The following is a 144,179-nucleotide window of genomic DNA, read 5'->3' as shown; positions in this document are numbered from 1 at the left end:
GCAAATTGTCCCCAAAGTGAAGAGGCATGGAGAGAGCTAAAGACAAGTCTAACCCAACTTACAGTAGTAGGTCTGCTCTGGACATCTGCTTTTGAAATCTCCTGGGGAGTGTCCAGCAACTGTTTCCCAAAAAAATGTGTCTGTTTTAAACCTTATTATTTCCTCACTTGAGTTATGACCAAATCTCAGATTTCGTTTCTAACTCTATCTGGATGTTATTGCTTAAGATTAAATATTGCATGTTGCAAATACAGTTAAGCACAGTGCATTCTCATTGATGGTCAATAACATGTTTAAGTTGACCAGAGTTCAGCCAATCTGATATTACAGCCACAATGACAGAATTAAATAAACAGCAGGAATGTCCACTGCAAAAGCATAAGAGCTAAAAAAAACAAAAAAAAAACCCTCACTTCCATAGGATAAGTTATATCAGTACTTTGACAGCAATATGTGGCACCCAGCTAGCTTATAAACTACATCATTCCCATATGGGAGACGGCAGGCAATTACGCAGAATAAATTGTGACCATAATGGTAAAGAACATTTTATTACTGCCTGAAGGGTTTTGAAGTTCTCCCTATGAAACTGTCTCATAAATAATGTAATGCTACTGATTTACTTTGGTGGAGAATTTTAAAAAAGAAGGATTCTCAAAAGGCTGTTTCTTCAAAAGTTCCTTCAATTAATTTCAACTTAAGGGCCTCATTTGCTAAGTATTTTCCCCATAGACACAGAATAGGAGAAAAGCCTTAGTAAATCAGGCCCCAAGTTTGAAGCAAATTGAGCTAGATCAAATTTCAATATCAATTAGGGCTACAGATCTATTGCATTTTAAATACTGGACCATATTCAAATACCACACTAAAAATGCTTATAATCTGTCTGAAGCTTGCTTCTTCCTAAAAGCACTTGAACATGCTAATAAGGCATGAGCCTATGAATATTAACACAGAAAGAAGATCTAAATTAGGTTTAACTAACCAACAAAAAGCATTCAGATCTCTTCAGTTATGTTTTAAGGAGCTTACAACAGAGATTAAACATGATCAAATGTCTTTATAATTGGATGGCGCTAGCATCTTTATTAAGCATGGCCACATGAATCAGCCTAGTTAAATGAGCAGTTTCACACATAAAAGGTAATTTTTATACAGTCTGCCTAAGCTAAAGTCTGTGGGTGCTTTTTACCTACATTCATAATTTTCAAAGTGGATTTATACACATAAATCCTTATGGAAAATTCACGGTAGTGCATGAAGCCCCCATACGCATACACACAAAGTAACACCTGTTCTCAAGCAGGTTTCCCTTTGTGCATTTGATGTGCATGCATACTTTTGAAAATGGGAAGTATGTATGTAAATCTTGATTGCACCCCCAACTCTATCTACCCTCTTCTGGAATGCCTGTTTCTCATGTATATAAAAATGCACATGACATTATTATTATTTATTATATATTATTTTTTTTTTATATACAGACATTCGATCTGAGATATCACATTGGTTTACATTCAGGTACCGTAGGTATTTCCCTATCCCCAGTGGGCGAACAATCTGAGGGCGGATTTTAAATGCCCTGCGCGTGTAAATCCAGCTGGATTTACGCGCGCAGGGCCCTCGCGCGCCGGCGCACCTATTTTGCATAGGCCGCCGGCACGCGCAGAGCCCCGGGACGCGCGTAAGTCCCGGGGCTTCGTAAAAGGGGCGGGGAGGGGGCGTGTTGGGGGTGTTCCCAAAACGACGCGGCATTTCAGGGGCAGGCCCGGGGGCGTGGCGCCGGCCCGGGGGCATGGTCGAGGCCTCCGGACCAGCCCCGGGTCGGGTGATGGCGCGCCAGCAGCCTGCTGGCGCACGCAGATTTACGTCTGCTTTTAGCAGGCGTAAATCTGCCAACAAAGGTAAGGGGGGGGTTTAGATAGGGCCGGGGGGGGGGGGGGGGTTAGGTAGGGGAAGGGAGGGGAAGGTGGGGGGAGGGCGAAGGAAAGTTCCCTCTGAGGCTGCTCCAAAATTGGAGCAGCCTCGGAGGGAATAGGCAGCGTGCGCTGGACTCGGCGCGCGCAGGTTGCACAAATGTGCACCCCCTTGCGTGCGCCAACCCCGGATTTTATAAGATACGCGCGGCTACGCACGTATCTTATAAAATGCAGCGTACTTTTGTTCGCGCCTGGTGCGCGAACAACGTACGCGATTGCGCAAATTTTTAAAATCTACCCCTAAGTTTGTACCTGAGGCAATGGAAGGTACTTTTACGCACATGCCCGCCTGGGATATTTTCAAAGAGACACTCATGTGCATAAAACTGGGTTTTATACACATAAATGCCTTTGAAAACTACAAGCATCAGACATGCTGAGTCACTTAGTGGAACATTTTCAGCACTGCACCTACCTACAGAGTAACACTCATCGCTTTTAAGTGTGCACAAAATAACTAGATTCTGAAACACAATTTTGTGTTCAAACATCTAGAGTACTCCTGAGGATAAATATAGGCGAGTCGCTTTACCCATTGTGAAACAATGGTGTGAACTTTTGAAAATTAAAGTTACAGGTGAAAAATTCATAACACACCCTGGAATGTTTCTTCAATGAACATAAATTAATGAACTTTAGTGCAATGCTAATTTTCAAAGGAAAAGAATGCATGCGATTTCCCTTGGAAAACTGACTGCAAAGTACAAGAGCTAGCGTGCCCATGCACATGGCAAATAACATAGGCTATTGAACATTGTTCAAAATGTCATTAATTTAAGTAGCATTCCAGGGTGTGTTATGAATCTTTCACCTGTAAGCCATTTTATCCAGGTAAATCCCTTTGAAAATTGTCCTCCCACACATATGTCTCAACTGACGTGAAGCGTACTGGATTTTTATGTTACGCACACAGGCGCCACAGGGTTTGAACGAGGCACTTGACTGGGGATCATTGTAATAATCTGAGTGTGGCGATGTTATAAGCAGTGTGATCTGGGATTGGATGCAATGATCGGAACGCAGTGACATCACAGCAGCGTACTCTGGGATTGGATGCACAGCTATCCTTGCACCAAGATTTAAAACTGACCGGTTGTGTTCAGCGTTTACTAAACAGCAGAGTCATTTGACTCGAATTGAAGATGGTGAACCGACTCATATGGAATTAAGATCTGAATGATTATTACATACCGACAAAATTTACAAGGAGAAACCCCCTGAAGAAAGGTCCAATCGTGGACCTGAAACGCGGCTGCGTTGGGTCATCCTTTTTGATATCAGATAAGTCGGGACGCTCGTATAGTTTTATAATTGTTGATTTACAAGTATGCTGTTTTTGAGAAAAGCTATATACAATTTTAAAAAAAAAGATTTTTTCACCATTGGTGTGTCACACATAAAAGAAAAATTGGATGGAGGAGGTCCGCTCATGATTATAACATGGTAAGATCACCCGGTTGGGGTTCATGATACTAATATATGAATTGTTCCTCTTTCCATAACAAACCTTTTTTGTGTTCTGATAAGAGAATTGATACAGATAACTTTTGGCAACACTACACGCATCACCCATATTGGGGTACACAACTGTTTATATTGTGCAAGAAAGTTTCTAAGAGGTGATTTGCTGGTTTATTTGTTGTTCAACTGAATTTTGAACATTGTTTGCTAAATATCCACAGGTCTGGATTTTCAGCCATCATGTCTCTAGGCAAGGGGTGAGGTAAGGGCCCCCTCTGAACTTAGGGTACAGTGGAGAAGAAGCTTCAGCTAAGCAGAGTGGGGGGAGGGGGCAGGGGGGTCTCCTTCAGCACTTCTGCAGCCTCACTTACAGTGGGAGATCAATGTCTTCACCCCCCTGCTCTGAGGTCAGTGCCCTTAGGCATATGCTACTTTGCCTAATTAGAAATTCATGCCTGAAGAATAACCACCTACCATATCTGACTACAGAGCATTAAAGCTATGAATGGGCCCAGAAAGGGACATCCATAGTCAAAATGGAGATAGGGTTCACAGCTCACCCAAGTCAACCCTCAGAGGCTGATCCAGTCCTGGTTTTGTCCTATTGCATGTCAAAATATGCAATTTTACATTTCTGAGGGAAAGCAGCGCTACAATTCCATGAATGCAATGGGGCAAAGCCAGTACCGGATCAGCCCTTGCAGTCTGACCTGGGTGAGATAGCAAACCTAATTTGGAGTAGATGAGTTGCCTAGAGACTAGAGCAGCAGGCTCAGAATGAAGGAAGCCAAGATTCAAATCCCGCTTCACATGTCCTTTGAGCAAGTCACTTCACCACTTCATTACCTCACATGTAAATTTCATGCAGACATTTTGATTTTCCATGCATATATTTTATATCAGGACTAATATGCAAATAAACCTGGAAGAAAACTTACACATAGATATTTCTTACAAACGTCTCACCGAGTACTTATTTTTTTTAGATAACCCTGCCTATGAAGGCCTTTTTCATGCATTTTAGTGCTGTGGACATAGTTTATGAGCTTTCTTCATGAATATGCACTGCAACAGCTCATTAACTTTAAGAGGTATGCTTCTGTTGGACATTTCAATGAAATTGCCTGTTTCCTTTCCTTTCTTTTAGGAAATAAAATTTAAGAAGTGAATGAAATGTAATTTGCTTTCTTTTCACTTCATTTTCAAAAACATCCCTGGCCCCTCTCCACCATCTCCCCAACCCATTCTCCAGTATCTTATCCTAGCCATTGGCTCCAAATGGGGCAGGAACGATCCTTAGATGCTCCTGTTCCACCACTGCTATTTTTAAAAATGTCATCAGCTTTGGGTCACCGTCACCATTTTGAAAAATAGCAGAGTTGGGGTAAGATCAACTGGGATTACTCCTGCCCCATTTGGTACCAATGAATGGGATAAGACACTGAAGGGAGGAGGCTGGAGAGGGGGTGAGGAAGAGGCAGGCAGGGGGCACGGGATTTTAAAAAATATTTTTGTTGGAGGGGGAAGGGAGCAGAACTTTGGACCTAACACCATTTTTTTAAATTTTGCTTTATTTAGTGTTTCTTTCTTTCCTTTTCATTTTGTTTCTTTCACTTTAAAGAAACAAAATACAACTAACAAAAATTGAAACATAAAACAAAACAAGAAATACAAAATGAAAAAATATTAATTTTCAATGAAATTTTACAAAAGTAAACTTCTGCATATGTTTACTATGTGCAAAGCTAAATTTTTCGCAGTCCACTTCTTGCATAAAAAGGGAAAATTATGTGCCTAAGCCTAACTTATGTGCACAAGTTGCCATTCTTACATGTGAAGTGGACTTTGCAAATTGTGATGTATATCTTAGATTATTGAACTCTGGGGCAGGAAATGCCTACTGTGCCTGATTGCAACTTGTCTTGAGCTCGGATTTGGAAAGGCCAGCAATTAAATCCAAATTTCAAATCCTGTTAACGCAGTACTGAAAGCTTATCAGGTCTAAATTAATGCACAAATTCTGCAGTGCTTGACAATGTTCCATATTTTAAAGAGGAAGAATACATTGTTAAAGATTTACTTCTTGCAGGGCCCTTTATTTTTGCAATATGTTCTTTTTTATGGGATTATTTTAATTCTTCCTAAACTATTATTAATTTCAGAAGCAGCCAACAAAAAGAAAATAATTTAAGAGAACATTAGTCTCAAATGGATTTCAACCTCATTTTAAGAGAGAAATTCTTTTTTTTAATAACATGCAATTTTTACATTTTAGTTTAGTAAATAATACTGTTTCACTAATCTGGTCCTTTGTTTGGGATTATGAAACAGAGGTTTTATATTTTAATATTATAGCACTCCTAGAAGCAGGTTTTATAGATAATCTTTTAAAGCTTCCATGGTAATTGAAAGTTGTATTATTTAGAGTCTCAAAAGTTATACTTAATGTAACTTTCTAATACTTTTATAATATAATATTTCTATAAAGAAAGGAAAGAGCTCTAGCAATAGATTTTTAGGTCAAAACTTAAGAGTAGCACGTCTTGTTCATTACATGCATTTTATGATGTTTTAAAAGCATATGCAGAGAAGTGTTTATTACCTAGGCTATGCAAATCTAAAACATTCAAAATTAAGGTCCATATTCAGCGTTTGTCCATGTAAGTTTGCAATTTAGCTGGACAAATGATGGGAAGGAATTACAAATCCCATTGGTCTGACCATGCCAACGCAGCTGGTTAACTTGTTAACCAACTAAAACACATATTTTTATATGTCAAGAGTGGTCCAGGGGCATTCTGGGGTGGTGTACCATTATCTAGAAAAGGGACAGATTCATTAAGATTTTTCTCTCATTTTGTGTTTATGGGAAAAGCCGTTAGCGAATCAGGTCCTAAATTAGCTGGATAAACCCAATTTTCAGCATTGTCCGGCTTAGGCCTAGGTTCATCAAATTGCGGTAAATATAGTGGAAATAGCAGCAGCTCTAAAAAATGGGCATGGTTAGGATAATTTCCTATGTGTCGCATTGCCTAGGAAATTATCGCGTTGCGTGCTGTGTCAACACATCACAACAGCACGTCATGCGTCGTTTTACCTGGCACGCATTGATTTGTGCATGGCACGGTATTTTTCTAGTTATATCGTTTTTCTGCAGCTGCCTCTTTGAGGGTGTTTCAGGCATTGAAGAGAGCAGAGGAGAGTTGATGAGTAGATTAGTGGAAGCAGATGCTTATAGATTTTGATTTCCTGAGTATGTTGTCTTGTCTTCTGTTCTCATCTGTTTCCCTTTAGCTTGGTCTTTCCTCTTCTTTGTGTGAGTTTTTGTCAGTTTGTCCTGTTTGTCTGTCTTTGCTTCTGTCAGGAGGAGGAGTGGTGAGGAATGGTGGTAAGGTGGAGGAGTGATCAGGAGGAGTGGTGAGGTGTGCTGGTGAGAAGAGGTGTGCTGGTGAGGTGGAGGAGGAGTGGTGAGTCACGTGGAGAGGAGGGGGGAGGAGGAAGGAAAGTAAGAGGGTGGCAGGAGTGCTAGGGGAAGGAAAAGGAGTAGGTGTAGGAGTAGGCACAGGAGTATAGATAGAGAAGGAGAAGGGTTAGGAGGAGGCAGGAGGGAGAAAGGGATAGGCAGTTGAGTCCTGTGGGAGGAAGATGACAGGCTAGGAATAGACAGAGAGGACAGAGGGGAGAGGAGCTGGTAGGGCAGATGCAGGAGGGGGGAGGAAAGGAGGGGAGAGAGGACTGGAAGCGAGAGTCAGGAAAAGGAGGACACCTCGCTGGAAGTGGCATCTCTTTCAGGCAGCCAGGCAGCAGAGTGCTTTTGTCTGAGGGCATTGAAGTTCAGCCTAGAGGACATCAAATGATCATCACTGGTAGACCTCCACAGACTAGCTGCTTCCCCTGTACTGGTTTGGCATGTGGATTTCTATAATACTTGTTTGCTAAGGATGATAGTTAGCAAATAAGTATTAGACAGATCCACATGCCAGGCCAGTACAGGGAAGGCAGCCAGTCTGTGGAGGTCTGCCTGCATCTAAGTAACAGCAGGCCTCCTAGCTGTCTGCTCTGGGGCTGTGGGGTTTGTCTAACCTACACAAATCTATCACTCTTCCAGTGTTGTCACATAGCTGCTGCACAGTGTTAGAGCAGCCAACAAGTAGACAGAGGTACATAATGCACAGGTTGTGCAGAGGACAAGTGAAGCAGGGAAAATCAGCTGCTAAATATGTCCCCTAAAATCAACTGCATAAATGTGCCACCACTTCTATGTATGCACACAATACATAGCAAGCTACAGATGGCAGCATCTTTGTAGGTGTAACCTGCTAAAGTCCAAGATCTGTTCTATAGAGAGGAGGGTAAGTAGGCCACAGTCTCGAAAAAGGGAACCTCTAATAGGAAGCTCTTGGAACCATGCATACCCCCAAATAACAGGACAATTAGGTCCACTCCAAGTACTAGGTGGGTTTGGGGGTGGAAGGGGTAAACTACAGGCAGATATCAACTCATCCAGAAATGTGACACACTATATCTGAGGTATGACGCTGTCAAGTTCACATCTCCCCCTCTCAACACAAGGAATAAACAGTGTGAGCTGTAGGTGGAATGGTCTTTGAGTAAGTGAGAGGCCATTTTCTTTCCATATGATTCAATTGTATTTCTGAGGCACCCATTGTAAACAGTGGAAGCACAGGATCATTTGTGCCGAATGACAGTCTGTGCAAAATGAATGCACACACACTGCCTGCTCTGGGGTATGCATAGGTGTGGTAATGGAGAGAACAATGAGGCAAACATCACGCCCAGACAGTTGTAGACCAAGGTTAACATGGCATATCACTCATCCAGACTCACACAGTCACACATATATGTTGGTCCTTTTTTGGGGTAGACTACCTCCAGATGTTTGTGCACCTACACATGGCCAATGAGTATGTTCCTGGCATATCCATAATCTTACATCATTGATGTCTCTGGCTGCTTATTCCCTAAGTGATAATGAGGGAGTCACAGTCCAAAGTATGCACAGAAGATTAGATATTAGGGATGTGAATCGTTTTTTGATTTTAAAAAATCATCCGATATATTTTAAATCGTCAAAAATCGGTACAGTGCGCGATACAATAGAAATTTTCATGATTTGGGGGGGGGGGCGGGAAAACCGGCACACCAAAACAACCCCTAAACCCACCCCGACCCTATAAAACTAATCCCTTACCTTCCCCCACCCCCCTGAACCCCCCCAAAACTTTTTACGAGTACCTGGTGATCCAGTGGGGGCACAGGGACCGATCTCCCGCTCTCGGGCCATCGGCGCCATTTTGGCTGCCACTCAAAAATGGCGCCGATGCCCCAATTAAAAAAAAACCCACCCGACCCTTTAAAGATGACCCCTTAGCTTCTCCCACCCTCCCGATCCCCATGGTAGGAGCACTGGCTGGCCGGCGCCAGATGGTCACCGCCATCCAGTGCTCCTACCATGTGACAGGGGCCGGCCAATGGCACGGATACCCTGTCACATGATAAGGGTAAAGGGCCATCGGCGCCATCTTTATGAGTGGCAGCCGACGGCCCGAGAACGGGAGATCGCTCCCGGGATCACCACTAGACCACCAGGTAATTTTAAAATGTTTTGGGGGGATCGGGAGGGTGGGAGAAGCTAAGGGGTCATCTTTATAGGGTCGGGTGGGTTTTTTTTTAATCGGGCCATCGGCGCCATTTTTGAGTGGCAGTCAAAATGGCGCTGATGGCCCGAGAGCGGGAGATCAGTCCCCGCGCCCCCACTGGACCACCAGGTACTCGTAAAAACTTTTGGGGGGGTTCGGGGGAGGATGGTAAGGGGTCAATTTTAAAGGGTCGGGCCTCACTAAAAATAAATTAACGATGTGAATCGGAACCGATTCCGATTCACATCTCCAGCGATCAGATTTTTTTCTCCCTCCAGCCGAACCCGATCGTTAAGATGATCGGGCACACGATTCACATCTCTATTAGATATACCTGCCAGCATGACAGACATCTATGAGAAGAAAATAAGATAATCATTTTGTTAGAGGTACTGAAATGGGCCCCTCAAGCCCTCAGAGGCAGGAAATGCTTGTCTTGAAAGAGATCAACACAGAAAGTACATAAGCTATCATGCAAACCACATGACACCTTTGGGAGCAGTTGCCCCATACATTCAGCACAGTGACAGGTTTCCAAATGAGGCATGTTGTAGGCTCTGAGGTCATCAGCTGACAACATCTTCTCTAGCCTTTATACTACACACAGAGCTGATAATTAAGAGTATATCAGCACCCCTGCCCTGCTCATCACTAACTGTAAAAGTGACCCATGAGGCACAGCCTATAGGACAGCAACTCTTCCAGCTTGGCCACAAGTCCTGCCAGCCATATGGATCAACAAGGGCCTACAATCATAAAACCCCTGAAAGATGGTGACTGACCTTGGCAACGAACCATTCTACAAGCTGTTCACCCCAGGAGTCCTCAGCCTATGTGCTTTAAGGGTGACCACAGATAGCATAAGGACTGTAACTGATTCTAGCTATTGCAACAAGCAAACTCATATTTTCTAAGTACATACATACATACAGCAGCACCATATGACTAGCCCTGAGCTAGACCAGCCAAGGGCCTTGCAGCACCGTGACATCTCCATATATGACTAAGGCTACCTGTAATGGGCCAGGCAAGGCAAATAGCTTCTAACACACCTTAGCGTTGAGTTCAATAACATGAACCTTTTCTTAGGAGACATGTGGGTACTCAGAGTCATTAGAAACTATACTGTGATATTGACTTTTCTGAGGTGATTTGCAAATGCAAGTGAAGGCATGACACCATCTGATTTCCAATCCTGCCTTCACACAATCTGACCCACATACTTGTGTCGCCTCCACGAGAAGCTAACTTTAACCAACATGACATCCCAATGGCCAAGGCCCTCACCGTCTGGACATGATAGTTGACATTTTGCCTTGTTAAGTGTAGCAGGGTGCATCTGTATATGGGTACATGCAACCACAAAGAGGTATGCTAGCTTGGAATGACCTGTGAGCATTGTGGAAATGCCACAATGTTGCACAGGCGCTTTACTAAAGGCTGTAAGTGAAGGCCTGCTAGGTGAGCACTCTGATGTCAGCAGTGGCTCTGAACCAGCTGAGGCAGTGTCTTTGCAGGCCCATGTTATACAAAGCATCCCAAATACAGGTACATAACTCCACATGCACACGGTTGTCAGCTATGGGATGAGGCTGTAAAATGGGAACTCTGTGATTGATACCTTAAACTGTCTACCTGTAACTTTAGGCTGTGCCTTTAAGCTTCAGAGCAACTTGCTATTTATAGAATTTCTAGAGCTGTTGCTCTCCACGTTCAAGGCCCAGCTGGAGTCCCATCACACCTATGGCACTTTCTCTCCCACATGAGAGGGCTAGGACAGGGTCTAGGGGGAGGCCTGCCAAGCAAAATGCCACAAGCTAGGCCAAGCTATGTACATTGTGTTGGCAATCCTACACAAACTCTCTGGTGACACATGCCTCTTTTAGACTCACTATCAGTCAGAAAACATTAGACCAGCCACATGTATTTTGTGTTATCTTTATTTTGACTACAATTTTTCAAGTACAGTCTACTGCTCCATTGACAAGACAAAGGCATGTAGGCATGCATGTTTTCTGTTACACACTGACCCAGACAGAGGAAAAGTGAGTGAAAGAAAGATGACAGAGAGGAGAGCAGCTGCAAATAATCTACTGGCCTCCCTTCCATGGAAAAGGAAGGGGTAGTTGAGGCCTAACAGCAAATTAGCATTCTATGACGCTTTGCCGAAGCTGTCTGCTGCTCAGCATGGTGTCCTCGGCTTGTGCGGATGCACATAGGGGATCCAGGGATAGATCCGGAAGTATCTACATTGGTATCCCATGGTGCAGAGTGAGATTATGGAATACACAGCAGAGCAGCTCTATATCATACATTAAAGCTCAACCCTTTTTCTCCAAACAGCAAAATCTACTTTTGAGATCTCCGAAGGTGCATTCTATGACACAGAGGGTGGAACATAAGGCTTCGTTGTACCTCATTTCTGCTGGTGTGTTAGAAATAGCAATGGGGGTGAGAAGCCAGGTCCTGTAACATTTAGGGATGTGCAGCAGGGATGGATTTGTCCCATTCGGGATTCGGATTTGTAGGGGTCCAAATCCGTTGCATCCGTTCTCGGGGGGCCCCCAATCCATTCATATGTTAAAAATAAATTTGTTCCCCCCAAAAAACTCCATCCCAACCCTTTAAAGTTATTTATCTACAACCCCCCCACCCTCCTGACCCCCCCCCCCCAAAGACTTGCCAAAAGTACCTGGTGGTCCAGCAGGGTTCCTGGAATGATCTCCTACACTCGGGCTTGCGGCTGCCGGTATTCAAAATGGCGCCGATAGCCCCTGTGACATAGTAAGGGCAAAGGCTATCGGCGCCATTTTGAATACCGGCAGCCGCAGCCCGAGTGCAGGAGATCATTCCAGGAATCCTGCTGGACTACCAGGTACTTTTAACAAGTTGGGGGGGGGTCAGGAGGGTGGGGGCCTATTCGTTGGTGATCCATTGTATTCGTGGGGGTTCGCCATACGTTTTGGAACCCTCACGAATACAACGAATATGGCATATATGTTGCGAATTCACAATATGTCGAAAACGAATGCATACCCCTAGCAACCATATCCTGAACCTTCTGTAGCAAAGACAGAATGGGAGCATCATTCACACCATAGTCACTTTGAGATCTGGCTGCCAAATGACAGCATACTGTAAGACAGTAGAAGCTAGCCTCTAGCTTAGCCTGAGCCTTAAAAACCTATTTCCCTACCCTAAGTGCATGCCACCTTTTTCTGGAACACTATATGACCATATAGTATTAGCTGAATCTAGGTCTGATCTTCATGACTAATAAATTGCATCTTGGGATTCCACCAAATGTTTGCAGCCCTTCACAAATGAGCTAAGGCTTCTCGTTCATAGCAGTCATCAAACCCTAAAGCAGTTCATCAGAGCTGCCACACCTGTCCTAGCAGAAAAACTTCTACCTCGTGGTCTGAATAAACAAATCCTTGGTTGCTCTGCTGCATGTCCTCCAGAGATACAAATTTGTCAGCACTAACACAGGAAATATGCTAGGCCCCAAAATGCACAGGCCGCTGCTTCTGATGGGCAAGACAAACTGTGCCTGACATCCTGGCTGACCCATCGTTAATAGGCCACACCTGATCTGCGAGTACAAGCAGCATGGACACTTAAAGTTTGTGATTAACCTGTGAGATATCAACTGTTCTAAATGGAAGATTGGAAAAGGCCACTTTTTACAGTGAACTCATAGAAAGTGTGTATTATGGCAAGTGCATTGTTTGGCCTCACAAGATTAGCAGGCCTCTGGAGCACGCAATGGCATGCAGACCTAAATTCACAAGCCACTTGTCATGTCAGCAATGCAGTTACATCCCTCAGTGTCCGTCCCCCCATGTCCATGCTGTTAGCCACAAACACATAGTCAAAGTGTTATGACCTGTGCCAGACAGTGGGAAAAGGTGGTTGGGGACATTCCACCCATGACCCCCTACTGTCATTTGGAAGGAGCCATGAAATATAGGATAGCCAATAGTTTGATGAGGATCAGCACAGCGTGGGACATTTCCGTGACTGGATCCAGATCCCCTCTGATTTCTTCACATAATTCTAGGATAGCCTGAGAGCTGAGGTGATGCCTGCTAACCACATAATCCTCTGACATGTCCAGCAATGAGGCTCGTGGAGGAAAGATGCACTCCCTGCATCTCCTCCGCAGTGGCCGCCTGCTTGTCAGGTGCTGCCGTGGGTCACGACCCTCTCCCTGCAGGGCCAGTGGCTCAGGCTCTGGTGCAGAAACTTCCCTAGGAGTGGTTGGAAATTTCCTTGCCTAATCTTGTGGTTGTTGTTCCTCTTGTTGTTGTCTGCAGCGAATCTCCTGAAGCATCCAGAATCCCCCAACAAGTAAACTAACCACAAAGATTATGGATTTAGGAAGCAAGATAAGAACAAGTGTTTTTATTAGCCCAGGAGGGCTTGGTAGATGTGTCTGATAGAATATTTCTTTTTATAGAGTGGAATAATTGCTGCAATAATAGCTTCAATCTGCGATAATGGCCGTGGGGGTGCAACAAAACTTTTTTCCCCTAGTAGTGCAAAAAAAAAAAAGATGAGTTATTTCATACATTAAATCCCATGTATTGTAAGTGTGCATTAAGCTATTGTGGAATGCGGTAGTACACCTTAATTTGCATTAGCTCCTCCCACACAAATAGTAAATTTAAAATGTGCATGCTAACTTACGTTGCACTATTTATTGTGCGCCCAAAATGTGTTAGATCTCATTTAACACGCGTTCGGGCCCTAACGCCTTTTGATGATGACTGAGTAAGGTTCCCGAAGGTTGAAGAGCAGTCCTAAAGTAAAAAACTGAATATTCCTATTAAGTTAGCCAGATAAGTTAATCCAGCTAACTTTGCCTAGCTGGGGAGCAGCTGAATATGGACCTCATTATTTTTTTTCTTTCAGCAGCTCTACTAGCAGTTTTTTTTTTCTGCAAGACACAAGTATAGCACAAGTCACATCACACATATACACTGGTATCTGACTGACTCACATATGTTATATATACAATGTCACTTTTGTCATCACAATCCATTAAGACCAATCAAAGAACATATGTGCATGGCAATCTGTGACACTGTGCTACCATGAATTCTGACAGAGAATCACTGAAAGAAATTCAGCAATAGTAACGTTAAACATTTAGATTTAATTACCTACCTTACAAGTTACAATTCACATTCGGCAAATAGGTTCATGCTCCAGAGGGCTTACAATCTAAATTGGATCTTAAAGTAATAGAAGGCAAAATGATTTGTACAAGTTCACAAGGAGGAGCATGGTAACATAATAAAGCAGTAATCGATGGCAGATAAAGACCAAATGGTCCATCAAGTCTATCCAGTAAGTTGCTTATGGCTGTAACTGCCATTCCATGTACGTTTCTCCTGAAACCCCCCCCCCCCCCCCCCCACCATGCTTTCTGTTAATGGTAGCAACTGCCGCTCTGTGCATGACACTCCCTCCCATGCAGAGGCGCTATACCAAAAGTTAATATAGTTTACCCTTCATGCCTATCTTCCAGCTTCTAAGAATCTGCAGTATTTATCCCACGTCCTTTTGAATTCCAATACTGTTCTAGTCTTCACCAACTCTTTTGGGAGGGTGTGCCAAGCATTCACCACCCTCTGTGTGAAGAAATATTTTCTGATGCTGGTTCTCAGTTGATCCCCTGGAGTTTCATATTGTGTGACCATTAGTTCTACTGTTTCCTTTCCAATGAAAAAGGTCAGAATTTTGTATAGCACTGACACCTTTCAGGTAGCTGAATGTCTGTGTCATATTTTCCCTGCACTCTTAGATCCTTCAGCCTCTCCTCATTGTCTTGTGATACAGACCCCACACCATTTTGGTCACCTTTCACTGGAGGCTTCCAACTTGTCCCTATTGTTTTGGGGATATGGTCTCTAGAACTGGGTAGGTACAGTCCTCCAGGTGAGGCCTCACCAAAGACTTGTACAAGGGCATTAACACCTCTTTTTTTATGGCTGGTTACGCCTCTCATACAGAGGTATGACAGACAAATCAGCAAGTTTTATTTTATATTTTAACTTATTGACCTTTTTATTTTATGATTTTACATTTAGATTTTATGTTAAGGATGTAATATTATTTTACTGTTTTAGAATAATTTATTGCTACCAAATTTCCTATGGTATTAATTTGTTGTTAATTGTATTTATGATATTATTGCACTCTGATCTTAATTGTACACCATTGTGATGGTTCTATAACTGATGTAACGGTATAGAAAACCCAAATAAACTATATAAACTATCCAGCCCAGCATCACTCTGGCTTTTGCCACCAACTTGTCACACTGCTTTGTTGCTTTCAGAGCTCCAGACACTATCACCCCAAGGTCCCTAAGGAGCAAGACTTGAGCCCGAGCTTCCCTGGCTATCAATCAGATGCACTAGTAATCACTAGGTTATTTCTCCACTCTTTATTACAGTTTTAATCAATACAAGATGCCCCTATGTGCCCATATGATACATATGGTATAATCTGTTTTAAACACCAGACAGCAGATTGACGGGGATTTTTACTTTGCATAATTCACAGCGATGTTGATAATGATTGCATTTAGTTCACTCCAACCTAAATGTTGTTCTGTGCATGCAAGAATTCTAAGTGCAGCAGTGTGTCATTTGCTACCAATTATCGTCTCTGGAATCTGCCTCCCTGTGGTCCAGTGAAAAAGACTGCTTAGAAGGCAATGCCACTGTTGAGAATTGCTAGGTTTGTTTTGAAAAGTTCGCCAGCTTCAGTTGTATGCAGTGCTTTTCCTGAGATAATTAAAGGAGTAATTAAAATAATGCTTATCAATAGCTCACTTAGAGAAATAAACAATTTGTATGAAAAACTCACTTGATTCATCATGAAACAGCCAGATAGAAGTACCGTCAGGGCCGTCTCAGCCTTCTCTACTGACTTTAATTTGATTTAGAATTTCAGTGCTTCATTACAGCTAACAAAGTACTTCCTAAATGAACGGTATCACTTCTTCTGTAACAGGTAACAGTCCTTAGATTCGATCAGAACAATTCTGTTTGGTATACTTGTTTTTAAGGAACCTTGATTCTCCTTTAGGATTTTTTTTTTTGGGGGGGAGGGTGGCTAATGGTCTGGTTTATAACACCATCAGGCTTGCATCCGGGATGGCTAGGCTACCTCTCGCATGCTGTCTTAATTATATATAAACTGGGCAAGGAAAGGAAAATTGCAATTCACCACCAATGCCTCAACTCCCTGCCCTCTGAGAGAACGCAGACTTATCAATTCACAGACCCACACTGAGATTGTTTCTCCATCCACAGCAGTCTATGAATGACCTTTTCAGCATTTTTCCAGATAGAAATCTATTCCGTGATGTAAGACTAGTAAAAGTGTGGACGGTTCTTGACCCAGCTGTAGTAATTGCTGTAAATGCTCTCAAAAAGTAGAAGGCCTTCTAAACTGCTCTAAAACAGATGTTGTCCTAATAACTTAAATATCAGTCCTGGAAATTGACAGACACCTTAGGCAAACAATCTAAAATACAGCTACAAATTTCCCTGGATGTTTAAAGATTTGAAAGAAAACTCTAAGCAAACAGGAAAGATACAGGCAAAACAGATTTTTAAACAGAACTGTAAGTCTTAGAAATTGTATATATCCTGAATGGTATATACTGCTGTAACATTTTCAAAGTACTGTATATGATGCTGGTGACCAGGGACAATTCTATTATATGATCTTGGGCCACTTATCTATTGCCACAGGAATCTGCAGTTTCTTAGCCATCTGTACCATAAATGAATGAATGTGATAGATTTGTCATTGCTTTGGTAATATAAATAACCTATATCTCTCTTGCTATCATTAGAACCCCTGATAAGGAATTGGCCCGGTGGCAGAGTGGCAATGCTGTGCACTACCATGAGGAATGTCTCTGATTACTAGGAGGCCGATTCAAAATGCCAAGTGCACTCTTAACGAGCAGTTAGACGCGGGTAAAATAGACGCTAATCAACCCCCTAATGCAATAAGGGGTAGATTTTATAATTTTGTACGAGCGCGTACTTTTGTTTGCGCACCAAGCGCGAACAAGAGTACGCGGGATTTCAATAGATGCACGCATAGCCGCGCGTATCCATTAAAATCCGGGATCGGCGCGCGCAAGGCTGCCGATTTTGGGCAGCCTATGCGCGCCGAGCCGTGCAGCCTCCCTCCGTTCCCTCCGAGGCCGCTCCGAAATCGGAGCGGACTCGGAGGGAACTTTCTTTCGTCCTCCCCTCACCTTCCCCTCCCTTCCCCTACCTAACCCACCCCCCCAGCCCTATCTAAACCCCCCCTACCTTTATTGCCAGATTTACGCCTGCCGGAGGCAGATGTAAATCTGCGTGCACCAGCGGGCTGCTGGTGCACCATCACCCAACCCGGGGGCTGTTCCGGAGGGCGCGGCCACGCCCCCGGAATGCCCCCGGGCCGAAACCACACCCGTGGCGCCGCCCCCGAAACGTCGCGTCACCCGCGCCACGCCCCCGAAATGCCACGCCACGACCGCCACGCCCCTCAACACGCCCCCCAGCACGCCTCTCCATGCAAGCCCCGGGACTTACGCGCATCGCGGGGCTTGTGCGCGCCGCCGAGCCTATGCAAAATAGGCTCGGCGCGCGCAGGGGGGGTTTGGGGTAGGTTTTCGGTGGGTACGCACGTATCCTACGCGCGTACCCCTTTGAAAATCTATCCCTATGGGGATTAGCGCCTATTTAACGCATGTCTAACGCGGAGTGAATGAGATAGCGCTCATCACCTGCAAATGCATGTGAATGAGCCTATTACTCATTCATTCTCAATGCAAAAAGATACATGTGAGCACATTTATCGCTCAGATATTAACGCCTATCTAAAAATATAAAACCCAAAACCTATGAATTGTATGGTATATATGATAATCAAAATGAAAAAAAACCCACACAACTTCGGAAACTTTTTTTTAGATAGTATATAAAAAAGTGGGGAAGACCTCATATACAAACAATAGGTGCTGCTTTTTGTGTAATTTCTTAACCATGAACAGCATTCACTTATTAAGGTGAACTCATACATTCATATGTCACCAAAGTGATTGTGCACTAGAGATGTGAATCGTGTCCTCGATCGTCTTAACGATCGATTTCGGCTGGGAGGGGGAGGGAATCGTATTGTTGCCGTTTGTGTGTGTAAAGTATCGTCATAATCGTTAAAATCGTGAGCCGGCACACTAAAACCCCCTAAAACCCACCCCCGACCCTTTAAATTAAATCGCCCCCCTCCCGAACCCCCCCCCCCCAAATGCCTTAAATTACCTGCTGGTCCAGCGGCACACTAAAACCCCCTAAAACCCGGAACCCTCGTGAGATTTCCGGACCTCGCTGAACGACCTCCTGCAGTCGATCTCCTGCCGGCGCCATTTTCCGTACGGACAATGGCGCCGGCCATACGCATATGGCCGGCGCCATTTTCCGTACGGAAAACGATTCGCGGCAGGAAATCGCTCCTTGACCCCCGCTGGACCCCCAGGAACTTTTGGCCAGCTTGGGGGGGCCTCCTGACCCCCACAAGACTTGCCAAAAGTCCAGCGGGGGTCCGGAATGACCTCTTGCGTCGAATCGTTTTCGTCTATGGCCGCCGCCATTTTGCGGCGGCCATTTTGAAAAATGGCGCCGGCTGAAGACCTCACGATCTAGTGTGCCGGTTTTCGTGCTCTCCCCCTTCCCCCGATTTAGCCACGGACCGCCGCTACGGAGGACTCCCAGGTAATTTAATGCATTTGGGTGGGGGAGTTAATTTAAAGGGTCGGGGGTGGGTTTTAGGGGGTTTTAGTGTGCCGGTTTTCCTGCCCTCCCCCTTCCCCCGATTTACGATGTTTTGACGATAAATCGGGGGAATTGGTATTGTATCGTGGCCCTAACGATTTTTGACGATTTAAAATATATCGGACGATATTTTAAATCGTCAAAAAACGATTCACATCCCTATTGTGCACCCTTTAAATATAATCATTGGGTTCCACACTTTTTTGCGTAAAGGCATGCTTATTTTATATGCACAATGCCACAACTTAATGCACTCTAAAATAAAACAGAAAAGTGCTCTTATCTTATAACACTGTGATGCTCAATCCACTCTGGATTGGAACAACGGACACTCATGCATATTATGCGGATTGTTTTCATAACACAGCTAGACATGGCTCATGTTTCGAAAACCTTCCTCAGGGGCCTCAGGAATATATTAACCAACTTCTAAAGAACAAACAAAATATAGCATTAGAAGTGCCTTACACATCCTAAATAAATACTTAAATCATTAAAATACATATTGTCTTAGCTCCAGTTACTACACCCACATTTCAAAGTAGCCATAACGTTTCCAGGAAGGATCTACCATTTTAACACCCTACATTTTATAACACTCCTTAAACTAACTCTCAACCAATCTGTGACAGACGTCTAGGGGAACCAATGAAATGAACCCTCCAACACATTCAAATCAATGTCATCCATTCAATACTATCATTCATTCCATAGGGAAATTGGGATGATAGATTGTAAATCCAACGTTGTTCTTTATAGTTCAAAAGAGAATGTAAATCACCTCCCCTGTTTGACTTTTGTACCACATCCAAAATAGCCCATCTTAGTTGTTCCAACCCATGATTTATTTGCAAACAATGTCTAACAATTGGAGCCTCTAAATATTGAGTGTGTAGACGACTCTGATGCTCTCTTAATCAGATCTTAATTGATCTGGATGTACAGTTGAGGACAAGGACATTGTAGAAGGTAAATCACATTAAAGGAATTACAGTCTGTTTGAAATTTCTTCTTATAAATCCGACCAGTAACAGGATGCTGCCATGTATTTCCCTGAATAGTGTACGGACACATATCGCAATTCCCACATGGTTGATGATCCATGGCATTAATGGGCTGTACATCAGAAGACAAAGCAGCACGGACCACTTGATTTTTAATATTCGGCCCATGTTTAAAAGAAATTAATGTTTCCTCAGAAAAAATTGGATACAATTGTAGAATATGCCAATGGTGATAAATGCTTTGTACTATCGCTGACGACTTGTCAGTGTGGTGTAACACACAGACATGCTTAGACATAGACTGCTTGGCTCGATATTCTAATAATGAGGACCGGGGTGAATACAAAGCTCTTTTGTACGCTGTCCGCACTACAGTGAGTGGATATCCACGTTCCAAAAACCAAATAGGAAGATCATAGGATTGCTTGCTTTTTAAACTCCTCTGTAGATGAGCATAAGCGACGTATACAGAAAAACTGGCTTATAGGCAAATCATAATTAAATGCCCTTGGATGAAAACTGTGATACATCAAAAGATTGTTCCTGACTATGGATTTGTGATATAGCGTAGTTTTCAGTTGAAAATCGTCTTTGACAATCAATATGTCTAAAAAGGAAATCTGATAATCAAACTGGAATAAAAATTTCAAATCTGAATCAATGGTGTTTATCCACTCAAAAATTGACATAAAGTGTTTTCACTTGAATCCCCAAAAAATAGTAAGTCATCTATATATCAGATCCAGAATATAACTGGTTTGAAAAATGGAGACCCTAGCTACCAGCATCTCCTTCATGAATATGAGATGTTGGGACTTGAAGGCAAGACTCCCTTTTACCTGTGAATCACAGAGAGAAGCAAGACCATATGCATCACTTTCTGTGAGAGATTTCAGTCTCTCTTGCACCTGCTGCTGCAAGAAGTCCAAATACTACAACACCTCTTCTTTCATTTTATCTGCCATTTTATCTTCCTCATGGAAGTCCCCCTAACTTATCTACCAGAATATTTACTATTAGGATGACCCTGCCCAGGGTGGTGCTTCTGGAACTTAGAATTCCATGGTATCCTTGAGGGCTTCATGATTTGTACCAGCTGCCTCATCACTACCCAGTCATGATGTCAAAGTGGGCAACCTACACCTATCTCTGTTTCCAGAGATAGATCATGAAGAGGAGTCTGCTGCTCCACTAATCTCTACAGCATCATATATATAGAATTCTATCAGTTGTCAACAGCTTGGATTAGACACTTGTGAGGCATCCTAAATTGTTCCTGCTTTTCATTGAGAAGCTGTTCCGCCTTCTTGCTTCAATAGAAATTCCATGCTATTTTCTGCACTTCTCTATCAGCTCCTGCAGTAATACATTCTCATGTTCCTTGGCCAGGTGCAGTGAGTGTGCAAACTAATTTATATCCTGAAAACCCCCATCTTCTATTCCCTCTACCATATTTGAACCATTGTCTGTTACAAAGAAACCTGTGTTTAGACTTCTGGTTCTCCATCTAGCTGCCAATTCTCCAGCATCTCTTTTATGGCTTATAGAATATTGACTGAGATATTGGGGGCTATATATCAATTAGGTGTGAATCAAAGTCCACATGCACTCTAATGCTCTGTCTCTACTAAAGTTGCTGCCTAACACTGCCTCATCCAGTTCCCACCAGTATGCCATTAGGAAGAGAAAACCCCAGAAATATCCCACCCTATAATAATATGATGTTTCTTTTTTTAGAAATTTTTTATTCTTTTTTATTTTTTTTACAATAAAATTTTTTTGTTATGAGATGAGGTAAGTTTCATACTTGTTCTGATGCATGCCTCCACGGCCTTGCTTCAGTATTTATTTAGTTGTAATCATCAACTAACCTCCCTCCCACTCACTATCTTATATTTTATTCAATAATACTTTTTTATTGTTTTATTTAAAACGTTTTTTATATGTGTTTGAACACTTTGACGCTAACTACTAATGGAATTCCTTATATGTTATTTGTGATGTTTCCACTCTGTAAGAATATTTCTGTCCTTGTTATTATTTAAATCCGCTGGGTGCTCCAATAAAACATTTTGCTTTCACAAACAAAGTGAAAGTCTTTCAATGCCCCATGACCTTCAATCGGTTATATACTCTGTTATATACGCCACTCACTGTCAGAGTGTCTCTAAATTTTTTTTCTCAGTTTAACCCTTTAACACTTAACACTAATAGAATTCCTTATATGTTATTCATGTTATTCCCTTCAATCGGTTGTGCGCTTTCACACTAGTGTATATACCACTCTCTGTAAGATTATCTCTATATATGTTGTTTTTCAAATCAGATGGGCGCTCCTGAGAAATATCTAGCTTTTTCACAAGCCAACTGATAATGTTTCAATGTCCCATTTGACTAATGATACTTAAATCAGCTGACAGCGCCCCCAGGAGGATATCCTGAGAGGGACCACTGACTAGGCTTGGGTATGGAGACAGACACAGATAATTCTTTTATTAGACAGGTAGTAGAACCACCAGAGGTGGCAGTAGTGAGATGATATGCCCGGCAGGGCTGAAGTCCCTCAGGTACTGGAACGGTGTTCCCAGGGTTGCTGAGCTGCAGAGAAAACTATAGATAGTAAGTAGACAGGGTATGCTGTGTACATAGCCAGAACTGGATGACAAAACTCACATAAGAATCTCAGTAGCTGGAAATGGTTAGGCCCTCGAGGAGCGAGTACCTGGTTCCAGGGAAAGCTCCGAGAGAGTGATGGTAACTCACAATTGTCTGTATCTGCGATAGCTTCCAGACAGTAGAGAATCTTCAGAGTGTTCAGGAACATGGGCCCTCGAGGAGCGAGTACCAGTTCCTATTTGTAACCTGAAATAGTAACTCACAAATGTCTGTATCTGCGATAGCTTCCAAGCAATAGAGAATCTTCATCTGTGATAGCTTCCAGGCAGTAGAGAATCTTCAGAGTATACAGGAACATGGGCCTTCGAGGAGTGAGTACCAGTTCCTATCTGTAATCTGAAATAGTAACTCACAAATGTTTGTATCTGCGATAGCTTCCAGGCAGTAGAGAATCTTCAGAGTGTTCAGGAACATGGGCCCTCGAGGAGCGAGTACCAGTTCCTATTTGTAACCTGAAATAGTAACTCACAAATGTCTGTATCTGCGATAGCTTCCAAGCAATAGAGAATCTTCATCTGTGATAGCTTCCAGGCAGTAGAGAATCTTCAGAGTGTTCAGTAACATGGGCCCTTAATGAGCGAGTACTGATTCCTTTTGTAATCTGAAATAGAGAAAAGAGAGCGAGGTCCCCGAGGAGCGGGTACCTCTAGTAAGTCCGAGGAGGCAGAGTAGCTTGGACAAATCCTTGCCAACTCGATTCGTTAGCAAATACCGAGACCTTTTATATTGGAAGTGGCTGACGTCAATTCAGGGGGACGCCCCCGAGATTCACGCCCTTGCTGGTACATACTTCGGAGCACGCGCGCGCCCTACGTCATCAGGAACATGGCGGATCCACAGCGTCGTGCCGGTCCGGGGACGCCGGAGGAAGAAGGCAAGAAGAAGACGCGACATCAAGCCATCCATCAGACCCGGAGAGAGTTGCCACAGAGGTAAGAGGGCGGAGTGAGGGCGTCGAGCAGCGACGGATGCAACACAAACAGGCTCTTCTCAGCCTGTGTCTGTTTATTGTTTACAAGGAACATACTCATTGAAGGCACACAACATTGATTTGATTTGGAAATAATAGAGAAACGTAAATGAGCTTGCTGATTTAAAACAAGCTTGTCTCTAGAGCTTATTACTGAAAGCAATTTATTTTAGTATCTAATAAATGGAATGACTGATTAGCACTTATTGTCTATGCCACATTTCCGTGATTGAAGGTTTGTTCATCTTTATATGTAAACTGCAATATAATGCCAGCTCATCTCAGCTTGTCTATCAAAGCTTAAGCTAGTGGTGTAAGTTGAATCCCAATCTGAAATAGTTTGAACTTTGATTTGAATACTAAATATTGGGTGTGTACACAAAAAAAAAGAAATTCTTCTCTAGAGTTTCAAAGGTGGCATTACTACAAATGGTTCATACCAATGTTTTTCAAATCAGTCCTCAGGACTTGCCTTCCCCCTCCTGCATGCAGCCAGTCTGGTTTTCAAATTATCCTTAATGAAAATGCATGAAATATATTTGCATATAATCAGCCTGTTATTAGACTCGGGGTATGGTAATATATCTCATGTATATTCATTAGGGATATCAAGACTGCCTGAGGGGGGAGGGTCTCAAAGGCTGTTTTGAGAACTACTGGTTTACACTTTAGGATTATAGAAACACCTATTATAGGAAGATAGTTCAGTTTGTTTGTGCTTTTCAGCCTTTTCCATAGAAACATGGACTGTGATGGCAAATAAAGATCACTTGGCCTACCATTTTACCCTTCCTGCTGCACCACTGTAGATCCTAATTGATCTTCAGCTTCACCCTTCATTTCTATGCCTCCAAATATTATCTTCTGTCTTTCTTAATCATGAACATTGATTTTGACTTCCTCCCTTCACACATGACTTTTGGGAGACTATCCCATGCATCCACTACCTTTTGGGGAAGAACTGCTTCATTGCGTTACTCTTGAGTCCACTTACTTTGATATTAATACCATGACTTTTTGCTCCTTCTAAGGGAAGAAGTGTGGTCTAGTGGTTAGAACAATAGGCTAAGCACCAAAGAAGACAGAGTTGACATTCTGTTTCTGCAACTGATACTCCATGTGACCTAGAGCAAGCTACTTTATCTCCCATTGCCTCAGGTACCCACTTAGATTGTAAGATCTTTTGGGCAGGGAATTACCTGCATTCTTACCAGCATTGTGATGTTGATTAGTGCTATAAAAATGATAACAACTATAGGGTGGCCCATGAAAAAGTAGCCTGCCTCCAATCCATTGGAATTGGAGGCGGGCTACTTTTCCATGGGCCACCCTGTACTATAACATGTCCATGCCACTGAAAAATACCTTTTGTGCAGTATTTATACCTCAGATGTATTTGAATGGCTTTATCATAACACACACATACACCCTTTCCTCTATACTATATAAACCAAGGTCCATTTGTAATCAGACAATTGTAAAATTCAATACAATTTGTTTATAAAGATAGATCTTTTAATATATAATTATGTAATATATTATTATTAATATTCTGTAGGCATGTGCAGAGTTAAAAGATTTTGTTTTGGTTTGTTCATTCATTTTTTAGGTCAAAGTTATTTGTTTGATTCATTTCAAATGAAAATAAATTCCATTTATTGATTTTATTTGTTCAATTGTTTACCATTATAGTTAACACGGGAAGCAATGCAGCCTATTTTGGGCTCCCAAACTAGAATTTTCTTATCATTTCTAAAGAAACATGTGAGTAGACATCATCAGAAGGCTCAAGGCATGCTTGTGCATCAAAACTATGACAATGTAGCACCAAAAGTGACATGAAGGACTCAAGGACCCACAATGAAACAAAAAAGTACCAGCAATGGAAGAAGTTCTCCAAGGCACCATCAAAGGAGTAAAACAGCAGCAGGAGTGGCCAGAATACTCTAAAGCTCCAAAAGAGGAGCAAAAGAAACCAACAACAGTAGCATGAAACCCAAAGGTTGTATTAGAAATGCAAAGTGGCACCAAGTATGACATGAACAGCTCTTACAATGAAAGGGGAATAAAGCACCAAAAGAGGCAGAAAACCCCCAAGGCAGTGATAGAGGGTGAAAGCATCATAAAAGACATAAATAGCTATCCAGAGTGACAAGAAAACCCAAAGATACCAGTTAAATTGAAAGAAAGCCCTAGGCACCGTACATCAAAATGGCGCCATCCACTGAGGTGAATGTGCCGGAATTAATTGACTCTGATACGACACCAGAGGATGTTGTCAGTTGGCTTCAAGAGCCAAAGAAAATAAGACAGAAGAGGAGTGCTCCGAGGCCCTGGCATCAGGACCCACTCTCTAGACTGGGTCACGGCATTGGGTCTGGGCTCTGGCCCCAGCCTAGGCTGAGGCCCACTTGTCAGGTCCATGTCTTAAAGCCTGGGCTTTGCATAGGGCATAGGCCAAGGTCCCAGCAACCTACCACAGCCTAGGTTTACACAAGGCCGATGCTTAGGCCCAGGCCCAGGCTGAAGCATCGGCCTTGAGTAAGCCTAGGCTGCAGTATTTCTCTGCGTTTTGGTCTATGCCCTGCTCAAGGCCCAGGCTTAAGCCTGTGCCTAGACCTTGGAGTCAGATCCCCCCAGACCAGGAAAAAGTGGGCCGGGGATGATCCTGGTCCAGACATTTTTTCAGGTGGGAGGGATGGGGGACTTGAGAGGCCTCAGGAGGCCCCTTTTTTCATTGTTTTTTTGTTTAAATGCTTATTTCATTTTTTCATCAAATTTTTTTTCATTCATTTGATGAAATGAAATTTGTGGAAAATCGAACCTCTGAAAATGAAATGAAAAATGAAATTATTTTTTTTCTTCCCACCCCTAATAGGCAGAGTGACAGCAAGATTGCAAAGATGATAAACCTAGGGCATGGCAGCTAAACATAATAGCAGCAAGACCCCCAACTTAGTACATCAGGAGCATGCCTGCTAGACATAGAGGCAGCATGACCCATAAGGTGATACTTTTGGGCATTTAAGGGAGGCATAATAGCAGCAAGACCCTCAAGGTAGTACATCTGGGGCATGGCAGCTATTTACAGTGAGGTCAATTTTAAAAGCATTGTTCATGCAAAAATGCCCACATACACACGGATGTGGGCCGTGTGTGAGCAACGTGGATTTAAAAAAGCTGTGAAGTACATACGTACATACCAGTGCGTGTATCAAAAATAAGTCAATGGAAAAGGAGCGAGGCATGAGCAGAGCATTGGAGTTCCTTGGTGGGGCCAACACTTACTCGCAGAGCTTTGTATTTTCAAACTGGTGACCATGACACTCATCAGCTTGTTATTCTCATAACTTTATTGCAGTCCATATGAGGAGCAAGTCTATAGATCTTGAGTTTAGGGCTTACAGGACAGGGTGAGGGGTTGGGTTTGGAGTCAACTAGAAGGCATACAGGGTGACGAGCCAGTGGGTTCTTGAAGACCTCAATATTAACTGGACAAACTGCTGTTCATATTGGAAAAACTGGGTTATCCCTCACACGAGCATGTTTTACAATCTGCCTACATATATTTTCTTGAGCAGTCCAAGATTAGGTGCATACTTATGCACAGGAGGTATATTTTAAAACATATGCATGCAAATGCGCACACGATTTAAAATTGAAGTGCATCTCTACTCGTATGCCGATACGCATGTGTATGGGTGCACACATTCTCATTTTAAAATTTGCCTTGGTAGTAAGACTTCCCAGTTGCTTTCAGTTGTCTTGCCACTCATATGGAAATTTTGAAAAGTTCAGAAAAGGAAGATTTATTTTCAAAAATACCAACTTATCCATCAAGCCTGGTGCCATCCTGAACAATGAGGGCTCTGATATTGCCTGCCATAGAAAAGACATGTTCACTGGGCATGCTGGTTGGTGGGCTGCACAGGTAGTGCTGAGCCATCTTGGCTAGTATGACCAAACTGCAGACTTTGTACCCAATATGCCAGCGCATCTGAGTCCATGTCCTCGATGAACTCTGTGAAGTAATGTGTCACAGAAATTTTTGTTGTAGTCTCCTTTTCTGAAATGGGCCAAGGGGCTCTCTTGCCAGCTGTTTTATCTATGGCCTATGTCAGGAGATATGGTTTTGTGTGGGCTACATGGCTTTGGAATATTGAGGTGGGGGAGGACGTAATAGCTGACAGGGTACTACTCCTGCTTGCAGTTCCTCTGGGTGGCCATTTTCCTCTGTGCTATATCCACATTGTGCCTCAGCCCCTGCACTCCTGCTCACACATCTGAGCAGCCAATATTTCCTTCATGTCTGTGAGATGCTGGAACTGGAAGGTGAGATGTGGTAGGCCTGATTGACAAACTGAAGAGTAGTAAATCACCTGGACCGGATGGTATACAACCCAGAGTTCTGAAGGAACTAAAAAATGAAATTTCAGACCTATTAGTAAAAATTTGTAACCTATCATTAAAATCATCCATTGTACCTGAAGACTGGAGGATAGCAAATGTAACCCCAATATTTAAAAAGGGCTCCAGGGGCGATCCGGGAAACTACAGACCGGTTAGCCTGACTTCAGTGCCAGGAAAAATAGTGGAAAGTGTTCTAAACATCAAAATCACAGAACATATAGAAAGACATGGTTTAATGGAACAAAGTCAGCATGGCTTTACCCAGGGCAAGTCTTGCCTCACAAATCTGCTTCACTTTTTTGAAGGAGTTAATAAACATGTGGATAAATGTGAACCGGTAGATATAGTATACTTGGATTTTCAGAAGGCGTTTGTCAAAGTTCCTCATGAGAGGCTTCTAGGAAAAGTAAAAAGTCATGGGATAGGTGGCGATGTCCTTTCGTGGATTGCAAACTGGCTAAAAGACAGGAAACAGAGAGTAGGATTGAATGGGCAATTTTCTCAGTGGAAGGGAGTGGACAGTGGAGTGCCTCAGGGATCTGTATTGGGACCCTTACTGTTCAATATATTTATAAATGATCTGGAAAGAAATACGACGAGTGAGATAATCAAATTTGCAGATGACACAAAATTGTTCAGAGTAGTTAAATCACAAGCAGATTGTGATAAATTGCAGGAAGACCTTGTGAGGCTGGAAAATTGGGCATCCAAATGGCAGATGAAATTTAATGTGGATAAGTGCAAGGTGATGCATATAGGGAAAAATAACCCATGCTATAATTACACAATGTTGGGTTCCATATTAGGTGCTACAACCCAAGAAAGAGATCTAGGTGTCATAGTGGATAACACATTGAAATCGTCGGTGCAGTGTGCTGCGGCAGTCAAAAAGCAAACAGAATGTTGGGAATTATTAGAAAAGGAATGATGAATAAAACGGAAAATGTCATAATGCCTCTGTATCGCTCCATGGTGAGACCGCACCTTGAATACTGTGTATAATTCTGGTCGCCGCATCTCAAAAAAGATATAATTGCGATGGAGAAGGTACAGAGAAGGGCTACCAAAATGATAAGGGGAATGGAACAACTCCCCTATGAGGAAAGACTAAAGAGGTTAGGACTTTTCAGCTTGGAGAAGAGACGACTGAGGGGGGATATGATAGAGGTGTTTAAAATCATGAGAGGTCTAGAACGGGTAGATGTGAATCGGTTATTTACTCTTTCGGATAGTAGAAAGACTAGGGGGCACTCCATGAAGTTAGCATGGGGCACATTTAAAACTAATCGGAGAAAGTTCTTTTTTACTCAACGCACAATTAAACTCTGGAATTTGTTGCCAGAGGATGTGGTTAGTGCAGTTAGTATAGCTGTGTTTAAAAAAGGATTGGATAAGTTCTTGGAGGAGAAGTCGATTACCTGCTATTAAGTTCACTTAGAGAATAGCCACTGCCATTAGCAATTACATGGAATAAACTTAGTTTTTGGGTACTTGCCAGGTTCTTATGGCCTGGATTGGCCACTGTTGGAAACAGGATGCTGGGCTTGATGGACCCTTGGTCTGACCCAGTATGGCATTTTCTTATGTTCTTATGTTCACCCATGGACCACAAAGCATGGCAAGCATGTCTGTCTTGTTTTCTGTTAGAGGTTTCAGTTCCATTTGCACCTGCTGCTGTAGGAAGTCAACAAACTGCAACACCTCTGCTTCCATGCCCTCTTGCTTAGGGAAACCTTCTAATGCTTCCTCCATAATATTTACTATGGGATTAAGCCTCCCAGGGTGGTACTTTTCAAACTCAGATCCTCCGTTGCATCCTTCTTTAATGTCTTCAGCATTTGTATCGTCTGCCTCATCTTTATCCAATCATGATGTCCCAGAAGACATCATGATCCACATCTCTTTCTATTTCCTAAGACAGAAAATGGAGGGGTCTCTTCTGCTCCACTAACCTCTGCAACATCAAATAGTTGGAATTTCAGTGGTATCCTCTTTATTTTTTGTTTCTTTTCCTGTTTGCTTCTCTGCCTCCCTACATCTGTCTTTGATATTTTAATTTTACTTGAATCTCTATTCATTAATAGATAGATTTCACCCCTTCTTCTCTCTTTTCAGTTCTCCCTGTCCCTGCTTTTCAGTTTCCCACTGCTCTTCATTGCCCCCTCAGCCCTCTGTCACCACTTTACTGATCTTCAGTTATCTGACTCTTTGCCATACTATACTGCTACCTGCTTTCTTGCTTTCTCACCTCTCTCCATCCCATAGCTAACTTTCTCTTTTTCATTCTTGCCAAACATCCACTCTCACTTGCCCCAACTAAACCCTTTCAAGCTTTCTTATTCCTATATCTATACCTTTTCCTCCTTACTACTTCTCCACATCCTTGTCTTGCACATTCCTCGCTCCTCCCCATTCTACTCTAAGGGGCATGTCTACCTCTTTTACTCCCTTTGTTCTTCCCAATCCACAATCTCCCTGTTTTCATCTCCCAATTTCTATAATCCTACTTTCATGCCCTTTTTCCAACCCATCTTTCTCTCTTTCTCTAACTCCTATCCAGTTCTTTCATTCTAACTCTACTCTCATTTCTTCCTCAGCTTCCTTCAGCTCCCTCTGACTTTCACCCACTTCAAAGTCCCCCATTTACACCCCCCCCCAGCTCTCATGTGGTTTCTTCTGCCTCTCATCCCTTCACTTGCTTATATTCCTTCCTTGTTACTCACTCTCTCCCCTAGCTCTAGTCCCTTTCTTCTCTTACCCCCTACTAGCTTCCCATTCCTCCCTCTTTTACCCCCTCCTCAGGATCTATTTCAACTTTCTCTCTCACTCCATCTCTTTCCACTACATCTCATCCCCTCCCCATTCCTCCAGGTCCATCACACATCTCTTGCCCATTTTGCTCCACTCAACCCCCATCTCACACCTCACTGCTAACACTCCCTAGTTGCATTTTGTATCCCCTACCTACACTACCTTCTCCCTATCCCACACATCCTCACTAATAATCCCAGTTTCCAGTCTCATGCCCTACAGATTCACAACCCAGTTCCTCCAACCTCAGCTCATACCAGTCTCCGTTCACTCAATCCATCAGCCACCACGGACCTCCCAATTGCTGCTGTTTCTACATGTCAACCACAGTCCAAGTACCCTCAAAGTCCCTCCCATCCAATCTCTCAGTCCCCACTCTCCCCCAAGTGCTGCTATTCACACTAAAGCCCAGTTTCCACTCAAACACTCATGCCTCATTTGCCATTCTTTCCACTCCCAATCTTCCAGTCCATGCTCACCCAATCCTCCAGTCACCAATCCCCCTCACCCTGACCTCTAGTTGCTGCTTTTTCTACAAACACACTCACAACTATCCATGCTCTCCACATCTACCACCAGTCTCCCACTCCTTGATTGCTCCCTCACATCACTAATCTCCCAGTCCCTTTGCCCCACCTCAACCCAAATCCCCAGGTGCTTCATTTCCCCCTCCTAACCACTAGTTCATGTTCCATCCCCAAATGTCTCAAGTGCTGCACGTCTCCCTCCTAACCCCCTGTCCCATTCTGCCCCCTACTACCTCAGGTGTTGCTCTTCAGCCACTCAAACCCCAGTCTCTGTTCTCTTCCACTCAACCCACAGCTCAACCCAAGCTGGAAAAAGAGTGGAACTGGCTCCTTTGCCTTCCTCCCACATGGTTTACAGTCTAAAAAGCAGTTTGAATCATGGGGTGAATAGGGAGCTCATGTGGTTCAAATGATATCTTAGACCCTGAACTGCATGGGAAGGAGGGAAAGATCCTATTGCTACTCTACTAGCTTGAGCTGGCCCATGGGAAAGAGAGCGCACATTTTTGGCTGTGATGGCAGCTACAGATATTTCAGATATACCCTACCCCCGCCACACCCTGCTGATCCTGCATGAGCTGATCCTGCATGAGCTGGATCAGCAGGGTGTGGCGGGGGTAGGATATTTTGATTTTGGACCCAGAGACCGCATCAGAGTGGCATGATACCTGGGATAGGTGCTTCTCTCTTCTCCCCTGTCTTCCTCTCATCCCAACAATTTCTGGCCCATGGGGTGCCACAGTATTACAGCGCCCTTAGGTTAGTGGCACATAAGGCCATAGTTACATTAGCCATAGGCTAGCTACGTCTCTGCCTTGCTGGTGCTGAATATCATAGGCACATTAAGGTTAAAATGAATAATTTATGGTTAGCCAACAAGTAATAGAATTAACCAGATCATGGTTAGTCGCAGCATTGGCGCTGAGCAACCAGATACCTTCACAGTAACCCCAGCCTGAACCAAGCTTGAATGTGGAAGTAGAAGGCCTGGCCCTGGAATTTAACCCAGGTACTTTGCATGGTAGCGCTTTCTATTTAGGCACAAGTTTGGCCTCTAATAACATTTCTTTTGATATATATTTTTAAATAAACTGGTTTTACCAAGACTGGAGAAGAATCAACCTGTGATTTTGCGGTTAGTCCGTATATGCTTTGAGTATATGTAATTCCTCATAGTGAAAGATACAAAGCTGACTTTGCTATTTTATTTTTACCTTTTCTTAAAGAAATCACCTTGGAAAACTGTGATTGCAGACAGTTATTTCTTTTCCAAGAAATTGTATCCTTTCCTCATAAAACATTTAGGCTTTTAACTGATACATGTCCCTCAAGTAAAGGTCAGTGTTAATCAGTTAATTAGATAAGCTGAGAGTTTGATTTGATTCATTAATTTAATGACTTTGCTAGTAAAATAAAAACAATTAAAATGCAAGTGAAAAAATGCTTTCTCTAGTTTATTTGCCAGTTCATTAAATAGAAATTATAACAGAAGCCAAGATATACAGTATATACATACTAAGAAAAACAAATTCCATTTTACAAGGAAAGAGGAAAATGATATTGTAGTTTCTTTTTAGCTTTCCTCGTTGTCTCCTATTTCATTAGTAACAACATATTTCAGAAGGGAAAATCTAAGTTCACTGTAATGCCTGTCAGATGAGTGGACTCTTGTTACTGAGGGGAGATTGACACTGCCTAGTGGGCAAGCCCAGTATGCTCATTCCATCAGCTGGCGGAGATGCCCTGAGGCAGGGCTGATTGGAACTTCACCTATACAATCCTTATTCCCTGCAGGTTGAGCCCTTGGGCTCCAGGGGCTGGCAGAACTTAGGTAGGTCCCTAGGGCAATCCGATGATGAAAGTCTGAGCAAGTGTAGGTCGAGGCGGGCGGCGGACAGCAGGGTCTGTAGACAAGCCAGAGGTGGAGGCAGGGAGCAGACAAGCAAGGTCGGGTCTGAAGCAAGAGGTCAGGTCAAGGGCAGCAGAAAAGGGAGGTTCAATTCAAACCGAGGTCAATACCAGGAAGCCAAGTCGAAGGAGTAAAGGCAGGGATAAGACAGGTGGAATAGGCAAGACAGACAGGAAGGTAGCCAGACAGGAAAGGGACAAGGAAGGACACAGGCAAGGTGGGTAAAGGCAAAGGAACAAAGAAGGCAATGGAACAGACAGGGCAACCACAATGAAGGAGTAGCAACATGTACTGGGAAAAGGACGATGCCAGGAGACCTGTTGCTGAGGCACCTAATGGGTGTATGAGGCTGGTTTAAGTAGCAGAGCCCCATGATATCATCAGAGGGCACTGCGGGTACTTTCCCACCATGGCCCATTTAAGAACTGGAGTGCTGGGCATGCACATGCCTTAGGAGAAGACTTGGGAGCATCATGGTGGTGGTGAGAAAGTGACATTTTGATTTTCACTGAAGCAACAGCAGGATAAATGATTTTGATATTCATTTTTAAATGGTTCCTTGGTGAAAGTCGAAGGGAAAGTAAAACTCCTTCATATTATTTTACGTGTAAAAAAAATATTCATGACTCACATGAGTGTATCATTCGATGATGATATATGATTATATTTAAGAGGATTATACATCCTTTTTAAGGATGTGCACCACAATATATGATACCAGAGACAGCCATATAGACAAGTTATCCCTTCAAGTTGTTTGTTGGTTATTAGTGGACAGGGGGAACTTACAAGGCTTTTTTTTTTCTAGTTTGGGATCCATACTGAGCCAATATACCCTAAAAAGCAGAGTTCATGTTACTCTAAAACATACTTCGCCAGCTTGATGAAGACATGGTATGTGAAGCCTTTGGAGGACATGGCCCCGATGCTGGGACAGAGATCTGGAGAAGCTCAGGATGTTGTCTAGATAGACCATTACATTGGAGTAGAATAAATCTTGAAAGATCTCATTCACCATGAACTGAAACACTGCTGAAGTGTTATACAGGCTGAAGGGCATTATTAAGTAGAGATGTGAATCGTGTGATCGATCGATTTCGGCTGGGGGGGGAGGGAATCGGATCGTCGCGGTTTTGTTTTTTTAAATATCGTGTAAATCGGGAGAGGGCGGGAAAACCGGCACACTAAAACATCCCTAAAACCCACCCCGACCCTTTAAAATAAATCCCCCACCCTCCTGAACAACCCAAAAATGCCTTAAATTACCTGGGGTCCAGAGGGGGGGTCCCGGTGTGATCTTTTACTCTCGGGCCTCCGGTGCGTTGTAGAAATGGCCATTTTGTTTTTTGTCCCCCGACGTCAGGAGCGTAGGAGATCGCTCCCGGACCCCCGCTGGACCCCCAGGGACTTTTGGCCAGCTTGGGGGGCCTCCTGACCCCCACAAGACTTGCCAAAAGTCCAGCGGGGGTCCGGGAGCGACTTCCTGCACTCGAATCGTTTTGCCGTACAAAATGGCGCCGGCCATACACCGTATGGCCGGCGCCATTTTGTACGGAAAAACGACATCAAGAGCGTAGGAGATCGCTCCCGGACCCCCGCTGGACCCCCAGGGACATTTGGCCAGCTTGGGGGGGACCCCCCCCAAGCCTCCTGACTCCCCCCCCAAGCCTCCTGACCCCCCCCAGCTTGGGGGGGGACCCGCCAAGCTGGCCAAAAGTCCCTGTGGGTCCAGCGGGGGTCCGGGAGCGATCTCCTACGCTCCTGATGTCGTTTTGCCGTACAAAATGGCGCCGGCCATACGGCATATGGCCGGCGCCATTTTGTACGGCAAAACGATTCGAGTGCAGGAGGTCGCTCCCGGACCCCCGCTGGACTTTTGGCAAGTCTTGTGGGGGTCAGGAGGCCCCCCCAAGCTGGCCAAAAGTCCCTGGGGGTCCAGCGGGGGTCCGGGAGCGATCTCCTACGCTCCTGACGTTGGGGGACAAAAAACAAAATGGCGCCGGCGCTACCTTTGCCCTGTTATATGACAGATACCCAATCCTGGCTAATTATTTATATATCACAAACCAATTGCAGCTAATACATATATTGTGACATCAATCCAATTCAATAATCTTTATTGGTGAAAAATTCATGAAAAATATTCACAATTAATCCATAATACCCCACACAATAGACATAATATCTTTATAAAAACAATAGACAAAATTCACACACCACCCATACTACACATATACACATCCGTTCTACATTCAACTCCTTATAAAAATCATTTCCAATTTTCTAAACATTCAAATATAACCATTAAATATAAATCTTCACATAACATATCATCAGATGTTAATACATTTCACTTTGTAAGCAGAAAGAGTTATATTGCACTTTAATTCTTGCGTTACAAGAACGTCAATCCTTTTGTTCTCCTTTTGTTCTCTCTACATGTTTCGCCTTTCCTCAGGCTTCTTCAGGAGAGTTTTTTCAAACAATCTCCCACTGCTCATGTACAACATCTATCCATAGGGTCTTCTAAAAACATTCATACAAAAAAATGTTTTTGAATATTCAATTAATACATTTTATATATAAACTTGATTCTTTATAAAGTGCTTCAAAAAAACTCCCATACCTGCACGTCCCAAAAAGGCTTGCCCAGACGCACAAATCAGCACATCCTCAACTCTTGTTTCAAAGCATTTCAATTGTTCAAATGCTCTAAACACATCTCTCAAAAGTATTCAAACTAGAAAAAAACAGATCAAAATGACTTCAAAGAGAAAATCATTCCCTTAAGAGTTCACCAGTGTGCAAGACAACCAAGGATTCTTACCTTTCTTATCTTAGGCAGAGAAACCACCTTCACCTTATTTCAAAGAGACGCCTCCATCGAGTGAAAAAACGGAAGTGAATCAAACTCTTCTCTTCCATCCTTTTAAGCCACACTGCCCCAATCAGAGCTCAACTCAAAACTATCCCTGCCCCTTAGAACATATGGTGTCTAAACCAATTGCCACTAAACCAAGTAATTGCCACTCCCTAAGCACGCCAGATTCAAACCAATCACTGAAGACAACAAATGAAGAAAAAAAAAAAAAAAAAAAAAAGTGAAAAAACTTTGCAGCCAGAGTACAGGTTCTAAAACTTTGCAGCCAGAGTACAGGTTCTAAAAACATGTAGCCCACTCGATCTTATCATTCAATCCTTTTGGCCACAAAGTCTGTAAATTAAAAATCCATCGTTGTTCCTTCTGCAATAATATTTTGTTTATATTACCTCCCCGTCTAGCAGAAACCTTCTGAAGTACAAAGAAACGAAGTTCTTCTACCTTATGATTGTACTCACGCCAATGTTTCACTAGGGGAGCTGTCTCCACCACATTTCTAATTCTGCTACAATGCTCTAGGATTCGAAGTCTCACCATCCTTGATGTTTTTCCTACATATAATAGCCCACATGGGCATTGTACAACGTACACCACTGAACTTGTTTGACATGTTGTAAAATGCTTTAAGAAAAATTTTTTCCCAGAAACAGGATGTGAAAAATCTTTCAATGATAAACACAATTTACACACACTACACTTAGTGCAAGGGTAATGCCCACCAGCTGTATCTTTCCAGTGTTCACTACCTCCCAAATCTGAGTGAACTAAAATATCCCTCAAATTTCTAGATCTCCTAAAAGAGAACATAGGGGGATCCTGCATACCCATAAAGCCACGCACAAGATGCCAATGATTTTTAACAACCTCTATGAGGTCCCCAACTCGATTTGAATAAGGTAAAACACACACTAAAGCTGGTGCATTCTGTTTTGGCTTCGGCTGTAACAGTAAATCTCTATTAATATGTCGAGCTCTTTTATAAGCTTGCTTCACTATACGTGTGGGATAGCCCCTTGCACTAAATCTTTCTTGTAAGTCTTGGGCATGAGTCTTAAAGGACAATACATCGGAACAGAGTCTTCTTACCCTAAAGAACTGTCCTACGGGGATATTTTCCCTAACATGCTTGGGATGAAAACTGTTGAAATGTAACAATCCATTTCTATCAATTGGTTTCCGATATAACTCAGTGACAATTTTTCCACCCTTCTTTCCCACCTTCATATCCAAAAATGGAACCCATTGATTCTGAACATCACTAGTAAACTTAAGATTAGTATCTTGTGTATTTAAGTAATGAAAAAATTCTTGAAATTCACATTGTGTGCCAGACCAGATAACCAGGACGTCGTCAATGTAACGGCACCATAACCTCACATGCTTGTACCAAAATGATGGATAAACAAATTTTTCTTCAAAAGCTGACACGTACAAGCATGCGAGGTCAGGTGCCATCGTTGCGCCCATAGCTGTTCCATGAACTTGCTGGTAAAAATCATTTTGAAACAAAAAATAATTCTGAGTGAGCGCTATTGTAGCCAATTCTACCAAAAAGTGTGTTGGAACCTTCTTATCTAACCTGGTATCCAAAATCTCCTGCACCAAATCTATTGTAGCTCTCTGAGGGATATTCGAATAAAGTGATTCAATATCCATTAAAAGGATTGACGTTCTTGTAACGCAAGAATTAAAGTGCAATATAACTCTTTCTGCTTACAAAGTGAAATGTATTAACATCTGATGATATGTTATGTGAAGATTTATATTTAATGGTTATATTTGAATGTTTAGAAAATTGGAAATGATTTTTATAAGGAGTTGAATGTAGAACGGATGTGTATATGTGTAGTATGGGTGGTGTGTGAATTTTGTCTATTGTTTTTATAAAGATATTATGTCTATTGTGTGGGGTATTATGGATTAATTGTGAATATTTTTCATGAATTTTTCACCAATAAAGATTATTGAATTGGATTGATGTCACAATATATGTATTAGCTGTTATATGACAGGGCAAAGGTAGTGCCGGTGCCATTTCTACAATGCACCAGAGGCCCGAGAGTAAAAGATCACACCGGGACCCCCCCACTGGACCCCAGGTAATTTAAGGCATTTTGGGGGGGGGTTCGGGAGGGTGGGGGATTTATTTTAAAGGGTCGGGGTGTGTTTTAGGGTTGTTTTAGTGTGCCGGTTTTCCTGCCCTCCCCCTTCCCCCGATTTACGATTTTTGATGATAAATCGGGGGAATTCCTATTAAATATTGCCTCTAACGATTTTTGACCATTTAAAATATATCGGACGATATTTTAAATCGTCAAAAAACGATTCACATCCCTATTATTAAGTATTCAAAGTGGCCGTCCTGGTTGTTAAAGGTGGTTTTGCACTCATCACCTTGATGAATCCTGATTAAGTTGTAAGCTCCTCAGAGATCAACTTAGTGAATACATGGGTGCAAAGCTCTGAGATCAGAGGGAGTGGGTAGCAGGTTTTTGGGGTTTTTTGTGATACCATTGAGACCAAAATAGTCAATACAGGGTCTTAGTGAGCCATCCTTCTTGCCCATGAAGAAGAAACCTGCCCCAGCAGGCAAAGAGGATGGGAGGATAAATCCACAGTCCAAGTTTTCTTTGATATATTGGCTCATTGCTTCTGTCTCGGAGGTGGAAAGTGGGTAGACCTGACCTCAGGATGGAACCTTGCCAGGAAGGAGGTCAATAGAACAAGTGAATGACCAGTGTGGAGGAAGGAATTCTGCTTGATTCTTGGAGAAGACATCTGCGAACACCTCATACTGTGGTGGAAGCCAAGTTATCATGGGAGCCACAGTCAATATGGATGATGGCCATATAGTAGGGAGGCACTTAACCTGACTAGTATGGCCCCAATGGGAAAATTCCAAGGATTCCCAGTTGATCAATGGTTGATGCAATTGAAACCAGAATAGATCCAGGATAAATGGATTCAAGGCCCATGGTATCACATACTGAAAAATGGTCTCCTTGTAGAGAACTCCAATCTGGAGGGTTAGTGGCACATTTACTTCAGTAAGGAAGCATAGGAGTGGGTCCCCATAGATCGAGGTGATGGTCACTGGTTGCTGCAGCATGTTGGTAGGGATCCTGTGCCTATGTACTAGGGTTTCAGCTATGAAATTCCCTCCAGTGCCAAAAATGCTTCTGTGGTAACTGAGAAATGCCCCAAAGAGATGGAGACAGGGACAAGGAGGTAGGAAGAAGACAGGATGTGACCTAGGGTTTCCTCCCAAATCATCCCTAGGCATGACAGTTTCCTGTCTTCTCAGGGCATTGTGACACCATGTGCCCTCACCCTGCACAATAAATGCATAGGCCCTGTTGTCTTCGATGGAGCTTCTCCTCAGGGAAGAGTTTGGCCCGGCCTAACTGCATAGGCTCCTCTATGGCTTTCGGTTTTGAAGTAGGCTGTGGGGCTGGAGGATTCTGGAAGTGGGGGGCCAGCATAACCGAGGGTGAGGTCATCTGGCTTCCTAAACTCATTCCTGGAACTACCAGTCAATACAGTTGGCCAATGAGATGAGGGCATCCAGTGTAGTAGGGACCTCTCAGCCTGCCAATTCATCCTTGATTTGACTGGAGAGGCCCTGCCAGAATTGGCAGTGAGGCTGTCCTCTCTACACTACTGTTCTGACACAATGTTGCGAGCTTTGGCTGATCTTTAGAATCTCTGCCGCCAAGGAGGAGGCCAAACCGGGTTCCTCAAATACAAGCAGGAACTGCTGGAGGAAGATCCTGGAGCAATGGATCATCCGTCTACCACAAGGGCAAGGCTAAGGCGAGGGCTACACCACCAAGCACAATAAGTATGTATATAATCTTGGTTCAGTCTGTGAGGAATAAAGCCAACTGTAGTTTCAAACACATGCAGCAGTGGTTGATGAAGCCGCAACACTTCTTAGGCTCCCCATGGCAGCATGGCGGAGGTGGAAGCTGTGAGATGTCGGTCTGGGAGGAGACAGGACTTGTGACGCCTCTAGAGCATCTGTGGGGATGTTGAGTCTTGCTAGGAGCCCCATGACCTGATCAAGTATTCTCTGGTGTTGTTGGATTCAAAGATCCAGGTCTGGAAAGACTTGGAGTGAGCTGAGCTCTGTCAAGTCCATGGTCTCAGCAAACTGTAATGCCTGTCGGATGAGTGGACCTTTGTTACTAAGGGGTGATTGATACTGCCTAGTGGGCAAGCCCAGTAGGCCAATCCTATCAGCTGGCAGCGATGCCCTGAGGCAGGACTGACTGTAACTTTGCCTATACCAGCTCTGTTCTCCACAGGTTGAGCCCTTGGGTTCCAGGGCCCAGCAGGACTTAGGTGGGTCCTTAGGGCAATCGAAGATGAAAGTCCTAGCAAGTGAAAGTTGAGACAAGAAGCAAACAGCAGGATCGGTAGACAAGCCAGAGGTTGAGGCAGGTGGCAGACAAGCAAGGTCGGGTTCAAAGCAAGAAGTTATGTCCAAGCAGCAGACAAGGGAGGTCCAATGTGAGCCAAGGTCAATACCAGGAAGTCAAACCGAGGAAGCAAAGACAGGGACAAGACAGATGGGAGGGACGAGACAGATAGGACAGACGAGACAGACAGGAAAGCAGCCAGGGGACGAGGAAGGGCACAGGCAAGGCAGGTCAAGGCAAAGGAACAAATGAAATAATAGAATAGACATGACAAATACAATTAAAGAGTAGCAACAATAGGATGCATTCCTTCCCCCATTGACTTTAATGGAAAATGTATGACTGAATAACAGGAATAAAAAAACAGTTTTGTGGCCCTGATCCAAACAAAATGAACTACTTAGTTAAACAAACTGAATGAATGAACCAAGCCAAAATGTTTTGCCATGTACATCCGTAGTGTGAAGAAGTGAATGAGGAAAGAATTAGTAGACTATTAATCCTCATGAAGATGCTAACCAATGACTTCTTTCATACTATTTTAGTCAAATAAAAGCTCTGCAACAGCCTGTTTTCTATTAAATTTTTCTCCAGGTTATTATAATCTGTCAAAATAATTTCTGTAGAAACATATATATTAGAACTAGTATGAAATAATAATCATGAAGTATGTCTAGATAGATAGATAAATAGACAAATACAGTAGAGAAGAACAGAAGAAATGCCATACTAGGTCACTCCAAAAATCCATGAAGCCCAGCATCCTGTCTCCGACAGTAGTCCATCCAGATCACAAGTTCACAGTAGAATCCCAAAGAATAGTTCAAATTCTTGTTTCTAGCTAGGAAAACTAGTGGCTTCCCCAAGTCTATATTTGTAATAGCTGTAACCCAGGTTTTTTAATTTGCAGGAAATAAATATTATAAACAAAATAAAACAAAATAGTGGTTCAAGGACTCTTCCTCCAGGAACTTGCCCAAACCCTTTTTAAACCCAGCTATATTAACTGCTTTCACCACATTCTCTGGCAACAAATTCTACAGTTTAATTGTACACTGAGTGAAAAAAATACTTTCTCAGATTTGATTTAAAAATGCTACCCCTTAGTTTCAGGTAGTGTTTTCTAGTCCTAGTACTATTCATCTTATTAATCAGTGTTTACCTAGATGACCAGTAATTTTGTTCTTCAAAAAAGCTTCCACTGTTTTGCTCAGTACCGATGCTGGATCAGCCCTGGAACTCTTTTTAAAAATGGGTGTTTTATTGGTAACCATTCAATCCTCAGATACCATAGCTGATTTGAATTAGAAGTTAGAGATTACCAGTAATGGGTCTGCAATTTAATTGTTTAGTTCTTTTAAAGCTCTATGGTGTATACAATCCACACCCAGTATTTTGTTACTATTTAGTTTCTCAGTTTCCTCATCACATCTTCCCAGTTCACCTTGATTTGCTTCAGTTCATCTGAATCATCACCCTCAGAGAATGGATCTGGTGTAAGCATACCCTAGTACCCTCCTCAGTAAAGACTGAAACAAAGTTTTCATTTAGAGAATAAATTTCATACAGCTATGCGCACCCATATATACATGTATATGGATGGGCAAAAATCTACTCCTGCATTTTATAATCTGCACATATGCGATACAAAATACACATAAATGCACCATGCAACATGCATGTGCATGTAAAAAAATGCACAAATGCATATGACACTTATCTGGACAAAGTTATGATTTATCCAGCTAAGTAGTAGCACTTATATGGCTATGGCTAAGTTCTGATTTATCCTGTTAAGTAGCAGCAAAATTGCTACTTATCCAGATAAGTAAGTGTTAGGGTTCCTGGCCGCATGAGATCGCAGCTGGATCCCAACACCTGGACGGGCAGGAAGCCCATGCCGGCCTCCCCCTTCAGTGTCCTCCCCTGCCGAATGCCGCAACCGCGGCCTGCTGTCATTGTGTGTCCACACACCGCCGACGCTCTGCTTCCTGCCCGGTTCCCTAGGCACATGCATGCGTCTCATCAAGGAATTTGAAGGGCCAGCAGTGGGAAAATTCTCCTCATCCTTAGGAGATGATGTCAGATGCCCTGGGTATTTATACCCGGTCCTGCCACCCGGTCCTGCCACTTTGCCTCAGCAACGGGTCCAGCTCATTATTGAGTGCGAGTTCAGCATTCCTGATTCCTGATCCAGCGTTCCAGCTTTGTCCCTTGTTCCTGATCCAGTAAGTACATAAGAACATAAGAGCATGCCATACTGGGTCAGACCAAGGGCCAATCCAGGCCATAAGAACCTGGCAAGTACCCAAAAACTAAGTCTATTCCATGTTATTATTGCTAGCAGTGGCTATTTTCTAAGTCAACTTAATTAATAGCAGGTAATGGACTTCTCCTCTAAGAACTTATCCAATCCTTTTTTAAACACAGCTATACTAACTACACTAACCACATCCTCTGGCAACAAATTCCAGAGTTTAATTGTGCATTGAGTAAAAAAGAACTTTCTCCGATTAGTTTTAAATGTGCTACTTGCTAACTTCATGGAGTGCCCCTAGTCTTTCTATTATCCGAAAGATTAAATAACTGATTCACATCTACCCGTTCTAGACCTCTCATGATTTTAAACACATCTATCATATCCCCCCTCAGCCATCTCTTTTCAAGCTGAAAAGTCCTAACCTCTTTAGTCTTTCCTCATAGGGGAGCTGTTCCATTCCCTTATCATTTTGGTTGTCCTTCTCTGTTCCTTCTCCATCGCAATTATAGCTTTTTTGAGATGCAGCGACCAGAATTGTACACAGTATTCAAGGTGCGGCCTCACCATGGAGCGATACAGAGGCATTATGACATTTTCCGTTTTATTCACCATTCCCTTTCTAATAATTCCCAACATTCTGTTTGCTTTTTTGACTGCCACAGCACACTGAACTGACAATTTCAATCTGTTATCCACTAGAGATGTGAATCGTGTGATCGATCGTCTTAACGATCGATTTCGGCTGGGGGGGGGAAGGAATCGGATCGTCGCAGTTTTGTTTTTTTAAATATCGTGTAAATCGTAAATCGGGGGAGGGCGGGAAAACCGGCACACTAAAACAACCTAAAACCCACCCCGACCCTTTAAAATAAATCCCCCACCCTGCCGAACCCCCCCAAAATGTCTTAAATTACCTGGGGTCCAGTGGGGGGGTCCCGGTGTGATCTTCCACTCTCGGGCACACTAAAACAACCCTAAAGCCCACCCTGACCCTTTAAAATAAATCCCCCACCCTCCCGAACCCCCCCCCCCCCAAAATGTCTTAAATTACCTGGGTTCCAGTGGGGGGGTCCCGGTGTGATGTTCCACTCTCGGGCCACGGGTGCATTTGATAGAAATGGCGCCGGTGCCATTTTGGTTTCTGTCCCCTGACGTCGCGAGCGTAGGAGATCGCTCCCGGACCCCCGCTGGACCCCCAGGGACTTTTGGCCAGCTTGGGGGGGCCTCCTCGTTGCAAAATGGCGCCGCCCGTATGGCCATATTGCCGTACTGCAAAATGGTGCCGACCGTATGGCCGTATGGCCGGCGCCATTTTGCAATACGGCAACACGATTCAAGTGCAGGAGGTCGTTCCCGGAACCCCGCTGGTCTTTTGGCAAGTCTTGTGGGGGTCAGGAGGCCCCCCCAAGCTGGCCAAAAGTCCCTGGGGGTCCAGCAGGGGTCCAGGAGCGATCTCCTACGCTCGCGACGTCGGGGGACAGGAACCAAAATGGCGCACCCGTGGCCCGAGAGTGGAACATCACACCGGGACCCCCCCACTGGATCCCAGGTAATTTAAGACATTTTGGGGGGGTTCGGGAGGGTGGGGGATTTATTTTAAAGGGTCGGGGTGGGTTTTAGGGTTGTTTTAGTGTGCCGGTTTTCCCGCCCTCCCCCTTCCCCTCCCCCTTCCCCCGATTTACGATTTTTGACGATAAATCGGGGGAATTCCTATTATATATCGCCTCTAATGATTTTTGACGATTTAAAATATATCGGACGATATTTTAAATCGTCAAAAAACGATTCACATCCCTATTATCCACTATGACGCCTAGATCTCTTTCTTGGGTTATAGCACCTAATATGGAACCTACCATTGTGTAACTATAGCATGGGTTATTTTTCCCTATATGCATCACCTTGCACTTATCCACATTAAATTTCATTTGCCGTTTCGATGCCCAATTTTCTAGTCTTACAAGGTCTTCCTGCAATTTATCACAATCTGCTTGTGATTTAACTACTCTGAACAACTTTGTATCATCTGCAAAATTTGATTATCTCACTCGTCATATTTCTTTCCAGATCATTTATAAATATATTGAAAAGTAAGGGTCCCAATACAGATCCCTGAGGCACTCCACTGTCCACTCCCTTCCACTGAGAAAATTGTCCATTTAATCCTACTCTCTGTTTCTTGTCTTTTGCCAGTTTGCAATCCACGAAAGGACATCACCACCTATCCCATGACTTTTTACTTTTCCGATTAGTTATCAGAAAGCAGAACTGAAGTTCTTTGCTCATTAATATTCATGAATCACAGGTGCAGCTAAACTTATGCAATCCCAATGGTCTTTTTAAGAAGTAAACTACTAGTTATAACTGGTTATATTCTTGCTATGTCTGTAACTTGCTTCATAGCTCTCTATCACTACAGAAATCTCCACCAATATAGGGGTTAATCTTTCCATATAAGGGCCGGATTTTAAAAAGGTTACACGCGCTGGGCCTATTTTCAAAAGGCGCGGTGACGCGTGCAAAACCCCAGGACATGTGTAACTCCCGGGCCTTTACTAAAGGGACGGGCGGGAGTGGGGAGGGGCAGTCTGGGGGTGGGGTAGGGGCGGGACCAGAGGCCTCTGACAGAGCGGCCATTTGCTGCTGTGTCAGAGGATCATGTTCCTGCCTTGCTCCATTTTCCTGATTCCTGATCCAGTTCCAGCTTTGTTTCCTGTTCCTGATTCCTGATTCCAGCGTCCCTGCTCTTCATCCCTTCTGATTGATCTCCTGGTTCTGATCTTGCCAGCCTGACTCTGCTTGACCTCCACCTTCCTGACCTCTGCTTGGTAATCTGACTCTGTTTGACCTCCGCCTGCCCTGACCTCCAGCCTGTTTCTTCGTCTACGCTTGTTCGCTGCCCGTCCTGTCCTCTGGCCTGTTCTTGGTTCCATCCGTCTGCTGCCTGCTTTGACATCTGCCTGCTTGATGCTGCCTCAGCCTTCTCCTCTGACTCAACACCCAGAGAGACCCCACCTAAGTCCAAGGGCTCAACCTGCAGGGAACAAGGGCTGGTATAGGTGAAGCTCAAGTAGGGTCTTCTCCGCCCGTACCACCTCCCAACAACGAGGACCAACAGAGGTTTGCTTCTGGTGGTAGCGCCAACCTCATCTTGGCTCAAGGGTCCACAGTTGCAACAGGTTGCTGAGGCCATGGACCTGGAGGACCTGACCAGCCTGCAGGCTATCTCCAGCCTAGCCCAGAGACTCCAGCAGCAACAGCAATGCCTGGACATGCTGGCCACCATAGAGGAGATGCTGGTAAATCAGCTAGAAGCTGCCTCAGCATCCAGCACTTACCCCCCTGCTCCAGCAATGTATCTATGCCTACTGCCTCATCGACCAGCTCCCCCGTCCTATGCAGGGGACCCGTGGCAATGTTGGGGGTTTCTAAACCACTGCTTCATGTATTACTCCCTGCAGCAGTCCCAGTTTTCCAGTGACGGTATCAAGACTACATTCATCTTGTCACTCCTGGGCGGGAAGGCCCTGGCCTGAGTTTCCCCCTTGTGGGAACATGGAGATCCCTTGCTTTAAGACCCACCACGGTTTGTGCAAACATTTAAACAAGTCTTTGATGATCCAGGTTGACAGACTACAGTGGCTTCTGATCTCCTTCACCTTCACCAGAGGCCGCACTCATTGGCAGAGTATGTGGTGGAGTTCCACACCTTGGCTTCAGAACTAGGTTGGAGAGAGGATAATCTATGGATCATCTTCTTGGAAGGGCTGTCCTCAAAAATAAAGGATGAACTGGCCACTCGAGAGCAGCCTGAGGACTTGGAGGGTCTCATTGACCTCTCCAGGCGCATTGACTGCCGCATCCAGCAACGCCTCCGTGAAGACAGGCCTGGTCGGAAGACAGTTCCTCTGGCACTATCCTTTTCCTGGTCCAAAACGCTGCCTCCGACCAGGTCTAGCACAAGGGGAGGAGCGTATGCAGCTTGGCTGCAGCCGACTTACTCCAGAAGAAAAACAACAGCGGTGGTCTTTAGGACTGTGCTTCTACTGCGCAGGCAAGGGTCACAAGCTGGCGCAATGACTTGAGAGGCCGAGAAACTCCAGAGCCTAAGTGTCAGTGTGGAGATGACCCTGGGCTACACCACTCCAACTCCCCAATTCACCACTTCCGTGACTATCTTCCATTCCAATGGCACTTTCTTGACCCAGGGTCTAATTGACTCCGGAGTTGGGGGAAACTTCATCCTCACAGACCTGGTCAACCAACTGGGTCTCCCCATGATACTTCAGACACCACTGCTAGTGATTTCTTCGATCCGTGGGGACTCTCTGCTGGGAAAGATTACCTATGAGACTGCCCTGGTGAGGCTATGCACTGGCATCTTCCATGAAGAGAAGATCTCCTTCTTCATTCTAGAGAAGGTGATACACCCAGTGGTTTTGGATCTACCCTGGCTCCAGAAACACTCTCTCTGCATCGATTGGGAGACCTTACAATTTGCTGCTTGGGGGTCTCACTGCCACAGTCTGTATCTAAGAGGTGAATTGGCTAAGGGCCCTCCTGGTCACTACCTCACTGTTAGGAGTTAGCAATCTGTTAGGAGTTAGCAATCTGTTAGGGAGTTAGCAAACAGATAGGGATATTTGTGGGTGGATCCTTGGGCCGATGGCAGATGACCATGCCCCCAGGGGAAGATCCCGAGAGGGACCACCAGTCAGGCTCAGAGTTTGGAGACAGACACACACTAGATCTTTTATTAAACCATATAAGAAACCACCTGAAGTGGCAGTAGTGAGCTGGAGTGCCCGGCAGGGCCGTAGACCCTCAGGTACTGGAACAGCGATCCCTGGATGGCTGAGTTGTTGAGAAACTGAATATAGTGAGTAGGCAGGGTATGCAGAGTTCAGGTAAGGAACCTTGATAGAACACTCACACAATGGTATCATAGAAGTCCAGGAGCTGGAATGAATAGGCCCTCGAGGAGCGAGTACCTGGTTCCAGGGAAAGCTCTGAGAGAGTGAAGGTAACTCACTGATGTAGTTGGCAGTGATGACTTTCTGGCAGAAGAGAATACAGAGCAAGTCTGGGAACAAGGGCCCTCGAGGAGCGAGTACCGGTTCCAGACTGTCACCTGAAAAACAAAGGAGAGAGCGAGGCCCCTGAGGAGCAGGTACCCCTGGTAAGTCCGAGGAGACAGAGTAGCTTGGAATCTGAAGCAAGTCTGTTCCATTCCTTGCTAACTCGATGTGTTAGCAAATTCTAAGACCTTATATATCTGGCGTGGGTGACGTCATCTCAGGGGGACGCCCCTGAGGTTCGCGCCATCGCCGGTACTTCAGTCAGGGCCGCACCGCACATGCGCGCCCCTAGGCCTCCAGGAAACATGGCGGGTTGCAGCATCTAGCCAGTCCGGGGACGCCGGAGGACTTCGACAGAAGGACGCCGCGGGAGCCAATCTTCCCGCGGTCGAAGAGGGAGTCGCCAAAGAGGTGAGGAGGGCGGAGAGAGGGCATCGGGAATCGACGGACACAACACTCACTCACCCTGCCACTGCAGTATGCTGAGTTCACGGACATCTTTTCAAAGGAGAAGGTGGAGACGCTACCTGAACATCAGCTGTTTGACTGTGCCATTGATCTCCTTCCTGGAACTACACCACAGTGAGGCTAGGTATACCCCCTATCACTGCCAGAAACTCAGGGCATGTCTAAGTATATCCAGGAGAACCTCGACTGGAGGTTCATTCACCCCTCTACCTTGCCAGCTGGTGTCGGCTACTTCTTCGTAGCAAAAAAGGATGGGTCCTTGTGGACCTATATTGACTACCGCAGACTGAACGCCATCACCAGGACACACCGGTACCCATTACCTCTTATCCCAGAGCTGCTAGATCATCTTCAAGGGGCCAGGGTGTTCACGAAATTGGACTTCCGAGGGGCCTATAACCTCATACGCATAAATCCCAGCGATGAGTGGAAGACCGCTTTTAGTACCAGGGATGGTCATTATGAATATTTGGTTATGTCTTTCAGCCTTTGCAACACCCCCATGGTCTTCCAATACATCATGAATGAGGTTTTCCGGGACATGACTCCAGCGTCATCATGTACCTAGATGATGTACTAATATACTCCAAGGATCTGCCATCCCATTGTTGAGAGGTTAAACACGTTCTTCAGCGACTAAGGGACCATAAGCTGATCGCCAAGCTGGAGAAATGCTTTTTCGAACAAGAATATCTGCCCTTCCTGGGCTTCATCGTCTTGTCCACTAGGTTCCACATGGACCCTGAGAAGACTTACAGCATCTAGAACTGGCTACAACCGTCAGGACTGTGGGCTCTATGATGGTTTCTAGGATTTGCCAATTTCTACAGGCACTTCATTCATCAATACTCCCGTCTGGTGGAACCTCTTACTGCACTCACTAGGAAGGGGGCCAACCCCAAACACTGGCCGCCCAAAGCAATTGTGGCCTTCAGCGCCCTGAAGAACACCTTCTGCGGGATACATATCTCTGACACCCTGATCCTTCATGTCCCTTTGTAGTAGAGGTAGACAGCTCTGACACGGCCATGGGGGCTGTGCTGAGCCAGCACTCGGAAAAGGGTGCCCTACTGCCATGCTCATACTTCTCACAGTGGTTCTCCCCCACCAAAAGAAATTACAGCACTGGGGATAAATTGTTCCTTGCCATCAAGATGGAATTTGAGGAATGGCGACAATAGCTCGAGGGGGCCCAACATTCCATCACTGTCTTCATGGACCATAAAAACTTAGAATACCTCAGCCAAGCTCAATGTCTAAACCACCCTCAGGCCCATTGGTCATTATTCTTTAGCCAGTTCAACTTCTCTCTGCGTTACAGGGCGACCTCCAAGAATACATGTGTTGATGCCCTTTCCAGGGCTTTTTAGACTGAGGATACTCCCATGATTCTGCAATACATCATTGACCCTGCGAAGGTCCTTCTAGCTGCCACCCAGGCTACTCCTCCCGGGAAGATAGTTGTTCCTCTCTGCCTCAGGCGTAAGATCCTAGCCTGGGCTCATGACTCCCTCACCGCTGGACACCCAGGAAGGGCAGGCACACTGTATTTACTACAGCGGTATTATTGGTGGCCACGGATGGAACAGGATGTCAGGACTTATGTTGATTCCTCTCCGATGTGTGCCCAGCAAAAGCCTTTGACTGGACATCCCTGGGGCCTCCTACAGGCACTACCCATTCGTAAGGAACCTTGGACCCATCTCTCGATGGACTTCATAGTTGACCTACCCCCGTCAGTGGACACCACGTCATCTGGGTCATTGCGGATAGGTTCTCAAAGATGGCCCACTTCACTGCCGTCCCAAAACTTCCAACGGCTCCAGAACTGGCCCAGCTGTTTATCCAGCACATTTTACGCCTCCATGGGCTTCTGCAACACATTGCCTCCGATTGCGGGGTCCAACTCTGGCGATCACTGTGTAAAAAGTTCTGTATCCTGCTCGACTTCACCACTGCATACCACCTGCAGGGCAACAGCCAGGCCGAGCGTATTAACCAAACCTTAAAGACCTTTGTCGGTTCCTTTGTAAACAGCAGACAAGTTGACTGGGCCATCCTGCTTCCTTGGGCGGAGTTTTCACATAACTCATACACCCACTCCTCACCCGTTTCTTCACCATTCATGTTAGTCTGTGGCAGGCAACCAGCTCCGCCACTTCCCATGCCTCTCTAGGTGCCCTCACCCGCAGCTCAGCTCACTGCTCAGCAACTGCTCTCTCTTTGGACCGACACACAGAACAATCTCTATCAGGCAGCGGAGAAAGCAAAGAAGGCGGCCAACAAACATCGATGGCCTGCATCCCTCTTCAATCCTGGGGACCGTGTGTGGGTTAGTACCTGCCACATCCACCATCGGGTGCTTTCAGTGAGGCTAGCTCCTCGATACATTGGGCCCTTCTCTGTCACCGAATGAGTCGGTCCTGTCACATATCATCTGAGACTACCCTCCTCCCTGAGGATTCACAATTCATTTCATGACTCTCTCCTGAAGCCCTTAGTCTTATTTTGGCCACAGTGGAAAACCCCTGAACCCCAGGATGTCTCGGCAGAGGAAGAACAAATATACCAAGTGAAGGAAATCCTGGATGTAAGACGCCATCACGGAAGGTCGGAATACCTAATTGCCTGGGAAGGTTTCAAACCTGACGGGAACACTTGGGAGCCCACCTCCAACATTCTCGATAAGGTACTACTCCAGCAGTTCCACACCACCCATCTGGGGAAGCTTGAACCTTCTAAAAGGGGCGTAAAGGAGGGGTACTGTTAGGGTTCCCAGCCACATGAGACCGCAGCCAGGTCCCCTCACCTGGATGGGCAGGAAGCCCATGTTAGTCTCCCCCATTGGCGCCTTTCCCCGCTGAACGCTGCAACCGCGGCCTGCTCTCATGGCATCTCCACATGCCGCCAACACTCTGCTTCCTACCTGGTTTCCTAGGTGCGCACACGTATCTCATCAGGGAATTTAGAGGGCCAGCACTGGGAAAACTCTCCTCATCCCAAGGAGATGACGTCGACAACCTGGGTATTTATACCCGGTTCTGTCACCATCACTTTGCCTCAGCAATGGATCCAGCTCAGTATTGAGTGCGAGTTCTGCATTCCTGATTCCTGATCCAGTGTTCCAGCCTTGCCCCTTGTTCCTGATTCAGCGTTCCTGCCTTGCTCCGTGTTCCTGATTCCTGATCCAGTTCCAGCCTTGCTTTCTGTTCCTGATTCCAGCGTCCCTGCTCTTTGTCCCTTCAGATTGATCTCCTGGTTCTGATCCTGCCTGCCTGACTCTACTTGACCTCCAGCTGCTTGACCTCTGCTTGGTAACCTGACTCTGCTTGACCTCCACCTGTGCTTATTAACTGCCCGTCCTGACCTCTGGCCTGTACCTGGTTCTGTCCGTCTGCCACCTGCCTTGACTTCTGCCTGTTCGATGCCACCTCAGCCTTCTTCTCTGACTCATCACCCAGAGAGACCCCGCCTAAGACCTGCCAGCCCCGGTACCCAAGGGCTCAACCTGCGTGGAACGAGGGCTTGTATATGTGAAGCTCCAGTAGGGTCTTCTCCTCCTGTACCGTCTCCTGATGATGAAGACCAACAGGGTTTCGCTCCTGGTGGTAGCACCAACCTCGTCTCGGTCAAGGTCCACAGTTCCAACAGTAAGGTAGCAGGATAAGTCTAAAAATGGCTATTTATACTGATAAAGTCAGATAACTGGATATGTAGCACTTTTTAGATTTATCTATCTAATGTATCCTGAAAAGTAGCATTATAAGACTTATCTGGATAACTAGCAACTTTGCTGCTACTTAGCTGGATAAATTAGAACTTGTCCAGATATGTGCCACTCAAGATTTAGCCAGATAAATTAGAATTTATCTGGATAAGTACCACACAATTTCAATACTCGTGTAATTATTGTCTAACTTTAAAAATATACATGTGGAGATTTTACCTGCATAATTTAAAATTATTTATCCCCTATAAGTCAGCTTTTTCACATGTAAATCAGGAGATTTTCTAACATGCCCAACCATGAAATTACCAGTTTTACCAATTAGTTTACCAGTTTGCTCAGTCCATCTGCAGGTCCTGGACCCCCTCCTGGCTCTTCAGCTTAATCTCCCCCCATTTTACCAGAACCCCACTCAGTTAGTATTTCACCTTTAAGAATTGTACTCCAGATATAGAGCAGTTGCAAATACATACAAGTAAGCTGCCAAATTTACATGTGTAAATTATTTATAAAATAGCAACTTACTCATGCAAATGTTGGCTCCACCCCAGAATGTCTCTTCCCGCCCTTTTTTTACACGTTCAAATTTACTAACATACCCTTACTTACATGTATTTTGACGTTATAAAATAACATATTCATGAGTACATGCTAGTTACATGCTTATATGCTAATTTTACGTGTTCAATTCTTTGAAAATTCATTTTTTAGTTTTGTAGTAGGTGCAAAGTGCACACTTTAAAGATATTAAAATACATATTTTTCTCCCTTGACCTAGCCCCATGCCTCTTTTGCTATAGGTAAATGTACTGTACTCTATGGGGTAGATTTTATAAAAGTACGCTGGATTTTAATAGATACGCGCGTAGCCACGCGCATCTTTCAAAATCTGGGGTCGGTGCGCAGCCTGCCTCCGTTCCCTTCACCCCCCCCCCCCCCGGAACCTTCCCCTCCCTTCCCCTAACTAACCTGCCCCCTGCCCCTAACTAATTCCCCCCTACCTTTATCGCAAAAGTTACGCCTGCCCGAGGCAGGCATAACTTGCATGTGCCGGGCCGGCTGCAGGCACACCATGGTCCGGTCCAGGGGCTCGTCTGGAGGCCACAGCCATGCCCCTGGAACGCCCCTGATGACTCGCTGGCCACAACATGCCCCTGACATGCCCCCGATGACGCGCCAGCCGCAACACGCTTATCTTACGCGCGAACCCCTTTGAAAATCTGCCCCTATATGTAAGGATCCCCCAGGATTACACTCTAATTTAATATGTCCCTTTAACAAACTACACATTGGTGAAGTGCAGTAGATACTGTGATCCATTTGAAAGATTAGCACTTTGGAAGGTTACCAGAATGGACTCTGATGAGAACAGTGTGGACACCCCTAGAGTGGTCTATAATGGTGGTTGAGAAGTAGCAAGGAGAGCAAAACGATTTCTCTCTTCCCTGTAGTACGTTGCAGGAGGCACATAGCACAGCAGCTGTAGTATGCAGGGCAGTTGCTGCTAGGAGAGGAGAGTAATTCTAAAACTTTCCACTTTTGTGTGTTTATTTTTCTTGAGATCCTGAGGATGGAAGAAAAAAAGGAGCTTAAGTTTCCCATTTTCTGAGGGGATAGATTTATTTCCAACACTTATATTCCGCTTAAATCAACACAATTGTACTAAGCAGATCAATTCAGAAATCATTAGATCATGCTCAAAAGAGTTTCTCAGAGGAAGAGAGAATCCTGTTTTTGATCTGAAGTGATTTTACAGGTGATTTGCCAGTAAGGGACCTGGAACCCCACAGATGACTGATAAGGAGGAGAGTTTTTCCATTAACTACTCAGTTAGTGAACACGGTGCCAATATGGTGCTGCACATCAAGGGGGAAAGGAGCTTCTACCCACATGGTGGGTGGGGAAGAGAGGGGAAGGATAAGGGTAAGGAAGGTTAGGGTAGGGGGAAAGGAAGTTCCCTCCCAGTCCGCTCCTTAATCTGGTGCATATGTGCGTGTGGCCTGCCAATTTTATAACATGTGCACGCCGGCACGCACATGTTATAAAAATCTACCCATAAGTGTGATTGAAACTATTGCACAAATTATTTGAAAATTGTGTACCTTTTAACTCAATTTATGCTACCTATTTTCTTTCTTTCACCATCCCTGTCCCTCAATATTATTTTCCTGCTTATCAGTCATTCCTGCTTATCAGCCACCAAGTCAAGCCACAGCGTTGGGCCTGCGTCAAGGGATGTACATTCGTTTAAAACAAAAGGGCAAAACGCGACAAATAAGGTTAATTTGTTTCATTGGGGGGGGGGGGGGGGGGCCCTGAACCAAATTGCCTCCCCTTCAAGTGAAGTAAACCTTATTTCTTTGTTTCATTTTAAACTAATGCATCGGGACTAGACCTAGGCCCACCTAGAACATAGGCCGAGGCCCAAAGCAGGAGCTGTGGCCTATGCCCGAGCATGACTCCAGGGTCTCAACAGAGGCATGGGCCTATTCTGGAGCCTCAGTCAAGACACCTAAAAATTTAAAAAAGCAAAGCTTAGCTGATCCTTGGGTAACCAACAAAGGCCAGGTCCTGAAGCTGGACCCAGGCCCAACACCGCAAACTGACCCGAAGGCTGGATATTGACACCATGGCCTCAGCCTTGGCCAGGTCCCAAGCCCAAGCCTGATGCGGTGACCAGACCCAGAGGCTGGGTCCTGGTGCTGAGATATGGGCCCAGACCCAGGCACGACACCAAGACCCAACCTGGAGGCAGGATCCCGATGCCAAGGCCTCTTACCAGACCCAGGCTTGATGCCATGACTTGATCTGGAGGCCAGATCCTAATGCTAGGGCCTCGGCCTAGGTTTGAGCCAGAGCCCAGGCCTGAGGATGTGACCAATCTAGAGGCTAGGTCCCAGCACTGGGGCCTAGGCCTGGACCCAAGCAAATGTAACCCCAATATTTAAAAAGGGCTCCAGGGGCGATCCGGGAAACTACAGACCGGTTAGCCTGACTTCAGTGCCAGGAAAGATAGTGGAAAGTGTTCTAAACATCAAAATCACAGAACATATAGAAAGACATGGTTTAATGGAACAAAGTCAGCATGGCTTTACCCAGGGCAAGTCTTGCCTTACAAATCTCCTTCACTTTTTTGAAGGAGTTAATAAACATGTGGATAAAGGTGAACCGGTAGATATAGTATACTTGGATTTTCAGAAGGCGTTTGACAAAGTTCCTCATGAGAGGAAAAAGTCATGGGATAGGTGGCGATGTCCTTTCATGGATTGGAAACTGGCTAAAAGACAGGAAACAGAGAGAAGGATTAAATGGACAATTTTCTCAGTGGAAGGGAGTGGACTGTGGAGTGCCTCAGGGATCTGTATTGGGACCCTTACTTTTCAATATATTTATAAATGATCTGGAAAGAAATACGATGAGTGAGATAATCAAATTTGCAGATGACACAAAATTGTTCAGAGTAGTTAAATCACAAGCAGATTGTGATAAATTGCAGCAAGACCTTGTGAGACTGGAAAATTGGGCATCCAAATGGCAGATGAAATTTAATGTGGATAAGTGCAAGGTGGTGCATATAGGGAAAAATACCCCATGCTATAATTACACAATGTTGGGTTCCATATTAGGTGCTACAACCCAAGAAAGAGATCTAGGTGTCATAGTGGATAACACATTGAAATCGTCGGTTCAGTGTGCTGCGGCAGTCAAAAAAGCAAACAGAATGTTGGGAATTATTAGAAAGGGAATGGTGAATAAAACGGAAAATGTTATAATGCCTCTGTATCACTCCATGGTGAGACCGCACCTTGAATACTGTGTACCATTCTGGTCGCCGCATCTCAAAAAAGATATAATTGTAATGAGGAAAGACAAAAGAGGTTAGGACTTTTCAGCTTGGAGAAGAGACGACTGAGGGGGGATATGATAGAGGTGTTTAAAATCATGAGAGGTCTAGAACGGGTAGATGTGAATCGGTTATTTACTCTTTCGGATAGTAGAAAGACTAGGGGGCACTCCATGAAGTTAGCATGGGGCACATTTAAAACTAATCGGAGAAAGTTCTTTTTTACTCAACGCACAATTAAACTCTGGAATTTGTTGCCAGAGGATGTGGTTATTGCAGTTAGTATTTATTTTATTTATTTATTTATAGATTCTTTTATACCGCGGTACGTATAGTTATACATCACCTCGGTTTACAGTTAAACAATAATTTAGCAACAGGCTTTACATATAACAGTTTAAAAAGTAAAACATTTAACAGCAACAGGCTTTACAGATACATTGGATTTCAAGGGTAATATGCTAACATCGTTAACTATAATAACCATAAAATATTAATAATCAAGTATTACGCTGGAGTAAATTAACTGTGTATAGCTGTGTTTAAAAAAGGATTGGATAAGTTCTTGGAGAAGTCCATTACCTGCTATTACGTTCACCTAGAGAATAGCCACTGCCATTAGCAATGGTTACATGGAATAGACTTAGTTTTTGGGTACTTGCCAGGTTCTTGTGGCCTGGATTGGCCACTGTTGGAAGCAGGATGCTGGGCTTGATGGACCCTTGGTCTGACCCAGTATGGCATTTTCTTATGTTCTTATGTTCTTATGATCCTGCAACTTGACCTGAGGCTTGGTCCCGACATCGGGGCCTAGGCCTGACAGGCATGATGCAGAGGCTTATCCAGGATGCTGAGTCGTGACATCTGGCCCTCAGCTCAGGGTCAGGCCCAGGCCTCAGAGCCAAGGGCTAAGAGCTCCTCTTTGGATCCTCTTCTTCGGCTCTTCAACACCAAATGAAGGCATCCACTGGGGTCTCATTGCACAATGCCATACATCAAAATGGCACCGTCCACTGGAGTGAATGCGTCGGAGTTAATTAACTCTGATGCAACCCCAGTGGAAGAAACATTAGGCAATGAAGAGCTGAAGAAAGAAGAGGATCCAAAGAGGAGCTCCCAGTCCTTTGAAGCCTGTGTCTCACATTAGGCTGATGCCCAGGCATTAGGACCTTCAACCTGTCCAATGCCCAGTGTCGAGCCTGAGTCCAGGCCTAGGCCTCGGTGTCAGGACTTGGCGTGTGGGTCAGGTGGTTGCATTGGGCCTGGGCTCAGACTCCAGCCCAGGCTCAGGCCAGGCATCAAGACCAGGCCTCTAGGTCAGAATGTGGAATTGGGTCTGAGTCCAGGCCAAGGCCTCTGGATCAGATCGTGGCATTGGGCTAGGGCACGGGCTCCATCCTAGGCCAAGGCCAAGGAATCAGGACTCTGCCTGTGGATTGGGTCATGGCATTGGGCCTGGGTCCGTGCTGAGGCCCCGGTACCAGGACCTGGCCTCTGTGTCTGTTCACGGAACTGGGACAGGGCTCTGGCTCTGGCCGAGGCCGAGGCATTAGGAGCTGGCCTCCAGGTGGGGTCACAGCATCAGGTCTGCACTTGGGCTCCAGCCTTGGTCGAGCCCCAGGCATCAAGACCTGGCCTCTGGGGCAGGCCCTAGTTTTGGGACTGGGCTTGGGGTCCAGCCTAGGCTGAGTCCCAGGCATCAAGACCCAGCCTCCGGGGCAGGTCTCTGCGTTGGACCTGATCTTGGGCTCAAGCCTAGGTCGAGGCCCTACACTGGGATTCAGCTTCCAGGATAGGTCAGGCCTGGGTCTGGGCCAAGGTCCCAGTAACAGGACCCAGCCTCCAGGTTGGGTCATGGTGTGGGGCCTGAGGCCAGGCCAAAACCCTGGCATCAGGATCTAGCCTCTGGGTCGGGTTACGGCATCGGGCATGGGTCTGGGCCGAAGTTCTGGCATCGGGACCTGGCCTCAGGCTGCATCATCTAGCCTGGATCCTGGCTTCAGCCTAGGCAGAGGCATTGGCCTTGAATAGGCTGAGGCTGGGGCAACCTATCACGGCCTCAGCCTACGTAAGTCTTTGGCTTCAGCATAGTTCTTGCTGGCAGATCCCTACTGGACTAGGTAAGTAAGGGCCAGGTGGATCCTGGCCCCGGCATTTTTCCGGGAGGGAGGGAGGGAGGTTTCATATTCATTTTTTGATCATTTTTTTTGTTTTTTTTATCACTTGATTCATTTTTTTCACATGAATGAAATGAATCAAGCAATCCACAAACCAAAATTTGTGGGGTAAAAAAACTCCCAAAAACAAACTGAATAATGAAAACAAATATTTTTCCCCTGCACATCTCTACCTGGTTCCAGGACAAGGCCCAGGCATCAGGACTGGTGTCTGGATTAGGCCCCAGCATTGGGAACAGGCCTTCAAGCCTGGGCCTTGTGTAGGGCCTAGACCAAGATCGTGGTGACCTACCACGACCTAAGCTTATGAAAGACCGAGGCTTTCATCTGGGCCTAGGCCTCATTGACAGATCCCTCCCAGACTGGGTAAGTGGGGGCTGGAGAGGATCCTGGCCCTGGCATTTTTTCAGGTGGGAGGGATAGGTGGTGGGACAGGAGGCATCTTTTCTTTTTTTTCTTATTTTAATGTTTATTTCATTTTTTTTAAATAATTTAATCTTTATTAAATATTTTCACTTTGTAAATACAAATTCACATTTCTGTGCATAACTGAGGTAATTTAGAGTGACAATTTAAGAACACAAATACAGGAATAATATTTCATTCCAGGTACATAAACCTTTCTCATCTCACTAATTCAAATAATAAGAGAGCCGAATACTAAAAAGAAACAATCAACCAATATCTAATCACAGAGAGAAGAAACTGCTTCTACTATTTTATCTACCCTTTCTACTGCTGACATAGTTTTACTAGAGATGTGCTTCGTTTTTAGGAATCGGATCGGGCTTCGGTCGACCGATTCGTTTAAAAGTTTAGTTTTTCGCGTGTGATTTGGTTTTTTTTACGAACAGAGTTAGTGCGCATTAACGGGGTTAGTGCGCCCAAAGTTCCCGTTAGTGCGCACTAACTAATGCTAGTGCGCACTACCAAAAATTGCAACTTTTAAGTAAAACGTATCAATTTTTAAGGAGTTCGTTAGCTAAATGTACGGTTCTGGGCTCCCACTGGTTCGCACCACCTGGAAAACAGCCAATGGGAATGTAGAATCAGTATTTTAACTCATCCGTAGTTAGTGCGCACTACCGCTGGATAGTGCGCACTACCGCTGGTTAGTGCGCACAAACGCGGATTAGTGCGCGCTCTCTTGAGCATGCTCTGTGAGGTCCCCAGAGGCCATTTTGCTGCACGCACTAATAATTATTTTCTTACTACGTGCTGACAGAGGAGAGCAGCAGTGCCAGTGAGCTGAAGCTGATGAGCACAGTGTTTGAGCTGTGCACACACGTCACAGTGTTACAATATCATCAACTTCAACTTTACCACTGTAAGTGTATAATATAATAAATATATAAGATTCTGTTTTAGTTTTTATACAGTATTACTTTACTATTAGTTAGTTGGTTAAGTTAAATAGTTAATGCACTTTTTTTTCGGTGAAATAGCATAAAATAATATAAAAATAATATTAAATGAAGTTACTTACATTAGGGGAAATTAAAAGTTTAACACACAAAAGTACTTCATTTAATTTTATGCTAATTTAGTGAAAAAAAAGTTTAACAGAGATTGTCAGTGTCACACAGACAGCTCCCTCCCTGCCTGCATTACGTAGTGAGAGGCTGGCTGGCTTCACAGACAGGGGGGGGGAGCTCAGCTGCCTGACCCTCACTCCTCCCCTCCCCCCATGTCCCTGCCACTGAACTGAATAGCGTACTGTCTGTCACTGTGAGGGTGAGGGCCGAGACAGCTCCCTCCCTGCCTGCATTACGTAGTGAGAGGCTGGCTGGCTTCACAGACAGGGGGGGGAGCTCAGCTGCCTGACCCTCACTCCTCCCCTCCCCCCATGTCCCTGCCACTGAACTGAATAGCGTACTGTCTGTCACTGTGAGGGTGAGGGCCGAGACAGCTCCCTCCCTGCCTGCATTACGTAGTGAGAGGCTGGCTGGCTTCACAGACAGGGGGGGGGGAGCTCAGCTGCCTGACCCTCCCTCCTCCCCTCCCCCCATGTCCCTGCCACTGAACTGAATAGCGTACTGTCACTGTGAGGGTGAGGGCTGAGACAGCTCCCTCCCTGCCTGCATTACGTAGTGAGAGGCTGGCTGGCTTCACAGACAGGGGGGGGGAGCTCAGCTGCCTGACCCTCACTCCTCCCCTCCCCCCATGTCCCTGCCACTGAACTGAATAGCGTACTGTCTGTCACTGTGAGGGTGAGGGCCGAGACAGCTCCCTCCCTGCCTGCATTACGTAGTGAGAGGCTGGCTGGCTTCACAGACAGGGGGGGGGGGGGAGCTCAGCTGCCTGACCCTCACTCCTCCCCTCCCCCCATGTCCCTGCCACTGAACTGAATAGTGTACTGTCACTGTGAGGGTGAGGGCTGAGGGCTGGCTTCACAGACAGGGGGGAGCTGCCTAGCCCCTCCCTGCATTAGTGTGTGAACTTCTGAACAAACAGCTGTCCTATAGCACATACTTTTTTTCATCTTCTTTTTTATTTTCTCATGGTAGGATGGAACGTGAAAGGGAGTCCGGTGAGGACAGGGGGAGGGAGTCTGACTCCTCCCCACCGTCCTCCTCCAAGGTGGCAGCAAGGTCCAGGAAGCCCCGCTTTACCCAGGGCGACGTGGACCTCCTGGCCCGGCTCATGCTCCTGGATGAGAGGAACCTGTACACCCCCTCAGGCAGCAGGCCTAACCTGCAAAGGGAGACTGCTGCCTGGGCCTCTCTCCAGGAGGAGTTTTGCTGGCGGGCCTCCTACCCTCGTGAGGTGGAAGACCTCAAAAAGAAAGGTGAGAAATAATAATGTTGATCATATTATTCAATTATAAATTATGTATATTATTTTGTCATTGAAAATTAAATAGAGTATGATAGTAATACTAGCTACAGTAGCAGCTACTAGTAGCATACAGTGAGTTATATAATTATAATGTAATAATTAACTACTATAAGTAATAAAAGTTATAATGTTAAGTAAATATATTTTAAAAAAACAGAAATACTAGTAGCTAGCTACTAGCTAGCTAGCTACTAGTGTACCACCCTTACCCTATACTATACTAGTATTAATACTTAATAACTAGACTACAAAGGAAATAAAATTATCTGTGGTATATTATTGATATTTATATTTATCTTTTTGAAATGGTGGTATTTGGGATTTTTTTGAAAGCCACATTGAAATATAAATAAAATAGTATTTATGTATAACTAACTTTTGTATGTTGCATAAAAAATAATCTAGTAGGTCAAGGCAAAACATGGGCATGTTGTAAAAATTAATCAATGTTATTCTTTTTCCTGTATATTCCTCTAATTTTCAGGTCGCCATCTGCGATTGCACGAGGGTAGGTGGCTCGAGGAGGTTCGCCGAACCTTGCCCCGTTCCGTGCCTGGTAAGTTGTTTTCAGAATACTACACAAGAACAACACACATTACACAACTATTCAATTAATTGTAATGGAATTTGTGTTAAAAATGTTTCTTTACTATAACAGTGAATGAATCATTGTGTCTGATCTCATTCTTGTTTTTAAAATTCTAACTGTTGTTCTCTGAATTTTGATTTGTCTTGTACAGAACAACACCCAGGTAGGGACGAGGCGGGGCTTCCTGGGCCTAGTGGGAGGCAGAGCTGTCACCAGAGGAGGACGGAGGCAGCAACAACAAGTGGTCTAGGTAGGAAATAATATATCTTGGCACAGCCAGTACAGTAGTATATATTATCTGAGGCTGAAAAACAAAATCTTTTTTTTTTTATATCAGTCAGTTATAGTGGCTGGGGATTGGGAATGGGGGGATGTGTGTATTTATTTATTTGTATATATTAAATGACACTGAGTGGCTATGATAGTAAACTAAAGAATTGAAGGTGAAAAAAAAGAAGAGGTTTGTAGTGTATCTCCTACCATCATATTCTGTGTAACCTGAGATTGACTATTATTTCTCCTTCCAATCCTTCAAATTATGTATTCTCTCTAATCTATGTTGATAGATTTGATATCCCTCCACTCTCCCCCTCACTCCTTCTCCCCTGCAATGGACTCCTCATTTTTCTATAATCCTCAAGGTCAATAAACTAAATAAGGGGTAGATTATTTTATAAACTTGCTCACACGCATCCAGTAGTATTTGCTTTTTTATTTGTCATATCTGACTATGTAATGTATGTATAATGTATAGTTCTGTGTCTCATGTTGAATTATTATTTATTTTAATTTCTTTATAGGACCACCAGAAAAAGCTGCCAGGAGCCAGCGGCCCACCACTGCCACCAGCACCACCACCAGCACCACCACCACCACCACCACCAGCGCCAGCGCCAGTGCCAGCACCAGCACCAGCACTGCCGTACTTCCTCCAGGATCTCCTCCAACATGTAAGTGCTGCTGTGCACAATATTCAAAGTTGGAGGAGATCCTGCAGGAAGTACGGCAGTTCAAGGCGAAATATGATGCCGACTTCATGATGTTGCAGCAGAGGGTCGGAGAGGTGCAGGCCAGTGTGAGCAATGTGGAGAGGAGGTTGTTAGCCCTGGAGGAGGCCCCTCAGGAGCAGAGGGAAATGGCTTCTCCTCCTCATGAGATGCCTCATGAGGAGGAGGTGCCAGTTCCCTCTGCTTCAGAGGAGGTTTCTCCAGTGGCGACACCCTCCTCTCCACATGAGCCTGACCCTGCTGCAACATCATGAAGTCAAGGCATCATATTTCGCCTTGACCTGGGCTGCTGGCCTGGGTTTTTTTTTTTGTTTTTTTTTTTTTTTAAATGTGTGCATGTACTGTGGTGGTGGTGTGAAATATAAATGTTAAAATAAATTTGTTTATATTGGAAATGTTTGCTTGTTCTTTTTTATATATTATTTTATTAGTCATTTAACTAATAATTATTATTCCAAAATAATATAGTATGGTACTACTAAATTACAAAGAGCAGACATGTACGGATGTATGTCTATTATAATCCAACACATTTCATTGTTTTAGTAGTAGTAACTAAGTTAGTCATACACTTCCATACAACATTCAGTCTGGCTGAATTAGCACAAGTTGTATACTTGTGAGCAGTAGCGCCAACGTCAAGGCTTCAACCGTGGCTACTGACCATTCACACATCTTTCAACCTGGCCAATACAATATTGTGCACTGTGTGCAGTGTGTGCAGCACTCAAGCTACTGCAATGACTCACACGTCAATGCCAAAAATTGCTCCATGACCAAGACAGCCATTTGAAGCAAAAAATGTAATGCTTGTGATACTAAAGTAGGAGTAAGGACTAGGAGAAAGCAGACTCATGAACAAAAAATCCTTCAGAAATGTACAACTTCTGGGTGCTCAGTTTTCTCTTTTTATTACACTCAAGGGTGTCTGTATATATTTGGTTAATCAATATATTGTTACAGTAGTGGATATAACAGACAGTAACAGTTTATATCCAACTAGTAGCTAGTAGTAGTAGCAGCTACTAGTTGGATATAAACTGGATATCCAAGTAGTAGCTAGTACTTGGATATCTAGTAGCTAGTAGCTAGCTACTACTAGTACAGCCACTAGCTACTTAGTTAGAGTATCAACCTCTCTGTGCACTGTAAGTGCAATTTAATATTGTATTGGCCTGAAATTCTTTCATACTTCATTCACACAATCATGCTGTAGGAGATGGACGCTGAGGCAGAAGAACCCAGCGAGGACTTGCCTGCCTCAGAGGTGGACATTGGGGGAAAGGAGCCTGGGAGTGAGAAGCCTGTGTTGGAGACGCAGCAGGACAGAGTGTTCATGTCTTGTGACTCCCAGACTGGCTTCTCCTGTGGGCCACAAGAGGCAGCAGCGGCAATGTTGTGGCCGCTGCTGCCTCTTGTGGCCGGGCGCCCCAGCAAGCGATGCGGGGAGCACAGCTGCATAGAGCCAAGCCTCTCTTCCACCCCTTGACCTTGGATCTCGGCCCTCGACAAGAGACTCACTCCTCCCAGTCACAGGGAAAGTTCGGATACCCAAGCTGTGGAAAGTTCGTTTTGATAAAAACCAATTGCTCGACTAAGTCTGGAGACAAACGTGCACGGTGTGGACTCACTATGTTCCCTGTCATTGAAAATACTCTTTCACTTTGCACACTTGTTGGCGGGCAGGAAAGAAAGTGCTGTGCTAGTATTGCAAGATCAGGCCACATTGAAGCTTTCTGTGCCCAATATCTCAAGGGATCTGAGTCCATGCTCTGAATTGGCTCAGACAGAAAACTCTTAACATGCAGTTCTGAAACATTCTCCTGCAGGTAGGACTCAGTAGTAACTCTTCTGCCAACAGCTGATGCGATTGCTTGTGACATGGCAGGCAGTTCATTAAATGTGGAATGACTCATATTTTGATGTGTTATGGAAGGGGTAGGGGAGCAGCTGATCATACTAGTACTTGAGCAGGATGGAGTTGGAGACTGAGAGGATGATACTAAATCTTTTTCATCGTTACCAGTGGAACAGACCCTGTTAGACATTATGTTTTCAACCATTGTAATCAACTTTTTTTTCCAATGTGTAAGAGCATTGTTCTTGAGAGCAATACTGCCTTTCACACGTGGGTCACACATCGTGGCTAACATATAGCAATCCCTTTGCATGAGAGGTTTCAATCTTTTTTCAACTTGCTCTTTTAAGCATTTAACAAGCATTAACACTTCCTTAGAGAAATCTGGATGATGCAGAAATTCCTCTAATACCTCCTCCAGATAGTTTATTACAGGGATGACACCACCCAAAGTGGCATTAGCTGAACTCAATGCATCAGTATATACTTTGAAAGGCTTGAGGACATGCACCATGTGTGCAATGTTTGTCCAGTCCTGACATCCAAGAGGATTTTCCAATCCAATTTCAGTTGCCATTGCCAAATCATGAAGAGGTGTCTGCTGTTCAGACAACCTCTCCAACATAAGATAGGTGGAATTCCATCTGGTAGGCACATCCTGAAGAAGGTTGTGCAAAGGTGCGCCAACTGCTATTTGCCTCTTTCTGAGTTGCTTCCCACTTTTTACACTACGATTGAAATGCCCAGCTATTTTGCGACACTTTTCAATCAACCGCTTCAGGAGTTGACTACTACAACTAGTAGTACCACCTTCCTTGCCACTAAGCCCCAAAGCATCCCTCACTATCAGATGCAGGGTATGTGCAAAGCATCGGATGCCGTTGAATCTACCATCAGCCAGAGCCTTAATAATATTGGAACCATTGTCAGTAATGAAAAATCCATTTAAGCATTCCATATTACTGCTTCTAAGGAGCCCATTCCATTTTTCCATCATCCCCTGAATTGCGTGTAAGATATTTTCGGAAGTATGTCTCTTGTCTAGCACTTGAGCATGCAGTAAAGCCCAATGGTATCCTGGCGAAACCTTTTTGGAGCTGCTGCCACTGCCACTGCCAATGCTGCTAGTGCTTACAGGTATTAATGCCTCATCCAGCTGCCACCAATGTGCTGTTAGAGATAAATATGCATGCATTGCATTCATACTAGTCCAAACATCAGTGGTGAGATGGATGCTCCTCCCCTTTGCCCTTGCCATCATAATCTGCATTTCAGCACGACATTTTCTGTATAGGGAAGGAAGCACCTGACGGCTAAATGTACTTCTTGAAGGAAGTTTGTAGTAAGGGGCGAAATAATGGAGCATCCGCTTAAATCCCTCATTTTCTACAATCTGCAGCGGCTGATCATCCAAAGCAATCATTAGAGCAATATGTCGTGTACCCACTTTAGACATTGCCTGCTTCCTGCTCTGTGACATTGCAGAAGAACACCACCCCATCTGCTCCATGGTAGCTTGCCGCTGCTGCTGGGGATGAGGAAGAGGAGACTGCTGCTTCTGCAGATGCACACAATCTGTATCTTCTTTATCTTTAGTACTACTACTACTTTCCTTCTGTGGCTGCTTCCCTGTTGCTTTACTTGAAGCCTGGGCAAGCACAGTGGGACCAGCTTCTTCTGCAAGCAACAGTGCTCTATGTTCTCTTTCAAGGTGATATTTCATGTTGCTGTTAGTAAGATGTCCAATAATTCTTCCACGGCTCACCATCTTTTTACAATGGATACATTGTCCAAATCTCTGGTCAGCCACAACATGATAATGATTCCAAATCTTTGATGTCCTTGTACTGTTCCTTACTCTAGGCTGGATACTTGTCATTTTCATACTAGTAGTAGAAATAGTAGTAGTAGTAGTAGTCACACGTGGATGTTCAAATGGTGTAGGGGACAGGGTACCAGCAATACTGCTGGCACTGGCAGTAGTTGTTTGTTTTGCAATCTGACTAACATTGTCATTGCTTCTGTTCTCCTCCTCCTCCTTCTCCTCAGAATGTTTACTAGCCAAAAACTCCTGATCATCATCCTCCTCCTCCTCCTCCTCCTCCTCAATATCTGATTCATCATCATCATCCAATACTTTCTGTAGCACCATTCTTTCATCTAATCTTTTCACCTTTCCCTCAAATTTTGCTCGTTCCTTCCCTTGCAACAAGTTTCCTTGCACTTCTACATCCTCTTTCTTCTCAAAAAATCGCAGTTTTTTCCTAGGGACTGGCAGACAGCTCTTTCCAGTAGCACTATCACTAGCAACACGTTTTTTTCCAGAGGGTACTGGTAGGGGCATTATGATTCTGTGGTCAAAGAAATATATAATAAATATAGTACATTAAACAAGTTAATAAATTAGTTTGGTATTCATTTTTAAAACTTTATTGAGCTAATAGCATTAGCTAGCTAGCTATTGCTAAGGCTACCCCCAGACCACAGGACAAAGAAGGATATAGTGATTATTTATTAGTCAGTGAGTGACACTGACAATTGATAATTTGATATAGTATACTTACTAATATATTATATTGCAATTTATACCATGCATTGGCCAGAGCATCAAACTGCAGCAGACTGAGACTGAAACTAGGCTGCAATACTTCAGTTCACTCATTACACTAGCCTCCTGGCAGGACTGGCTAGTGGCTAGGCTTTTCTGCATTGAGGTTAGAGAAGTCCTATTCCTATTTTTTCATATCCTTTTCAGGCCTATTCTGTTCTTTGAACTAAAATAACTTCTCCCTCCCACTTCAAGTCTTACCCACAGATCTCACACACAGGAGCAGAAGCCTCAAGCCAAGCACAAGATACATAATATAGGATATTGGACAGACTATTGGCCAATTATAGGTTTAGTAGTAGAATTGATTTGATAGTAGTGACTCACTGGCTTTAATAGCTAGCCAATATAGCCAGTGACACTAGGCTAATAGCCAAGCTAGCTATTAGCCTAGTGTCACTGGCTAGGGCTAACTAGCTATAAACACTATTAGTGATAAATCTGGTAGATTACACATACATCTATATAATATTGATAAATATAATATTATATAATTTTATATCTTTATAAATCTATTAAAACTCTACTGCTGCAATGTTCAGAAAGCAATCAACGCACCTACCTTAGTACCTTCACCTTGTCCTTTATAAGCAAGCCCTGCTGCTGGACTGGAGTGCTGGTGCCTGCCTATGCCTAGGCTAGGAATGCTGCGAACGAAGAGCTCACTCAAGAAACAGAAAAAAAGAGTAGAGCTCAGCTCAGCTCACTGGTTGTGGCTATTGGCTATTTTGGCTAGTGGCTTGGCTGCTACCAGTAGCTAGCTATATGCTACTGTGGCTAGTGGCAATGGCTGGCTACTGGCTGGCTGCTAGTATCATAGGCTGATACTAGTATCAGCTAGCTAAGCCAGCTAGCAGCTAGTACCCCTTAATAACAATAAAGGCTGTATAATATTAACTAACTATCAAATCAACAGCTGCAGCTAGCTATAAACTGATTGACTGATGTTTTCTCCTCAAACCCACAAAACAAAAGCAACACATAAGCAGAGCACCCCTTATTATATAGCTATTATTGCTACCTATTGACTAAAAGTAGGAGGGAAAATAAACCTATTAATTTAAGTGGCCAATTCAAAAATGATGCAAATGAATATTATGCATAATATATCAAACAAATTCTAGTCACATGATTGATGACATAATCACAATATCCACAGACACACTACTACAGTAGGATTAGAACTTCAAGCTAATAGCTCTATCCCCCATTCCCATTCCCCATCCCCCATATAAAACAATCTGTAAAAAACAGCACCTTGGCTGTTGGTAACCTTGGTAATGAATAAAAAAACAAGAAGACACCCAATAGGAATACATATTCAACCTTCAATTTTAAAAAAAGTGTCAATTTAGTATCAATTTACGTTAGTGCGCACTAACATATATCACTGCGCACTGCCATGTACCTAGTGCGCACTAATAATCCGTTAGTGCGCAGTACGGTGAGGCGCCATGTACTGCGCACTACGTCCAGCGACTGCGCGCTAACGGATAGTCCATGCGCACTAACATCCGTTAGTGCGCAGTAATAAAAAACCGACTTTAACCCGAAAATTCGTGGAATTTTGATTCTTTTTCCCAACTTCCCCAACAATGACGAATTAGACAATGTCGTTGGCATTGGCTAAATCGTGAAAAACGAAGGCACATCTCTAAGTTTTACCCAAATTTACCACACTTTTGTCCCTCAAAAAAATTTCAAGGTGTGAAGGTTCTGTAAACACATACTTTTTTCCCTGAAAATTAATAAAACATTTACTAAGGTATTTCAAATAAAAAGATGCTCCTATTTCTAAAGTTTTATTTTTCAAGGAAAGACATTTTTTTCTCCTTGCCTGAGTAGGCTTGGATACATCAGGAAATACGTACATCTTCTGCCCGCAGAATAATATATCTTTGTTTTTAAAGAACTTATCAAGAATGAAATCTTTATCCTCTTCTAAAACAAATGAAACAAACAATGTTGCTCTTTTATTTATCAAATCCAAGGAATCTTCCAAAAAAGTAGATACATCTGGTGTGCTCTCCTCCTTTCTCCCAGGTAAACTTCTTGTTTGGGCCAGGAAATAATACATTTTTTAAATCAGAGGTATCTCTTCACATGTCAAATTTCCCCTTATATATTTAGAAAACATCTCATAGGGTGACAGTAATCTAGCAATTGGGAAATTTATAAAGTGTAAATTTTATATTCTGATGAAATTTTCTATTTTCTCTAAATCAGCATGTAAAACCATATTGTCAGATGTATGGTGATTTTCCAAAATTTTTACATTTTGTAACTCTAATGTCATATTTTCAACTAAGACCTCTACATCTTTTCATCTTTTCCCTTGTTCCTGTATAACTGATCTATTCCCATTTACAATTGCAGTAAAGGAAGAGTTCATCTGTGACATATTTGAATGTAACTTTATCAGCATCCTCCAAAGATCGCCCAGGGTTACATTAGTTTTGTCCACGGTATTAACCCATGCACTACTATCTATTTTAATCATTAGAGTTCCTTTACCTGTATCCTGCTGTTCTAGCTCCAACAGGGAGGTGTTGCAATTTTCGGTGACTCCGAAAAAATTCCATAGTCACTTACGTTTGCAGCTTCTCTTTCGACGGAGATTCCTCCTGATATTCCTCCTGGGGGCTGTAGAGACATAGGTCCCGTACCAAGACTTAGGGAGGCATCCAATGAGTCTCCCTCAGTGTCCTTTTGTGGCAAATTACTAGGGGTGTGCATTCGGTCCCTACGTATTGGCAATCCGCAACGGATGTGCCAATATTCGTTGTATTCGTGGGGAAGCGAAACGTATCACGATTCCCCACGGATACAACAAATTTTCGCCGAATTATTCGGCCGCCAATTTAAACAACCCCCCCACCCTCCTGATCCCCCCCAAGACTTAGCAAAACTCCCTGGTGGTCCAGCGAGGGGTCCGGGAACCATCCCCTGCACTCTCACACCCTCGGTACCAGTTCAAAATGGCGCCAATCACAGGGGCTACCGGTGCCATTGGTCAGCCCCTGTCACATGGCCATCGGCGCCATCTTGTGCTCCTGCCATGTGACGGGGCTGACCAATGGCGTCGGTAGCCCCTGTGACATAGTAAGGGCAAGGCTATCGGCGCCATTTTGTTTCCTGGTACCCGACGGCACGAGTGCAGGAGATCGCTCCCGGACCCCCGCTAGACCCCCTGGGACTTTTGGCCAGCTTGGGGGGACCTCCTGACCCCCACAAGACTTGCCAAAAGTCCAGCGGGGGTCCTGGAGCGACCTCCTGCACTCGGGCCGTATTGCCAGTACTCAAAATGGCGCCGGCGCTACCTTTGCCCTCACTATGTCACAGGAGCTGAGGGTTGGCCCCTGTGACATAGTGAGGGCAAAGGCTAGTGCCTGTGCCATTTTGAATACTGGCAGTCGCTAGCCTTTGCCCTCACTATGTCACCGACCGTCAGCCCCTGTGACATAGTGAGGGCATCCATGCGGCCGGTATTTTTCGGAGCTGGAGAGGAAGTCAGAAACTTGGCTTTTCTTTTGCGCCCCATATAATTATCAAACGATCAGAAGTGATCAGAAGGCGATCAAAGCTGATCTAAGCCGTGCGCATGCCCCTTTGGTGTGAGCGGCATAGGCGGCATGCCGGCGGCAGCGGTACGCCGCAGTTCCATGGGCTTTTAAACTCTTGGTCTCTGGCTAATGATGTCAGCGTCGGGGGAGTCCCACAGCTGATAGCTGGATCACAATCAGTCTCCGCTCCGGCAAGCCAGGCAGGTTGGTGGTAGCCTCTTTCTCTCTCCACAATCGTCCGCCCCCTATTTCATTTTTTTTAAGTAAATAAATGAAATAAACATTTGACAAAATTCGTTGAGAAAATCTCCCTCAGAAATGAAACAAAAAACAAAATGAAATGTTTACTTCTTCCCACCCATAGTTACATTCCTTTTTATTCTTTTTCATAAAAAAATGTAAAATACCGTGCACTATTTGAATCAGTGTGCATTATTTGCAATACTTTGTTAAAAGTGAATAAAAGCTTAATTTCTTATTTTCTGGGGCCAAATTAGTTTTGTTTGATACAAAACAAAAACAGGCTCATAAGTCCAATTTTGCATTTTCATTTCAAACAAATGTACATCCCTAGTGATTAGTACAAGTCCAGATGTTTAACACCAAAAGTCTAGGAGTAAGCCTGGGTCAGGGCCTGGCACCAGGCCTAGGCTTTGATGACAGGATCAGGCCTCGAGCTGGGCCCTGGCATCAGGCCTAATCCTCAGTGATGGATCTAGGCTTTGGTCTGGGCCCTAGAGTCAAACTTAGGCCTTGGGATGGGCACTGGCTCTGGTCCTAGGTCTCAGGCCAGGCTCCTGCACAGGATCTAAGCCTTGACACTGGGACCAGGTATCAGGTGTACTCGTGTACTGCACCTAGGTCTTGGGGATGAGACCAGGCCATAGGTCAGGCCCTGGCATCAGGCCTAGGCTTTGAGCCAGAACCAGGCCTCAAGACAGGCCTCAAAGCTGTGATCTGACTTCAAGTTGAGCAACTGACTTGGTCCTTGTCCCAGACCTTGTCTAGTCCTCAACTATGACACTTATCTGTGGTGTTGAAATGCCAATGGATGGAGTTAAGTGGGGAAAAGGGAGGTTCTTGGCCCTAGCACGTTTTGGGGGTTAGGGGAGATGGGGCACATGGGGATGGAGGAGGCTCTGTTTTGTTTTATTTATTTCTGGGTTTTTTTTTTTTGGGGAGGGGTGTTAAATGTTTATTTTCTTTCTGCAAAGGACAGAAATGAAATAAGCATTTACAAAATGATACTCGGGGGAGAGAAACAAAAATGAATTTAAAACAAGAACCAAACTTTTGGAGCCTGCACACTCTTATTTTCACCCCACTCATGATTTCATAAACCTCTATCATAGTTTTCTCTCCTCCAGGCTGAAGAGCTCTATCCTGTTTAGCTTTATCAGGGAAGTCAGTCCATCCCTTTTCTAGCTTAGAGAGTTGATAGAGGCAAAAAAAAAAGTATATCAAGAGGATATCATGTTATGAAGTCATGAAGGAGAAGCCAGAGATTAAATGGGGGGTTTATGACATAACATCAGGAATAAAATTGGGCAGATTAGATGGCCCTTATTCTATGCCATCATATTCTGTGTTTTGTTTTCTGGTTTCTATTCTGCCCTGGTTTATGTTCTACAGCGGTCAATTTACAATGAAACTTTCCATAGTTTCTTCAATTTTTTTTTTCCTTTTGAATAAACAAAATATATGGAATGTATCAAAAAATAAGAAAGGAAAAATAAATGTTTTTTTCTGTAAGTGACACGTTTTGTGTGGCAGATTACTATCTCGTATTGTTCAGATAGAAGCTTATATCCTAATCTTCTTCTCCAGCCAGTGCACTATGGCATCTTTAATACCACATTCAGCACCTACTAACCTATACATAAATACTTAACACTTTTACATTAATGTACTTCTTTACTTTTATTGCTCATAAAATGAATGGGCAATATTTGCAGCCATTAAAAAAACACATTATCTGTTTTATTGTTATTTTATTATTATTGTTATTTATTCTATATTTTCCCTGTGCCAAAATTATATTGCTAATAGTTTTTTTTTTTCACTATATGAAAAGTTCATTAGCTATTAAAAACCATACTGTGTGAAAGGGGTCTTAAGTATGCTTAAAGCTAAATATGGCCTGAAAGAACTGTGAACATTAAAGCATATTAAACAGCATGAGTCAAAGAACCCTCTAGAGTTTTCTGGGAGTATATTACTTTTAAATTGGAGGCAGAGAATTTTCCCTGTTGTAGCTGGACAGAAAACAGCTGTGCTCATTAACGGAGGAGGAACTGCTAAGTAGTTATATAATTAACACTGTGTAATTAACACAGAATTTTTAATAGTTCTGTAGATCTAAGGCATAGGAGCTGCAGTGTTGGCTCCACCGAATACTAGTGGTGAAGCAGGATTGCATCCCTTGGGTCCTCTCTCACTTCCTCCTATTGTTGTGAATTTTGGGGCCAAAAACGTCAGAATTTCTATGTGTAATCTTTTGTCAATTTTGAGCATCATCAGTCTTGCAAGAACTCTTTCCAGTTCACAACAAAAAGCAATGTGATTCCAAATGAGGCAAGTGGAAAGGTGGATCAGAATCATGAGGGACATCTGTCCACCTTATCCATCTATGTCCATATTCACACTATCCAATATCCATCAAACCTACAATAGTTGTGCAGGTTAATTGACAATTTAATATGGTCCACTTAGTATTAAGACACATGTAATTTTCATCTACAGCTAACTTATTGTCCTCCTAGATCCCAACAAAGAATTTCATAGGTGTGAAAGGCACTTCTCAGAGGACTAAATCTGGACAGACCTAAATATCCTCATCCTGCTCCACATGCTTTTATTCAGCATCAACTAAAATACTACAATTATCTCCCTGAAAATCAACCAAAGATACTGGCCCAGCATTTTGTAGAAGAGAAACTCTAGAAAACAGTCATGTAGTCTTGCCAGGCCATATCATTGTAAAGTAAGATCCCTTTTCAACCCCTTTCATAGAATAGTACAGCATTTTTCAGTCATCCCATGCTGTTGCTATGCCTATTGTGTCCTTGATCTGTTTTATTTGCCTAGGCAGATCACTGAAATGTGGGCATGCAGAAATCCACAGTGGCCAACAGTGGGAACCTTGCAGTGGATCTGATGCTTGCAATGGAATTCCCATAGATGGCCATAGCAGGCCCAAAGATTCCAATTGAAATATGTCAGAAAACTATGTGCAGTTGTGTTCATACATTCAATATATGGTAACACATAGGGATGTGCATAGTTTTTTTTGACGAATTAAAATATTGTATGATATTTCCTAATTCGAAAATTATTGGAAAACCCCACAAAATTTCATGTGGTTTTCTTATCATTTGGGGGGGGGGGAGAAAGGGTACACAGAAAAAAAAAAAATCCCAAACCCACCCCAACCCTTCAGATCTAATTATTTACAATCCCCCAGTCTCCCAACCCCCCCAAAACTTGCCTAAAGTCCCTCGTGATCCAGCGGGGTCCCTGGAGCAATATCCCCCTCTCAGACTGTAGGCTGCCACTAATCAAAATGGCACTGATGGCCCTTTGCCCTTACCATGTGACAGGGGCTATCGGTGCCATTGGCCAGACCCTGTCACACGGTAGAACCAATGGATGGCCGGCGCCATCTTAAAAAATGGCGTGGGCCATCCATTGCTCCTACCATGTGACAGGGGCCTGCCAATGGCACCGATAGCCCCTATCACATGGTAAGGGCAAAGGGCCATGGCACCATTTTGTTTATTGACAGCCGACAGCCCGAGAGTGGGAGATTGCTCCCGGGACCCCTGCTAGATCATCAGGGACTTTAGGCAAGTTTTTGGGGGGTCGGGAGGGTGGGGGATTGTAAATAATTAAATCTGAAGGATCGGGGAGGGGGGGTTCAGATCGTGACAGCCGAAAAAAAACTGGTCAGAACCGCGGGAAATGAAATTTCCTGCGATTCTGCAAAAATGAAACCGGAAATGATTGCCGGTATGATACACATCTCTAGTAACACATACAAAAAGGGGTTGAATTAGCACAAGTTTGAAACATAAGAGTAGCAGTGCCAGTTGTCAAGACCAGGGTTGAACCCTTGTATTGCGCTGGATGTGGATTCTTGGGCTGAGGTGGGGTTGATGCAACCCACAGGCAAGGGCCTTTGGGTCCCCACCATCAGCAGGTGGAGTGAGCTGAAGCTAGAGGCCACTGGAGCTTCACCTATACCAGCCCATGTTCCCCTCAAGTTGAGCCTTTGGGTGCTGGGGTCGGCAGGACTTAGGCGGGCCTCAAGATAGAACAGCAAGGGCGGATAGTTCAGCTCAGAGATAGCAGCCAGCAGGTAGCGTAGTATTATCCTGGACTGGTCCCAGTACAGGAACCCAAGCACCAAGGAACGAGGCTTGACAGAAGGTGCTTGAGCAAAGAAAAGCCAGAGCCTTAGGTGTCTAAGTCAAGAGGATAGGGACAGAGGCATCACTGTCAAACTTGAATGAGGGCTGGCGGCAAATGGAAGGTGTAGCAAGCAACATAGAACTCTGGAGTCTAGGAGTCCATAGCATAGTCATCCGTAGCAATGGTCATGGCACTGAGAAGGCAAGCATAGTCAGATGTAGTAATGGTCAAGGCACAGAGAAGGCAGGTGTGGTCAGGCATAGCAATGTTCAAAGCATGGAGAAGGCAGGCATGGTCAGGAGTAGCAGTGGTCAAGGCACGGACAAGGCAGGCGTGGTCAAGCATAGCAATGGTCAGGCTTGGAGAAGGCAGGCGTAGCAATGGTCAGGCTTGGAGAAGGCAGGCAGGGTCGGACGTAGCAGAAGTTGGCACCAGGAGATCAGTCGAAGTACAGACGAGACGAACGAAGACACGGGAACTGAAAGACACTCAGGAACAAGGAACGAGGAAGCACTGAGGCAACGAGTACTCAGAACCAACAGGTAACCGAGGAGACCTGTTGCAAAGGCAAAGCTTCAGTGCAGGGTTTGAGCTTATTTACGCTGAAGGAACTGACGTCAGCATCCGGGTCTGTGGCCAGGTTCCCACCGTAGACCCTTTAAAGGTTTTACTGATGGGCGCGGAGAGGCCTGACAGATGGAGGCATCCTGGCTGAAAGTACCAGGAAGTGGAGCAGGACCGGAGGTGCTGCCAGGAGCCTGAAGTCAGAGCCAGCAGCCCACTGCCACAAGTGACGGGGAGCTGGAGCCTGGAGGTTGCTTGGAAAGGTGAGAGGGCCACACTGCGGGGTTGCCACAGGCAGCAAGCATAACACCTTGGGTGCTATTACAAATTTTGGATTAGAATTTGTCAAATTCTCAAGGTCATTATTGTCTAATTATAATAATATTGATATTTGCATCATAACAAAATCCCCATTATGTTTCTCAGTATCTTATTAAAATGTTATTTTAGTTTGCTTTCTTTTACAGCCAGAGATTGGCAGCTGAGGACGGCATGTATACTATTGTGCGCTCCATCCGTGGCACCACCACAGATGGCCCTGCTCACCTCGCCCGCGCCCCGACAGGCCCCGGTTCAGCGTTTTCTGCAATCGCAGCCAGTCGCTGCCGGCCCTGGTGCTCCACATTGGCGTCTTCCACTTTGTCTGGGCCTTCGACCCCCCAGGCCACCCTGCAGGCGTCTCATAGGGTCTTGGCATCCTCCCTTGCCGGGACCACGCCTCTAGGTGTGTGCAGATCCCGCAGCCTTTAAAGGGTTCACGGCGGGAACTCATTCCGCGGCGCACAGGGATGATGTCACCTGAGCCCACTACTTAAGGCGAGGCCCTTTTCCCTCACTTGCCTTGGCAATGGGTCGTCACACGTTGTGTGAGCTAGTTGTCATCCTCATGCCTATTCTGGTGTCTGTTCCTGTGTTCCTGAGCTGCTCCTTCATTCCCGTGATCCCTCCTGTGTTTCAGCGTCAGTTCCTGTGTCTCTCCGTTCCCGAGTTCTCCTCTACGCTCTTCTTTCCAGGTCATACTTCCTTTGGACTGATACCCGGTACTTACCTCTGATTACCTTTGACCACGCTCGGACTGATACCTGGTACTGACCTCGACTTGCCTCTGACCACGCTCGGACTGATACCTGGAACTGACCTCTGCTTGCCTCTGGCCATGCTTGGGCTCTTACCCTTGCTTTGGCTGACCATCATCGGACAGATACCCTGGCTTTGACCCTTGTGCTCCATGTGGGCACACCTTTCCACCATCTCTCTGGGAGACCCCTAGAGGCCCACCTAAACCTAGGCAGCCCGGGAATCCAAGGGCTCAACCCACAGAGCCCCCGGGCCGTTATTGGGGAAGCTCCAGCTTGCCTCTGTCTCCTCGTATGCTCCGCCTCCTGGCGGCAGGCGCCCTCTGGGTCCCCTGAGAGGGTCATACCAAACCTGCGCCAGGCCAGGGGTCCACTTCCAGCACAACATATACTCCCTTGGGAAGCTTGCTGGGTAGACTAGGTGGACCATTTTGGTCTTTTTCTGCCATCATTATTATGTTGCTATGTTACTATGTATAGAAAAAGACATTTTCTGTTACGCATTTAGGTTTTACAAAGTACACTCTTTTATATTTTTAACTAAACTCTTCTCCACTGTGTCATTAATATTTACAACAGGAAGCTCATGATTACCTTAAATTGTTGTGTATAGAGCCATCTAAGGAATTAATTAGTATGTCAGTAAAGGAGAAAAAAATTACTCTGCATAAATATCTTTGATTATGTTTACTATGAGGTCAATTATCAAAAGGATCTTCACAGCTAATGGAGGAGGTAATCAATTGGATCCATTACACAGTAACTTGCCCCACACAAAGAGAAGCTAAATATAGACAGGAGGTTTCAGAAGAGGGCTTTACAGCCACTTTCAGGGTAGGCATTCCCATGTGCTTGAATGGCTTGGGAGGTTTAATTACAGGTCTATCGTTGATTTTTCACATATACCTACATAGATTCTAGGCACAGAAATAGCAGGGGCAAAGTGCACAGATACTTTTGTACCTGCATAAGTTTTAGAGAATTTTTAAAGAGAAACAAACTATCCAGGTACTTTCTCTGTGAAAATTTGCTAAAGTCATGCAGGTATAAAAGGAAAGTATCAAATGCATTGCCGCTATGTGGCTTACTACCTTATTTGCTAAGGGTTTTTTTTTTTTTTTTCCATTCTGTATCTATGGGGAAAAAAAGCTTAATAAATACAGATCTTAGTGAAAATCATCCCCATATGGTCACACAATATGATATTAGCAATCCATTAATTTAAAAGCTAGAGATTAAAACAATGAGAGTCGTACTGGCATGTAAAGCATTCTTTTTAATTCTTTCACGGAGAGGTTGCTTTTAAATCTTAAACCCTAGCTCTTCCTGATCACAGCCTTGTTGATTTAAATCATGTTCACTGTAATAAATACATTTCCTGAAAAACTGTCTGTTATGATTTGTGGGTTTTGTGGGCCCTTGGCCCGAGATGAGAGTTGTTACTCCCTGTGTGGAGGAGCCCCACAGGTCCACACCGTCGGGAGGCGAGGTCAGGTGCAGCAGGAGCTCAAGAAGAGAAATACAGAACAGAGAGATCCCACAGTGTACAGGTTGAGCTGGAGAGCAGTACCTGGACAGAGACCTCTGAGAGAGAGGCGCTAGGCAGACCCGAGGAGCAGGAAGCACGAGGCAGGAGGTACCGGAGGGAGACTGCTGAGACAACCCCGAGGGGCGGGGCTGCGTAGCGAGGAAGGTATTGAAGCTATGACGTAGGCTAACCTGCGGAGCGGGGAAGCCAGAGTAGGGGTCTCTGGGTGATGATGCAAGCAACCCCGAGAAGCAGGGAAGGCGTGAGTCCAGTCACTGATATAAAGGAGGGCACTGCCCAGAGGAGCGGGGGAAGCACAGTCTCTGGTGTACAACGCAGGCACTGCCCCGTGGAGCGGGGGAAGCACAGTCTCTGGTGTAGATCGTAGGCACTGCCCCGTGGAGCGGGGAAGCACAGTCTCTGGTGTAGATCGTAGGCACTGCCCCGTGGAGCGGGGAAGCACAGTCTCTGGTGTAGATCGTAGGCACTGCCTCAAGGAGCGGGGGAGCACGGAGATAGGTCTCCCAAGTGGTGAAAGCATTCCCAGAGGCAACCCCGAGGAGCAGAGTGCTGGCAGGTAGGACTCCTGGAAGGTGCAGGGCTAGCCCGAGGAGTGGGGGGAAGCCAGGAGACCAGGTCTCCGGACAGAGCACATGCAGGCCCCCGAGGAGCGGGTACCTGAGCCAGGGTCCGGAGTCCAAGCAGAATCCGAGAAGTCACCATAGGTCCAAGGAGACAGGAGCTAACAGAGTAGCGATGGAACTCGTTGCCACGTCGGCTTGCAGAGGACAAAGGCGGTGCTTAAGAACCCTGACCAAATGATGTCATCAGTCAGGAACGCCCCTGAGGTTCCTGCTGTAGCGACTTCAAAAGAGGGCGAGGTGGTGCGTGCACGCGTCTAGGAAGGCCCAAAGTCAGCGTAGGTGGCGGCAGAGTCCCAGCCACCACAAGGAACCATGATATACGCAGCAGTAGAGGCTAGCCCCGCCGTGAGCAGGCCCGGAGAGGGAAGCAGAGCAGTACAAGACATGAGTAGATGCAGTCACAGCCGTCTGCGACCAATGGTCATAATAAGTGTACGACATTAGCACAGGGCACTGCATTCTCTAGCTCAGGATTCATAATCTACAGATAAGACAAATTTGGGAAATTGAGTGGCAGAATAACTTTTGCTGATAAATGGTGAGTCTAATAATCTTTAGCTTTCTTGGCATTAGTTGTGGTGAGAAAATATTAGAAGACTTACTGTGATGTCTAACTAGCTGTACATATAGGGGCAGATTTTCAAAGGGGTATGTGCGTAAGATACCTCCCCCTGCGTGCGCCGAGCCTATGTTGAATAGGCTCGGTGGCTCGCGCAAGCCCCGGGACGCGTGTAAGTCCCGGGGCTTTGCTAGGGGGGCGTGTCGGGGGTGGCATGACGTTTGGGGGCATTCTGGGGGGCGTGGTGCTGGCCCGGGGGCGTTCATAGGGCGTGGCAGCGGCCTCCGGACCAGAACGTGGCGTGCCGGCAGCCGGCCCAGCGCACGCAAGTTACACCTGCCTCGGGCAGGTGTAACTTTTGCAACAAAGGTAGGGGGGGTGAGATAGGGCTGGGGGGGGTGGGTTAGGTAGGGGAAGGGAGGGGAAGGTGCGGGGGAGTAGAAGGAAACTTCCCTCCGAGACCGCTCTGATTTCAAAAGATACGCACACCAGTCGCGCGAACAAAAGTACACGCGGGCATAGTTTTTAAAAATCTACCCCATAAGCTTCTCATATTTTGAAGGAATTTCCATTGTTTCACTCATTCCTTCAATTATATCTTTTAATGCGCAGCATCTGTTCTTAAAATTCACAGCATGCATTGAAAAAAAATGAATCCTCTCTAGCCCACAGGCTTTCTACAATAATATTTATTAAAATTTTCATGGTTTCATTCAAAACCATAAACATAGCCATGATTTAATTAGCACACCAGATTAGCCTTTCACAGCCTCCATTAGAAAGATCTAGGTTTGCTTGTTGAATAGGTAGAACAGAAAAGAAAATGTGCTCAGAAGGTCAAAGTGAACCTGCAAGACTTATTGGAAAATGATCTGCTTCTTTCCTATAATACACATCCCTCCATATCCTATCATGCTCAGACTGTGTGCCTTAATCTGGATAATTTATGCTCTTGTGCATCTGACCTTTGCTGTAGCTCACATTGTAGGTTAAAAACAAATCCTGGGATCTGAGGATCTATGGTTTGGGCTTTGTGGGAGGTTGGGCCTGCAAGGCAGCCATCATTTATTCAGCAAGCTGGAAAGACAAAATTAATGGCCTTGGTAGCAGCGGCAAGCAAAAAACCAGAGAAAGTTGTATTCCATTTAGAAGAGATTAACATGCTGAAGTCAATGATCCGATTGATCTGTTATTTCTTGATGTGGCTTAAATGCAAGCATGTTTGTGTTTTTCAATACTGCTGTTCCATCTAGCATATAAAAATTATGCCCAGGTGCATTTAATAGGACCTTAGGGGCGAATAAAATGTATGTGACCCATCAGATTTATCCCCTTGCTTAATCATTAATTCTGTTATTTAACAATTACTTCTGTAGTTTCATCTTAAATGCTAGTGTTGACCGGACCTAAATAACAGACCTGTTAAGCCTGACATCCCTGTAGAAAAATAGGACTTTTTATAAGGGCCAAACTGTTAGGATTAGAGTCACGCAACTGACTTCTACTGTCCCTATCTAGAATTTCAGTTAATATTCACTCTCCTTCCAATTTAAGCTAGCACTTAAACAGAGAGTCGAAAGTCAGAGACACTAAAAATTCCCAAAGCTCTAGAAATTTAAAGACAGACAATAATTGGAAATGAAAATATTTGCATTCAGATTTCTGTGACTGATTTCTGTGACAGAAATGATTTATATATATATATCAGCAGTTTCTTGTCAACAGAATTTTATACAGCTTTCAAGCCTATCTTTTGCTCATGATGATGGAATACATAATCTCCCTTGATCAAGGGTCTTCAACCCTTCACAAATCCAATCCTTTTTGGGCATGTACCTTATATATACTGCTGTATCTTCTCACACACGTCCCTCAAAATTAATATTTGAAAACCCTGCTTAAAGAGACTGTGCCATTTCATAAATTTACTAAGAAAGATCCACATTGCCAGGTGTCCAATTTCCTGCACTGGTTTCTGGTCTTGGTAAATTACATGGAAAAACACATATTGGAATCTGAATAATGACCAAGCTCAGTCAAATTAAAGTGTACTTTTCCAATGTGTTGAAAATGTCTCAAATTCCCAGCATGGCAAGTTATTGCATTATTTCAATTTAGTTTAACATCTGTCTCATCTAAGACTTCAGAATGTCAACGGTTTTAGCACCAGCTGCCAAACCAAGAAGTTAACTTGAATCATGTTAAAAAAAAAAAAAAGCAACCACAACCTTGTGCTAATAACTGTTTCCCCTATTAACTTGCGTTCAAAATTCCTGGAAATTGAGAAGTCAGTTTCTTAAAAGTCAAAATAAAAGAAAAAAACATGACTTGTTCTCTGGGTCCTTGACCTTCCTAGCCATCTGTGGATTTAACACACATATTTGGAAATTACCTTTGCTGCACATATCTGAACTATACACAAGAATTTTATTCATTTCTGTAAACTTATTTGACTAATATTCCATCCATATTTTAGGGGTTTTTTTTTACATTTTCAGGTGAATTTTAAAAGCCTAGAGTGCACCAAAACCGAGAGATACGAGCACAAGAAGGGCCGGCGCGTGACGAGCAGATTTTAAAAGCCACCTGGCTGTGCGCGTACATGCAGCTATACTCATAAATGAAAAGGGGTGGGGAGTGGGCATGGTCTTGGCAGTGCATGGGCTTGTTCGGGCCTGGCCAAGAGAAGAGCGCGTAAATATGTGCATAATCACACACTGGGGTCCCCTGCTGAGTAACTTTACTTCTGCTTTGGATGACATGTAAGTCAAAAAAACAAGAAATTCTAAGTAAATCAGTGGGGTTTTAAGAGTTAGATCTAACAGGGGGAAAGGGAGGCTATTAAACTAGAGGGTATTGGAAGTCCTATCCCTTAACTGGGTGAACTGGGAATGAACTTGGAAAAGTAGCAATGGCGTTGGTGCGCATCCCTTGTAAAATTTCTCCACTTATGCAGTAGATGCAGGATTTGTGCACACATGTGAGCGCACATGTATGCACGTCCAGGCTATTTTATAACATGTGCACACTTGTGTTATAAAATGACCGTGTCTCTGGGCACGGTCTTACTAATGCATGCACTGTGCGCCCACGCGCCACTTTGAAAGTTACCATCCCTATGTGTAACCAGTCCCCCTGTTTGGTGCTTTATCCATTACTAATGAGTGGTACAGGTCAAGGTTCAGTCCGGATGGGAAGGAAGAATAATCTTCTGGGGCCCCTGGCATGTCTATCCACTCTTCATTCTCAATGCTCACACTGGAGGTAGAGGACCTCCAACAGGTGCCAAAGAGTCCAGAGAAGGAGCAATGAAGGCAATAACAGCAAGTAAGGTAATAAATGGATTCATGCTAACGTCCCTTAAATTATACCATTTTACTTTCTCGGCTTGAATCCCTCAGCATTATGGCCACTGCACTTTTGTGGTTTCCACATTTCTGAGGAATGGAACATACAAGGTTATGAGTGGGGATGTTAGCTCGAGTTTATAACATCTTTCAACTGTGGTTGAAATATAATGCTCTGCAATATCCCCTCCCTTATTTATCATCTACCTAGGTCTTTTCTGTGAGATTATGTCGCAACTCGATATTTCATTTACGCTCTATGCCAATGATGTCCAATTTTTTTCCTCATTGGTTCCTGTATTGATGATGCTCTTGATAAACTTTCTAGGTGTTTATCTGTAATTAATCATTGGTTGTCTGATAATAAACTGGTGGTCAACTTGGGGGAAAACAGAGATTTTTTTTACTCTCCCACTTTGAATGTTATAATACTCCTTCAAGCTGGACTTATAAGGATATTTCCATTCCAATTAAGCAACAGGCAAAAGATCTTGGGGGTAATTATCAATTCTACTGTCTCTGCTTTCACCACAGATTCAGGTGGTTCTCCACAGCTCTTTCTATAAACTACGATTGCTGCATTCACTAAAACCATTTCTAGGTTTAGATTTTAAGGTTGTAACTCAGGCATTTATATTTTCAGCCTTAGACTATTGTAATAATTTATTTCTAGGACTTCCAAAATCTACTTTAGAAACTTTACAATTGATATATAACTTGGTAGCTTGTTTAATTGAGGGATGCCCTCAATATGACCACATTTCTCTGTTGAATTGGCACATCAAATTTAAGATTATGTTGTTGGTCTTTAAGTCTGTGCATTGCCTGGTGCCTGTGCCTAGTTGTTTATTTACCAATCTTCTGCCATATTATCCAACTCATACCCTGCATTCATCCTCTAAAGGCCTATTAGTAGTACCCTTTTTAAAACAGGTGCAATTAAAAGTTGCAAAGTTGTGAACTTGCCGTGCAGGAATCAATGAAAGCAGTATGTGGTAGGTGGTGAGTTGCTGATTAGCACGACCAAGAAAGGGACATGGGTGTGATAGTATCAGACGATCATATGGGATAAGTTCATGGTCAGTTGGTGTGAGAAGTTGGTAGTAAGAACCATAGGGATGTTTGGATGTATAGGGAGTAGCATAACCAATAGAAGAAAAATAATTGTGCCTCTTTACAGGCCATTGGTAAGGACTCACCTGGAATAATGTGTTCAGTTCTGAATGCCATATCTTAGAAAGAATATAGAAAAACGAGATGGTCCAGAGAAGGGCACAATTAGCTGCCATTCATCAAATGGCATCCATTGCTGGGGAGAATGCACCTGGGCATTCTTTAAATCCCAGTCCCTGGAATTTGTCTGTAGTTCACCCAGTTCCCATCAATAAGGTACTACTCACAGTTTGTTTTTTGTTTTTTTAGGAAAACACCTTCATGGTTTCCTGGCAAAAGGAGAACTCAAAAGATGTACTGCAAGATCATCCTAGGGCTTGAACTGGCCCAGCCTCGTAGGCTGGAATTCTAGAATCTTCCATAACTAGGCAGGCATTAACCTGATCAGCTGGTTACTCTTCTATTTTCTCCTGAAGAACTGATGCAAAGAATTAGTAAACTAAGACATCTATAGCTCTTACAGAAAATATACTAGGGATCAGAGTTTAAAGGTACACAGTGGCGTCATCAAACAGGGTCACCAAAACTTAACAAAATACTTGCTTATACTGTGAAGGGGCATCATACATAGCTTGAATAGGTTCAAATTAGAGAGTGTGAAGGTAATCTGAAAACCTGGTTATTTATGGAGACCTTCCACCCTTAGTGGATGGGTATCCCCCCCCCCCCCCCCTTCTTGACCTAGATCTACACTCTTTTGTCTAATTACCTTCACACTCTCTAATTTGAACCTGTTGCTCAGTTTAGCCTCTCCCTCTCAATGTTTCTCATATGTTTGCTTCTTGGTGTATCATATGTTATTCTATTGATGTTATTTTGCATATTTATGTATTTATTTATTTTATTTATCGAGTTTTATATACCGTTGTTCGGTTTCGCCATCACAACGGTTTACAAAGTTTCGATGTTTAACAGAGTTTCCAAAAGATTCATGTGATATGGCTGGCTCCTCTTCTCTGCACTCTCTCTGGTTGTTGTCTATCATTGTATTTGTGGCAGTATGCTTTGTTTTATGTATAATATTGTTATGGGTGCAGACCCTTTCTTCAGCATTGTAACACACTTTGTTCTCATCCACTGTAAGTGTATGTGATAAATAAATGATTGCTTGATTGATTGGGTATCAGCTCATGGAGACTGTGACTCAACTCAAGACTGGAATTGGCCTGATATTTCTATGGGAGCAAGAGGAGACTGTTGCATTATATGCCAAGCAGGGTCCCATGGATGTTGGCAATTTTAGTTCTACTGCTCCATATAGATGTCCAGAACAGTATTCACCGACTGTTTCCTGTTGAATGAAGTTGCTATATAAATTTTCTTTGTAAATAAAATCAGGGAAGTAGGGAATCACACAAGAAGCACAGTCTGTTGTTACTGTATACTCGCAAATGGTGTTTATAAACTGTCACAGAATGGACTGGTTATTTATGTAAATGAATGAGGTTCTCTATGCATTCTGCTATGTCATCTGATTGACCATTTCACTAAAGAACCCTGATGTCATGGTTACAGGAATTTTCCTTCATGCCATATTATCATATAGGACTCAACATTATAATTGGATTTCAGATAAGTAAACGGATAATGCAGAGGTCAATTACATTGTGAAAACAGTTGGGAGAATGTAAGTGCTCAGCTTTCCACAATACATTTAAGATTATTTTGTAAAAACAGTTTCGGTTTTGGGTTTAATTTGCCAAACTGAGTAAACACAGTAATGCAAAGAAAACCAGTTGTTCTAAGTTTGAACAATTTGCTGCTGTGACTGTATTTTCATCTATAGCAGTTCAAATTGTCCTCTACAAGCCATATTTTAATTGTTCTGTCTCACTGGATCTAGGAGCAAAGATTAGCAGTTTTCATTACAGGAAAAAAAGAAGCTGCAGAGGGTCCATACTGAGCTAAAAAAAAATCTGAAACAGTAATGAGGCAAAAAACTGCATTTGGCATATGGCTTACCTCTTTATGTTGATGGAAATACAATCCCAGTACTTCTGTAACAGCTAATAAAGCTGTTTTTTATTTCTTTTGCTAATAAAATTACTTTTTAAAATATAAATAATGGATGCAGATTAAGGTTGCCACTTCGTCCCTGGTCAATGAAACAGGTTTCTCCAGTCCCAGGAACTTTTGAGTTGTGGTCACCCTGAGGTTTGGTGTGAATTCGCAGAGAAGGAGTGGATGTGCATCAGCTTTCTCTTTTCTACTCTGTCTCCTTCCACACAGACACACACACAAATATATATATTCTCTCACTTTCTTAACCCCTATAGTGATAACTCCAGCATTCTCTGAGGACAAGCAGAATGGTAGTCCTCACACATGGGTGACATCATCAGATGGAGCCCTGATGCAGAAAACATATGTCAAAGTTTCTAGAACTTTGACTAGGCACCAGCATGTACAACATGCCCTACACCATGCATCCACATAGTGTCCTTCTCCAGTTTCTCTTTTTAAATGGTGTTGTAAGCCTCATGGTATGATTGAGCTCACTTTTGGCTGTTTTTGGCCTTGTGGAAAACTTTCCTCTTTCTCGCATTTTTCACTGGGTCCCTCTCCATGCCTCCCAATAGTCGTCCTAGTCAGGGTTTTTGGTGATTCTGGTAAGTTTCCTTTCGCAGTCGATCCCCCATGTCAGTGGTGTCTCGGTGCCTGCCGGCCATCAGCGCCTACCACCATTGATTTTGGTTTGCACCCCTTTTGTTTCATCCCGACATGGACATGTTGAGTTTCTGGTGATGCCCCCAGTGCCTGAGGACAATGTCCATCACTGATCTGCATGAGATACATGTTCTCTGCCTGGGGGCATCACATGACATCCAGGGTTGCCAATTTGCACCCAAATGACCCCAAAGGGATGTTGGCTTCAACCCGACAAGATGGAACACTTCTTCAGATCAAAGAAGTCTGAGCTATAAGCATCGACATCGATGGACCTGAGAGCTGCACTGATGGACACCGCACCATCGATATTGATGGGGACTGTCGGTTCCATCAGTGCCGTCAGTGGATGGGGTGCCGGAGACCGACCACAACGATCTCCTCCAGGCTGAGGACATCGGGTTCCTTGGCATTGTCCTCAGCACTGGAGAAGGAATGGGCCAAGCATCGAGGGAAGCCAAAGAAGTTTCAACAGCAGTACCCCTCAATGCATGGTACCGAGCAGGGGGATGCACTGGCTCATGCCGTGATGCCCCCAAAGTGATCCTGTGGTGAGGAGTGCCAGTCCTTCATTGGTAACGGAGATCTGCAATGGTCTCCACTGGTCCTGATGCCAGTCACCGATCTACCTCGCAGGTCTGAAGAAGATTTGGCCAGTCCTCCTTCCTCCCAGTCAGTATAGGCATCGACAATGTTTGAGGAGGAGCTGAAGTGCCAAGTCCATCTGGCAGTGGAGCAGGCACTGCAGAACTTTGGTCCTATGGCACTGACAGCACCAGAACCAGTGCCACCCATCCTCATACCACTGCTGGAGAAGCTCAATGTTCTCATTGGTGCATTATCAACCCAGCTGGTATCAGTTCATGGGACAGCATCGGTGCCCAATGGGGCATCGAGGCCATCCCCTAATGATACAGTAGTCTTTGCAGGTTCCTCTGAGAAGGAAACTCCACCTGGGCTGGCAGAGTCGTTGATGGCCTGCAGTCCCTCATCCAGTTTTATTAGTCTCTGCATCTTTGGATGAAAGACGAGCATCTAGGGCCCTATCCTCTGTAGATTACAGTAAGGATTAGGACCCCTATGACACCTGGGGAAATGATGCTTTGGAGTCCTCCTTCAAGGGCTCCAAGGTTCTTCCATCAGACCCTTCTCCTCCTGAGAAGTGAAAGAAATCTCCACCTGAGGACTTGACCTTCGCATGGTTTGTGAGGGTGATAGCAGAAGCCACCCTGTTACAGTTGTTGCCAGGTGCAAAATGCTTGAGATCCAACAATTTGTGCAGCCTCAAAGGATATTGTGGCAGTCCCAGTGCACAAGATCCTTAATGAGCTGCTGCTGAGGATATGGGAGCACTCCCCTCACAGTGCCTCCTGTTAATAAGAAGGCGGACATGATCTACCTCATCCTGAAGGCTGCCAGATTCGATAAGTATTAGTTGCCCCACCAGCCAGTAGTCATTAAATTCACTTTCAAGAGGGCCAAGCATTCTCAGACTCATTCCTGGGCACCCTCAGGGAAGGACCACAGAGCAATGGATGCTCTTGGAAGGAAGGTATTTTAAGGAGCCATGCTGATTGCCTGCATTGCTGCCTACCAGCTCTATATGAGTCAGGTGTTGGATTCACTAGGGTCCATCATCAACTACCCAAAGTCGCATCTTAGCCCATCACTTCAAATGGACTTCATAGGATCCCTGCTAGACAAGATCTTCCTGCCCAAGGTCTTCCTGCCTCATCAAAAGGCTGTCACCTTGATGACCATCACAGCAGAGATTCAGCAGAGCCAGCAGTTGTCAGCCTGGCACATGTTGAGGCTGTTGAGCCACATGGCCGCAACCATCTATGTCACTCCCTTGAAATATTTATACATCCACAGAGCCTAATGAACACTGAGGTTGCAGTGGCATTAGGCCACTCAGAGCCTCCAGAATTGCATCATTGTTTTGGTAGGGGGCACTTTCAAATCTGGAACAGGGGATCTCTCTTCGAAATTTCCCTACCCAAATTGTCCTAACCATGGATGCATCAACCCAGGGATGGAGAGCTCATGTAGATGGGCTCAGCACCCAGGTCTCTGTTCCACTCAGGTACACTTTTGTCAAATCAACTTCCTGGAGCTTCGAATGATCAGGTACATGCTATGGCTTTTCAGCGGCTTTCCAACAAAATTGTCTTGATCCAAACTGACAACCAGGTAGCCATGTGGTATGTCAACAAGCAGGGAGGCATGGGATCATACCTCTTGTGTCAGGAAGTGGTCCAGATTTGATCATGGACCCTGTCTCACGAGATGGTAAGAACTTAAGAACATAAGAAAATGCCATACTGGGTCAGACCAAGGGTCCATCAAGCCCAGATTCCTGCTTCCAACAGTGGCCAATCCAGGCCATAAGAACCTGGCAAGTACCCAAAAACTAAGTCTATTCCATGTAACCATTGCTAATGGCAGTGGCTATTCTCTAAGTGAACTTAATAGCAGGTAATGGACTTCTCCTCCAAGAACTTATCCAATCCTTTTTTAAACACAGCTATACTAACTGCACTAACCACATTCTCCGGCAACAAATTCCAGAGTTTAATTGTGCATTGAGTAAAAAAGAACTTCCTCCGATTAGTTTTAAATGTGCCCCATGCTAACTTCATGGAGTGCCCCCTAGTCTTTCTACTATCCGAAAGAGTAAATAACCAATTCACATCTACCCGTTCTAGACCTCTCATGATTTTAAACACCTCTATCATATCCCCCCTCAGTCGTCTCTTCTCCAAGCTGAAAAGTCCTAACCTCTTTAGTCTTTCCTCATAGGGGAGTTGTTCCATTCCCCTTATCATTTTGGTAGCCCTTCTCTGTACCTTCTCCATCGCAATTATATCTTTTTTGAGATGCGGCGACCAGAATTGTACACAGTATTCAAGGTGCGGTCTCGCCATGGAGCGATACAGAGGCATTATGACATTTTCCGTTTTATTCACCATTCCTTTTCTAATAATTCCCAACATTCTGTTTGCTTTTTTGACTGCCGCAGCACACTGCACCGACGATTTCAATGTGTTATCCACTATGACACCTAGATCTCTTTCTTGGGTTGTAGCACCTAATATGGAACCCAACATTGTGTAATTATAGCATGGGTTATTTTTCCCTATATGCATCACCTTGCACTTATCCACATTAAATTTCATCTGCCATTTGGATGCCCAATTTTCCAGTCTCACAAGGTCTTCCTGCAATTTATCACAATCTGCTTGTGATTTAACTACTCTGAACAATTTTGTGTCATCTGCAAATTTGATTATCTCACTCGTTGTATTTCTTTCCAGATCATTTATAAATATATTGAACAGTAAGGGTCCCAATACAGATCCCTGAGGCACTCCACTGTCCACTCCCTTCCACTGAGAAAATTGCCCATTTAATCCTACTCTCTGTTTCCTGTCTTTTAGCCAGTTTGCAATCCACAAAAGGACATCGTCACCTATCCCATGACTTTTTACTTTTCCTAGAAGCCTCTCATGAGGAACTTTGTCAAACGCCTTCTGAAAATCCAAGTATACTATATCTACCGGTTCACCTTTATCCACATGTTTATTAACTCCTTCAAAAAAGTGAAGCAGATTTGTGAGGCAAGACTTGCCCTGGGTAAAGCCATGCTGACTTTGTTCCATTAAACCATGCTCAAGACGAAGTACCTGTCTGTGACAGAGAATGTGGTAGGAGACAGGCTGAGTCGATTCTTCAGACCCCATGAGTGGTCCTTGGCCAGGGAGTGGTGAATTGGATATTCCTCACCATCAAGGAATGTGCAAGGAATCTTCAGAAAAAGAAATGCATCCTGGGTAGTTACCATGTAAACTCACCACATGGCCCTCTGCTTTTCATCATCCAGAGGCCAGAAGCAGTATTGTACCACCCAACTACATTACTACCCCTCCCTTCTTCATTCATTAATTTTTTATTTTTAAATTTGGGGTTTTAAACATGAACCTAAGCTAACTTGTGAAAATAAAGTGGTATGTGATGTCACATGAAATCCAAGACATGCCTAGACATGCCTTTTGCAAGAAGTATGGAAAGTAGGATGAAAAAAATGCAGTTTTTGTTGAGTAATAATGAAAACAATAATTAGAAGAATAAACATTCTTAACATGGTATTTTAAGGGAAAAAAATATGTTCTAGTCAAAATAAGATGTATTTTGTTTGTCCACTATTTAAAAGCATTAGCATTTATGCCCTTTGACATAAAGAATGATATAAATATATGTATAAAAAAATTAAAATCCTTCAAGTAAAATCTGAGTCATCCATTGACCAGCCCCCGTCACATGATAAGAGAACCCCACAAACAATTTTGTGGGGTTTTCCTATCGGTTTCGGGGAACCCCCGATTTCTGATGACTGAAAATATCGTACGATATTTTCAATCGTCAGAAGCACGATTCACATCCCTATTCTATATGTTAAAACAATAATACAATCCTTATTGTTAAACAGCCCTACTGTGCCAACTCACAAAATATTTAAATTGGTTTTGTGTTTACATATATCGATGCAGATCTTATATACCCTTATGGCTTGTATGCCATTTACAACACTTAATATATATAGCTTATATGTCATTTACATAGACAGAAACATCTTTTCAATGACTGTTAAGTGAGAAATAAAGTGAGTACACTCTCTTGCATATGTGTGTTTTATAATAATTGCTGTTGAGAGTGTGGATAATTTCACCCACATTGTTTACCTGAGTGAGAAAACTGAGCCAGACAAGTCTGAACTGAAACCAACTTACAACCCCCTTAGCCATCAAGAGAGTAACTCACTTCACTCAAAGGCAAATAACTATCTCCTTAACTGCATTTGGACTATGGAAAATAAAAGCCATGTTACTATATTATTACCTTTTATCATTTTTACTTTGTCTGGATTATGCCATAAAGGTGACATTGATTACCAACTTGTCAGGCTGTATTATGACCAGGGAACAATAACTGACCTGCACCAAAAACTGAAACATGCTGAAAGAAAAGTGTTTTAATGGTTTTAAAGGTCTTGCCTCTAGCTAAGACTGTGATAGCTCAGACAGCAAGAGCATTAGCTTGCCATTCTAAAGATCCCCATTGAAGCTTGTGCTGCGGCTGTGAAAAAAAACAAACAAACAGCTGTGTTTTTACAAATAACGTTTTCCGTGACTATAGATTGTAATATGTTCTTTTTTTGGGGGGGGGGGGGCATTATACAAGACTACAAACTGATCATCCTAGACAGTCCGAAAATACCTTTTTTTACTTATGGTATTGGAAAGTATATAAATGGGGCCAACAAATGTGAACATGTCCAGGGTGAGTGTGGTGGAGCAATGCAGAGGCACGTCCACACAGCATGCATAAGAAAAGATGACAGGGGCCACGTATGCCAAATTACTGACAAGTTTTACAAAAGAAAAGGCTGCATTATAACCCCACTGAAAAAAAAATGGATCCCTACAAAAATCTAAAATATAGGTGATAGAAAGAGGGGGAAAGCCCCCAGTTCTCAAGGCAAGGTGTAAGCCCTGCTATTTCTTAGTGACCTTGGCGCACTTTTGAAAGGGTACCCGGCTGTAGGAATTGTGCTTGATTCTCCAGAGAGTGTTACCATCGCCAAAGAAGGGCCAGTCAAAGCAGAGGTAGACGAGATGCTGCTGGCGCATACATTGTTTGAGTCCCAAGAAATGAGTGATAATGAAGTGGAGCAAGAAACACCTGAAAGATGGGTGATAGAAAGAGGGGCAGTGCCCATTGTTCTCGAGGAGGGGCAAACCCTCTGCAACATTCTTAGGAACCTCGTCCATCGAGCAGAGTTGGAAGGGCAACCAGCTGAGGGAATTTTGATGGAATCTCTGGAGAGAGGTACCGATGCCGAAGGAGAATGTGAAGAAGACCGATCAATGCAGAGATAGACGAGATGCCATTGGTGCAAAAGTTATTCGACTCCCAAGAAATGAGTGATAATGAATAGGATAGAAGAAACAGAGATCCAGTAGTGGACATAGAAAAAAGTGACAGCAGTATAGATTGTATGGACATGGAACTGTATCAAGCAGCGGCGGATGCTGAGATGATGGATTACTTAACCAACGAGAAGAAGAAGAAGATTGTTCAGCCATAGTAGCAGAGCTAAGAGTTTGTTTTTTAATTTTTGCGAGTATTATGATAGAAAGAGAACTCATTTTTAGAGTGGTTTTCTTAATCGTGTAAACATTTTATGATATTGCGGACCAGAGAAAATAAAGAGCGGGAGATCTTGCAGTGATCCAAGTATCCTGCATGTGCTGGTTTTGCGCTTGCAACAACAACAAACCCGAAAATGTAGAAGATAAACCCAGAGATTGCAAAGAGGTTTAGAGATCAGAGGATGTGGGGGACATGAGATGGTGGTACAAACTGAAGTTTTGGAAACAAACGCGCTCACACGCTGTTTATCGTAAACGAGTATTCAATTTGCTCATATGCTCAATGGTTCACTGCTTAATAAGAAATGCTGGCAAGGGGTCCCTCACGACAATTGCAAGATGTGTATCTTGGAAACCAGGGCAAAATTTTAACGGGTGTCTGAAATGGTGCTGACATGTGGAAAGGCAGAAACTAAGAAGCATATGTCATAGACTGTGTCTCGAGCCTGCATAAGCTTATTCATTTTGGCAGGCTATAGGATGGAGATATTGGGGCTTTGCAATGAGGAAATAAATATGGTTATGGATCTGATAAAGTCTGTCAAAAATGTAAAGGACTCCCAGGAGACTCTAAGCCAACAAGTTAGGCCCAATGTTCATAAAGATCAAATGAGGCTTATCAACTACATAATCTGTAAAAGAGAGCAAACCTCATATTTTAAAACAGTTCAGTGATGTTCTTGTATCTTTTTGCAGAAATGAAAACTGTTATAGATGTTATTTAACAATGATACTATGTATAGAATTCCATAAGCAGCTTTTCATTTTTTTAATATGTGTGTGTGTGCATGTGTGTGTATGTGTGTGTGTGTGTATGTGTGTGTGTGTGAGTGTGAATATTTTTAAACTATCCACATTTAACTAAACACATTTAACAAAATCTATGGGTGGCATACTCTGTTTTTTGTAAAAGATGTGAATAGAAGAGAAATCAGATTTTTTTTTGACCCTCTGTTACTAAAGATAAAACAATGCATGCAGACAGATGGAAAATAGACTAATTTTCCTATGCATTTCTTTATAAAGAATATGTATTTTATGTGATTTAGTTCTCAGATGTTATTACAAAATATTATAATTTGACTCTCTGTATCTTACACACTTCAGTTTGTTGCAAAAGATATAAATAGAAAACGAATCACAGCTTCCAATTCTCTTTTTCCAAGGACAGAAGTTCTTGCATCTCTTTTTTCAGAAACGAAATATATTTGAAATAATAAAGCAACCATGTAATCTGTTATGCAATCTGTGTAGTTTAGAAGCAAACTGTAGTAAAGTATGATATAAACACATTTATAATAAAAAAAAAAAATACTATGGTTTCCATTATACATTGTGTCCTATCAGGCTGTGTAGGTGTTGTGGCAGCAGGGGAGTATGGGGGGACAGGAAATGACATCAGCCAGGTACACACAGGCCAATCTTACGCAGTAAGCATTACCATGGAGCATGCAGAAGTAGCCATGGTTTATGATCTCATAGGTAATTCTGTCTCAGAAAACAAACAAATAGCCATTGACTGAGCATGCCAAACCATGACCTCATTTCCTATGAGATCATAAAACATGGTGTCGAACAACTTTTGCGTCAAAGGCATCGGTTGGTCCTTCTTCACGTTCTCCTTCAGCACCAGTACCACACTCTGGAGATTCCATCACAATTCCTACGACTGGTTGCTCTTCTGACTCCGCATGACGGATGAGGTCCCTAAGAATGCCGCAGATGATTTGCCCCTCCTTGAGAACACTGGGTTCTTCCCCCTTTATCTAGTACCCTTCTTTCAAGGGTTTCTCATTCTGTTTCATTATCACTCATTTCTTGGGCGTAGAACAGTTTTTGCACCAGTGGCACCTCGTCTATCTCTGCATCAACCAACCCTTCTTTGGCAATGGAAACACTCTCCAGAGAATCAAGCACAATTCCTATAGCTGGGTACCCTTCTGACACAATGTCAAAGCCTCTAAGAAAATAGTGGGGCATATACCCTGCCTTGAGAACTGGGGGCTGTCCCGCTCTTTCTATCACCTGCTTTCAGGCGTTTTCTATAGGGCTATGATACAGCCTTTAAAAAAAAAAAACTTGCCAGGAATTTGGCTTATATGGCCACTGCCACCTGTCATCTTTTCCTAAACACGCTATGTGGGTGTGCCTCTGCCTTACCCCACCTCAGTAACCCTGGACATGTTCAAACTTGTTGGCATGTTAATAATGCCCCACCACCACAAAAAAAAGAACATATTACAATCTATAGTCACAGAAAACATATTATTTGTAAAAACACTCAGCTGTTTTACAAAAAGGAATTGCTACCACAGCAAAGGCTTGAACCAGGGTCCTTGGAGTTAAAATTGAATACTCTTGTTATCTGAGCTCCCATGGTTTTATTTGGAGGCAAGTTCTTTAAAACCATTGAAATACCTTTCTTTCAGCCTGTCTTGGTTTTTGGTGTGGGTCAGTTATCGTTCCATAGTCACAATACAGCCTGGCAAGTTGGTATTCTTTGTCACCTTAATGGCATAATCCAGAGAGAAAAAGAAAAATGTAAAAAAGTTATAACATAGTAACAGTTAAGAAGATAGTTATTATTTGTCCTTGAGTGGTGAGTTACTTTCCTAATTGCTATGGGGGTTGTAAGATATGTTCCACTGAGACCTGTCTGGCTTAGTTTTCTCACTGTCACAAGTTACTCTGTGTGTCTAATAATGCACATTTAAAACTTTTGTTATATTTTGTTGAGCACAAGTTCCTTTGTGTTTCTAATGTCATCTCTCTACTAAAATTGGGTCCATGTGGGTGCATTCTCCCCGCTGAAAGAGTCTTGGAGCATGTACAGGGCAGAGGGGACATAAACTCTGAAAGCATTGTGAGCAAAGTATTTTACGGAAGCACTGGAAGCCAACTGTTTTGCTATGACAAAAAGTAATAATGATGATGAGAATAATAAACTTAATGATTGCTTGAATATGTCAACATTTTTTTCTTTTATAGGCAAGTCTTGGATTTCATATGGTATCACAAATGAAGAAGGGAAAAGTGCTGTGTTGGGGATGCAGTACTACTTCTGGTCTCTGGATTGCAAAAAGCAGGGGGGGGTGGCATATGGGGGTTAAATGCTCAGGGATGAGACAGATTTTTACTTGAAAGAAATCATATTTATTTATGCATGTATTTATATCATCCTGTGTGACATAAGGCATACATGCTAATGATTCTAAATACTGGACAGACAAAATACAGTTTCTTTTGCCTAGAACATAGTTTTTTTTCCCTTAAAATACCCTGTAAACTTTTATTCTTATAATTATTGTTATCATTATTTCCCAACAAAAACTGTATCTTTTAACTCCTGCTTTCCACACTTCTCACAAAAGGCATGTCTAGGCATGTCTTGGATTTCATGTGCTATCACATACCACTTTATTATCACAAGTTAACTTAGGTTCATGTCTAAAACCCAACATTGCAAAATAAATGAAGGAAGGAAGGAGGGAGGGAGAGTGTGGTTGTGGGGTGCAGTATTGCTTTTGTCCGCTGAATGGCAAAAATCTGGGTGGCCGTGTGGTGGGTTTCCATGGTAACCACCCAGGATGCATTTATTTTTCCTAAGATTCCTCACATATCCCATGATCGAGGAATCTTTTTTCATAGCTAATAAAATGTTTTACATACTTTGGAGGACAGCGCTGAGTGATTTTAAAAACAATGGGGTACATTTTCAAAACAGCGCGCAGGCGCATAAGTGCATGCGCTACATGGCGTGCACACATGTACGCCCGATTTTATAACTTGTGCGTGCAGGCGCGTGCAAGTTATAAAATCAGGGGTTGGCACGCGCAAGGGGGTGCACAATTGTGCACCTTGTGCATGCCGAGTTGCGCTGCCTTCCCCCGTTCCCTCCCAGGCCGCTCCGAAATCGGAGCGACCTGGGAGGGAACTTCCCTACCCCCAACCCCACCTTCCCTTCCCCTACCTCCCCCGCCCTTTCCCCCCTACCTTTTCCTTGTTCTTTCTTTTATTTCCAAACTTACTGCAGCCCTGGGGCTGAAGGAAGTTGCACGCACTGGCCAACTGCTGGCACGCGATCCATGGCACAGCAGCAAATGGCCTCTGCTCCACCCCCGTACTGCCCCTTTTTGCAAGCCCCGGGACTTACACGTGTCCTGGGGCTTTACGCGCCTCGCTGGGCCTTTTGAAAATAGGCCCGGCGCACGGATGACCAGTCACGTGCGTAAATCCTCCGGATTTACGCGCGTAACCTTTTGAAAATCCAGCCCAATATCTTTTCTCTATGTGCTTGTTCACTATGTAATGGCATCAACTGTAATAAAACAATAGGAAACAGATCTCTAGTGGAAAAAAGGAAGGGGGTTAGAAGGAGATGGGCTCTGGAATTCCTAAAGAAAACAGCAGCTAAATTATTACTTGCAGATACAGCCTCTTTGCTTTTACAAATCAAAAAAAAATCCTAGCTTCTATTCATTTTTAGAATTATACAACTGCTCAATACTATATTTGTGGCTGGGGGTCTGTCTTTTTTAGTTTCAAACATTTTAAAAAATAAAAAAGAGGACAGGGTCTACCTCTGAGCGATAAAAAAATGCATTTCTCTCCTTGCTCACTGCTTTCTGTCCTAATTGCAGTGAATTATGGGAGAAGGGGGTGATGTGGGTGGGAATAATCAGCAAGATGTAAAATCTCTACTGAGACGAGAGCTTTTTATTAAAAACTGGTCTTTTCTCTCTTTTTTCTTAAACAGCATTGTGTTTGATAAAAAAAACAAAAAGAAAAACTGGCACAAAAAAATGCATGCTTTGTGGCAAAATGAAAACAAAAGGATTTTCTATTTTTAGTTTAATGACAGAAAACAAGGATTTTAATGACTGCTATCGACTACCTTTCAAAATACATGCAGCTACTCCCTCCTTGTAAACACAATGGGGTACATTTTAAAAAACAGCGCGCACAAACAAAAGTACGCCGGATTTTATAAGACACGCGCGTAGCCGCGCGTGTCTTATAAAATCCGGGGTCGGCGCGCGCAACGGGGTGCACATTTGTGCAACCTGCGTGCACCAAGCCTGGCGCGCGCTGCCTGTTCCCTCCGAGGCCGCTCCGAAATCGGCGCGGCCTTGGAGGGAACTTTCCTTCCGCCTCCCCTCACCTTCCCCTCCCTTCCCCTACCTAACCCACCCACCCCCGGCTCTATCTAAACCCCCCCCCCCCCACTACCGTTGTTGGCAGATTTACGCCTACCCGAGGCAGGTTTAAATCTGCGCAAGCCAGCGGGCTGCTGGCGCGCCATCACCCGACCCGGGGCTGGTCCGGAGGCCTCGGCCATGCCCCCGGGCTGGTGCCACGGCCCCAGACCCACCCCGAACCGGCCTCTTACCCCGGACACGCCCCCATACACGCCCCCTCCCGCCCCTTGTACGCGCGTCCCGGGGCTATGCGCACGCTGGCGTGCGAGTGCCCTGCTTTTAAAATCCGGCCCAATGTCTAATCATGTGCAGGGAAATGTCATGGCCATTGATGTCATTCCAAAATGGCTGTCTGTACCATGGTTCAAACATCATGATTCAAAAACACTTTGTTTGGTTTTACTGTGCAAGCAGAGCCATGATATCATTTCTGTACCCACCAAAACAGCCGTCATCTTGGACGAGAGTCGTTTCCTGTCTCTATGCACATGCTTCCATCTTGAAAAATGTATTTCCAGTTGTAGTCTGCATCCTTCACAAGGGCAGACAGGGGGGGCATGACTGGAAGTTACATGACCAAAAACGGACAAAAAGGTTTAGGGTGTGGGCGGGGCTATGACGGATGTTGTGGTCAGGGTGGGAAAAGGGGTGTGCTTGAGCCAGAAGTGTGTATAGCCACCTGTCAAAACAAAGTTTTGACCAAATGTGTACCCTAGAACCACTTAGCTCTTCTGAAAAATCTACAATATGGCCCTAGTATGTGTGCAAAGATTATTTATTTTATTTATTTATTTAAAGCTTTTTTATACCAACTTTTGTGATACAAATCAAATCAAATCGGTTTACAGGGAGTAAAGATCTTAACAATAACAGTCCACATTAAACAATAACTAGAAGGAGAAAAAAGTTACAGTAAAACAAGGTAGTACAACCGGGAACTGGAAAAGCAGAGGGGAGGAATTAGATAACTAATTACAGTTATATAAGTGGTAGAACCTTGGGAGGCTTACATTTAGTCTGTGTCATGGCTATGCTTTAGTAGTGAAGAGTGTAGGATCAAGGGAAAGCTTGACCGAACAACCACGTCTTGAGTTTTTTTTTAAAAGTCAGGAGGCAAGATTCCTGTCGAAGGTCTGGGGGGATGGCATTCCAGATAGAAGGACCAGCTGTCGAAAATGCCCATTCTCTAATAGTTGATCGGTGCACAGCTTTGTTTGGAGGGGCGTGTAGAGATCCCTTATAAGCTTCTCTAATAGGTCTGGCCATGATGTGTATTTTGAGTGGGAATTGCAGGTCAAGGGGGACCTGATGGTGGATGCTTTTATGAATAATGGTGAAAGGTTTGTGGAGGATTCTAAAATTAACTGGGAGCCAATGCAGGTCCTTGAGTATGGGTGTATTGGAGCATCTGGAGGGGTTTTATGGTAGATGCTGGGAGACCTAGGAGAATCAAATTACAGTAATCTACCTTGGAAAACAAAATAGCCTGTAGGACAGATCTGAAGTCATGATGGTATAGTAGAGGTTTGAGTCTTTTGAGCACCTGTGGTTTGTAGAAGCAATCCTTGGTAGTAAGATTTATGAACTTCTTGAAACTCAGATGTCTATCGATTATAACTTCCAGATCTCTAGCTTGGGTGACTTGAGAGTTAGCGTGCGACTGCTGTTGATGGTCACTGTCTTCTGATGTAATGAGAAGGAGTTCCATCTTGGCTTAAGTACTAGGGATGTGAATCGTTTTAGGACGATTAAAATTATCGTCCGATAATTTTAATATCGTCTTAAACCGTTATGGAACACAATACAATAGAGATTCTAACGATTTATCGTTATAAATCGTTAGAATCGTGAGCCGGCACACTAAAACCCCCTAAAACCCACCCCGACCCTTTAAATTAAATCCCCCCCCCTCCCGAACCCCCCCCCCCCCAAATGACTTAAATAACCTGCGGGTCCAGCGGCGGTCCGGAACGGCAGCGGTCCGGAACGGGCTCCTGCTACTGAATCTTGTTGTCTTCAACCGGCGCCATTTTCCAAAATGGCGCCGAAAAATGGCGGCGGCCATAGACGAACACGATTGGACGGCAGGAGGTCCTTCCGGACCCCCGCTGGACTTTTGGCAAGTCTTGTGGGGGTCAGGAGGCCCCCCCCAAGCTGGCCAAAAGTTCCTGGAGGTCCAGTGGGGGTCAGGGAGCGATTTCCCGCCGCGAATCGTTTTCGTACGGAAAATGGCACCGGCAGGAGATCGACTGCAGGAGGTCGTTCAGCGAGGCGCCGGAACCCTCGCTGAACGACCTCCTGCAGTCGATCTCCTGCCGGCGCCATTTTCCGTACGAAAACGATTCGCGGCGGGAAATCGCTCCCTGACCCCCGCTGGACCTCCAGGAACTTTTGGCCAGCTTGGGGGGGGGCCTCCTGACCCCCACAAGACTTGCCAAAAGTCCAGCGGGGGTCCGGAAGGACCTCCTGCCGTCCAATCGTGTTCGTCTATGGCCGCCGCCATTTTTCGGCGCCAATGGCGCCGGCTGAAGACAACAAGATTCAGTAGCAGGAGCCCGTTCCGGACCGCTGCCGTTCCGGACCGCCACTGGACCCGCAGGTTATTTAAGTCATTTGGGGGGGGTTCGGGAGGGTGGGGGATTTAATTTAAAGGGTCGGGGGTGGGTTTTAGGGGGTTTTAATGTGCCGGTTTTGCGATTTTACGTTTTTTCGATTTTTCACGATTTTTCACGATTTTTCACGATATTTTACCCCCCCAAACGGCAACAATACGATTCCCTCCCCCTCCCAGCCGAAATCGATCGTTAAGACGATCGAGGACACGATTCACATCTCTATTAAGTACCAAGTTAAGGCTTGTAAGGTGAAGCTTAATCATTTGCAGGTAGGAGTCCCATTGCTTGAGTGATTTTGCCAAAGAGTCTGTTACGGGGATCAAAATTTGTACGTCGTCCGCATATATATAAAATTTCAGTTTTAGAGTCGTGAGTAGTTGGCAGAGAGGGAGGAGGTAGATATTGAACAGTGTTGGGGATAGAGAGGAGCCCTGGGGGACTCCGAGTGGGGAGTTGGTGCATGACAATTCCTTATTATTGATTTTAACTTTATATCCTCTGTTGCTGAGGAATGAGTCAAACCACCTAAGAACTGATCCCGTGATTCCTATGTCTGCTAATCGATTTAATAAAATGGAGTGGTTCACTGTATCGAACGCTGCGGAGATGTCAAGGAGTGCTAACAGGCATTAATGTCCTTTATCAAGGCCCATGCTGATGTGGTCTGTAAGGGAAATGAGGAGGGTCTCAGTACTCCGTGATTTGCGGAATCCGTATTGTGAGTGATGGAGGATTTTATTTTCTTCCAGATAGTTTGATAATTGATTGTTAACCACTTTTTCCATGATCTTTGCTACAAATGGTAGGTTGGAAATCGGGTGGAAATTATTAGGGTCGTCAGGGTCCAGATTCAGTTTCTTGAGTACAGGTTTCAGAGAAGCCAGTTTGAGAGCATCTGGGTATATTCCTTGTGAAAGTGAGCAGTTAATCATTTCTGCTAGAGATTTGGAAATCGCGTCTGGTACTAGAAGTAGTAGTTTGGAAGGAATTTGGTCAAGTGGGTGTGTGGAAAGTTTCATTCTCTTTAGGATGGTTTCTATATCCATAGCATGTTGGTTTGAAAGACTCCAAGGTGGCTTCCGAGTTTAGAAGGGGGACTGAGGAGATGGGCGGCGCACTAGGGCTGGCTGGCAATTTTGTTAGAATGTTGGATATTTTATTCTGAAAGAAGAGTGCCAGGTCATTGGCTTTTGATTGAGCTTGGTCAACAGAGATGGGAGAGGAGGTGGTTTTGGTAAGTTCAGAAATGTAAGAGAAGAGGGCCTTCACGTCAAATATCAGATCATGGATTCTGAGAGCGTAAAAATCCCTTTTTGTTCTAGTGTTGCAATTCTGTAATAATGGAGGGCAGTTTTATATGCAGCTAGAGAGTTGGGGTTTGGGGTCTTCCGCCATTTCTTTTCTTTCTGTCTAAGGTCTTGTTTTAGTGAGCGGAGCTCCTTTGAGAAACACGGTTGTTTATTATTCTGAGCCGGGTTAATATTCTTTGTTGTGCGGGGGCATAAGTTATTGGCTATTGATTCCATAATGTTTTGCCAAGAGAGTAGGGCCGAATTGGGGGTGATAGATCAAAGTTGGGGAGTTCATTGACCAATGCATTGCTGAGGACTTCTGAGGTGCAGGATTTCCTGTATTGCAGAATGGTAGAGGGGGGTAGGGCTGAAGATCTTTTTCTCATCTTGAGTGTAGAGGTGATAATGTAATGGTCAGACCATGGGACTGGAAGACTTGAAGGGGGTGAATGCTGAGTGAAGTTGTCGTTTATGAAAATGAGGTCGAGTGTATGCCCAGCTTTATGCGTGGGGACATTGACGAGTTGCTTAAAGCAAATGGCTGTGAGGGAGGTTAAGAAAGCTTCGCAGTTGGGTGAGTGCGGGTTTGAGTCTATGTGTAGACTGAAGTCCCCTAAAATAATAGCTGGGGAATCCAGGGTTAGGTATTTGGCTATGATTTCTACTAGAGGTGAGGCATCTGAATCTAGCAGTCCAGGTGGAGCATAAGTGAGAAGAATTTGGAGTGATTTGGATTTGAATAAGCCTACCTCTAGTTTAGATTTCATGTGGATAGGTTGTAGGGTAAGACAAAATTCTTTTTTGGCCGCTAAGAGGAGGCCTCCCCCTCTTTTTCTTTGTCTAGGGATTGAGAAGACATCGTATAGGTGAATAGGAAGCTGACTTATCTGTCGTTTTGAGCCAGGTCTCAGTGATGGCACAGATATCTGGTTTAGCATTAAGAAGGTAGTCGTGGAGGATGTGGGTTTTCTTGGTAATCTATTGAGCATTGAATAGCATAAGGGTGAATAGGATTAGTCCAAGGAGTTGGGTGGTAGGAGAGATCATGATGGGAATGAGATTTCTAATGGGTCGGGTTTGGTGCTGCGTCAGAAAGTTCGCACTAGTAAGGGAGCTGTAGGGTAAGATAGGTATAGGGTATCCTTGAGTCATGAGGAGAAAGACTTACGTGACTATGTACCAGAGAGTTGTTGAGGGTGGAGGGTAGTGAAGATCCTGAAGTAGCTGGTGTGGGAGAGGGATAATTAGCTTCTGTCGCTCTTGTCTCAGACTGTTTGAGGATTTATGGTGAAGGTTTTGACCAGAAAATATGTCTGAGTACTGGGTCTTGCACAGGGACACACAAAGGGGCGCACTAAGGGGCAGGCCCCTTAGGTCGCGCTCCTTCGTGCGTGCGATGGCCGGCACGCGGCGCCGCAGTAGCTTGTCCTGCTTTAAAGGGCTGCTTGCCCTTCCTCCCAGGTGCCTACGTGGGCGCGGCTCCCATCTCCTGATTGGAGGATGGGGTGCCCAGGGAAGGTGGGAGGGCAGCTAGAGTCATCGGCGCGTTGCTTACTTTTTTTTTTCTTGGCATCTTTTCTTGTTTTTAAGGGTGGTGGAGGGGGCAGCATCTCTTTTGCAGTTTGGTCAGTGGGGTCTTTTCGTTTTCCTCTCTCCTGTCGTGTCCCAGTCTCTCTCAGTCTCTTCAGTCACTTCCCTTCTCAGTCACTTCCAGTTCGGGGGAGCCGGTCAGGTCTCGGGCTGGCAGAGGCCTCGGGTTGCTAGAGCTGGTCACGTGTTGCTGAGGCCAGTCGGGATCGCGTGCTGGAAGGCCTCAGGTTGCTGGGGTAAGTTGGGACGGCTCGGAGCGAAGAAAGGACAGTCCAGGGTAATGTGCCCTGCTTTAAAGGGTTGCTTGCACTTTCTACCAGGCGCCTACGTGGGCGCGGCTCCCGTCTCCTGATTGGAGAATGGGGTGCCCAGGGAGGGTGGGGAGGGCAGCTAGAGTCGTTGGCGCGTTGCTTACTTTTTTTTTCTTGGCGTCTTTTCTTGTTTTTAAGGGTTGTGGAGGGGGCAGCCCCTCTTTTTTTACAGTTTGGTCAGTGGGGTCTTTTCGTTTTCCTCTCTCCTGTCGCGTCCCAGTCTTTCTCTTTCAGTCTCTTTTCAGTCACTTCCCTTCTCAGTCACTTCCGGTTCGGGGGAGCCGGTCAGGTTCCGGTTCGGCGGAGCCGGTCAGGTCTCGGGCTGGCAGAGGCCTCGAGTCGCTAGAGCCGGTCACGTGTCACTGGGGCCGGTCGGGATCGCGTGCTGGAAGGCCTCAGGTCGCTGGGGTAAGTTGGACAGCTCGGAGCGAAGAAAAAAAGGGTTTTGCAGTAGGGATGTGAATCGTTTTAGGACGATTAAAATTATCCCTCGCTGAACGACCTCCTGCAGTCGATCTCCTGCCGGCGCCATTTTCCGTACGAAAACGATTCGCGGCGGGAAATCGCTCCCTGACCCCCGCTGGACCTCCAGGAACTTTTGGCCAGCTTGTGGGGGGCCTCCTGACCCCCACAAGACTTGCCAAAAGTCCAGCGGGGGTCCGGAAGGACCTCCTGCCGTCCAATCTTTTTCGTCTATGGCCACCGCCATTTTTCGGCGCCATTTTGGAAAATGGCGCCGGCTGAAGACGACAAGATTCAGAGCAGGAGCCCGTTCCGGACCGCTGCCGTTCCGGACCGCCGCTGGACCCGCAGGTTATTTAAGTTATTTGGGGGGGGGTTCGGGAGGGTGGGGGATTTAATTTAAAGGGTCGGGGGTGGGTTTTAGGGGGTTTTAATGTGCCGCTTTTTCGATTTTTCGATTTTTTGATTTTTCACGATTTTTAACGATTTTTCACGATATTTTACCCCCCCAAACGGCAACAATACGATTCCCTCCCCCTCCCAGCCGAAATCGATCGTTAAGACGATCGAGGACACGATTCACATCCCTATTTTGCAGGGTTAAGCGGTAAAACCTTATGTAAATAGATGGCACAAGCGGAACTGATTTATGCCCAAAAGCGAGAAATTACCGCACAGTCCCAAAAACAATGATAATAATTACTAGCTGCGGATGCACATTTGAGGCAGTGGTCAGACTGCGCAATGCGCATTTGTTTCGCCCTTATGGGTGTGATATAGCTTTGCCAAAGAAATTTGTATTGAATTTCCCTCAATATAACATTCTCAGATATTCCAGGTAATTCTTGAAAACATTGCCCAAATTCAGTCAAAGACAGTGAAAAAAGTTCCCAAAATAACCATTTAGCATATGCTATTTCCATAGGTTTGGAATTCTCGAGGTTCTTCACTTCTTTACAGTAGTAAGATATGGTCGGTTTTTCAGTCTTCCCCACTTATAAAATATCCCTTATATTTCCAACCTCTGGGGTCTCCCTTAGTTGTGGTTGTGTGTTCTGTATAAAATGCATGACCTGTAGATAGGCAAATCGGTCTGTTTCGGGGATCATAAACCGTTGTTGCAGTGTTTGAAAAGGAAATAAGTCCCCCGTTACTTTATCATATAAATCTGAAATAAGGGTAAGACCTTTTTGATGCCACCTGTAAAAAATGCCTTTCCCTTTTCCCGGAGGAAATAGGTCATGAGTGGTAATCATAATCAAGGGAGTGAGACGGTGGGTCACCCGTCCCTTCCTGCAAAACATAAGCCAGGCTTGTCGACACGTACACAGCAGGACCTGATTCTTAATTTGATTAGGGAGCATCTGAGCATCAAGTTGCAGTAATGGATTGAGTGACTTTACCCTATACCATTCCAATAGATAATGATAGGGGATAACAGTGGAGGTGGAAAAAATCCAATCTTTAATATATCGGAGAGAGCAGGCTAAATTGTACACTGCCAGATCTGGGCATCCCAACCCCCCACTCTCCACCGATCTGGTCAACACATCCAAAGGTAAGCGAGCATGTTTCCCCCTCCACAAAAAGGATCGAAGAGCCTTACGGAGGCTATTATGGTCTTTTTTTTTTTTGATCCAGAGAGGAGCCATCTGAAGGGTATAAATCCACTTAGGTATGAGAACCATCTTAAAGAGGTGTACACGTCCTATTAACGAGAGGGGTAAAGGAGTCCACCGCTTCAGGGAGGCCAACGTGTAATCCAGGAGAGGTTGAATATTGGCCCTATATAACTTATTTACTTGCACCGGGATTTTGATGCCCAGATAGCGCATAGTGTCTGATACCCACCACAGCCCAAAATTCCCAGCCCAACTGTCGTACAGGCCTCCTATAATGTCAATAGCTTCAGATTTATCATAGTTAATTTTGAGGCCAGCAAAGAGACTACATTGTTGCAGTATGTTCAAGACTGCTGAAAGCGAAGGCTTGGGCTGCGTAAGGAAAACTAGTAAATCGTCAGCAAAGGCAGTTATTTTAAATATTTGAATGGGGCCCCCAAAACCTTTCACTCTCCCACACCCATCTATCTTCCGGAGCAACGGATCTATGGATAAAATGTACAGTAATGGGGACAAGGGGCATCCCTGATGAACTCCCCTCTGGATCGGGACAACTCCAGATAAATGGTTGTTAGCTAAGATCTTGGACGTCGGGTTGTCATATAAGAGGAAAATCTATTGAAGGAATTCGCCTCTGATACCAAATTTTTGTAGGACAAAGAAAAGATAAGGCCAGGCCACCCGGTCAAATGCTTTCTCTGAGTTGAGTGCTATAGCCAGGGCTGGAATATTTTGATTTTGGCAGATGGTCATGACCGTAAGTAGTTTGATAAGGTTCACATTTGGTTTCCATCCCCGCATAAAGCTCGCTTGGTGCGGCGATATCAACCTAGGCAACAGGACGCTTAATCGCTCCGCCAAAACTTTTGTTAATATTTTTAAATCGCAATTAAGCAACGATATGGGTCGGTATGAGGATGGGTATAACGGATCCTTCCCCGGTTTTGGTAACACTGTTATATGAGCCTCATTGAAGGATGCAGGGAAACTTGTCTTAGCCCCATAGTGAAGTAATTAGTCAAGGGAACGCTAATGGCATGAAGGAGTATTTTATAAAAGTCATATGAAAAGCCATCAGGGCCTGGAGACTTTCCCGGATGAGCTGCAGCAATAACTTGCGTGACCTCGAATGTTTGAATAGGCCGATTTAAAAAAGCTAGTTGAGAGGATGTCAAGAGTAGGGAGGAGGAGATCCTGAAAGAAGTCTTCCATCTCACCAGGACCCCCTTCCAAGTCATCCGTATAAAGCGTACTGTAAAAAAGACGGAAGAGTTCGCTTATCTCTGGTACGTTAGCCGTGACCTCTCCGGAATTCCTTTTCAACTTAGAGATGAACGATTTCTGCCTTTGTGTTTTTGTTAAATTCGCCAATAGGCGACTTGGTTTATTTCCAAATTTGAAAAGGTTTTGCTGTCCTTTTTGTAAATAGGCCTGTGCTCTATGGTCTAAAAGGGTATTCAGTCGGCCCAGCAAAATAAAGAATCCCTTTCTGGTACTCTCCAAATTTTTCTGTATTAGCAACTCTTTAGCTCTGTGCATCTGTCCCTCTAGGTGTACAATATCCCTATTAAGTTGTTTGTTACAAAAATGGACATATGCAATTATTTCCCCATGAAGTACTGCTTTGCCAGTGTCCCAAAATAAATGGGGTGTATCCATATGTAGACGGTTATTTTGGGCATAATCTTTCCATGTATCACGCAAAAAAACCTTAAATTGGACATCATCTTTAAGGTACCCCGGAAATTGCCATAAACGAGTGTGGTTAGTCTGTGTCGGGGAGATGAATTGAATAGATATTGGGGAGTGATCCCAAACTACCTGGGATTCGATGGTCGCCTCTGCGATAGTGTGTAGTTGGTCCTGTGGAGTTAAAATATAGTCAATCGGGACATCGTTTTATGGGCTCTCGCAATGTGTGTGTAATCTTTTTCATTAGGGTGTAATATGCGCCATACATCTTGGAGCCCTAAATAATGACACAGGTAAGCGACGCCTTTTCTCCGTTTCCTGGGAGGGTGTCCCTGTGGGGGTTGTTTGTCAATCGAAGGGTCATGTATGCAGTTAAAATCCCCTGCTACATAAAAGGAACCCTGAGTATGTGTATGAAGTAAATTACTAAGCTGTATGAAAAAAGCGTGGTTGTACGCATTTGGTGTATAGACATTACACAGGGTAATCTGCCTTGCATTCCAAACGCCTATTAAGATAATATATCTGCCTTCGGGGTCTGTGACTGTAAGATTTGTAAGTTGGCAGCTTTATGGATCAGTATCGCTATCCCTCCCTTTCGATGTGCTGCTGCAGCATATATGTAGGTGCCCACCCATTCCTGCTTAAGCTTTTTACTCTCAAGGTCGGTGAGATGCGTTTCTTGAATGCACGCCACCTCAGCCTTCAAATGTTTTAAATGAGATAATATTTTTTTCCATTTCACCGGGGTACCCAATCCATTTACATTCCAAGAAATTAACTTAGACATTGCCCGCTGAAAAGAACAGCAACAGTACCGTTGCCTGTATTCTTAAAGGAAGAGGCCCCCAGCCTAGCCTCCTCCCATCTGTAACCTCGCCCAATATGACCATAGTTCGTTTCACAGAAGAAACAAGAGAAATATCTAGGTTATACTCACCCTGTAGGCAATTAAGACATCTGAAAACCTTCAATTTGTAAAAACAAGAGCCCATCTTCTCTCTACCTGTCCACTCCCCGTTATTTTCCCTCCCCCGTAACCCTTCCCTCCCCCCATTCCCCACCTCCCCCAACCCCCTCCCCCCCCCCCCGATCCCCCAGTACCCTCATCCTAGCAAAAACTCCCCCTCACTCCTCCTCTGAGAGGGATACTGGAGTCAGGTCCAGAGGTGTTAGGGCACCCCTCCACCTCTCATGCCAGCATGTCTCTCCTTGAAACCTCTAAAGTAGTCCCAGGGATTATTTTGCAGCAGGAGCCTCCCATGCATCCAAAGTCCGTTTCCCAGTGCAAGATCCTTCTCCATCGTAGTCGGCATATTTATAATAAACATAATGGAAGTTCTGTAATGATGACTCAGCCGTGGTCCTGCTGAAGGGGAGGAATACTTCTCTGGTCTCGGGCCTCCCACCCTCCTTTGGACGTTTGGACATTAGGCTATCTCCAAACAAACTTTAGCCGTGTCTCCATAGGACTCTTAATTTATGATTTAACCGGAACTCATACTAACCGTAACCACTATATGAGCCATATCTCCCGCACATCCACCATCGGGATTCCGGCTCTAATTAGTCAGGTCCAGCCACCAAGGTCTATGCCATCTCTCATGGCGTTGTCTGTCTCCATCTTTGAGTCACAAACTTCTGTGCCTCCTCAAATATGGGGAAGGTATGCACCGTCCCTTCAACCCAGATTTTCAGCGTGTCTGGGAACTGCAGGCCGAATTTAATCTGCTTGGCTACTAACAAGGAGCACAGCGGAGAGAATTTTCGCCGCATCTGAGAGACACTTGCTGAGTAGTCCTGGGTTATCCGAATTTTCTGTCCTTGATAGGTAATTTCTCCCTTCTTTTTGTATGCCAGCCAGAGGGCTTGTTTATGTGCCCTGTTCAGGATCTTAGCTATAACGATCCGAGGTCGGGTGTCTTTCGCCTGTCTAGTCCCCACGCGGTACGCTCTTTCAATACGCAGGTGGCCCTGCAGGTCCGCCAGGCCGACGGCCTCCGGCAACCAAGTCTCTAGCAGGGATCCCAGCTCTCTGTCCATGATTTGTTCAGAAAACCCGAGGAAGCGAAGGTTCGCCCTTCGGGAACGATTTTCGAGATCGTCAATTTTTAACAGGCAGTCTTTTAATGTGGTTTCTTGCTCTACGACTCTTCCAGTGAGAGTCGCCATGTCGTCCTCCACGGTGGACACCCGCCCCTCAAGCTGCTCGATTCTGGGGCTTACCTCCGCCACTGCATTCTTCACTTCGGCAAGTTGGGTCAGGACACTGGCTAGATTTTCGTCCAGTGTAGCCGCAATCGTATCCCGCAGGATAGACACTGTAATCTGTCCGGGAAAAGAGGGTTCCGGGTTTCCGCTAACCGCCGCCATTTTGATTTCCGCCGCCTTCCCTTTTTCCTTTTCCTTGTCCTTTTTTGTGCTTTTCGTTGCCATCAGCCGTGGGGAACCCTGCATATAATGCACTAATTGACGTATGCCGAATACACATGAGCAGGATGGAGGAGAGATTTTGGCTGGTAAAGCGTGATGCCGGTGGCTTAAGTGGAGCGGTACCCGGAGCTCGCTAGGAGCACGTCCGCCCTAGCTCATCACCTCATGTGACTCCTCCGCAGCTGAGATCTTATCTGGTTGCTCATCCTGCTTTTGTTTGATGTCCTCATTATTATTATGATCAGTTTTGAATCTCTTTTCAATGCAGATTCTCTCTGCTTGGTTCCGTCTGAATTTAATTCTTTTGTTTAACCACTTCTTTTGATCTTGCATTTTCCCCTTTTTCTTTTAATTAATTAAGATTTTGGTTCTGATAAAATGGTTTAATAGTGTTTGAATTCCACTTTTAATTATTCTTTTCTTCTCTTTACATTGTCTCAATGGTTTTTTTTTATGTGTTATCACTGAAAATTTAATAAATAAAGAATTTAAAAAATACAATAGTTTTTTTATTTTTTTTCAGTCTTTCAAAATATCTCACTCCTTCAGTGTTCAGAGAGGATTTTGTCTTGATTTGGAATTTCCTTTAGAATTTTGGCTTTTCTTCCAGGCTTAGTCAAAATATTAATCTAATTGTCCAGCTTAATGTCTTTCTTCACCAGTTACACTGGCTCAAAACATTGCCTCTCTTATTTTTCTTCAGTGGAATTGCATCACAATTTACAGAAGGAAAACTAGGGTAAAGTCCCTTCTCTAGTTATTCAGTTCAGCTTTCCCCCTTTATCCTTCCTGGCAAGAAGTTTCACACTGGCTGCAGAGCTATGCCTCAGTTATGAGACTAAATTCTCTCCTTCTGCTTGAAATCTTGTCTTTACAATATTTCAGCCACACTTTAAATTGTAAATCACTCCTGACTAAAACATGTAAATTCCACTTCCCTGTTCGTTTAATTATCTTTACTTCTTTCTTACCTCCCGCTATGGAATTTCTTTTATTCAAAGTCTCATCCACTCTTTTACTGGCTCATACTTTAATAATGATGGATTTTTCTCTCTGTTCCCACTATTTCTGTCTCAAATAAGGGCATAGTTCCAGCTGTAAACTCCTGCCTCTTCACAGAACTGTTTTGACCTCTCAAAAGAACAAGTTATTCATTAGGTATCATTCTAGCAAGCAAACTATTTCTGCATGAGGCTTTTTTTTCCTAAATGGAGGATCACAGCCTTTGGAGGTCACAAACAAAAAATAGTTCTTCACATAGTTCTAATATACCCTTAAACACTTCTTATTGGACTCCTTTATAACCTCCTAAAGATGGCAGGAGTCTGAATATACCATTCAGTTAGAAATGTTCTTAAACACAGTTTAAAACATTTTGGAAACACAGTCACCTTACAGATTTTTGGATTCTTTCACAGCTTACTGAAAATTAAGCATGTGTTGTGCGCCCCACCCGCGCCCGGCCCGAGCACGGGCCTGCTCACCTCACTAGCTCCTCTGCAGGTCACAGGTCGGCCTCCCCACTGGCAGCCGTGAGCTCCTCTAGGCCTCAGCGTCTAGCAGCGGCGGTCGCCGGACTTTCCACTGCGCACCAGGCCTCACGCCGGAGTTCGGCATCCCCAGTGGCCTCGGCGATGCCCCTACGCATGCACAGACCACCCGGCCTCTTGTAGGGCCAGGGGCAGGTTCTAGCTCTGCGGTGCATCCTGATTGAACATACAATATAAGGAAGTCCCTGCCTACACTTCCTTGCCTTGGCAATCAGGTCGGCACTGTAAGTGTACTAGTTTGCCTCCGTGTTCACAGTCTTGTTCCAGTCTTGTTCCAGCCTTGTTCAAGCCTTGTTCCAGTGTCCTACTGTTCCAGCATCTTGCTGTTCCAGCCTTGTCCAGCATCCTTCTGTTCCAGTGTCCTTCCATTCCAGCGTCTGTCTGTCCTGTCTCCCCAGGTAGTACCCTCGGACTGTCTCTCTGGTACTGACCTTGGCCTGCTCCTTGACCATTCTGTTCGCTGCCTGGATCCTGACCTCTGCCTGCCTTGTGATCTCATCTGACCTCTGGAATCTGACCCCTGCTTCGTTGATTAGTCCTCGGACTGATCCTCGGATTCTGACCCCAACTGCCATCGACTACGTCTCCTGATTCTGGCTTTGTCCCTTGCCTTGTCATCGCCTATGCTGTACTGGCCTTCCTTGCTCCTCCAGACCTACAGCCTAGTGTCAACCATGCTCCCTTGCTGTTCGTGGGCATGCCTGTCTACTACCTCTCCAGAAGACCCTGCGAGACCCACCTAAGTCCAAGCGGCCCGGGTCCCTACGAGCTCCACCCGGGGGGACTGCGGGCTTCCAGTGGTGAAGCTCATCCTATCCTCTGTCTCCTCCTGTGCTCCGCCCCCTGGGAGCAGGTGCTTCCTGGTCATTACCAGGGAGACGTTCTCCACTGCTCCAAGACAAGGGTCCACCTCCAAGCGCAACAGCATGAGGCTTTTCTGCATGAAAAGGTGATGTCTGTGTCTATGTGAATTAGCCTGTCATTGGGGAACCATTGACATGTGAAATCTTATGCTGCCAGATGCTTGCCTTAGCTCCTTGAGCCCATAGATTTGTATTGCTTCTTATTTAACACCATTCAACTTTAGCTTGTAAAACTTTAATAAAACCAGTTTGAAATAAAAATTATGGGCCAGATGTTCTAATCTATGCCCGATTTTATAACATGCGCGCAGCCGCGGATATGTTATAAAATCCGGGGTCGGCGCGCGCAAGGGGGTGCACGCTTGTGCACCTTGGGCGCGCCGAGACCTAGGGGAGCCCCAATGGCTTTCCCCGTTCCCTCCAAATCCCCCGCACCTTCCCTTCCCTTCCCCTATTCTAACCCACCCCCCAGCCGTACCAAAATCTCCCCCCCTACCTTTATTATTTAAGTTGTGCCTGCCTCTGGGCAGGCGTAGAGTGCGTGCACCAGCCGAGTGCCGGCATGCGATTCCCCAGCCTAGCAGGCCTTCGGAGGTCTCTGGCCATGTCCCCGCCAAGCCCCAGACCGCCCACACCCCTCCCCTTTTTTTTAAGCCCCGGGACATACGTGCGTCCTAGGGCTTGCGCACGTCGCTGAGCCTATGCAAAATAGGCTTGGCGCGCACAGGAGCGGGTTTTCGGGGTTACGCGCGTAATATATGTGTGTAACTCTTTGAAAATCTGCCCCTCTATGAGGGGCTTTATCAGTGCTTCCTCACATCTAGCTTGGCATTAATTTTAATACTTTTGTTCAAGCTTTCTCAGAATTATTTACATTACTGGAGATCTATGCTGATGTCCTTCCTTTCTCCCTTCCCTGCAAGACCCTGCTGATTCAAGAGGCACATTAACAGCCCGGATACAGCTTCAAAACTTTCCCAGTACTCTCTTGGTTTTTTTTTTTTTCTATGAGTCCTCCTTCCTCTTTAGGAACAGGAGCTGTATCCTCTCTGCTCTGGCTTCTGACAATGGCAGTAGCCTGATTATGCTGTCTTTCAGAACCACAGAAGATAATCAGGCATGGAAGAGATCAGAGTTGCTAACTGGCTCCATATTTTCAGGACAGGTTGATCCAGCCCTATGTTTACACACCTGCATGCAGGTACTTATAGTCTTGCTTTTCTTAGGCAATATAATATGGAAATCAGAATAAATCCCAGCATGCAATGGGGTAAAACGACTGGATCAACCTGTCCTCAAAATCTGGAGCCAGTTGGCAACCCTAGGTGAGATAAGAATAACATAAGCTGCCTCTCTCAACCTGTCTTTATCCCATTGCAGCATTTCTTGGTTTTCTTTAACCAGGCATATAGAATGTAAGTATTTTTCGCTTATTTACATAACCAAACCTATGCCCCCATCTATTGCCTGTCAAAAACCAGCACTTGAAAGCTAGATCACATGATAAGTAAATATACACTGCAAAGCTCCTTTCTCACATTGCTCCATTTACAGGAGGATGGGTTTACTCTATAAAGTGCCTCATCTCTAGCAGCTACTCAAGGATTTAGCTAAAAGGACTAATCTTTACCAGATGATCTGCTCTCCTGTATTCAAAAAGGCCATGCAATATCCTTGTCCGGATAGGTTTTCAAATAACTGGCTAACTGCCTTAACAATATAGGAGCTCTATATTTGCATAAGCAGTACTCGCATTTTCAGCTTCTAACTGGCAAAACGTATCCAGCTAAAAGGCAACTATCCGGTTATCAACTCATTAAAAAAGAGATAGCCATCCATTTTCATAAGTTAGATGCATTCCTACCTGTTTCCCAGAGGTTGGCAGAATGGCTGCATGGTCTGGAAATCAGCATAGGATAATTTTTTCTATACTTAGTGAAGAACATCAGTAGTTTAAATATACTTAGGCCCACGTGTGGAATAGCAGGAGGGTGAAACTATAGTTACATTCAGAGCACCATTCTTATCTGTGTAGCTTTTACATTGCTTTACACTGTGTGAATATTGACTAAATATTTACCTTGAAATAGTCCTCAATCAGGCTTTGTTTTAGCTAATAGCCAGCAGCAGGTGCTTGATTTTGTATGTCTGGTACATCAGGTTCTGAGTCAGCATCAGATTCAGAATGTTCTCGCTTCTCCTCCACTAGTGTTGGGATCCCTCATTGTGTAGCTATGTTGTGGAGAATATAGCAGGCAACAAAGATGTGACAGACTTGTCTAAGCTATGTTGAAAGATTCCTCTCTTATTTAGACATTTAAATCATGTCTTCAAAATACCAAAGGTTCACTCTATGACTGATCTGATGCATTTCTTCAGTTGGAGTCTGTGGATTTCTAAGGGGGGGTGAACAGTCACATTTTTTGTGTGTAGTCTTTCTCACCTGTGCAATGGAATAGAAGAAAGGTTCAGTATAGCAGGTAAATCTTTATGAAGACGAGCATGGTGTAAAGAAAAGTGGTTGAAAAGAGGGGCACCCAGTAGCATGCATGTCGGTCGGTATTATGTGGTGAACTAGTACATTGAGCAGGAAGTTCCTGCACAGATCTGAGGTGACTATGTACCTGACCCAAATAGTGCATAAGGTAACATCTTATTTGTGCACAAGGGAAAAGAAGTTCCTGGGAGTAAATGCTGAGGAGAGAGGTTAATAATTTGGATTTTCTGCATTATTCTTAGAGGAAAGAGGTTAATGATCTGGTGTTTTTGCATTATTCTCATGGCCATGTCCCAGACTATTAAAAAATAAGTCATACAATAATCTTGGAAGAAAGTAACTTTGGGAGCTCTGACTTACCTTGGAGCCAAGTTCTTGATATTTCTCTACTCTCAAACTCCTCTGCTAGTCCAGACTGTGTGAGAATAAAAGCATCATGGCAGGATCCTGGATACTTGGTCAGGATGACTTGATTATGCCCCTGGTATTATAACTACCTGCATATTTGTAGTGTGAAAACCTCTCCTGTTCCTATATGCTTTTTCATGTTGCATCGGAGGCCTTAAAGCCACATATGTGCAATCAACAGTGCCAATCACTGACAAAAATTCTGTTAAGTCAAAGAATCCCCTGATAGTTTCTTCTCTTCTCTCTATTCGGCACAGGGCTTGAATGGAATGAGAAGTAGCTGACTGAGTCATACCAGTAGTGTTGCCAACAATGGTTTGGAAATTCGCAGTGTTAAAAAGGCCAAGGCAGTGGTGACTTTTTTGTGTACTGGAAAAACATGGCTTCTCTCTGGTATTCAGTCTAGACCCCCTTTGGCCAAGCTACAAATATCTAAAATAGTTTGAGTGTTAGAACGATACCTAGTGAACACGTGCTCTTTTGAAAGGTCAAAACAGTTAAGCCTGGCCTGTACACCCTTTCTGGGAGCTATCTCCTTCTTCACTGCTGCCTCTGCTGGTGAGCCCTTTGCAGCCACCAGTGCCCCTGCCACAAAATGGGAAGCAAGATGCTTCTTTGCAAGCCTACAACCAGAGTTATGCTGCTACAGCCATTTAAAATGCTATCCAGATAGTTATTTGGGCATTTTGAAAGGCCTGGCCTGCTGCTGCAGACATCTAACTAGCTGTCCCATATTTAGCCTGATACACATCATGGGTTATGCACCTCTGAGATTCTAAAAATGTGATTTATCTGTCTATGTTTTGGACATACACTCACGACATGTCCTGAAGTGTTTTGTTTTTTTATTTGGCTAAATGGTACCATTCATCTACAACATGTGGACAAGCCACCACTGCTGAAAATCTTCTGTAGATGAATTAGTATTATTTAGCCAGCTAAGTGCCTCCTTTTATCTGGATAAGTGGCACCTAAGTTTTTGAATATTGACACAGTTTCATTTTAATTTTTTCACTTTATCAGTCTCCCTTTTTGAAACTGAATGCTAAAGCAGGAATTTTACTTATTATTCTTCCTTCAGTGATTATTTCAAATTTGATTGCTCTATGAATACTATTGCCAAGCAATCTCACCACCATTATCCCTTGCTTCAGATCCTATAATCCCCCCTTAATGTTATCATTGGTGCCAGCTCAATAAGGGATGTGCTGAAGGCAGGCATTCTCATTGGCAGGCCTAGCACTAAAGGACTATGCCAACAGTTGTGCCTCTTCATGCAGTCTTTCATGCAAACTTCACCAAAAACATCAACTGTCCCTCAGGTAAAGCATTTCAGTACTCTATGTATTTTATGTACTATCACTTTATTCCAAAACAGAAACCACTTAAATGTTCCAAATGTACTATCACCTTCTGCCAACAAGAAACCATTTAAATTTTCCAGATGTTCTAAATGTACTATCACTGTCGCCCATTGAGAAACTAATTGCTCTGAATGTGGTACACTATCAATCAAAGAAAAAAACAGTTAAATGCTCTTAATATTCTGAATGTTCAATCAAAGAGAAACAATCTAAATGTTCTAAATATACTGCATCGAATGCATCCAATTACTCAAGAAGGAAAAACCCATTCCACAATACTGAACATATTGAAAATATCTAAACAACATAAAGGAATCCTCTCTAAGTATTCACAGCACAGAACTCTTAGATATCCAGTCATATAGGCTTAGCAAAAACATTATCAAATAAAGGTCCTTTTGAAACCACCAAGGCCTCCTTCTGCAGTTCCCACCACTGATTCAAAATGTGCTTCAGCCCTCAAGGTCCAGTGACCTCTGGGATCCTAGTGATATGAGGGAGAGGAAACCATGGCCACCTTATACTACAGAAAAGGCAAAGGACAAGAACAAAGAAGAATATCAACTACCTATTGACACTGACAGAACTACTACCTTCTCACCCACAGAAGAATTCCTCGTACTTGACATATGGATTGGATACATTAAAATAAAGCATAGAAATATAGAAATGTGACAGCAGAAAAAGACCATATTGCCTATCTATTCTACCCATCCACAAAAACCTCAGCTTTACAAATCCTACCACTCCCTCAGAGATTCCCTGTGTTTATCCCATCTTTCTTGAATTCAGATACTGTTCTTGTTTTCACCACCTCCATGGGGAGGCTGTTCCATACATCTAACTACCCTCTCTATAAGGAAATATTTCCTTAAATTACTCCTGTCTACTCTCTTTCACTCTCATCCCATGTCCCCTCATTCTAGAGCCTCCTTTCTATTGAACAAGGCCCACCTCTTATGCATGAAAATCTTAGAAGTAATTAAATGTCTTCTATATCTTATCTTTCCTTTAGGGTACATATTTTTAGATTAAGTCTGTCCCCATATGCTTTAGAACAAAGACCATTGCTCATATTAATAGCAATTCTCTGGACTGATTGCAATCAGTTTATAGATTTTTGAAGATAGGGTCTCCAGAATTGTACATAATATTCCAAATGAGGTCTCACCTAGGTCTTATACAAAGATAATATCACCTCTATTTTTCTGCTGAGCATTCTTCTCCCCATTCATCCATAGAAACATAGAAACATAGAAATGACGACAGAAGAAGACCAAACGGTCCATCCAGTCTGCCCAGCAAGCTTTCACACTTTTGTTTTTCTTACTTTTCTGTTACTCTTGTCCCTTTAAATAACTTTTTTGGTTTTATTTCCCTTCCACCCCTGCCATCGTAGATAGCAGTGCTGGAGCTGCATCTAAGTGAAGTATCTAGATAATTGGTTTGGGGTAGTAACTGCCGTAATAAGCAAGCTACTCCCATGCTTGTTTACCCAGCCTGTGCAACTCAGTCCTTGTTGGTTGTTTGAATACAAATCCTCTTTTCTTCATACCCCCTGCTGTTGACGCAGTGATCTGCACTGGATATGTATTCTAAGTGAAGTATCAGGCTTGATTCAGGGTAGTAACCGCCGTAACAAGCAAGCTACACCCATGCTTATTTGTTTTACCCAGACTATGTAATTCAGACCTTGGTAGCTGTCTGAATATAAATCATTTTTTCTTCATTCCCCCTGCTGTTGAAGCAGAGAGATATGCTGGATATGCATTGAAAGTGAAGTATCAGGCATTTTTGGTTTGGGGTAGTAACCGCCATAACAAGCAAGCTACTCCCCTGCTTTTATGTGGATGCAAATCCTTTTTTCCACATTTCCTCTTGCCATTGAAGCATAGAGCAATGTTGGAGTTGCATTAACCATGTGTATGTTTATTGAATAAGGATATTAATTTCCAGGTACTAGCTGTCATTCCTACAAGCTACCCCATTCCGCTTCTCTTAATTCGCATCCTCTAGACGTTATGGAACCACAGTATTTATCCCACGCCCCTTTGAAATCCTTCACAGTTTTGATCTTTATCACTTCCTCCAGAAAGGCATTCCAGATATCCACCACCCTCTCCGTGAAGAAATACTTCCTGACATTGATTCTGAGTCTTCCTCCCTGGAGTTTCAAATCATGACCCCTGGTTCTGCTGATTTTTTTGCAACAGAAAAGGTTTGTCATTGTCTTTGGATCATTAAAACCTTTCAATATCTGAAAGTCTATATCATATCACCCCTGCTCCTCCTTTCCTCCAGGGTATACATATTTAGATTCTTCAATCTCTCCTCATAAGTCATTCGATGAAGGCCATCCACCTTTTTGGTCGCCCTTCTCTGGACCACCTCCATCCTGTCTTTGTCCCTTCGGAGATACGGTCTCCAGAACTGAACACAGTACTCCAGGTGAGGCCTCACCAAGGACCTGTTCAAGAGGATAATCACTTCCCTTTTCTTACTCGATATTCCTCTCTCTATGCAGCCCATAATTCTTCTGGCTTTAGCTATTGTCTTGTCACATTGTTTCACTGACTTCAGATCATTAGACACTATCACCCTAAGGTCTCTCTCCTGCTCCGTGCACATCAGCTCTTCTCCCCCCATCGAATACAGTTCTTTTGGATTTCCACACCCCATATGCATGACCATGCACTTCTTGGCATTGAATCGCAGCTGCCATATCTTCGACCACTCTTCCAGTTTCCTTAAATCTCATCTCATTCTCTCCACTCCTTCTGGCGTGTCCACTCTGTTACAGATCTTAGTGTCATCCACAAAAAGACAAACTTTACCTTCTATCTCGTCTGCAATGTCACTCACAAAGATATTGAACAGGACTGGTCCCAACACCGACCCCTGCAGCACTCAGCTCAACACCATTCTCTCTTCAGAGTAAGTTCCATTTACCATCACACATTGTCTTCTGTCCATCAACCAGTTTGCAATCCAGACCACCACTTCGGCACTCACTCCTAAGCTTCTCATTTTATTCATCAGTCTACTGTGCGGAACTGTATCAAAAGCTTTGCTGAAGTCCAAGTAGATGACATTGAGTGCTCTTCCTTGATCCAATTCCTTGGTTACCCAGTCAAAAATATCAGATTTGTCTAACAGGATCTTCCCTTAGTGAATCCATGCTGCCTCTGGTCCAACAATTCTTCTGACTGTACATAGTTCACTATTCTTTCTTTTAACAGCGACTCCATTACTTTCCCCATCACCGAGGTGAGGCTAACTGGTCTGTATTTACCAGCCTCTTCTCTGTTTCCACTCTTGTGAAGCGGGATCACCACCGCTCTTCTCCAATCTCTCGGCACCACTCCCGTTTCTAGGGATCTATCGAACAGGTCACATAGTGGACCCACCAGCACATCTCTGAGCTCCCTCAGTATCCTGGGATGAACCTCATCAGGCCCCATGGCTTTGTCCACTTTCAGTTTCCACAACTCTTCCCATACATTCTCTACTGTAAATGGAGTTACATCTACTCCATTCCCCTCTAGTTTCTTGTTAACTAGTGACGGTCCTTCTCCAGGGTCTTCTTTAGTGAACACAGAACTGAAGTATTCGTTTAATATTTCTGACATTTCTTCATCTCTCTCCACACATTGTTCCTTTTCACCTTTCAATTTCACTATACCACTTTGAACTTTTCTCCTTTCACTGATGTAACTGAAAAAATTATTTATTTATTTATTTGTGTTTTTCTATACCGGCATTCACGGAGGTTCGTATCATATCGGTTTACATAAAACAAGCAATACATTATAATGTACATAACTATGTACATTATAATGTACATAACTATAACATGAGAGTATACATTACAAATTATAACAAGTGCACAGAAAAAGAAGTTACAATAAAACAAGGATGATTCTAACTGGGAGTGGAGGAAGAAGATGATAGAAGTTTAACATAAGAAGTAGAACGTTTTGTTTTATCACCTTTTTTAAAACGTTTATCACCTTTTTTAAAACGTTTTGTTTTGTCACCTCTCTTTACCTCTTTGGCAATCCTTTCTTCCGCTTGACTTTTTGCCATCTTGATTACTTTCTTTGTCTCCTTCAGTTCTACCAGATATTCTTCTTTGTGCTCCTCCCTTTGGGATCCTTTATATTTCTTGAACGCTGTTCTTTTAGCCTTTATTTTGTCAGCCACCTCCTTGGAGAACCAGATAGGTTTCATTTTTCTTTTGCTTTTCTTTACTTTTCTAACATATAGATTAGTTGCCTTCGTAATTGTTCCTTTTAGTTTGGTCCACTGTTGTTCCACATCTCTCCCATTCTCTCAGGCTACTAGTTCTTCCTCCAGGTACTTCCCCATTTCATCAAAGTCTGTGTTTTTGAAATGCAAAACTTGGGTCCGTGTGCTTCTTTTCCATATCCTTTTTGTGATATTAAACCATACCATTTGATGATCACTGGTGCTGAGGTGGGCACCAACATGGACATCAGAGACATTATCTCCATTAGTGAGCACTAAATCGAGTATAGCTTTCTCTCTCTCGTGGGTCCCATTACCATTTGTTTGAACAAAGCTCCTGGCAGAGCATCCACTATTTCTCTACTATTGCTAGATTCTGCAGATGGGATTCTCCAGTCTACATCCGGCAAATTAAAGTCTCCAACAATCACCACATCTCCCTTCTTTCCCATCTTTTGGATGTCTTCAACCAGATCTCTGTCAAGCTCTTCCTTTTGGTTTGGAAGCCTGTAAACCACGCCAATAAAAATGGATGTCCCATCTTTTTTTAGGTTGTCCCATAGTGCTTCTTCATTGCTCCATCTTCCTTACAGCTCAGATGCTTGAATATAAAGAGCCACTCCTCCCCCTTTCCTATCCTCTCTGTCCTTCCTTGACAAGTTATAGCCCAGTATTGCCATATCCCAATCGTGAGATTCCATGAACCAAGTCTCCATGACAGCAACAATGTCCAAGTCTACCTCCACCATTAGGGCTTGCAGATCTGGGATTTTATTGCCCAAACTATGAGCATTTGTGCTCATAGCTTTCCAGCTTTCCTCATTCAGGTTACTGCTGTTCCTGGACTTGTTTTGTGACTTATTTAGTTGAGTTTTGTTATCCACTTCTCCCTTTCCCTTTGTGCAAGGGGAAAGATTAGTGCCTTTGATGACAGATTCATCCAGCACAATGAGCTTTTTCCTTTGGTTACTGATCTTGAATTCCTGTATGTATTGGATTTCTTCTTTCTTTCAGATAACACTTCAATCTTTTTCTCAAGAACTTCTTCAGTATTTAATACAGAGAAGGCTTTTTGTACTTGTTGCACTTGATACAGTGTGTGATTCTGCATCAGAAGTTCAATTCTACCAGAGCTCTCTGTAATCTTGTTGTTTATTGAGTTCCTTAATACCCTGTGTGAATGGGGGCATAGACTTGTGGGTTGCACAGCTGTCAAGAACAGGTGCCTGTGGGTCACAGGTCTTATCCTATTTGAGCCCACTGTAAATCTCTTCATTCTTGACTTTTGTTTTTTCTGTGGTAATGGGGAATTAATTCCTGAATATTGTAAAGAGGATGAGCCTTTCTTCATTGAAGCTAATTTAGCTTTAACTTCAGCCAGCTCCTTTTTCAAAGAAGAGAGTTCTGAACAAATGGGGCAAACCCTAAGTTTCCAGATGATTTCCCTCAGAATAAAGGCTTCACAATAGTTACATTGGATAGTCCTCATTTTGGTAATTTATTGATGGTTAACACCTAAGGAAATACCAGTTTACTAATTTATCTTGTTGCCAATTATAAATTTAGGCAGTCTATATCAGAAAAACAACCCAGGGGTGGGTGGGTAGAGGGGTAGGGTGGGAGGGTGGGAGGGAGTCAAACAGTTAACCCTTAGTCACAGATGTTCTCAGGACTCTGTATCTGCATGCAATTGAGTTTAATAAGACCCTCCTTCTGATTGGCTTACTGTTGCAGATTTTGGTATCATTGGCCGAAAGACAAAGTGTTCTTCCTGGGTAGTGACTCCCTATACAGAATCCAGGATTGTAAACTCATAGTTGAGATTATTTTTCACTATATGCATCATTATGCATTTTTTCCACATCAAATTTCATCTGCCATTAAGTTGCCCAGTCTCTTAGTCTCACAAGGTCCTTCTGTAGTTCCTTGTAATCTGCTGGGGTTTTAACAACTTTGAATAATTTTTTGTTATCTGCAAATATGATCACGCCATTCTTTGTTCCCTTTTCCAGATCATTTATGAATATGTTAAACAGCACAGGTCCTGTCCCAGTACCAATCCCTGTAGTACCCTAGTAACAACTTTCCTCCATTGTCAAAACTGACCATTTAGACCTACCCTCTGGTTCCAGCCTTTTAGCCAGTTACAAATCCACAATAGAACAAGAAACCTACCTCCTATCTCATGTCTTTGTTGTTTCCTGAGGAGTCTCTTATGGGGTACTTTTTCAAATGCCTTCTGAAAATCCAAATGCACTATATCAATTGGCTCACCTTTATCTACATGTTTATTTATACCTTCAGAAGAAACCATAAAGCAAATGCATGCGGTAGCTGATAGTGTTTACTGTAGAATGAGTCCGATCTCTGGAGGCTAGAGTGGCAGACCTGGAGGAGCTGAGGCAGACAGAGAGGTATATAGATGAGACCTTCAGGGACATAGTAGTCAAGTCCCAACTTCAGACTGGCAGCCCTGGTGCTGCCTTGGAGGAAGAAGGTCTCATGATGGGAGTGCACCAACCAGGTGCAGCAGTAAAGGATCCTGTAGCAAGGACTGCTCTCCAGGTGATGCATTGTCCTTTCGCACGGAGGATATATCCCCAAGGCCTACTGCCCAGGAGGGAAGGGTTACATCGCCGTCATAGTTAGTGATTTGATTATTAGGAATGTAGATAGCTGGGTGGCTGGTGGGCATGAGGATCGCCTGGTAACATGCCTACCTGGTGCGAAGGTGGCGGACCTCACGCGTCACCTAGATAGGATTTTAGACAGTGCTGGGGAGGAGCCGGCTGTCGTGGTACATGTGGGCACCAACGACATAGGAAAATGTGGGAGGGAGGTTCTGGAAGCCAAATTTAGGCTCTTAGGTAGAAAGCTTAAATCCAGAACCTCCAGGGTAGCATTCTCTGAAATGCTCCCTGTTCCACGCGCAGGTCACCAGAGGCAGGCAGAGCTCCGAAGTCTCAATGCATGGTTGAGACGATGGTGCAAGGAAGAGGGATTCAGTTTTGTTAGGAACTGGGGAACCTTTTGGGGAAGGGGGAGTCTCTTCCGAAGGGATGGGCTCCACCTTAACCAGGGTGGAACCAGACTACTTGCGCTAACCTTTAAAAAAGAGATAGAGCAGCTTTTAAACTAGAACAAAGGGGAAAGCCGACAGTCACACAGCAGCGCATGGTTCAGAGAGAGGTATCTTCAAAGGATACTAATGATGCATTAGAATTAGGGCATCCCGACAGTGAGGTTCCAATAATTAGAAAAATAGTCCAAGTGCCTGTAACTAAAAACTCACCTGAGATAAAAAAATTCTAACTTATCTCTATCAATTAAAAAGCAGAATGAAAATTCAAACAAAAAACAAACTTTGAAATGTATGTATGCTAATGCCAGAAGTCTAAGAAGTAAGATGGGAGAATTAGAATGTATAGCAGTGAATGATGACATAGACTTAATTGGCATCTCAGAGACATGGTGGAAAGAGGATAACCAATGGGACAGTGCTATACTGGGGTACAAATTATATCACAATGACAGAGAGGAGCACTCGGGAGAAGGTGTGGCGCTTTATGTCCGGGATGGCATAGAGTCCAACAGGATAAACATCCTGCATGAGACTAAATACAAAATTGAATCTTTATGGGTAGAAATCCCTTGTGTGTCGGGGAAGACTATAGTGATAGGAGTATACTACAGTCCACCTGGTCAAGATGGTGAGACGGACAGTGAAATGCTAAGAGAAATTAGGGAAGCTAACCAAATTGGTAGTATGGTAATAATGGGAGACTTCAAATACCCCAATATTAACTGGGTAAATGTATCATAGTTGTATAACTATACGTACCGCGGTATATAAGAATCTCTAAATAAATAAATAAATAAATAAATAAATAAATAAATAAATATCATCAGGACACGCTAGAGAGATAATGTTCCTGGATGGAATAAATGATAGCTTTATGGAGCAATTGGTTCAGGAACCAATGAGAGAAGGAGCAATTTTAGATCTAATTCTCAGTGCAGCACAGGACTTGGTGAGAGAGGTAATGGTGGTGGGGCCACTTGGGAATAGTGATCATAATATGATCACATTTGATTTTATGACTGGAAGAGGAACAGTGTGCAAATCCAAGGCTCTCGTACTAAACTTTCAAAAGTGAAACTTTGATAAAATGAGAAAAATTGTTAGAAAAAAACTGAAAGGAGCAGCTACAAAAGTAAAAAATGTCCAAGAGGTGAGGTCATTGTTAAAAAATACCATTCTAGAAGCACAGTCCAGATGTATTCCACACATTAAGAAAGGTGGAAAGAAGGCAAAACGATTACCGGCATGGTTAAAAGGGGAGGTGAAAGAAGCTATTTTAGCCAAAAGATCTTCATTCAAAAATTGGAAGAAGGATCCAACAGAAGAAAATAGCATAAAGCATAAATGTTGGCAAGTTAAATGTCAGACTTTGATAAGACAGGCTAAGAGAGAATTTGAAAAGAAGTTGGCTGTAGAGGCAAAAACTCACAGTAAAACCTTTTTTAAATATATCCAAAGCAGAAAGCCTGTGAGGAAGTCAGTTGGACCGTTAGATGATCGAGGGGTTAAAGGGGCACTTAGAGAAGATAAGGCCATCGCAGAAAGATTAAATGATTTCTTTTCTTTGGTGTTTACTGAAGAGGATGTTGGGGAGGTACCCGTAATGGAGAAGGTTTTCATCGGTAATGATTCAGATGGACTGAATCAAATCACGGTGAACCTAGAAGATGTGGTAGGCCTGATTGACAAACTGAAGAGTAGTAAATCACCTGGACCGGATGGTATACACCCCAGAATTCTGAAGGAACTAAAAAATGAAATTTCAGACCTATTAGTAAAAATGTGTAACCTATCATTAAAATCATCCATTGTACCTGAAGTCTGGAGGATAGCAGATGTAACCCCTATATTTAAAAAGGGCTCCAGGGGCAATCTGGGAAACTACAGACCAGTTAGCCTGACTTCAGTGCCAGGAAAAATAGTGGAAAGTGTTCTAAACATCAAAATCACAGAACATATAGAAAGACATGGTTTAATGGAACAAATATAGCATGGCTTTACCCAAGGCAAGTCTTGCCTCACAAATCTGCTTCACCTTTTTGAAGGAGTTGATAAACATGTGGATAAAGGTGAACCGGTAGATGTAGTATATTTGGATTTTCAGAAGGTGTTTGACAAAGTTCCTCATGAGAGGCTTCTAGGAAAAGTAAAAAGTCATGGGATAGGTGGCGATGTCCTTTCATGGATTGCAAACTGGCTAAACGACAGGAACAGAGAGTAGGATTAAATGGACAATTTTCTCAGTGGAAGGGAGTGGACAGTGGAGTTCCTCAGGGATCCATATTGGGACCCTTACTTTTCAATATATTTATAAATGATCTGGAAAGAAATACGACAAGTGAGATAATCAAATTTGCAGATGACACAAAATTGTTCAGAGTAGTTAAATCACAAGCAGATTGTGATAAATTACAGGAAGACCTTGTGAGACTGCAAAATTGGGCATCCAAATGGCAGATGAAATTTAATGTGGATAAGTGCAAGGTGAGGTATATAGGGAAAAATAACCCATGCTATAATTACACAATGTTGGGTTCCATATTAGGTGCTACAACCCAAGAAAGAGATCTAGGCATCATAGTGGATAACACATTGAAATTGTTGGTTCAGTGTGTTGCGGCAGTCAAAAAAGCAAACAGAATGTTGGGAATTTTTAGAAAGGGAATGGTGAATAAAACAGAAAATATCATAATGCCTCTGTATCGCTCCATGGTGAGACCGCACCTTGAATACTGTGTACAATTCTGGTCACCGCATCTCAAAAAAGATATAATTGCGATGGAGAAGGTACAGAGAAGGGCTACCAAAATGATAAGAGGAATGGAACAGCTCCCCTATGAGGAAAGACTAAAGAGGTTAGGACTTTTCAGCTTGGAGAAGAGATGGCTGAGGGGGGATATGATAGAGATGTTTAATATGTTGAGAGGTTTAGAACGGGTTGATGTGAATCGGTTATTTACTCTTTCGGATAGTAGAAAGATTAGGGGGCACTCCATGAAGTTAGCATGGGGCACATTTAAAACTAATCGGAGAAAGTTCTTTTTCACTCAATGCACAATTAAACTCTGGAATTTGTTGCCAGAAGATGTGGTTAGTGCAGTTAGTATAGCTGTGTTTAAAAAAGGATTGGATAAGTTCTTGGAGGAGAAGTCCATTACCTGCTATTAAGTTCACTTAGAGAATAGCCACTGCCATTAGCAATGGTAACATGGAATATACTTAGTTTTTGGGTACTTGCCAGGTTCTTATGGCCTGGATTGGCCACTGTTGGAAACAGGATGCTGGGCTTGGTGGAACCTTGGTCTGACCCAGTATGGCATTTTCTTATGTTCTTATGTTCTTATGTTCTTATGTTCTTACATTAAGAGACTTTTTTCGTATAAGTGTATTTTCATTCAAGAGTTTCAAGGTGCAAATGTAAACAAATCAGTATGTCCCCAGACATGGATCAGTGTTTCGCTGAAGATTGCAATGGGAGGGACAAGAGGGCAACGACTCAAACTGCAAAATAAACAAAGGGAAAAATTGTGATGAGTAACAATCACTGGGGCATTCAAAATGAGGAGCAGCAAATGGAGAGACAAGGAATTAGTACTTAGTTAAAACATAGATTATACATACCCGATACAATACAATCAATAGATTTTCAAAAGCTCTTAAAGAAGCACAGTGACCAAATTAAATTTAAAGGAGCAAGACAAATTTGTGTGCCAAAAAAAAGGAGTGATCACATGATGAAACAGAACAATCAGTGGCTACAGAAAATGAACCAATCACAGAGACAGAATAGAAAAGGGAATAGGTGCATGGCCATAGGATAACTAAAAGAACACAGACCAGTCAATCAATATTGCAGTTTAAACCTCCAGGTGTTAAAGAGTGAAGTCAATGGATCCAACTTTGTTCATGACATATCAATAGGTCAGAAAAATTACCTCTTCTAGAAGGGGGGGAGGCCCACGAGGTCAGCTGCAGAGAATTTGAGATCCTCAAGACTATGAAAGGCATCCTACCAATGGGGCACTAAGGTGCTTCATCACATAGGGCTAGATTTTAAAAACTACGGGCGGGCGTAGATTTCTGCACGCAACCCGGCGTGCACAAATCTACACCCGATTTAATAACACGCGTGCGCAGCTGCACACATGTTATTAAATCTCACCCCATCAGATCAAACCTAGGAGTCCCGCAAGGTTCAGCCCTCTCCCCTACACTGTTTAACATCTACCTGCTCCCTCTCTGCCAATTACTCTCCAACTTAAAATTAACTTATTACCTCTATACTGATGATGTCCAGATTCTTCTCCCTATCACAGACTCTCTTCACAAAACCTGGTCCCACTGGAACAACTGTCTGCAATCAAATAACAGTCTACTTACCAGTCTTAACTTGATCCTCAATACAAATAAGACAGAGATTCTCATTATTTCTTCAGATGAAAACCAAGTTCTCTTCAACTCCCTAAATGCAACACAATCACTCTCAACTGCTATTAACCACTCCCCCTATGTCAGAGATTTAGGAGTTCAACTAGACAACCAATTCAATCTTAAATCATTTGTCCAAAACACTACAAAAGAATGCTTCTTTAAATTACAAGTATTAAAAAAACTTAAACCTCTCCTTCACTTTCGAGATTTCCGACTGGTGCTGCAGTCCATTATCCTTTCTAAATTAGACTATTGCAACTCCCTCTTGCTTGGTCTCCCTGCAATAACAATAAAACCACTGCAGATGGTACAGAATACCGTGGCAAGAATACTCACCAACTCAAACAAAAGAGAGCATATCTCTCCCATAATGCAGTCACTTCACTGGTTAACCATCAAAGCCAGGATTTCGTTCAAAGTACTCATGATGATACATAAAGACATTCATAACATCGCCCCTCTCAAACTCAGCCATCAATTCCATGCTCACACCTCTGAAAGACCAGTCAGAAGAGCTTACAAAGGCTCTCTGCATGCCCCCCCTACTAAATCTTCTCTAAGCAAACGAGCGTTATCTACATCAGGGCCGACTCTATGGAGCACTCTCCCACCAGACCTCCGTCAAGAACATTGTCTCCAAACTTTCAAGAAAGACTTAAAAACTTGGCTTTTCAGTCAAACTTTCCCTGAAAACCCAAGTTCTCTTTGACGCAGGTCCTAGAACATGGACCAAGGCCAACAGTTAATGGGCATACTGAACTATCTCTTCACAGCCCCCCCAGGATCCATCCTAGTTTTAAATCAAGTATTTATATTTATTTCATTTTATTTATTTTATTTTTATTTATCCTCAGTTTTGTATTATTCCATGTTGAAGCTGCTCTCGGTTTGTTATGGTTCCTTGTTTCCAAATGTTTTTGAATGTTATAACTCGCTAATGTTTATTGTTTAATGTATCGCCTCACAGCGAAAGTTCTGTTCCAATGTAAACCGGTGTGATCTGTATTCTTTATAGGAATGTCGGTTATATAAAAATTCAAAATAAATAAATAAATATTATCTATGCATTAATTACTTGTTGTCCCCCTGTTTGCTGCTTTTTGTTTTGAGCATCCAAGTGATTGTTACTCATTGTTATTTTTCCCTTTGTTTATTTTGCAGTTTGAGCTGTTGCCCTCTTGTCCCTCCTGTTGCAGCCTTTGGGCGAAACACAGGTCTATGTCGAGGAACATACTGATTTGTTTGCACTTGCACCTTGAATCTCTTAAATAAAAATACACTTACTACAAAAAAAAAAGCCTTTTAATGACTACAGTGGACACTGTTAGCTACCGCGTGCATTTGCTTTGTGGTTTCGTCATTTGGTTGCATGTACTGTCACTCCCAGTTTTTGGATTTATTTATACCTTCTAAAAGATAGGTAAGATAAGACTTCCCCATGCTGAAACCATGTTAACTTTTCTCCATTACGACATGTTTACCTATAGAGTATGGCCAGTGATTTTATTTATAAGAATGGCTTCTACCATCTTGCTCGGCACTGAAGTCAGGCTCATTGGTCTACAATTTCCAGGATCACCCCGAAGGCTTTTTTAAAACTCGGCATCACTGCCACTTTCAGGAATTGTGATTGTTTTAAATGATAAGTTACAGATTACTAATAACAGGTTACTAATGTTATGGATAAAATTCAGCTGCTGATCAGCTCGGCTAGTTAGCCAGATAAACCAATCCAGCTACTAGCTTTGAAAATTGACATAAAGTCTGTGGATATAGAGTGCCCACAGACTTTACACTTCAGCACAGAGTACCTGATTCACTAAGGGTTTTTCCCATAGACACAAAATGGGAGAAAAGTCTTAATGAATCTAGCCCTGAATTTGAAAGTTGTCCTCTAAGATAATGATATGCTCAGCATATATACACTAAAGAAGCATGGGCCTTTTAGAAAGTTGACATACAAGCTATGCATATGGAATTCCCCACACTTTGCAATCCAAAGTGCAAGCACCCATTAGCATGGGGGAGCCTTTCCACTCTCTGCCCCTCCCAGGACCATCTGAAATCCCATTACCACCTTGCATCCTCCACATCCTGCTAGAATAAAGACAATTCTGTAGGCATCTCAATCTTCCTTCCTACCCCCAATCTAGAAGTAAAAGTCCCCCTTCAGGCTCCAATCTCATCCTTCTGCCTGGAGTGGAGGCAATGGCCTCCTCCTGTCCCTGATCCATAACAAAATGCCCCATCTGGGCCCTTGTTCCTCATTCCTTGATCAGAAGGCTCCTCAAGGCCCAAATCACCTGCAGGTGATCCAAGGGCTAAGGGCATTCCATTATAGTTTAGAGTAGATTAGAGTGAGGAATCATAAGCAAAAAACACTGTGTTAACAAGCCAACTCTACCTCTATCAGGTCTTACTTGATCTGTGGTTTCTCCCTTCCTCTTCCTCCACTAATATCCCTTTCTGTTTATCCCATTTGTTCTTTAATTCTGCCATTGTATTGGCTTCTGTAACATCTGCTGGAAATCTCATCTAAGCGTCCACCACTCTCTTAGTGAAAAAGAGTATTTTCTCACTTTCCTTTTGAGACTTCCTTCAGTTTCATATGATGACCGCTGATCCCTATGAAAAATGCTACCTTATTGAAGCCTACTAGATATTTGAATATTTGTATCAGTTCTCCCCTTTTTCTCCTTTCCTCTAGAGAATACATGTTGAGCTCCTTCACTATTTCTGTCCATGGCTTATAGTGGAGGTCATTTATCATTTTCCTAGTCTTCCTTTGAATGTGCTCTTTTCTGATATATTCAATGTTATTCATATTATTTCAGTGATGATGATATGCAACATACAGAAAAAAAAAAGAATAGACAAGTCATACTAGCTTTAAGTACTGTTTTCTGTTTAAAGATACAGTGAGCGGTGACAGATTAGTACAAGTATATGCCATGTTATTTTAACACATCCAATCATGCTTTGTTTTCTTCTATCAATTTGCACTTGTAAGGGACTCTAAATCTATGTCACCTGTCACCTGAAGCATCCTCATTTTCAGAATAGCCCCAAGTATCTCTGAGCTGCTTCCCAGACTCTGATATGATTGACTTTTTATTTTAATTCCTAGTTTTGAAGATGCCTATGCCATTCACTGCATGCAGCCACCATCCAAGTGGTATCATTAGGCTTCAGCTGTAGCAATAGTTCTTTCTTGCCTTGAGATGAATTTACCAATCACACCAGATACCTTCGGAAAGGTGCAGTTTTTTTTTCTGCATCTGCTCTGTGTTTTATGCCAACTCTTAAAACTAGCAAAGGCCTCTAGTTTTCATCTATTCAAGTACTTTTTTCTGCATGCTTGTGCATCTAGCAAATATATCCAATTGTGCACTGAGAAATTAATGGAGAAAGATGCAACTGTGGATTTCTATTTCTTCTTGCCTTTTGCATTCTCCAGAAGTTTATATGAGAAACATGCAACAATAGAACAGATTTTGAAATCAAGAAATCTGTTTGGCCAATAACAGTGGTCATAGCGGTACATGGTTTACATCGTCCAGTCAGTGAGTGTATATGATAATTTATGTTACTATGCACACTGCATAGCACAATTTATTTGATACATTGTGGTTAATAAGTTTTATAAGTAAATAAAGTATACCACAAACATTATATATGCATGTTTCATAAAGCACTTCTTTCTCCCTAAAGCAGAAAAGGATATTTAAGAAATATATTTCTAACTTTAGAAATCCGTGTTCTAGAAATGACCATTTTATATCCAGCAATTACAAACTTCCTGGCAATTTGATTACAGCATTGATTCCCATCTTGTAATGATTTGCCTGATTTACATTTACATTAGTTTGCAATGTAAATGTAAAACAGTAGTACAAATAAATGCTTTATGTGGCAGGCATGTTAGCCTTTAAAAATAAGCATAAAAAGTATGAGTCAGGCCCAATAAAAGAGTGCTTATTAGTGTGCTCTTCGGATTTTCATGCCTCTGACTTAGAATGTTTTGTTTGATATCTGTTTAAATACCTTGTGAATTTGTCAAATTAGTTTGAAAACATTTGATTTTTTTTATGTTCATACTCAGAGAGGTACCTGTGGTACTTAGCTAGACATACCACAGGTTTTAAATCTCCTGCCATGCTGAAAGCCTCCAACTTATCCGGATGTTTAATTAATTAAGCTGGAGGCTTTTGAGGAAAAAGTTAAATTAGCATGATAAGTCTGGTCATGCTTGAAAGCAGTCCTAAAGTTAGCCAGATGATTATCCTGCTAACTAGGACTTTACCTGGCTATATGCAGTAGAGGAGTGAATCGTGTGCCCTATCGTCTTAACGGTCGAAATCATCTGGCAGGAGAAGAAAATCGTGTTTGTCACGATTTTTTAGGCAAAAAATTGTTTTTTCCGATTAGTGCGCACTAACCGGGAGTTAGTGCGCACTAACCATTGTTAGTGCGCACTAACAGAAAATGATACAATTTAACACTTTTCAGGTCAGTTAAGGTCAGTTTAGGAATGAATATGTATTCCTATTGGCTTCCCTCTTATTTATTCATGTTACCAAGGTTACCACTGACAATATATGGGGGATGGGAAATGGAAACAGTTGGTAGCTTGACAAAAAAAGTAATGTGATCAGTCAATGTGACTAGAACTTGTGCCCTAACCCTGATACCAGGGGTGTTGTGATCTTCCTGCACACAATGCCCTAACCCTGACACCAGGGGTGTTGTGATCTTCCTGCACACAGTGCCCTATCCCTATTAATACCAGGAGTGTTGTGATCTTCCTGCACACAATGCCCTAACCCTGATACAAGGGGTGTTGTGATCTTCCTGCACACAGTGCCCTAACCCTGATACCAGGGGTGTTGTGATCTTCCTGCACAGAGTGCCTTAACCCTGATACCAGGGGTGTTGTGATCTTCCTGCATGCAGTGCCCTATCCCTAATACCAGGAGTGTTGTGATCTTCCTGCACTCAGTGCCCTAACCCTGATACCAGGGGTGTTGTGATCTTCCTGCACACAGTGCCCTATCCCTATTAATACCAGGAGTGTTGTGATCTTCCCGCACACAGTGCCCTAACCCTGATACAAGGAGTGTTGTGATCTTCTTGCACACAGTGCCCTAACCCTGATACCAGGGGTGTTGTGATCTTCCTGCATGCAGTGCCCTATCCCACCTGCATTACTTGTGAGAGGCTGGCTTCACAGACAGGGGGGGGGCTTCCTGACCCTCACTCCTCCCCTCCCCATGTCCCAGCCAGTGAATGGTGTGTGGGAGAGGGGGGGGGGGAGGAGGATGGTGAAGGGTGAGACAGCTCCCTCCCTGCATTACTAGTGAGAGGTTGGCTTCACAGACAGGGGGGAGCTGCCTGACCCTCACTCCTCCCTTCCCCCAAGTCCCAGCAAGTGAATGGTGTGTGGGTGAGGGGGGGAGGAGGATGGTGAAGGGTGAGACAGCTCCCTCCCTGCATTACTAGTGAGAGGCTGGCTTCACAGACAGGGGGGGGCTGCCTGACCCTCACTCCTCCCTTCCCCCAAGTCCCAGCAAGTGAATGGTGTGTGGGTGAGGGGGGGGGAGGATGGTGAAGTCTGAGACAGCTCCCTCCCTGCATTACAAGTGAGAGGCTGGCTTCACAGACAGGGGGGAGCTGCCTGACCCTCACTCCTCCCTTCCCCCAAGTCCCAGCAAGTGAATGGTGTGTGGGTGAGGGGTGGGGGGGGAGGATGGTGAATTCTGAGACAGCTCCCTCCCTGCATTACTAGTGAGAGGCTGGCTTCACAGACAGGGGGGAGCTGCCTGACCCTCACTCCTCCCTTCCCCCAAGTCCCAGCAAGTGAATGGTGTGTGGGTGAGGGGGGGGGAAGGATGGTGAAGTCTGAGACAGCTCCCTCCCTGCATTACAAGTGAGAGGCTGGCTTCACAGACAGGGGGGAGCTGCCTGACCCTCACTCCTCCCTTCCCCCAAGTCCAAGCAAGTGAATGGTGTGTGGGTGAGGGGGGGGGGGGTATGGTGAAGGCTGAGACAGCTCCCTCCCTGCATTACTAGTGAGAGGCTGGCTTCACAGACAGGGGGGAGCTGCCTGACCCTCACTCCTCCCTTCCCCCAAGTCCCAGCAAGTGAATGGTGTGTGGGTGAGGGGGGGAGGAGGATGGTGAAGGGTGAGACAGCTCCCTCCCTGCATTACTAGTGAGAGGCTGGCTTCACAGATAGGGGGGAGCTGCCTGACCCTCACTCCTCCGGGGTGTTGTAATCTTCCTGCACACAGTGCCCTATCCTTGATACCAGGGGTGTTGTGATCTTCCTGCATGCAGTGCCCTATCCCTATTAATACCAGGAGTGTTGTGATCTTCCTGCACACAGTGCCCTATCCCTAATACCAGGGGTGTTGTGATCTTCCTGCACACAGTGCCCTATCCCTAATACCGGGGGTGTTGTGATCTTCCTGCATGCAGTGCCCTATCCTGGTTACCGGGGGTGTTGTGATCTTCTTGCACACATCCCGGTATCAGGGATAGGGCACTGCGTGCAGGAAGATCACAACACTCCTGGTATCAGGGATAGGGCACTGTGTGCAGGAAGATCACAACACCCCTGGTATCAGGGTTAGGGCACTGTGTGCAGGAATATCACAACACTCCTGGTATTAGGGATAGGGCACTGCATGCAGGAAGATCACAACACTCCCGGTATCAGGGATAGGGCACTACATGCAGGAAGATCACAACACCCCTGGTATCAGGGATAGGGCACTGTGTGCAGGAAGATCACAACACTCCTGGTATTAGGTATATTGCACCGCATGCAGGAAGATCACAACACCCCTGGTATCAGCGTTAGGGCACTGTGTGCAGGAAGATCACAACACCCCTGGTATCAGGGTTAGGGCGCTGTGTGCAGGAAGATCACAACACTCCTGGTATTAATAGGGATAGGGCACTGCATGCAGGAAGATCACAACACCCCTGGTATCAGGGATAGGGCACTGTGTGCAGGAAGATCACAACACCCCTGGTGTCAGGGTTAGGGCACTCTGTGCAGGAAGATCACAACAACCCTGGTATCAGGGATAGGGCACTGTGTGCAGGAAGATCACAACACCCCTGGTATCAGGGTTAGGGCGCTGTGTGCAGGAAGATCATAACACTCCTGGTATTAATAGGGATAGGGCACTGCATGCAGGAAGATCACAACACCCCTGGTATCAGGGATAGGGCACTGTGTGCAGGAAGATCACAACACCCCTGGTGTCAGGGTTAGGGCACTCTGTGCAGGAAGATCACAACAACCCTGGTATCAGGGATAGGGCACTGAGTGCAGGAAGATCACAACACCCCTGGTATCAGGAATAGGGCACAAGTTCTAGTCATATTGACTGATCACATTACTTTTTTTCTCAACTACCAACAGTTTCCATTTCCCATCCCCCCCAACCATCACCTCAGTTGGAACCTTGGTATCATCAATAGATAAGAGGGCAGCCAGCCAATAGGAATACATATTCATTCCTAACTGACCTTTACTGACCTGGAAAGTGTCAATAATTTGTATCATTTTCTGTTAGTGTTCCTGAGTTTCTATTTCCATTTCCCATCCCCTCAACCATCACCTCAGTGGGAACCTTGGTAACATCAATAGATAAGAGGGCAGCCAGCCAATAGGAATACATATTCATTCCTAACTGACCTTTACTGACCTGGAAAGTGTCAATTTGTATCATTTTCTGTTAGTGCGCACTAACACGATTTAACGATTTTTAACGATAAATTGTTAGAATTTTTATTGAATTCTGTTTCCTAACGATTTAAGACAATATTATAAGTATCGGACGATAATTTTAATCGTTGAAAAATGATTCACATCCCTAATATGCAGTGGAGCACCTAATCAGCAGCATTCCACTAAATATTAGTAACAATTTATCTGGCTAACTAGCCGGATAAATTGTCTGTTTGCAGTGCTGGTAAATATGGACCTCACAGTAATTGAGATTAGTCTTGCCTCCAAGATTCACATCTTGAGGAACTGATTGGGATACATTTTTGCTGTAACTTCCATCCATTTTGTCCATCTTTGACATCCATTTCTCCTATCCACTCATTTTTCTGCATTTTGTTATACAATAGTAGTCATGCCAGTCATTGAATGCATACAATCATAAATGACCGAGCTGCTAGCCTGGACTAGAATTTGCAAAGAAAGTGTGCCCCAAGTGAGAGTGGGTCATGTGATGGCGAAGTCACAGGAGAGGGAGGCCAGCATGACAGTTTATTAAAGCAGACTTCTGGTCATCTGGGACTGAGATGTTACCTTGTTTGCTGTTTCCTGTTTGTGCCTTACCAGCACTTATGCACTTTATTTAAGCTGCTAGCCTGGACTACAATTTGCAGAAATAGCATGCCCCGAATGAGAGCGGGTCACGTGACGGTGACGTCAAGGGAGGGAGATGCTAGCGTGACTGCTTATTACGGTAGGTGCTAGGCGGGTACCCACCTAAGGGCCCACCAAAGGGCCTGCCCCTTTATGAGCCCCTTCGTGGGCCCCGAGGGGTCCAGAGGCAAACAATATTTAAATGTATTTATTTATTTATTTTATATGATTACTGTAGTTGAAGGGAAGGGGCGCTATGCAGGTTTAAAAAGGAGAGTAAGAATGTACTTTGACAGAATGTTAGTTTTTCCTAAAAAGGTCCCCTTTTCTTCTTTTTCAGCCGTGGGGTCTTCTCAGACTAATCAACATTTAAAAATTGGACATATTAATGCTAGATCGATTTGCAAAAGGGTGAGTCAATCATGGATTGTCTGGAAACCTTGCAGTTAGATATTTTGTACGTAGTGGAATCCTGGCATCATGATTGTGATACTTTATTACTGAATGACATCTGTCCTGAAGGCTTTAGCTATATTGAACAGGTCAGGGAGTGGAAAAAAAGGAGGAGGAGTTATAATCTTCTCAAAGAAAGCTCTTGAAGTTAAAAGAATTAGTTTGGAATATCAGAAGCCAATTGAGGACCTGTTGATAAAAGTTCTCTCTTGGTTTATCTGTACGGTTTATTTTCCCACTGGCTATTCTTCAGAAGATTTAAGTACATTAAATGATTTGGTGTGTAGTCTTCTGTTGAGATTTGATAATCTTATAATTATAGGGGATTTTAATATACATGTTGAGGACTGTCATTTTTATGGTTCACAGGATTTAGAATTGCTTCTAAATACCCTCTCCATGAAGCAAGTAATATGCGGACAAACTCATAAGGCAGGGCATAAGGCTTGATGGACACTACCTGGGTAACATCAAGCATTGTGGAGAGAACATTGCCCAAATCTCATCTTGGAGTGAGTTTTCTCACTCCGAAGGCCATCAAATCTTCACAAGAGACCACTGCTCTACCACTAATATCCCTTTCTGTTTATACCTATCTAGGGAGAGGACACTATGGCTAGTCTCTCTCTCTCTCTTTCTCTCTCTTCCCCCAGTGGTTGAATACAACAGGTATGGCACTTATTGCAAAGTCTGAAAATGTTATTCTAATTTGTGCTAATTTAGCTCTTTGCATAGGTAATTAGCGCAAAGTGCTATAAACTGTATATTAGCATAAAACATACCCCTTTTGCTATCGCATGCGATACTTATCACATTTTGATACATCCAGGCCTAATGTTGTTAATAGTCCCTGTCAGGCCAATAGTTCTACCCAAGTAATATGGCAGGAGTTTGAAATGACTTCAGTGAAAGAAGTTGAGACTAAAATATTAAGTATAAAGTCCCTTTTCTCAACCTTAGATCCATGTCCCTTTCAAATTATAAAAAAAATGTACATGAAGTAACATACACATTTTTGGGTTTTAAAAAAAAAATGTTTATGCATTTGTTAATTACAAATCAAGAAAAATCTTGACTGGAAATACATGAAGTTAAAAATATGATACAGAAAGCTTAATAACAAACAAGAAAGTAAACTTCATTTACTAAATCCACAATTCGTGAGGTCCAATGCCACAACTCTAAAGTATAAATAAAAAGAAAGAACGAAATCAGCACCTCAGTAACAGGGGGGTTAAACATAATAAAGGAGAGATAATACTCAACCATCTTAAGAGACATGATTAATTCACACAGCACTATCATGAGAGATCACAATTTTATCACTCAAAATTGTATTAACTGTGAGGGAAAAAAAATATATATAAGACTTTCCTGTACTTGATATTACACTTACAGGGGAATTTCAATAAGAAAAAGGCCCCTATTTGCAGAACTTTAGGTCTGAGTAGATTTGATTAATAAATCATTAAAGAGGGTATGTTTCCCAAAGTTTGGAAACAAGCCACTGTTGGACCACTTTAAAAAGATGATAAGCAGTCATCTGCCGACTTGGCAAATTATTGCCCAATTTCTAATCTACCAACTGTTGCAAAAATCCTTGAAAAAGTAGTTTTAGAACAATTGGATGAATTTATAAGTAATTCGAACTGCTGGACGAATACAAGTTTGGGTTCCATAAGTTACTCGACTGAGTATTTATTGCTTTTGGTCATGGAATCATTATTGGGCTGCCTTGATCATGGTGGGTCTGGTATCTGGTCCAACTGGATTTGTCAGCGGTGTTTGATACCCTTCAACATGATATTCTTTTGACGACTCTGCAGTCAATAGGTATTGGAGGCACTAGGGATGTGAATCGTTTTTCAACGATTAAAATTATCGTCCGATAATGTTTATATCGTCTTAAATCGTTATAGAACACGATACAATAGAAATTCTAACGATTTATCGTTAAAAATCGTTAAATCGTGTTAGTGCGCACTAACTCGAGTTAGTGCGCACTAACTCCCCGTTAGTGCGCACTAACTCGATTTAGTGCGCACTAACTGAAAATGATACAAATAAACACTTTCCAGGTCACTGAAGGTCAGTTAGGAATGAATATGTTTTCCTATTGGCTGGCTGCCCTCTTATCTATTGATATTACCAAGGTTACCACTGAGGTGATGGTTGGGGGGATGGGAAATGGAACTGGAAACTAACGAACACCAACAGAAAATGAAACAAAGTGTTCACACTTCCCAGGTCAGTAAAGGTCACTTAGGAATGAATATGTATGTATGTATTCCTATTGGCTGGCTGTGCTCTTATCTATTGATGTTACCAATATGGTTGGGGGGATGTGAAATGGAAACAGTTGGAAGCTTGACAAAAAAAGTAATGTAATGATCAGCACTCACGTGACTAGAACTTGTTTGTTTATTATTTTTGTTAGCAGGCACCTGAAATGCTAGTGCATGTTGAATTTGCCAATCACTGTGCATTTTAGAAAGGTGGTCCTGGCTGGAACTGTACACAGTTCAAATATATGTAATTGATTGTTGATAAGTGTATTTTTTAAGTAGCCACACTGGCACCAGTATGTTTACTTTTCCTCCTACTTAACTCACTAGCTCAGCTTTGTAAGAAGGGCTTCTCTGCTTGTGTGTTGTTTTTGTTTGGTGTGAGGACAGCAGAAACATCAGATCTTTATTCAATCTACTACAGTCATCTCTTACAGTGCCCTATCCCTATTAATACCAGGAGTGTTGTGATCTTCCTGCACACAGTGCCCTAACCCTGATACCAGTCTGAGACAGCTCCCTCCCTGCATTACTAGTGAGAGGCTGGCTTCACAGACAGGGGGGAGCTGCCTGACCCTCACTCCTGACTTCCCCCTTGTCCCAGCTAGTGAATGGTGTGTGGGTGAGGGGGGGGGGGGAGGATGGTGAAGTCTGAGACAGCTCCCTCCCTGCATTACTAGTGAGAGGCTGGCTTCACAGACAGGGGGGAGCTGCCTGACCCTCACTCCTGACTTCCCCCATGTCCCAGCTAGTGAATGGTGTGTGGGTGAGGGGGGGGAGGATGGTGAAGTCTGAGACAGCTCCCTCCCTGCATTACTAGTGAGAGGCTGGCTTCACAGACAGGGGGGAGCTGCCTGACCCTCACTCCTGACTTCCCCCATGTCCCAGCTAGTGAATGGTGTGTGGGTGAGGGGGGGGGGGGAGGATGGTGAAGTCTGAGACAGCTCCCTCCCTGCATTACTAGTGAGAGGCTGGCTTCACAGACAGGGGGGAGCTGCCTGACCCTCACTCCTGACTTCCCCCATGTCCCAGCTAGTGAATGGTGTGTGGGTGAGGGGGGGGGGGAGGATGGTGAAGTCTGAGACAGCTCCCTCCCTGCATTACTAGTGAGAGGCTGGCTTCACAGACAGGGGGGAGCTGCCTGACCCTCACTCCTGACTTCCCCCATGTCCCAGCTAGTGAATGGTGTGTGGGTGAGGTGGGGGGGGGAGGATGGTGAAGTCTGAGACAGCTCCCTCCCTGCATTACTAGTGAGAGGCTGGCTTCACAGACAGGGGGGAGCTGCCTGACCCTCACTCCTGACTTCCCCCATGTCCCAGCTAGTGAATGGTGTGTGGGTGAGGGGGGGGGGGGAGGATGGTGAAGTCTGAGACAGCTCCCTCCCTGCATTACTAGTGAGAGGCTGGCTTCACAGACAGGGGGGAGCTGCCTGACCCTCACTCCTGACTTCCCCCATGTCCCAGCTAGTGAATGGTGTGTGGGTGAGGGGGGGGGGGAGGATGGCGAAGACTGAGACAGCTCCCTCCCTGCATTACTAGTGAGAGGCTGGCTTCACAGACAGGGGGGAGCTGCCTGACCCTCACTCCTGACTTCCCCCATGTCCCAGCTAGTGAATGGTGTGTGGGTGAGGGGGGGGGGAGGATGGTGAAGCCTGAGACAGCTCCCTCCCTGCATTACTAGTGAGAGGCTGGCTTCGCAGACAGGGGGGAGCTGCCTGACCCTCACTCCTGACTTCCCCCATGTTCCAGCTAGTGAATGGTGTGTGGGTGAGGGGGGGGGGGGAGGATGGTGAAGTCTGAGATAGCTCCCTCCCTGCATTACTAGTGAGAGGCTGGCTTCACAGACAGGGGGGAGCTGCCTGACCCTCACTCCTGACTTCCCCCATGTCCCAGCTAGTGAATGGTGTGTGGGTGAGGGGGGGGGAGGGTGGTGAAGTCTGAGACAGCTCCCTCCCTGCATTACTAGTGAGAGGCTGGCTTCACAGACAGGGGGGAGCTGCCTGTCCCTCACTCCTGACTTCCCCCATGTCCCAGCTAGTGAATGGTTTGTGGGTGAGGGGGGGGGGGGTGGATGGTGAAGTCTGAGACAGCTCCCTCCCTGCATTACTAGTGAGAGGCTGGCTTCACAGACAGGGGGGAGCTGCCTGACCCTCACTCCTCCGGGGTATTGTGATCTTCCTGCACACAGTGACCTATCCCTGATACCAGGGGTGTTGTGATCTTCCTGCATGCAGTGCCCTATCCCTATTAATACCAGGAGTGTTGTGATCTTCCTGCATGCAGTGCCCTATCCCTATTAATACCAGGAGTGTTGTGATCTTCCTGCATGCAGTGCCCTATCCCTGATACCGGGATGTGTGCAAGAAGATCACAACACCCCCGGTATCAGGAATAGGGCACTGCGTGCAGGAAGATCACAAAACCCCCAGTATCAGGAATAGGGCACTGTGTGCAGGAAGATCACAACACCCCTGGTATTAGGGATAGGGCACTGTGTGCAGGAAGATCACAACACTCCTGGTATTAATAGGGATAGGGCACTGTGTGCAGGAAGATCACAATACCCCTGGTATCAGGGTTAGGGCACAAGTTCTAGTCACATTGACTGATCACATTACTTGTTTTGTCAAGCTACCAACTGTTTCCATTTCCCATCCCCCATATACTGTCAGTAGGAAACTTGGTAACATGAATAAATAAGAGGGCAGCCAATAGGAATACATATTCATTCCTAAACTGACCTTAACTGACCTGAAAAGTGTCAAATTGTATCATTTTCAGTTAGTGCGCACTAACTCCCAGTTAGTGCGCACTAACTCCCGTTAGTGCGCACTAACTCGAGTTAGTGCGCACTAATCGGAAAAAACGATTTTTAACGATTTTTTAACTAAAAAATCGTGCCTAAGACGATTTTCTTGCCCTGCCACACGATTTCTATCGTTAAGACGATGTGGAAAACGATTCACATCCCTAGGAGGCACTGTTTTAAATTAGTTCTGGTCCTATTTGACTGGAAGAGAGCAAATGATACAAATAGGGATGCAACAATTGAATTAGTTTGAGATTAAGTGGGGTGTGCTGCAGGGTTCAACCATATCTTCAGTGCTTTTTAATCTTTATTTGGCCCCCATAGGAGAAATTTTTCAGTCATTTAATGTTAAGTATTTCATCTATGCAGATGATGATATAAAGATTGGGAGGAATTTCTGGTTATCTACTGACACTGTGGTGCCTGTGCAATCGGAGATCAGGAGTTTAGGTGTTTTCTTGGATTCTCTATTATCAATGAAGGGGCAAATTAGCCATGTCATAAAGTCAGCTTTTTATAAGCTTAAGATGTTGCGTCCATTGAAAGTATTTTTACCTCCCACATTTTTTGATCAGTGTTGCAAGCTGTGGTACTTACTCATTTGGATTATTGCAGCACACTGTACATTAGGGATGTGAATCGTTTTTCAACGATTAAAATTATCGTCCGATAATGTTTATATCGTCTTAAATCGTTATAGAACACGATACAATAGAAATTCTAACGATTTATCGTTAAAAATCGTTAAATCGTGTTAGTGCGCACTAAATCGAGTTAGTGCGCACTAACTCCCCGTTAGTGCGCACTAACTCGATTTAGTGCGCACTAACTGAAAATGATACAAATAAACACTTCCCAGGTCACTGAAGGTCAGTTAGGAATGAATATGTGTTCCTATTGGCTGGCTGCCCTCTTATCTATTGATGTTACCAAGGTTACCACTGAGGTGATGGTTGGGGGGATGGGAAATGGAACTGGAAACTAACGAACACCAACAGAAAATGAAACAAAGTGTTCACACTTCCCAGGTCAGTAAAGGTCACTTAGGAATGAATATGTATGTATGTATTCCTATTGGCTGGCTGTGCTCTTATCTATTGATGTTACCAAGGCTAACACTGAGGTAATGGTTGGAGGGATGTGAAATGGAAACAGTTGGAAGCTTGACAAAAAAAGTAATGTAATGATCAGCACTCACGTGACTAGAACTTGTTTGTTTATTATTTTTGTTAGCAGGCACCTGAAATGCTAGTGCATGTTGAATTTGCCAATCACTGTGCATTTTAGAAAGGTGGTCCTGGCTGGAACTGTACACAGTTCAAATATATGTAATTGATTGTTGGTAAGTGTATTTTTTAAGTAGCCACACTGGCACAAGTATGTTTACTTTTCCTCCTACTTAACTCACTAGCTCAGCTTTGTAAGAAGGGCTTCTCTGCTTGTGTGTTGTTTTTGTTTGGTGTGAGGAGAGCAGAAACATCAGATCTTTATTCAATCTACTACAGTCATCTCTTACAGTGCCCTATCCCTATTAATACCAGGAGTGTTGTGATCTTCCTGCACACAGTGCCCTAACCCTGATACCAGTCTGAGACAGCTCCCTCCCTGCATTACTAGTGAGAGGCTGGCTTCACAGACAGGGGGGAGCTGCCTGACCCTCACTCCTGACTTCCCCCATGTCCCAGCTAGTGAATGGTGTGTGGGTGAGGGGGGGGGGGGGGAGGAGGATGGTGAAGTCTGAGACAGCTCCCTCCCTGCATTACTAGTGAGAGGCTGGCTTCACAGACAGGGGGGAGCTGCCTGACCCTCACTCCTGACTTCCCC

This window comes from Rhinatrema bivittatum, chromosome 5, assembly GCF_901001135.1.
Source record: "Rhinatrema bivittatum chromosome 5, aRhiBiv1.1, whole genome shotgun sequence".
In the NCBI taxonomy this organism is placed as follows: Eukaryota; Metazoa; Chordata; class Amphibia; order Gymnophiona; family Rhinatrematidae; genus Rhinatrema; species Rhinatrema bivittatum.
The sequence above is the reverse complement of the archived record's forward strand: the minus strand, read 5'-3'. Positions refer to the sequence as shown.